Source organism: Peromyscus californicus, unplaced genomic scaffold (genome assembly GCF_007827085.1).
Source record: "Peromyscus californicus insignis strain IS unplaced genomic scaffold, ASM782708v3 Scaffold_18__1_contigs__length_77618521, whole genome shotgun sequence".
NCBI lineage: Eukaryota > Metazoa > Chordata > Mammalia > Rodentia > Cricetidae > Peromyscus > Peromyscus californicus.
Genome location: NW_026294480.1, coordinates 26400085 through 26544263, shown reverse-complemented (window position 1 = coordinate 26544263; position 144179 = coordinate 26400085). Strand labels below are relative to the sequence as shown.

The 144179-nt window shown below is 42.8% G+C and overlaps 1 protein-coding gene and 1 pseudogene across 4 annotated transcripts; one reads left to right on the top strand and one right to left on the bottom strand.

The window, feature by feature from the left end:
• Positions 1-39327: 39327 nt before the first annotated feature.
• Positions 39328-109433, bottom strand: Npr3 (natriuretic peptide receptor 3). Of its 4 annotated transcripts, none has more exons than XM_052743116.1 (8): positions 109330-109433; positions 98486-98608; positions 87099-87265; positions 56424-56559; positions 48713-48807; positions 45596-45731; positions 43830-43917; positions 39328-42840 (listed from the first exon to the last, which is right to left on the bottom strand). In XM_052743116.1, the coding sequence occupies exons 2-8, from the start codon at positions 98598-98600 to the stop codon at positions 42729-42731; spliced, it is 849 nt and encodes a 282-aa protein (XP_052599076.1). In that variant the 5' UTR covers positions 98601-98608; positions 109330-109433; the 3' UTR covers positions 39328-42728. The 4 variants fall into 4 exon arrangements, with proteins under 4 accessions (XP_052599076.1, XP_052599074.1, XP_052599073.1 ...); XM_052743114.1 differs by lacking the exon at positions 109330-109433 and adding an exon at positions 107550-108390 and having other exon boundaries at positions 43830-43914; XM_052743113.1 differs by lacking the exon at positions 109330-109433 and adding an exon at positions 107550-108389.
• Positions 109434-125182: 15749 nt separating this feature from the next.
• On the top strand, positions 125183-126550 carry LOC128113827 (rano class II histocompatibility antigen, A beta chain-like; annotated as a pseudogene).
• The last annotated feature ends 17629 nt before the right edge of the window (positions 126551-144179 follow it).

The following is a 144179-nucleotide window of genomic DNA, read 5'->3' as shown; positions in this document are numbered from 1 at the left end:
CAAGGAGGCAGCATGGACGTGCCCATGCCTGAAGTGAATTCTGTTTTGATGAACATTCCTGTCCCATCAGGTTGGCTGTGGAAGATCGTTACTCTGGGATGTCCTTTCCAGTCTGCTGAGATGACAGATGAAGAAACGCGCAGGCGTTTGATTCTGCTGAACAGGCTCGAGGAGAACCGAAACATCGTTCTTCAAAACCTGATGTTTTCCCAAAGTCAGACAAAGACCTCAGGTTTGTTGCTGCTCGTTTTAGACGATTAAAGTGTCGAGCGTTTGGTGCCGTGAAACAGGACCCCCCGACACCCCCACCCCTACCCCCACACCCCCACTCCCACACCTGCCTCCTTCCATTCCCCCTGACACATGCCCTTGGGCTCTCCCCGCTGGCCGCACAAAGTTAAAGATAAAACTTCATGGGAACAGTTCGCTCTCTTCCTGGGAGTAAAATGAGAACACCAAAGGGAAAGGAGAGCAGCGTTGGCCAAGGAGAGGCCCTGCGAGGGTCAGGGCTGAGAAAAACTCCATTTGTCCAAGCTGTTACTGTGGGTTGAAGATACCCAGCCCTGCGGCGCATTGGGCTGATTTCCCAGGGGCATCTATGCTCCAGATTCCTGCTCATCTATCAAGTCGGGGTGTTGCCCATGCACCCTTCCCCTCAAGGACCATTCGCTCCCCGCTGGATGCTTTCTTGGTTTCTTTGAGATGGAGGCCTTAAAAATACATCCAGTGCTTGGCTCAGGACGTCCCCACACCCTAAGCGCCCCTCTTCTTTCTGTATCTCACAATATATAGAAATGAGCCTTCTCATCCACTCCTGCACTCACAAAGCCTTGGGGGATTCTCTTTGTTCCCGATTTAAGCCTAGAGGATTTAGACAAATGGAATCAGCCACTCAATACAAGACCACAATCCAAGGTGAGTATTGCTAAGAGATTTGGAAAACGGTGCTTTTAAAATATTTTTCAGCAATCTTGTCCTCAGCTGAATTAAGGACTAATCTCAGCGGGTTGCCTTTGCACAGCCCAGTCCTTTCCAGGGAGACTGTTTTACTCTATCCTTTCAAGTGGACGAGCCCAGAAAGCCTGTGTTTTACTTAATTGTATTCATTTTTTTTCTCTTATAATTGAAAAGTCACTGGACGATTTCTTCATGGCACCAAGACATTTCACATGATGTCAGCCATGGGGGTTCTGGTCAAGAGGCCTTCACAGCGAATCTTACACACACTGCTGAAGATGTAAACTCAGCCCTCAGCCTCTTAAACAGTCGGTTCTTGGAAAACAGGAAGGAGAGGCAGCTGGGTGTTCTTTCAGTTAACTGTCTGAAGGCATAAACACAGGAATCCTACTTCCTTATCAATTCAGGGATCTCTAACGCCTCAGCTGGATGAAAGCGGGGCCCTGGTGATGTTAATGTGGATGGGCAACAAGGCATTCTCTGGACTAGGTCACACAAAAGTAGCGCCAATCTCCTAGAACAATTCTGGAGAAACTTCCAGTGGAGTTGGCCTTTTGTTATAAACAGTTGGCTTCCAATGCCCCAGAGAACGAGGGGGCTGGAAGAAGGAGCGGCCTCATCAGCCTTCACCTTGACGTCAGAAACTACTGTTGCTGCCTCTCTTCCCACGTCAAACAAAAGTGCCCCAAGCCTTTGGTGAGTCCATTTCCCATTCCTGTAACCCCAACCCCCAGATGTTTAGAAGTCAATGCCTCTCCAAAGGGACCCCAGCCCTGCTGACCAGGAAGACGGAGAGCAAACAGATGCTTATCTGCACGGCCAGAGGAACACAGTGCTCTCCGTCTGAAGCTGAGTCTGCTGCCATGCCAGGCTCTTAGGAGGCCTCCTGGCAGGAGGCCATGGCACAGCCCTCCCCCAGGCCCTGTGCCCTGAAAGAGCTCATTCACCGCACAAGGGTGAGAGCACTTTCCTCTCAAGTGGCTACTCACCAATGGCAGACTCAATTACGCCCAAGAGTGATGGGTCTGCCTGGGGTGCTGCATCTTCCCTCAGGAGGCATCGAGGTTTCTTTCTTTCTTTTTTTTTTTCTTTTTGTTTAAAAAAAAAAACTCACCGAACACAACTCTGATACAAATGATGGGATGGTTCCTTTAAATGAAGATTAATAGGAAAACAGGAATGTTGCAAGACATATTGCAGAAAGCAATTCAGGAGCACTGGCTTCCATACTTCCTCCTACACCCACATATACACACTCATACCTGTGCACACATGTACACTCATCATGCACTTGCACACATACACACATGCACACCTACACACTTTTTCACATACAGGCACTCACTGACTTCCATACCTTTCTCCTTGATACACACACAAGCACACACATACATACAGTCACACACTGGTTCCACACCTGCTCCTATACCTATGGCTCCACAGATGCACAGATACACACTCAGATACAAATAGACAAATACTGGCTTCCATACCTCCCTCCTGCCCCCAAACCTTCACACACACACACACACACACACACACACACACACACACACACACACATAATATATACACACTGGCTTATTTACCTTCTTCTACACTCACATGTACACACATATACTCTCACACAAACACACACTCACGCATGTATATTCGCATATACTGACTTCCACAACTCCCTCTGATACCCCCCAATACACATACAATTACACAGTTTGGCTTCCATACCTCCTTCTACACCCATACCTCCACACACGCGCGCACACACACACACACTTATGATACATATATTGATCCATACCTCCTTTCTATACTTCACTACACACATGCACTCACACACTGGCTTCCATACCTCCATCCTCCATGTAAACACACACACAAGTATGTACTACAGAAGGACAATAATTCCCAGAGCCGAGAATTGACGTCGCTTTTCTCTCAGGGTGGGAAAAGCCATGAACTGTCCTCGGGGCTTTTGTAGACATTCTTTCCCTTCCTGGCTGGCTGGGTTCCTGCAGCCTGAGCTAAAAGCTGAAAGGAGGGATTTCCCTTCTTCCTGCTTTATCTAGAGTCATTTCTTGATGAAGCTGTATTGGGTCCTCCCCCGCGGCCTCCAAATTTTATCTGCTAGGGTATTTCCTCCAGTGACTGCACAGTTTATGAGTCCTAACGTGAAATGAAAATGTGAGATCCTGTCTAAAACAACAGGGGAGACGTTTCTCCTTCTGTGGTTCCCTCTTTGGTGTACGAAGGTGTTTGTTGTTTATTTATTTATTTATTTGTTAATTTTATTTCACTTTTTTGTTTTTCAAGACAGGGTTTCTCTGTGTAGCTTTGCGCCTTTCCTGTAACTCACTCTGTAGCCAAGGTTGGCCTTGAACTCACAGAGATCTGCCTGCTTCTGCCTCCCGAGTGCTGGGATTAAAGGCATGTACCACCACCTTCCACCTTTGTTGATTATTTTTATTTTATCTACCACCACACTATCTTGGGAGCATCAGGGACTTCCAAACTGAAAGCTTCATGAGTGTCTAGGGCCTCAGGCAGCAATAAGGAGAGACAGTATGGGCCTCACACTGTCCTGCACTTCCTCCCAGGCCCCCAGCAGAGGTGGACAATAACAGCAGTAACCTAATGGGCTCCTGGGTGAGGGAGGCAGAGCAGCCACTGAACAGAGGTAGCAGGATTGAGAACACAGTGGGTCAAGGTTCCAAACCCTTGCAGGCAGCCTGCGCTCCCACCAGTCTCCCTACTTAGCACTAACTCCAGAATGGCAACCACAGCACATTAGACCCCAACATGAAACCCCTCTCAGAGCACAGGGGGGTCTTGCACAACGAGACTGGTGGCCATTTGTAACACTGGCTTTGTTTCCCTCTCCTGCAGAATTTATTTGAGCATAAAAGTTGGGACATTAGAGATGACTCAGCTGGCAGAGGTACTTGCTGCTAGCTATGAGAATTTGGACTTGATCCCCTGGGCCACATGGTGGAAAAAATCAACTTCTGCAATTTGTCCTCTGACCTGCATACATGTGCCATTTCATGCACCATCCTACATACATGCATACACATGTGCACACATACATAATACAAACACCAATAGATAAATGTTTAAAAAAATACATCGGTTTTCCCAAAAACATATATAGGTTTAGAGAAACAGATGGATATGCACAAGAACATTTAGATGTGTGTAACTGGCTCTTGTGTTGTTAGGCTAGTTATTCAGATGCAGGATTACTGGGGCAAAGGTAGAAACATCCTCAGGAGTCTTGATGGATGCAAACAGATTGGTTTCTCAAAGACATGACTTCCATACCCACTAGCAAATCCCAACAGGACAGGTAGACTGTATCTCTGTAGTTGCTATGACTCTTTACGACATATTGCTGTACCCATAGATCAGCATTGCTCAACCCTCATCAGAGAGGCTTCTTTGTGCAGTAGATAGTACAGACCCACAACCGAGCAATGGGACATGCAGAGACTAAGTGTATCACACCTCTCTCCCCAGGGCTCAGGGGTCTATGCGGAAGAAGAGGCGGAAAGATTAGAGCCAGAGGTATTGGGCAACTCCAAGGAATAGCATCTTCCAGACACAAGGCTGATGCACATATAGACTTATAGAGACTGGGACAGCATGCACAAGACCTGCACAGATTAAATCCAGATGAAAGCCCAGCATGGAGAAGGGACAGTGGGCACACGCTCCTACCCCTAACCAATTCGCAATTGGTAGCTGCTGGGAAAGAGCATTGGTTTTCCTCAATGGAATGATGTTGGGTATGTCAGTCACACTTCAGGGCAAAACTCATGCTCAGAAGTCACTGGTCAACAAAACAAATTCTACGGTGTTTTGTTAACGGTGTATGCTTTTTGTTTGGTTGGCTTTGCTTGGTTACTTATTTTTTTTTTTGAGAGAGAAAGAGCATGAAGTTAGATGGGTGTCTGGGAAGAGTTAAGGGGAGGGGAAAGAGTGCGATCAAAATGTAGTGTACGAAGTGCTTTTAAAAGTAATAAAGAAAAATAAAGAGAAGATTTTCTGTATTTAATCTGAAAGTAAACATCTAAAATGAAAAATTACTTTACTTTAAGCTAAAATACTACTTTACATACCTTTTGTATGTCTGAAATATTTTACAACTTATAATTTTTAAAACTTTAAGTGTGCTGTTTAATAGCGTCATGGATGGAACAGTATTTTAAAATGTGACCTTTGGGGTTGATCTTAATAAAGAAGTCTGTATTCACAAAGAAATGAGAGAAAACAATCGTTTTCAACTTGGCAAATATGTATTTAAAGTATGCAACATACTATATGTTCACAAATATGAAATATCACAAAATTAGTAACACCTATATTAAAATTTTTTAATTGAATGTAATATACTTTCTTTTATTCTTTTAAAGAGTACTTTATTTTTATTTTTTTGACAGAATCTCTAACTTTGAACTCTTTGTGTAGCCAAGGATGACCTTGAACTGGCCCTCAGGCTCTATCACTTGAGTTCTGAGATTATAGGCAAATGGCATCATTCTGAGCTTATGTAGTGCTGGAAATCTGATTCAGGGCTCTGTCCAGGCTAGACAAGCTCTCTATCAACTGAGCTATGGCCCTCGTCCCAAGGCTGACTTTACTATCAAACCCTCATGCGAGCTGGTTCTGTACTCTCTTTTTATCTTCTTTCGCTTGTGATATGAGTTATTTCATTCTTGCCTACTTTGCACTGAGCTGTTACTCTATTCACTGCCAACAATGAAACCCTTGGGCTCAGACCTAATTTATCACATTGCACAAAATTGAACTCCAAATGGATCAAAGACCTTCACATAAAACTCGATGAAAGTGGGAAATATCCTTGAACTCATTAGCACAGGAGACAACATTCTGAACAGAGCACCATTAGCACATGCTCCACGATTAATAATTAATGACTAGGACCTCATGAAACTGAAAGTCTTCTGTATAGCAAAGGACACCATCATTCAGAAAAAGCAGCAGCCTACAGAATGGAGAAAGATTCTTACCAGCTACCCATCTGATAGAGGGCTAATATCTAAAATATATAAAGAACTCAAGAAACTAGATGTCAAAAAAATGCACAAATAATCCAATTTAGAAGTGGGGTACAGATCTAAACATAATTCCCAATAGAGGAATCTCAAATAACAGAGAAATACTTAAAGAAATGTTCAACATTCTTAGTCATCAAAGAAATGCAAATCAAAACTGCTATTCCATCTCATGCCTGTCAGAATGGCTAAGATCAATAACACAAGCGATGCCTCATGCTGGTGTGAATATGGAATTAGGGGAACGCTCCTCCATTGCTGGTGGAAGTGCAAACTTGTATAGCCATTTTGGAAATCTAACTAAATTTTCATTTGGGCATGGTTATCAATTGGAGACAGCCTCTGGATTAGGGATAGGGGTGGCCCCAGGACCCTATCTGGTGCGGGTCTGTGCATGCTGCCACCATCTATGTGAGTTCATTATGCATTGGTCCTGTTGTGTTTAGAAACTTGTTTCATTGGTGTCTTCCATCCCTCTGTATGCTCAGTCTTAATCAGATTTAATCTCTTTTCAGGTAAAGCCAGCAAATGCAGAGAGGCATGGCTACTCAAGATACTGAGAATAAGTGACAGTCAAAATTGCCCAGTAGGACCTTCATACCACCACCTCTAAGGCTCCAGGAACAATGAGGAAGATGGGATGGAATGAATGGATGAGCCTGCAGATAAAAAAGAAGAGTTGTGAAATATTACCCTTTGGCATGACGTAGTCAATGCAATCATAATGTCACATCAGTGGTGGCTGCCAGCAGCACCTGCTCAAGACTGGTCCTGTTGACAGCCCATCACATACAGGTCAAGGAGCAGCCCAATCGCCCCTACTCCTCCCTCTAAAATACGATACACTGATGGATTCTGTGGAAGGGGCAGATGTTCTCAGAAGTCACTGATGAAGTCACCATGCTCGAATGAATAGTATCAAACCCATGGACACAGACAGCCCTGGTGAAGCTCAGAGCATCCCAAAACAAATTGGAGTCATGAATGGGAAAAGTACTTGTGGAAGGGAGTTGTGGGGGTTCAAAGGAAATAAGAGAGGATGAAGGTAATGGTATCAGAATGAGGGTCTCTCTCTCTCTCTCTCTCTCTCTCTCTCTCTCTGTGTGTGTGTGTGTGTGTGTGTGTGTGTGTGTGTGTGTGTGTGTGTGTGTGTGTAATTGTTAGAGGACTTTTTTTTTTTAAGAAAAGCTTTCCTGAGTGTCAACTAAACCAGGTAGACAATCTGATTCTGTTTTGTGATGCCAGCTGGAAACAGTTGGCAGGCAGAAGAGAACCAAGTTACATCTATGAGTTTAGTCTTGCTTCTTTCCCCTTCTGCCCTACAAGTGTTATGAGCCAGCTTTCAGGATGAATGAAGAGACAAGGGCTATACTCTCAAATTCAACTAGTTGGTTGCCTATGAACTCTCTGATGTCTTGAAGGTCAAATGCATCTTAAACACAGAGTGGACCTCATCCAACCCTTACTGGAACTGTTCTATGGCTACAAGCTCTGCTGACATTAGCCCAATTTCCTTGTGAGCTCATAGGGTTTAATAGCCCCCTTTGTGGGCTAATAATAGCAGGGCCAGTCTTCAATCTCTGAACTTATAAATCTTCTGTAAAATAGCATAATAATATAGACGGATGTTGCTTAATGTATTTGCAGAAAATTCAGAAGGAAATCTGTAGAAGTTCGTGTAATCATTCTCAAGAAAGAGCAAGTGATGACAGATATTTTGTGTGTGTCTTCTACAGGAACCTCATTCTGCTGAACTTAAAATTTCGTTTTTGTAATCAAGGAAAAAAGGTACTAGCATTGATATCTACAGGCTATTAGGTTAAAATATTCACAAGGAATGTTGAATTCATCACATGAAGTTGAAGGGCATAGCGGACAATGTCATCAATGACATGATGAATCTATGGACTCAGAAGAAATATTTGACTTCCTGTCCCTCTCTCCCTCCAACAACATCTTTGCTATCCTCTGAGGAGGCCTCGTTGCCAGACAGACATTCTCCATGAAGAAGCCAATGACCTCACAACACTGCAAATTCTCCTGATGCTTACAATGTCAGGAATAGACAGTTCCTCCACCAGAGGGTTCACATTGTTCTCCTCTACCCCATGAGTCCAGTGTCCCTCTAATACCTGTGAACCAATCTCTCTATCCAGAAAGAGGGCCACTTTGGTTATCCACTGATAGCAGGGGGAACAAGATCTATTTATCTGCCCCATCTAATCCAGATGCAAAGAGAAAGCAGATGGTCCCTAAAGTAATATCAGATAGCCCAGGCTAGCCTTGAACTTGAAGCTTCAATCATCTTGCCTCAGCCTTGATACCCAGCATTTATAAAAAATTATGTTTTTAGCCGGGCGGTGGTGGCACACGCCTTTAATCCCAGCACTCGGGAGGCAGAGGCAGGCGGATCTCTGTGAGTTCGAGGCCAGCCTGGGCTACCAAGTGAGTTCCAGGAAAGGCGCAAAGCTACACAGAGAAACCCTGTCTCGAAAAACCAAAAAAAAAAAAAAAAAATTATGTTTTTAATTTATGCTTTATATTTTATCTGTATGATTATTTGTCTACATGCATCACAGATGTGTTAGGTGCCTCAGAGGCCACAATAGGGCATCAGATACCCTAAAACTGGAGTTGCAGATGGTTGTGAGCCTTCATATGAGGCTAGGAACTGAACCTGGGTCCTCTGAAGGAGCAGCAAGTACTCTTACCAGCTCATCCCTCTCTCCAGCCCCAGGGTAACATGTGACTCCTACACACATGGTACTGAAGACCACTGGAAACCAAAGTTTAACACTGAAAATTTTACTAATGGGAACTTTAAAGGTTCATGACACAATATATAATGAAGCCGAGGGTGGATGTTTCTTACACAGACCCTACTAAACTTCAGGGCACATTGGAAATAGTTGAAGGGCTTGCTAAAGCTCACATTACCAGCCTACTAAGTTTGCACAGGGAACTAAAGATGCACATTTCTCACAAGTTTCTCAGATGATGCTGATGTTGTAGGGATCATAATTTGATAACTGACATCAAAAGGATTCGTGAAGGCTAATTAGATAATATAACTAAAGTGACTATAGTAATTTGAGCCTCGGTTCAGCAAGAGTGATAACTTTATTTCATGAAGGGGTCTATTCCATTTCTACACTGTAGTCAGTGGCATTCCTAAGCATAAGCCACCCGAAAGTCTATCAATGTATCCCTACTAATTATCAAGGGTTTGCTGTTCAATGACACTTAACCAATGGCCCGCCAGAAGAACAGTGAGGTTCAGTGTCAAATGCATGCTCTCTAACTAAAGCAGAAGCCAGAAGCAAATGGCTCATCCTGACCTGGCCTCAGAGCTCGCCCATCTTATGCAAAACAATGCAAGTCACAGCCAAGTCAAGTGGGCCCTGAGAGAGAAGCCAGCCAAGGGGACAGAAAAGGCATCAACTTTAAAATCATTACGCTTTCATCTCCGAAACAACATGTTCTTTTTCTCTGGTCCCTTCGCTGTTTCTGGCGGAAGTGAAATTCTTCTCTGGCATCCAGGAAAGATTTATGACGGAGACAGAGCAGACTTTACCTGGCAGTGAGTGCAAGCGGTACTTGTTCCCTCGTACCAGGCCCAATTGCTCTTTATTTTGCAGATACTAATATTAGGCCCGGTTGATCGCCACACATTCCTTTGATTAGGTGAGGAGCTACATTCTTGAAACCACTCTAAGGAAAACAATCCTTTCCTTCCAGACCACCCTGAGCTGTAGACTTGGGGTTTCGGCTGTGGTAACATGGCTGGGTCAAGTGGCAGACATTTGGGCAGCCTGAAGACATCTGCTCTTCGGCCTCAAGCCCTTGGAAGTGGTTGGGGAACTTCCTCTTGTCTTGTTCAGTTGGCCCAAGGTCGTTCCTTCTACAAACATCGTGAAGGTGTTCGTACCACAGAGTCCTAGCCTTTATTGCTTCTCTCCCTATGGACAGAGCCGCCTGGGAGGAGGGGAAAGCTGCCAGAATAGGATGTATTCAATAGATTTTTATTGGAAGGCACTGATTCGGGCCAGTTAGAGCCATCTGAGTTTCGTCCAAAATACTAAATTGTTAGCATACACTCAATTTCATTCATAATGTATCTCATTCTACTAGGTCTTTTATAGGCTAGTTGCTTGCAAATTAATAACCAATTTGCCATAGAAACATTGTGGTCAGATTGTGAGCCAATCCCCAGATGCCGTCTCACCTCCTGTTGTGCCTGAAGGATGGTAAGAACACCATGAAACCTCTCAGTTTTCAACTTTGCTTTTCGAATAAAACCACCCAAGTTACAGAGCAGAACTTCGGAGTGTGGTGGCTCGGGCCCCTCTTCACTCCTTCTCATCCAGTCATGGTGGTCGTTGGCAGGACTCCCAAGGGGAAAAAAAAATGGGTCGGGGGAGAATACAGAGGCAGCATGGAGACTCCAGGGGAGACGGCAAGTGATTGGGTGACGGAAAACCAGGTCTTCAGTAAACATGGGAAACAGCGTCAGGTGCTCACATATTACAGGGTGGTTCCAGTCCCTGCTGGGTGACAATGGTGGGTAAGGAGTGGGTGTGGAGACACGAGGAAATAAAGGCGATTTGCCTTCAGAAGCAAGGATGCCAGTGGCAATGAGCAAAGCCCCTGACTTGGTCACGATCCACCAAAAAATAAGATGCAATAAAAAAAAAAACTTGGGAGTCTCGAAATAGCAAGTGGGAACAGGGCAGTGAATGTTCTAACCTTCCTCGGAGCTCAGGGCCATGTACTCCCTTAGAAGTGAATTCCTCATTAATAAACTCTCTCTGCTTCTATTATGAAGTTGGGAAGGGAGAGGGGGAAAAGAAGAGAAGAAAGAAAAGGAGGGAAGGAGAGGGGAGGGAAGAGGAGAGAAAGGAAAAGGAGGGGAGAAAAGGGTAGAGGAGGAGAGGGAAAGGGAGGAGGAGAGGGGAGGGGAGGGGAGGGGAAGGGAGAGGAGAGGAGAGAGCAAGTTACCCATATCGTGATCACAGTAAAACAAAAAGACAAAGAATACGTGGCCCACAAATCCTTCCAGGATTAGCTTCACCAAGTCATAATCTATACATCAATCTGAGACCTAAAAGATGCCAATGAGCTTGAAAAATCACCCAAGTCTAGCACCTAATGCTCTGCCAACCCTAGGCTCTTTAACTCGACCACAAGCAGTGACTGTTTGCTGAGCTCCTACTTTATGCCGTGCCCAAACGTAGGTATGTAATATTAGCATAACCTACAGATCTCGTGCGGTGTAGATCAGAAATAAACTCCCTTGCGTCATCCCCCCACCACACACACACACACACACACACACACACACACACACACACACACACACGCACACGCACACGCACACGCACATGCATGCACACTCACACATGGAGCCTCTGGGATCTTGCTTTCCTCTTACCTCTTGTACCTAGCTAAGATGTGCTTCCACTGATCAGTTCTCAGAAGGGGCTCCTGGGCATTGAACACTTAGAACTCCACTCTCATCCTCACCCCCAAAACCAGGCAGAGATCTCTCCCCTGCTCTAGAACAAGGAAACCAGTGCCAGTCCCAGTCTCGGGCTGAGAAGACGACACGGGACGCCTGTCCCTGTCTGATGTCTGATTTCTGATTTCTGTTTCCAACACTCTGATTCAAATTGCTTTCCTCCCTCCCTCCGTCCCTCCCTCCCTCCCTCCCATCACTCACTCTCCTCTTCCCTTCCTTCTTTCTGTTCTTTCTTCTTCTTCCTTCATTTTCATTCTTGCCCTTACACCCTTTGCTTTTCTTTCTCTTCCATTTTCCTTCCTTCCTCAAAGACAGATCTGAAAATCATGTGCATTCTCTCCAGGAGGTCAGAGAGGCACATTATGTATAACAATCCCAGCACGCAGAGAATCACATTCTTCAGACTTGCAAATACTGACAATTGCAGTCTGACATCCCCAGCATACTGTTGGGGAAGGAATCCTTACAGACATTCATGGAAGGCTCTGACCTCTTAAGCTTCATTTACATTTCATAGCTTTTACTGAGTTTTCTTCAACTGTGTCTCCAAACATACTTCTCTGGTCCGTAAATTGTTTCAGTGAAACTTGGACCGCATTTGATTTGATTCCTGTTAACTCTGAGACAACCATTCATTTTGAAGCAAACCTCTCCATTTGAAAAACTTCCTATGCCAAGTCTCTGTCAGGGTCCTCAGTCACAGTACCCTGTGCCCTCTGATAACCATAGTGGCCTGCATATTCTAAAAATAGCAGCTACTGAGACCCTGCTTGCGGCTTCTTGGTTTTATCACTCCTTAATAAACCCTTGTTTATTGAACAAGCCAACATGAATTTCCTACAGCTAAATCCGAGATGAATGCTAGTAACATTTGAGATTCCCAGTCTTCCCCAGCTATTCTTTTTTCTTTTTAATAATAAAAATTCATCTTTTCTTTTTTAATATTATTTTTATTTGGGGGATTATAATATAATTACACCATTTCTACATTCCCTTTTCTCCCTCTAAACCCTCCCATGTACATCCCCCACACCTTGAGCTTTCACATTCATGGCCTCTTTTGTTGTTGCATTTGAGTGTGTGTGTGTTCCTAAATATATAAATACAACCCGCTCAGTTTGCATAATGTTACTTTTAGGTGTATGTTTTCAAGGCTGACCATTTCGTATTGGATAACCAATTGATGCGTTCTCCCCTGGAGACGACTGTTCCTCCTGGTCTCAGCATTCCTTTGTTGCCTGTAGTTCTTCATGTAGAACTGGGGTCTCTTGAGTTTTCCCAGTCCATGCAAGCCTGTGTTTGGCGTCAACTTTGTTCGGCTCATATTTAGGCAGCCATGTTGGTGGGATTTCACAGATGTAGCCTCTCAGAGACACAATCTCACAGCTAATCCAATGTGCCTCTGGCACTTACTATACTTAGCAATAACTTCGTGTGTGTGTGTGTGTGTGTGTGTGTGTGTGTGTGTGTGTGTGTGTGTTTATAACTGTGCATACAAGCAGTGCATGTGAAGATCAAAGTGCAACCTCAAATGTTGGTCCTTGCTTCTGCTGGTTTCTACTCCTATCTTGCCATGACTAGGATTATATGTGCAGGCTGCTGCATCCAGGCCATTATGGGGGTTGTAAAGATCCAAATTTAGGGTGTTATGCTTGCAAGCCAACTGCTTTATGAACCATGCTGTTTCCCAGCCTTGACTTTTGCTTGGTGCCAAATGAGTGTGGAATTCCATGAAAGGAGCATCAAAGATATGTTTTAATGTATCATGACATAATGTAGTTTGACATCCACTAACGATTGTGAGCCTGGCCACTCTCAGAATCCTCAGGAATTGCTCAGTGGCCCACTGCTTCCTAGAGTTTCGCTTTTGAAATAGTCAGGGTGTAACTAGGATGCAGCTGGACCTGTAGGGGCACCTAACACGGAGCTGCACCAGGAGGAAAGGAAATGGCTAGCTCTCATCTCTTTTGGAATGAGGAGGTGTACAAAGGCCCTGGAAGCCACCGTCAAGAAACAGTCTTTCTCTTAGGCATTGAGCCAAGGCAAAGAACATTCTGTTAATCATTAGTCATTGTCAGTTTGGCCAAAGAACGGTTGTGGGCTGGAGGATGTTTTCTGTTTTGTTTGGTTTGTATCTGGGTGGGCACAGGCTCCGGGCAGATTTCATGACACTAGCAATAAGTTTACAGTCCTGGGTGGTTTCTCTGGGGCAGAAACTCTCCAATCTGTCCTTATAAACTTCCAATAAAGTCTGTTTCATCTCAAACCTAATCAGTTTGGCCTTTTTAACCAGCCTCTTGGTTGGTTGAAAAGGAATTCTCTACACCTCTCCTCAGTGCTCATAAGGTGGTTGTGGCAAGAAGTTTTTTCATGCGCACCTCGTGCCCAAACTGTAATCGTCAATGAGCACACACATGGGCATTCCTCTGACCTCTCACCTCCTGCCCTGGACTCGGGAGTCCAACAGTACGATTAGTGACTTCCACTTCTCTTCCGGAAGATAACATCTTCAAACAGTAACCTTGTTTAACTTAAACAAGCCTTCTGCCCACAGCAAAGGGAAAAGTCCAGTAGGAAATCCGCATTTGCTGTTGGGGATGGCAGATAGGCACTACAGATGACTCTAATTCTCAAAGCTGCTTACAAATCCAGAGCCAAGTTTTCACAGGGCGGGGGGCGGGGGGGCAGCTCTGGCAAAAGTCATTCCCTGAGGTCAGTAAAAAGTGTTGTGTTTTGTTTCCTGAGATGACTTGGAAAAACAGCAGTCACTCTTCTCAAACAGATAAGAAAAAACTCAAAAAGTGTTCTGAGTCCACCATCCAGCAAGCTGGACTAGTGAAGACTATCTTGATTCTAAAAAAAAAAAAAAAAAAAAAAAAAAAAGCTGAATTATTCCATTCAATAACAAATCATTCTTTCCTAGAATTTGCATTTAAGATAACACTTTTCAGGTATTTGTCTGACTAATTCACATTAAAAAAATGCTCATATATAAAATAAGACAAACATATGTAATAAAAACTATATAAGTATAACATACAATATAAATTATATGAGTATAACATTTATTGCATATTATGACCCAAACACAAATATCTACCCAAAATAATTCACCCTTACTGCCTGTTAGTAATTTTATGTTTTATTTGTCCTATTCCATTCTATTAAGTCATATTTTGGTCTTACAAAAACACCAGTGTTGGGCTAGGAGTGTGTAGTTCAGGAGTAGAGAGCCTGACTGGCCTGTGAAACGCCCTGGATTCAATCCTCAGAACAACCATAACAAAAACCACTAGTTGTGACTCACAAAGTTGATTTTCTTCTCCATGACCCAACCTATGGAAAACACTGTGAAAGGGATAAAGGTATATGCATCACAAATCCTACAAACCTCCCACTTCTGAGACACCAAATACAACTGAGGATGTCATTTTGTCAAAAATATTCTCACTAAAATTTAAATAAACTATATTTGTGAAATAGGAGTATCCGGTATTGTGTATTCTGTTGCATCTGACACACCATATATTCCATCCCAGTGGAGAAAGGAGATGTGAGTGGATGAGGGTGGATGAGGGAAGGGATGATGAGCTCATGAAAGCTCTAAGAAAGGGATGGTTAGTGTGCCTCAGTGTCTTAAGCTTTGGTCCCGTTCCCATATGTGAGCACAGCACATCCAGGCTGAAAGCTTCCTCAGCGCCCACCCAGGGATACCTAGCTGTCCCTTTCCATTCCTTGTGTCCAGGGCAGGAATGGAAATTACTCTGGACAAGTGAAAAGGGCTGGGCCAGAACCTCAGGAGCCTATGTGGATGCGACCCCACCTCTTTCCCTCTGTGACCCTGTTCCACACTGTGGAATGTTCTTCCCATTTCTTCCTCCAGCAGTGCCATCAGACAGCCCCTCTCTGGGTCTTTCAGTGCACGTGCATAGGTGTCCACCAGACAGCTGCAGGCAGGACAGAAGCATTTGATCATCTGTTATACCCTACACTCCTTACAGCCTCCCCTGCAGCCATCTACCATGCCCAAATCTCTAAAAACCACAGTCACTGACTTAACCATAACACTGATCACATACTTATGCATGGACTTGATAGGTTGTTTGTTCAGAAACCCCATTCACGTCCTGAAATTTAATAGCCCTTCAGCTTTCCTCTAGTTGGTCATTTATGTCTAAAATGCTACTTTAACAACTCCCATTTTGACAGGGTTCTCTCTCTCTCTCTCTCCCCTTCCCTCCCCTCCCTTCCCCTCCCCTCTCTTCTCCTGGACTACAGAAGAGCCCTTACCAGGGTTCCTATCAGAATTCTCACACAGATCTTTCTGGCCGTATCTGAAACAGACAGCCTCTCCCCACCAGAAGCAAATGTCAGAGGAAGGAGACTCGAGCAGTCGAGGGTCATGACCTTGAGCTACACAGACAGATAGTCTGTAGTAACAGAGATGAAAACCCCTGAGAGAGAAGGGCCACCCAAAGAGAGGCCCTGAGACTGGGGATGGAGTGGAGAAAGCCCGGGCAGGGCTGCTCTGTCCTTTGTCCCATTTGTCCCTAAACCTCAGCGGCATCCCTTCCCTTCCCTCAGTCTGGTTGTTCCTACATTCTGAGAGCCAATAAATTCCCTTTCTGCCTTTTGCCTAATTCCAGCTGGGTTACTGTAAATTGCAACCAAAAAAAGAAAAATCCTGACTAATACAACCCTTAATTGTTTCTTGCTGGGCGCTACCATGTTGTTCCTAAACCAAATATTCATGTCCTGTAAATTTACATGTTTTGTTTTTTAACTCAAATGCAGGGTCTTACATTTACTGCTGTGGAAGAGGTCTTGTTTAACCTGACTCCTGGTTCTGGAGTGTCTGGTCACAAATTTGCACACATTGTTGTCCGTTGTGGTGAGAAAATATAACTTTGGTCAATTTTTGGAAATAGCTAGTTCCTCCATGGCAAGAAAACAAATTGCAGAGACCAGATCTCATTCAGAAAAAATAAACTTTTAAATTGCAAGAAACTGACTCGCATTCCTTTGAGTAAATTATCAGTCCTTTGGAGAACGTTAGGCCCTATTCTCCAGAATATTAACTGGCTAAAAGAGGGGCTGATTGAGACCTCAAGAAGAGGACAAGAGAGCTCCAAATACAAGTGACATTGTCTGGTTAATACAGGCCCCTTCCATGGAACTACATTCCTGATGTCGGCATGGACATAGACATCTCTTCTAAACATGTAGGCTTCATCCTGTCATCCACAGCTGGACTCAAGAATCCAGCCATTTGCCTCAGTCACGAAGTCACTCTACACTGTCAGGAAACAAAAACCAGTCCAGGCTCAGTAACTATTCAAAATATCCTTATAAAAGAGGGAAAGAAATATACCAGTGATCAGAATGCTGGCAGCAGACCTCCTGCAAAGCTCAGAACTTAGACCAAGGGTTTTGTTTTGTAGAGAGAACTGAACAAGCCTGAAAAACCTTGGGTATGTGGGAGTAGGGCAGAAGAGTCGAGTCGGGTGGTAGACCAGATGATCAAAGCGTGTTTATCCTGTAGCCAGATGGTTGTAGGGGAGGGGAGACTTTCAATGCTGCCTCTGACTCCAGGAGGTCAAAGTTCAGAAACCTAGGGCTAGGAAAGAATCCTAAGTATGATTATCAAGTTTCTTGTTCTAATTCACCCGAGAACACACAGTTTGGCTAATTATGGCCAAATAGGAGATTGGAGAGTCTGTTTGTGGCCTTGTCCTGAGTGAACAGACAGCATCCATGACTCTTAACCTAAGCCATAAGGGGCAGGATGTTCCTTAACCAAGAACTTCTTCACAATACATAGGGGGAGCAGACATCTAAAACAACCTCTCTTTCTGAAATCACAGGACTTGTGTGAGGCTCTCCAAAGCTCACTTGGGACTCCAAGAGCTGTTGGCATCTGTGTGCCTCTCTAGATCATATAGGAATGCCCAGGTTTGGAGATCAGTGAGATCACAGGATGGTAAGAATGACTCACTGAACTCTTAATCTGCCTCCCTGTGAGTGATACAACATGTTGGAAATTGTATAGATGCCACCAATCTTAAGACTCATCCATGAAGTTAGTTAGTTCCCAGCTACACCCAAGGAAACAAGTCCATCAGTCCAAGTGTAACGTATCTGGATAGCTCTGCAGCCCTAAAATTTTATCTTGATGGCGGTCTCTAAGAACCCTAGTATCTGACTCCCATATCCTGCTCTGACAACTTCCTCCTCCCCACCATCCATTTGCATTTAATGGGCAAGCTGCCCCTCCTTGGCACAGGCTTCTGAGCATCATTACTAAGTTCTTTCTTCCTTATAACTTACAATGAAACTCTGTAATTAAGAATGGTATTGATAAACAGCACTTATATAATCCCCTCTAAGACTTAGGGAACATTATGAAAGAAGAAACAGAAAGATGTTAAGAGCCAGATGACAAGGAGAAAGACTAAGAAACTCCATCTTCTGCATGACACAGCCTCCTCATTCATAAACTCACGGCAGCTGCAGTTTCCTGCACTAGACCTTCCTGTCAATAATCAGTAATGGATTGGGGAGGGGCTCAAAGGGCCTTAGCCCTCCCCATGGCAACTATTGGCTATGGATGCATATCTGGGGAGGGGAATCTTGTATTGTATACCTACAGATGAGCCCACCAGACTCCAGTAGATAGTTCCATGCCCATGGTCATATAGACTATCCTGGTTAAACTCAATGGGACATGCACACACACACACACACACACACACACACACACACACACACACACACACACGAACATAGGAAAGGGAGTTGTAGGAAGGAAGAGAGGTTAAAGGGTGGGAGGAAGATAAAGAGGGGTGGTTGAGAATTATCAGAATTCATTATAACTGTATAAAATTTTGAGAAAAAATAACTTATATTTTAATTTTTTATTTTTCAAATCATAATATAATTACTTCATTTCCCCTTTTCTTTTTCCTTCCTCCAAATCCTCCCATGTACTCCCACCTTGCTATCTTTGAAATTTATGACCTCTTTTTCTTTAGTTGTTGTTATATATATGCTTATGCGTGTATTCCCAAATACATAAATATGACCTACTCAGTTCATATAATGTTAGTTGTATGTATATGTTTTCAGGGCTGACCATCTGGCATTGAATAACTAAATGGTAGTTTCTTTCCTGGGGAAGACTATTTCTCTAGCATTCCCTAAGTGCCTATAGTTCTTTGTCTAGAGTTAAATGCATAGAAACAAGTAAGCAATTTCTATTCAGCTATAACATGTTTATGCACAAAAGCCTAAAGAACAGGGGGAAAAAAGCTCTCAGAAGTAACAAAGTATAACAGAGAAGTAAAGACAAATAAACAAAAAAACCAAACAGAGAATGGCAGTGTAGGGCTGAGGGTGACTCACATACAGAGACGTTAAAATACAAAGTCACTTTGCTTTATATCAAAACTTCTACCCCCTTCACATTAGCAGTGAAATAAAACTGGAGCCTAATTGCGCACCCAAATGACTTGCTCATACTCTGATTACATTTATTCAACAATTTCAAGTATTTGCCTATTGAATCTTCACGGGATTGCTGGTATAAAGTCACTAAGCATGGAAGACAAGGCTCTGAAAGGCAGCACACTAGAAATATGCTTTCAACTTAACAGTGATCTACAGTGAAAATATTACCTGCCTGGAACTTACTCCTGTTAGAGAAGTCAGTCCTTTGGGCCCTCTGGACAGATCCCAAAGCAACTGCCAGTGAGCCTCATCTTTCAGTATCTGTGTCCTCAATCATCTCTCCTTGGGTTTTGGTATCACCTAAATCTTGCTTCTGTAGAGCATTGCTCTGTCTCTCCCATAATTAAGTCAGGAAAGACTCCTCACCAAGGCCTTGCTCCCTCTCTGGCTCAGAAGAAGGAAGTGGGCATGTTATGAAATGCAGATGGCAAAGATGTGAAGGTGACCTCTAGTCAACAACCAGAATGTAGTAAAGGGCACTCGGTTTAACAGCCACTGGGAAACACTCTCTGCCAACAATATGAGTAAGCCTGGAAGAAGATCCTCCCCCATCAAGCCACAGATGAAAATACAGCCCAGCTGCTACATTGATGGTTGTGTCCTGAATCCAGAGACTCTAGACAAGTTTTGATCAGACTTCTCATCCTCAGAAACTATGAGACACAAACATATGTTGTTTTAAGATACCGTGTTTGAGACATTTTTTGCATAGCAATGAGTGCTAACTCAGGGGCATATAGTAAAAGAACAAACTGTCCAGATGTGTTTGTTCTTACCCCGTGAAATATTATGTTGGCTGGTTTCTCGGCTGAGTATTGACTTAGCTGAGATCCAGGCAAACCCCACAGAGCAGTTTAATGTCTGTCAATGCCATTTCTTTCTCTGCATCTAGGTTTCTTCACCTGTTAAACAGGGGGTTTGTGATTGGGCAACACCAAGGAACCTGTCAGGTCAAGAGGACTTATTCGATGTGCTTCAAGAGGAAAATGATACCCTTGGAATCTAGCTGGGAATTAGCATGCAAATAATGGAAGAGAAATGAGCAGGTATTGAAGACTTGTGCAAATTCTGTTCAGAGAAGACAGTCAGAGGACACACATAGAGATAGCCCTTAAAAACAGTGAAACATCTTGGCCTGGACCAGCCATAGGTCTATATTTGCCTACTATCCAAGTGGGCGAAGGGGATACCAGCACTTCCAAGTTTCTTTTGTGGACAATATTCTGAAGAAACCTTTTATTGAAGGAGGTCTAACTCAAGTTTTAAGGGTTTTTTTTCTAGTGAAATTTTTAAAAGCTCTACCCTCAGGCCAATTCTGAGAAAAAGAGCATGGAATGCCACTTCAGACACACACCCCTTCCCTAATAACAGGCATGGCTTCATTATTAGACCGCTGTCCTGACTTCTGGCTAGCAGGAAGAGCAGAGCCAATGTTCTTAGAAGGAAGCCGGAGCAGCGCACTCATGTGAAATAGTTTGGTGGGTCTCCTTTTTCTGATGCTACATAAAGAACGGCTTTCAATGGAGCCATGGTAAGTAGGTTTTAAGATTTCAAAGTCGCTGGGGGATATAACTGACAGCATAAATTCTAAAACCATAGTGCGGCTGAATGTTGGAAATAGAGAAGTGTTCTTTGCAGAGCGAGAAAAAAAAAATCCTGCTCATTAGGCCCTTAGAATGAATCTACTCTTACAAGCCTAATCCATGAATAAACTAAGAAATAGAAGTTTGCTGAAACATTCCTCATGGATTTACAAGTTGCTATAAGTCCCTGAGGAGCAGGGTTTGACTATAAAGCTGCCTGGAGGACACAGGTCTGCACAGTACAGAGAAAATTTGGGAGCTGACATCTCTCTACAACAAAGACACTACTGACACCAGACCCCAGACCTATCTGGCTTTCTGTCCCCGTGTTAGACAGCACTTAGTGTGGGTTTAAGAGTAACTTGATGGCTGCTGGCTTAAGAAAAGGAATTTTGAGAGACTGTTGGAAATGCCAAAACAGAAAAGTCAATCTCGAGTTCTTAACACCCTGGGACTTAAAAAATCACTGAATTGCATTTCTCCTAATCTTAAATTCATAGTTATTTGTAACTACTCTACTAATATTCAAATTAATAATTACTTAGAAATATAAATATAAATCAAAAATATATGTGCCTATGCCTTTCTTTCCTCTTGTCAAATGAAAGAACAATGTCAAAGAGGCCAGCTAAGAGAAGGGGTTAATAAATGTACATTTGATTTCATCTCCCATTCTCTTCTTTAGTCAAGTGTCATGCAGGAAGACTGGGTCACACTTTGCCAACTGTTGGGTTTTGTGATTAGCTCCGTTAAATGCTGAATGCATTGTTTGGGTTGAACATACCAAAAACACAGTAACAAAACTGAACTATAGTAACCAAGCTGTTTGTTAACTATCTTGTATGATCAATCTGTTGTTGAAGCATGCTTTACTCAATGCAGAATTCCTCCCTCGACTGAACAGGGACCCTGTTTTGGAGTACTATATGAGAAAGAAAAGTGACAGGCTTTGGGAGGGAAAGGTCAAAGAATGCCTGGTGAAGACAGACTATTTTCCCTTCCATATACTGTGATGATTTGATAGAATCAAAGCTGAGGCATCTGGGATTGGTCCTGATCTTACTATATTAGCAAGGCGTCTGGATCCTCACTCTCACTGGGTAGAGAACTTCAGAGGCATGCTATACCATGTGAGTTGTAGATAACCTCCGAGTGGGTTTTCTACTTATCATTGAGTTCAATCATATTTTCTAGATCATATTTAAGAATTCAACGAAATAGTCTTCTGGGCATGACAGGACCACTGTACTCATGAACGCGCACAGCAACTGTGGGTGCCTGCATAAGACCTCCACAAGATCAAGCCAGTCTGAGAAATCAGGTCCAATTCTGCATCCTGTGGGTTCTGAAGTGGGAATCCATGGACTGGCTTCATGATGTTCAGGTCTCTACACTATCCTGTATTACCTCTCAGTCTTCTTTAAGACTCGCCTTCTCTTTTTTTCGGAGGGGGGGGGTAACTTTACGACCAGGGTTTCTCTGTGTAGTTGTAGCTGTCCTGTAACTCACTTTGTAGACCAAGCTAGCTTCAGGAACTCATACATCTGTCTGCCTCCGCGTCCCCAGGGCTGGGACTAAAGGCGTACACTGCCACTGCTGTTGTATTTAAAAAATGGCAGGCAGTGGGCCGCCTTGGCAGGTGGGAGCCAAGGGGCACCGCACAAAGTCACTCATACCATGCAGAGAGCACTCACGTAGAGGATTTTATTGTGGTGGGGAGCAGAAGAGAGAAGATGAAGAAGAGACAGGAAAGGAGGAAGAGAGGAGGTACAGATGCAACCTCATGAGAAGAGAGAGAGAGAAAGGTGGGCAGAGCCACCTCCTAAACCCGGCTTAGCGCGTGCACAAACAGGCTATGCGAAGGAGCTACATGGAATGACATTGTCAGGACCCTGAACAGTCCAAGGTACTGCCTGCTTACTGGCAAGGTCCCCAAGGAGCTGGCTGGGCGATGGCTAGACGCTAACATTCCTCCCTCACAGGCACCGAATGTTGTATTTAAAAACGGCTGGGGTGTGGTCTTGGCGGGTAGGAACCAAGGGGAGTGTTGGAAAGTCACTCACACCATACAGACAGCGCTCACGTAGAGGATTTTATTAAGGGAAGAGAAGAAGGAATGCAGAACGCACCTCTGGAGATAAGGGAAGAGAGGAAGAGAGAAGACAGGAAAAGGGGGAAAGAGGAGGTGAGATGTGACCTCATGGGGAGAGAGAAGAGAGGGGGAGAGCGAGGGGGAGGGAGAGGGAGAGGTGGGCAAAGCCCACCTCTTAAAGCAGGCTTAGCTCATGCACAAATGGGCTATGTAGAATGGCGTTGTCAGGACCCTGAGCTGGCCAAGGTACTGCCTGCTTACTGGCTAGGTCCCCAAAGGGCCGGCCAGGTGAAGTCTAAATGCTAACAACTGCCCCTGGAGACTCACCCTCTAATCTCTACTGTAAGATTCTGACGTTCCACAGTCTTATTCCAGGCCCATCCACCCACACCCACTCATATCTTTCATCCTGTAATAAAGTCATGTGTAGTTTGGTGGCAAACTCTAGCAGAGTGACAATGTAGGGTGAAAACCAAGAATGAATCCTCGGGATGTTTTCTGTAATTGATCAGAGGACTTGCTTTGTCAAAAACTTCATTGCAACTTGAAAATCGTTTAAATCCTTGGTTTCCCTTCAAAGTTGAACTTAGCTACAGAGGTTGACTGCCATACTATTTTCAATATACTGGTATCAACTATCTATTTAATCATTTAAGTCATGGGTATGTATGTTAAACAAGTTTTCTTCACAGTAAAACCTGAGAAAACAACTTAAAAGGAAGATTTTTTTGAGATAGTTTCATGTATTCTAGGCTGACCTCAGACTATATAGCCAGAGATGACCTTGAACTTCTGATCCTCCTGCCTGTCCACCTCTTGAGTGCCAAGATCACAAGTATGTGCGACCATGCTTGGTGTATGCAACTGACCCCAGGGCCTAATGCATACCAAGCGTTCTGGCTCCTGGTCTTGGAAATTTCATTCCATAGTCATCTGATTCTATTGTGTCTGCGTGAGATGAGGTGAGACATGGGAGAAGAGTGTGGCAGTTTTTCACCTTGGGACAGTGAGGGAGCAAAGAAATACCATGCAACATGAGGCAGCTTTTTCCATCCCCTTTTGTTCCATCAAGATCCCCAGCCTCTTGATGGTGCCACCCAGTCATGAGCCTTCTCCTTCTCCTCTGAACATGTTCTTACAAGAGGTACCCAGAAGTGAGCTGTCTAGACTCTGGGCACTTCTGGATCCAATGAAGGTGACAATCAAGACTGGCTTTCACATTGACAACAAGTAGGCATGTGACTAACGGCACTATTGTTTTCTTTTCAGGCTAGTCCTCATTTCTGAGCTCCAGACATGTCACTGACTTCTTGGCATCACCGCTAGAAAGTCAAAAGGCCATTTACAAGCGTGTCTTAAATGTTCCTCATAATTTCCCCTTCAAACCTGCTCCACTTTCTATTTCCTCCTGCATCCATCCTTAAACTCTATGATCCCGTCTTCCCAAACTGAAACGAGAGCATCTTTAAATCCACATCTTTCCAAGGCACAGTTTTGCTAAAATCCCTTACCATCTTCGCGCTGCTCATTAGTGAAAGGCTAAATCCTCCATGTGACAGCAGTTTTAGATGCTTTGTGCTGAAAACAGCAGAATGTCCCTGCCCACAACCCTCAATCAGGTTCAATAATAATGGTGCCACTCAACAAGAAACGCCTGAAAATGGTGGTTCATTGTAGATCATCAGCGTACAAGAGTCCAGTTTCCTCCCACCTTTGAAGAATTCTGGATTGGGCTCATTATAGTTTTGGTCATATTGAAAAATATTTTCCCTATCAAACCTCACTGAACTGTTACCTAAAGTGTCTTTGTTTTATCCCTTAATTTACAGTGGGATATTTTTTCAAGGAATTTTCAAATATGAACACATAATGTTCATGAATCCAACTGCCTCAACAGGGTGCACAATTTTGAGAACAACTATCCTCCTCACATGGCCAAAAGGTATCGCACAGTCCCTTACTAATTTATTTTCAGAAGACAAGTTTCAAGATTAGAAGCATTTGGCTGTATTTGACTGAACTATTTACTTGTTTTGGTCAAGCATTTGTGGCCCACTGTGATGCCTTTGAGCTATCTCACAATCAAATAAAATAATCATCAATCATTTGTCTACATTCACCCTGTACCTTCTGTGTTCATCAGCAGATAATGAGGAAATAAAGGAGAATATTAAAAGTATGATTTCCTTGTTCTAGAGTCACACAGAGGAGAGACACACAGAGCTGACTGGAAACACAAGACAACCGAAGGTATGTCCCTCTCTCCTTCTTTAGGAATTCCGTGATGCTGACAGGAACATAAAGTTGCCAAACTAAACATTCTACGTTCTGACTCGATGTCAACTGCAAATAAAATCATATAGACAAGAAAGATATTAGAGATGAAAATGTTTGTGGTCATTCCTTAAAGATACTAAAAATGGCTTTTGTGAGCTCCAAACTAAGCTAGCCACTTGAGCTTGAGAAGTGATGAAGACTTAGGATCAGGAGGGAGTCCATGAGGGAGTCCATGACTGTAGCTCTGGTCTAACCTGAGGATATGTGACATATGACTCTCTGATGGACTCCCCCATCACTGGGGGTACTAATAAAAGGCATGTAAGGACAGCTCAACAGCTTTGGTAATGAAACCAGGTGGAATTTGGTGATGAATGTTAGCTGAGTGACAATTTTGGAAGAGAACCAAGCGTGAATATTCTGCATGCTTTCTGCTATTGATCAGAAAATTTTTAATTTGTCAAAATACTTTTGCAACCCGAGTATGATTCAAACCTCCTACTGTCTTTGAAAGTAGAACGGAGCTGCCCACAGGTGACTAATTGGATTACCTGCACACATTCTTCATTCCAGGGATTATACAAAGACATGTAAGAAAGATATTACTACCTCATACTCATCAAGATGCCTGCATTGGAAACAATAATAGTAACAACAGGTGGTGATGAGAATAAGGAAAAACTGGAGCTCCTACCTGTTGTTTGAGAGACTGGAAAAGGTGCAGCCTCTACAAAACACAGAGTGGAGTTTTCCTGAAAATATCTAAAGTAGAACTATTACATGATCCAGCAATCCTATTTTTGAAAATACATTGCAAAAAAATGAAGTGAGAGAGTCTGAGAGCCTTACCAGCACCCATGTTCACAGTGGCATCATTCACAATAATCCAGAGATGAAATAACTCAAATGCCAAACAAAAAATAATGAATGAGAAAAAATTGTTATATGTGTATATATATGTATATATGTATGTGTGTATATATATATATAAATTTGAAAAGAAGACAATCTGTCAATTGCTGCAACATGGAAGAATTTTGAGGGCATTATGGTTATTTAAGTCAGGCATAAAAGAACAAATGCTGTGTGATTCCACTTACAAAGACATCTAAAATAGAGAAAACTGGCCAGGATGAGGTACCTCTTGTGGGTGACTCAAGATGACATCTCGCCTCCTGATGTGAACCTGCCCCAGATTCTTCTTCCTGTTGCTAGGCCCTAGTGGAAACAATACAATGGAATTACTTTGACCTTTCTCCTAGACACACTTTTCTCTTCTGGAAAGCATGGGTCATTTAAGCCACCGTGACACACACTAGAGGACTGTGGTGCCTTCCAACCTTGGTATCATCTGGTGACCCACAAATATTCATATCTCCTCAACAGATCTAGACTAACAAAGTTTAAGAGTAAATCTTCTGCTTCCCTTGCCTATCACAAAGTATTTTAGATTCTAGAATCCATAGTCTAGAATCGACTTTGCCATAAAAGAAGCTTCCTGTCAAGCCTTGGATGTTCTTTCTGCAATGTCATTCAATTCTTCCTTTCAGAAGGAAGGATTTTGCCTTTTGTTGAAACAAAAAACTATTTCTTTCCTCCAACAAATCTCAATAGCAGTAGTTTGGGTCATGGTTATGTCAAGTCTGGGGCCGGCAAACTGGAGGAATTGGAAGTCTCAGGAAAAGATACCAAATCATTATTCAGTCAGGGAACTAGTACACACACGCAAGGGGAAAAGAGCCCATGCTAAGTGCAAAAACAGAGTTCCTTATCGGTGGCATTCATTCTCCTCACACAAAGAATCCCATGGTTCCCTGAGAGGGTAAATATGAGAAGGTCAGTTAGCCAGAGATGACTCACCACAGTGCATTCAGAGTAGCTGTAAGCTCACCAGGAGACCCCCGTTGGCATCAGTGGCTGTAAATTATGGTCATTCCTAAGAGGTAACAAGAGAGGTTCTGTCAGCTGTGCAATTACTTTGTTTTGGCAGGACACTTTGGAGTCAAGAAAACATTGGCTGGAGTTCAAGGCCAAGATTTTGGATCAGCTGCCACCATAATTTTTCAGAAATGTGACGACTGCTCCTCAAGAAATAGTTTCCTAAATAGGCTGCAGGAATGCCCCCTGTACATGCCCGAAAGGGGTTTAAAGAATGAAGCCCTTGAGGACCTCCAAGCAAATGATGAGAGGGCTCCAGGTCGTATGAGGAATCCTTCTCAGCAAACATAGTGATTATTTAGAGAAGGATTTCAGTGAGGCGGCATGGGCATGTGCTCTTTATCTTCTAAATGAGGCGGCATGGGCATGTGTTCTTTATCTTCTAAATGACATGAACACAGCAGTGTAAAAATCTACCTAGGTTATCTGTATAGGTCTTCTCTTAAAGGCAAGTTCTGTGCTAAGTGTAACAAGCTAAGCTTCCTATACTGCCCAGTACAGGTTTGTGTATAAGGCTAGGAGAATCATGTGTACATGTGAATGACATGCCAATGCACCTGATGGTTAGTGAGATCCAGGGTGGATTCTTCTCACTTTCTTGACTATTCCTGGACTTGCATGTGTATACAACAAAGCATTTTTATACTTTATAATTTGGGGACTCATTGAAATTTGAATGTCCAAGTTTATGGCTTGGCATAAAGTACATTCGCAGTCCTTTTTTAAATTTAGTATAGCATGACATCTAGATAAACACCAAAGCCATATTAGAAAGATTTGCCACGTGTCTGAGTTCCTCAGACAGAGAAGATAGGATCTGAGTGGTAAGAAGTCGGTTTTAAATACGGTGTACTGAGTCAGAAATACCATGATGGAGGCATAGACGAGTCTGTGGAGACTGTGTCTGTGACTAGTGGGGAGGGGGTATCAACCATCTGGAGAAGGCAATGGGGGCAATTATGAGTTAGGTACATATTATACGTGTGTGAAAGGGTCACGACAGCACTATTGTGTTCACTGAAAAAGTATGGAAGGACCATTATCCTACATCTCTTTAACAACACTAACAAAAATGCCAGTGTTTTGAGGACAGTAGCTAAACTATGAAATAACATCCTAAAAATATGAGGTAAGTCATTAATTTGTTATCAATTATATTCATTTTACTAATCTGATAGGAATGAAAGTAAGTATATTAAAAAACTTTCTGCTCTTTAAGAAATGTTGATAGCGGTTGGTTAATATACAGTAGTTTCCAAATGGAAGCTAATGCTGAAGTGTTTTGTTTTATTTTGTTTTAAAGAAACCATTACCCTTAATCTCAGGGAAGCCTGTTAAAAAATGTCTCTGCTCAACAATGCACTTATATTAGTGATATAATTATAATATATATTATATGATTATATTATATAATTACATAATATTTAAAATACCCAACAGTAATGTTCAAGTGACAGGGACCGAGGCTTTACTTAGAAAGCCTATGTCTCAATAATTTTGAATCTTCATTTCCTATATTTTTATCACATTTACAACCATACTATACATGTGGAGTATTTGGCTACGGGATGGAAGTCATTAGATTTAGAAAGAGGTGGGAGACCTGAAAGATTCAACGGTGAAGCTCAAATTGCCGTATTCCAGGTAAGTTTGGTCCTTTTGTGTTTCTCTCTCTTTCTTGTCCCCCAAGAGTTTCTGCCCAGACAAAAGTTGGGGACTCTCAACTGAGGCCATAAAAGCATTTTGGTGTTTAAGGATATCTGTTTGGAGAATCAAAATCTTTGATGTCTCGGCAAAGCCCTACAAGACATCTCTTTTGAGCTATTGCAGAAGTAGGACATTCCTCCTAAATCTGAAGATTCTTTTCAAAATTGGAAGAATCTCTCATCCTCCAGCTCGTTGAGCACTAGACAGGCTTTGAAGCTCTGGGGTGGAGACCTGAGTTTACTGCTTCCCAACGGAAAGCCTATGAACGGATCACTCAACATAAAAAACCACAGCTTTCCTCTTCTCTAAAAGATGGATGTCTTTGGCATGCTGAGTCAAGCAAGTACCGAGAGGAGGAGGATGGACCACAGTATGCTAATCAGCCCCCCATGACCAGGTGCGAGGGGAAGTGCCATGATTTTCAATGCTGATTCCTGTGGTGTAAATATTGATACCATGGCCATTTTAAAGATAGCAATGTGATATTGCTAGCATGGAGTTGGGAGGGGATGTACTGTCACTTAGTATTCCTACCATAAATATTGGTAAATGGGACTCATTTATACAACAAATGCAGTTTAAAAAAAAACAGAGATTAGCAAGCAATGTGTTTTGAATTTTTATTACCTTGGCTTTTCATAAAATTTATTTCATTACAAGTATAATTTCAATTTTAAAAAAACACTGCTTACCCACCAGCTCACAAAATTCCTGAAATTATAATCATTTGTAGTCATAAGGTAGTATGATCCAAACCAACTAATTCTCAAATAAACTCTGACAAATAGCTTGGAAACACAGCTTCCTGGGATGTGAGGATATAGGGTGTTGAATGGGTAGAAATGTGGAGAAAACACAAAAAGCATCCACCCTGAGATGTAGGGAATTAGAATCAGGGACTTTTCTTTTGGGCTCTTAAGCCAAAGGAGCCAAGTTTAGAAATGTGTCCATCCGTGTTGTGGTTTGGAAAGTCTGCCAAGTACAGATGGCGGATGTGTCTTACTTAGAGATATCATTCAAATCAGCTCGTCCATGGTCTATTCTGTTACAGAATCTGCTTGAAAGCTGTAGTTAAAAGGCCAGTGTTTGGGGCTGGGGAGATGGTTCAGTTCATAAAGATGTGCTTTGAAAGCACAGGGACCTAAATTCAGAGCCCTGGGACCCACATAAAAAGCTGAGCATGGTGGCACATGTAGTCCTAGCCCAGAGATGACAGAGACATCCCCCAAGGATTCCCTGGGACTCGCTAACCAACTATTCTTGCCAAATCAATGAGCTCTGGGTTTGATAAGAGACTCTGCCTCACAACCCAAGGTGGTGGGGGGAGGCTGGTGAGATGGCTCAGAGCGGAAAGCCTCCTGCTGCCAAGTCTGACAAGCTGAGTTCGATACCCAAAGGATGGAAGGAGAGAGCTGATTTCCTCAACTTATCCTCTAACCTCCACACATGTTCTACGGCATGTGCATACTGATACACACACACACACACACACACACACACACACACACACACTAAATAAATAAATGTTTTTAAAGGTGGGAGGAGATTGAGGAAGACACGTGACATTGATCTGTGGCCTCCACGCTCAGGTAACACACATGCATGCATGGGTCCGCAAGTGTGTACATGAATACATACACCACACACACAAACACAGAAATTCAATATTTTGAAAATCGACTGAGAAACTTTCCATAAAAGGGCAATGGCCTGAGATGGGTTTTCCTAGCCATGGTTTGGGTCTAAGGGTGAATTGTTGATCATTTGACTATAGTCAGAATGTAAGAGATTGATTACTCAAAAGAGGACAAAGACAAACCATTAAGAAGGATGTAGCAGGAATCTTAAAAGTTCTTATTAATAAAAACAAACCTGGAGCCAGGTATTGGGTGAACGCTGGAAGATCAGAGAAGCAGAACAAGCCACAGCTTCCTCACCTCGCCAATTCCTCAGGTGATCCTGTTTCCTCAGACTGGAAGCCTCTGAGTTCTCATCCGAATGAATCTCAGCTGAACTGCTGCTCAAAAGCCTAAAGGTTAACAAGCCAAATGCTTCTAGTTTCTGGTCCTCACGCCTTATATATCTTTCTGCTTTCTGCCATCACTTCCTGGGATTAAAGGCATGTGTCACCATGCCTGGCTGTTTCCAATGTGGCCTTGAACTCACAGAGATCCAGAGGGATTTCTGACTCTGGAATGCTAGGATTAAAGGCGTGTGCTACCACTGCCTATCCTCTATGTTTAATATTGTGGCTGTTCTCTTCTCTGACCCCAGATAAGTTTATTAGCATGCACAACATTTTGGGGAACACAATACCACCACAGAAGGATGACCTGACACAAGGGAATCTCCCAGGAATCTACAAAGATGGCCTCAACTAAGACTCCTAGCAATAGCAGATACTTAGCCTGAACTGGCCATCTCCTGTGACCAGGCAAGACTTCAAGTGGAGGGATTGGGACACCGACCCAGCCACATAAACTTCAACCTACATTCTATCTTGCCTATGGGATGTGCTGGGGTAAGGGTGGCCTAGAGATTAGGGGAGTGGCCAACCAATGACTGGTCTAGCCTAAAACCCATGCCAGGAGAGTGAGTGCCCACCCCTGACACTGTCTGGAGCACCAGGACCCACAAGCTGGATGACCCAGAGACCTAGGATAGAACCAACACAACAGAAGAAAAAAAATGTCAAAGTAATGATGCTTAGTGATATTCTGCTATACTCATAGACTGATGCCTAGCCCAAATAACATCAGAGAGGCTTCATGCAGTAACTGATGGAAACAGATGCAGACCCACAGCCAAACATTACATGGAGTTCAGGGAATCCTGCAGAAGAGATAGGGAAAGGATCATAGGAACCAGAGCGGTCAAGGACACCACAAACACACACACACACACACACACACAACAGTGCAGTATCAACTAACCTGGGCTCATAGGGGCTCACAGAAACTGAACCGACAACCAGGGAATCTGGATGAGACTGACCTAGGCTCTCTGTACATGTGTTACAGTTGTGTAGCTTGGTCTTGTGGGACTCCTAACAGTGGGAGCAGGGGCTGTCTCTGACTCTTTTGCTGGCTTTTGAGACTCTTTTCCTCCTACTGGGTCACCTTGCCCAGCCTTACTACAGAGGAGGTGCTTAGTCCTACTGCAACTTGATATACCATGTTTTGTTGATGTCCATGGGAGGCCTGCCCTTTCCTAAACAGAAACAGAGGAGTGGACCGCAGGGGTGGTGGAGGGGCAGAAGAGAGGAGCGGGGTAGGGGCTAGGAGGAGAGGAGAGGGGGGAAACTGTGGCCAGGAAGTTAAATAAATGAATAAATAAATAATAAGAAATAAGAAGAAACATGACATAAGTTTTGTGTAACCCTTGAAAGAACCAGCCAGGGAGGCTTTACCTTACAGAGATCTCTCAGCTGCTGGCATCATAAGCAAAAAGGTACATACAGAGTGGCTGGCGTGTAAGCTCCAAATCTTACCTGGCACTCCACTCTTCACTGGCCTGTCCTGGCTCTCATTTCCCCATCACATCACCAGGATGCCTCTGTCTCAGAGGTAGCGACAGTTCCTGCTGCCCAAGACAGAAGTGAGTACTGTGTGCCATGCAGAACTTAGAGCACCACATAGCAGAAACGCTGAACCTAATCTGTGTGTGCCTGCTGTCTCCAGCTGAAGAATGAAACTGGAAATTGGAAAAGAGACTCCCTGCTCCAAGGACATACTAACAAGGTTCCAGGGCCCCACTGATGAGCCAGTCTTGACACTGGGGAGCCCAAGAACTTGAGGAACAGTTAATAAGATTTACCCCAGGGAAATTCAAGCCCATCTATTCATTGAGCTTGGAGTACAGTGCTTCCAAACTTTATAATGTCCTCATTATCTTTGTGATTGTACAAAGAGGGAAACAGAGGATCTGAAGATGCTATATTCGGGAGGCCACTAGCTAGTAAACAGAAGGAGGAGAGTTAGAGCTCTCAAGCTCCTCTTGAGGAACTGAGTTCACAAAGCAGAAATGTTATTGTTATTGGGTGACTCTGTGTGTGTGTGTGTGTGTGTGTGTGTGTGTGTGTGTGTGTGTGTGTGTGTGTGTTGCATGCATGGGAGTGTGTGGGTGCATGCACCCATGTACACAGATATAACAGCCAGAGAAAGATAGAGATAGAATGTCTTTCCTTTTTTAATCACTCTCCATCTTGGTGTCATGGGTCTCTCACTGAATTGGAAGTTCGTCATTTCAGCCAAGCTGGCTTTCAAAAGAGCTCCCAGGATCCATCAGCCTCTGTGCTCCAATGCCAGAGTTAAAGGCACACACAGCCATGCCTAGATTTTTGTTTTTTAACAAATTGTCCTCATATTTAGACAGCAAGCACCATTACCCACCCCACCCCACCCCCAAGCCATCTTCCCAGCTCCATAGGTTAAATATTAGCATTACAAAAACCGTATTGGACTTTATTTGAGTCATAATTCCCCACCTATAAGAAATGTTTTCTTTTGGAACCAGAACTTGAGTTGACAGAGAAGCTGAAGGAAGAGAAGCAGCATCAGGAAATTCTATGGCAACCAGCAGCTTGAATGCAGGATGCTGAGAGGAAAATTTAGACGAAAGAGATCCCGCGAAGGCCTCCGTACTTGTCGGATTATTTATGCACTCGGTTTGCAAGCCCCAGAGCCCTAATAGAAGTAAGGAAGAAAAAGAATCAGAACATTAGGAGCGTGGGGGTTTGGGCAAATTGAAGAGCACTGATTCCATCCACAGGCATCCCTTTCCTTTCTAAGAACTGTCTTTTCAAACAAAATGAACCCACAGACCACCCATTCATAACCCCTCCCTAGAGAGTCTGGTGGACAGGGAAGCTTACAGAAGAAATTGGATTTGAACTTCAGATAAAGGATGGATTAGCTTAGGAAGCAAAGAGTTCCTAGGCAGGAAGAGCAGTGAGAAATAAAATCTTAACAGGCAATCAGGCATGATGGTACAGGCCTGCAATACCAATACCTGGGAGGTGGGAGTATGAGGGACCAGAAGTTCAAGGTCGCCGTTGGCTATATAGCAAGTTTAAGGTCAGCCGAGACTGCGTGAGGCCATTTCAAAAAAATAAAATAAAAATTCTGACAAGAAAGTGAAAGGATGTTCTCTGGGCAAGAAATAAATCAGTTTATGTAATCAAATTCAGCACAATTAGACTGAGCCAGAGAAATAATAAATCGGTAAGTACCACGAGACTGCAGGTATCACAGTGACAGAACATGGAGTCTGGCCCGTGGAGGACGGGAGTCGAGAGGCTGACAGTATCAAATGCATCAAGTATTTTAGGAATGCCAATACAGCAGTTGTGTGAGAAATGAGAAGGGGAAAAAAGAATGCTTAGAAATAAAGTGAAGGAATAGTCTATTTCCTGCTTATCTGGGATCAGGAGACAAAGACCTCACTTAGTGGTGGTGAAATGGGGGCGGGGGGGGGTGGTCTGACTGAATATGGAAGGTGACTGAAAGGAAGAGAGGTCACTCACAGAGAACAGAAAATGACCATCACTTACTGGACTACACAGATTGGTGATGCCACCATCTAGGTGCCCGACTTGAGACTGTAACTCTGGCCACTTAATCATTTTAAGACCCAGAGAAGGTGACTTCACCTTTCTGAGCCTCAGTTCACATATCTCTGAGGAGAGGAAGAAAATCAAAGTGCCCCTGTACCTTGTTACAGAGCTGAGGGACTTGAATGAGTGGACACAGGTGTTTAGCCCAACCCTGGCCTGCAGACAGTCCTCGGTAGACATTTAGCAACATCCAGTAGAGAATGGCCAGTACTCTGCACACTTTTCACTTTCCTTCTGAATAAAATGCTGAGAATACTCTAAGTAAAGTACAGTTAAGACACGAGGTGGCAAACTCTATTCCAATATGCTCTCTCTTGCTAGATGTTTGCCTGGAAGCATGAAATACCTTTAAAACCACCCAGGGCATTCCTGCTATGGGGGATGTCTTCCCTGAACAGCTGGTCCTTTTCAAGCCTCCCTCAGGCCAACCTCTGTATCACCAGAGAGTTCCTGGCACTGGCCACTGTGCTCATGGCAGAGGGGTTGCTATGGCCTGGAATGCAGCCTCGTTTTGGGCTACTTCTGGAAGAGTAAGTGTCGTCATGTCCCTGGCTTTGGGGCTGCTGGGTCTAGGAAGGGAAAGGCTCTCTGGCCACCAGGAATCATACAGCCTCCCCTAGAGAGTGGTCTCTCCCAGCCTGCGTACTGCTTCACATCTTTTGGTCCCTTGGAATGTAATATGTAAAAAAGAAACTCTGTTATCAACACTGGGAAATCCAGTTGGTAACACTCTCCTTTTTTCCTTTATTAAAAGTTTTAAATATGTTTTAATTGAATAAAATTATATAATTTCCCCGCTCCCTTTTCTCCACCCAGCCTCTCCAAACCACCCTCCATCAAACCCCTCCCATGCTCTCCAACTCCTTGATAGCAATTTTTGATTATTATTGTTACATACATATGTGTATACATATATGCACACATGCATATAAATGTAACCTGCGGAGTCCACTTGTGTTGTCTGTGTGCATGTAGTTTCCAGGCTGACCGCTCTGCACAGGACAACCAGTTAGGGGCCTCGTCTACTTCATGAGGTGTGGCAGTCACATTTAGAACTTGGCAGCATTTGTACTGCTCTTATCTGAATATGAAGTATCACCAACAGGATCAAGTTTGGGCTTTGATTGCCAGATGCTGGGCTTTTGCAGATAGATTGATGGAGTCAGAATATGGTGATGCTGTTGGGAGTTGGTTAAAAGTAGGAGGTAGGGTCTAGTCGGATGGAGTAAGTGACTGGGTGTGTGTTTGGGGGGCTATGGCTCCCCCGGTCCCTCCCTGTATTCCTTTCCTCTGGTTCCTGTGAATAGCCTATCTGTTCCTCTGTATGTGCCCTCTGCCATGGTGTTCTCTCTAGCACAAGTCCAGAAACATGGGTCCAAGAAACCATGGGCTGAGCCCTCTGAATCCATGAGCCAAAAGAAATTTTTCTTCCTCCAATTCCTGCCAGGTAATTTGGTTGGTCACAGCTACCCAAAAGCATTGCACTCACAGAAGACCTGGGGCTGGGGGCAGCTAATAGTAGGAAAACTATTCCTAATGACAAGTGGGAGACAAGGATCTTCTCCAGCAAATCACAGCTTCCCAGGAGTGAATTCTGAGAGGCAATCCAAAAGACTACCTCAGCAGCAGGGGAGGGAGGGAACAGGGGGCAGAAGGCAGGTGGGGCATGACCCAAGCATTCCACATTGGCTCCTTCACTCCAATAGCAGAACCCATGTTTGGATGATAGTGTTCTAGCCCTCTCAAAGCATCTAGCTATCAGTCTCCCCCTTCAGCTCTTTTCCATGCCTTCTTCAGAGGTTCAGCCCATCCATCATGACATGAAGGCCACTTGCCATCAAACCAGACTAGAAAGAAAGGAAACTGACTGTGACTTTTACCAGAAGGGACCCTCCTCGCCTTGAAAGTCTTCCAGATTACCGTCGGTTTGCCTAATGCCATGGAAACAGACAAATACAATTTTGTGGAATGTTTTACAGTGTGCCGGGCAGGTGGCTAAGTCGAAGGTCATGGCAATCTAGTGCCCGTATTGCTTTCACTTTTGATGCAAGATCACACAGCTCAAGGGCAAGAGCCAGGCTATGAAACAGGAAGGACACAAGTGATCCGGAAGCATATCTGCTACAAAGTGTGTAGCACACAGGTCTTTGCTCACACCCACTTCTGGTCTTTCTCATCTCCAATGCTTGGGGTCTTCCACCTCTGGTGATTGTGAGGGCTACACTAAACCTGCACAGCGATTCTTTTCCATGGCTCTATTCTGATGCTAATAGATGACTTGGGGAAAAGCTCCTTTTTAAAGATGTACAGCTGTTGGCACTTGTCACATTAATAGTTGCTACTTAAGTCAACAGTAGGTGCTCACGGTTTAGGACTGGGTCAGAGACCTAAATCAGTGGTGTTTAGGTGTCCTTGGAGCTCCTTGATAAGACATTGCTCCATGGTCCCAATAAGGCATCCTTGGCCTGTCAAAAGTTGCTGGCTGCATCTGATGTTTAGAGGGAACTGAGTGGTAGGGATAGATAGAGGGAAAGGATCAAAGAATCCATGGCCCCCAAGATGAATGGGAAAGCAGCAGGAATTAGTACCTGTTCCTAGAAGACATCTCCAGGCTTACCCTTTATTCCTCCCTTGCCTTTTCACACTGCCTCATTCAAACCAACATCCCGCTACCACATCACTTCAAACACTCTCCCAGTGTGAGTAACATCTGTGACATCATTCAGGGACCTCATTGACCATGGTATCAGGACCAAGGGGACATGGCTCCAGACATACCAATCACTATGGTGACTTGAGAAAGAGAGAGAGAGAGAGAGAGAGAGAGAGAGAGAGAGAGAGAGAGAGCCTTTTTTTTCAGCCCAGATGAAGCTAGAGACACTGAAGGCTGGTCACTCTGCCTCATACACAGGAGCCTAAGAGCCCTTTGGACAATAGGACTGAAGGTCTCTGTAATGTGGGTGATGGGCATAATAACATGAGTCAGTGACATCAGCTGGAGCACATGGTGTCTCTAGATGCACAGGTTCAAAATGAGTGGTTGTTCTCCATGATGCCTTCTTCCTATACCTGCTAAGTCTACGTACTCAGGGTTTGGCACTCATTCTGATAACATGTTATCTCTGTGAGTTTCCTTTTGTGGGGCAGAAATTCTTGAGTCCTTTCATGAATGTCATTCAAACTTTGGAATCCATGATACCTACTAATTGGTCTTTTACTTCAGCTTATTCAAGATAATAGAAAATTCTCAGAAAACTTGGATATATACAATATATGTTAGTCGAATTATAGACAGGCAACTGTTTCTGTAGAGTATATTTTTAATGAGAACATATTGTTATATTTGGAATATATGTTATTCTTGCTTAATATAAACGTTTACAAGAACACATACAAATTTATATCCAAACACCAAATGAAGTAGATTGTTTAAATGACCAGTTTTGCACCAGAAATAAAATATATTATACAAAACAGGGCTATATCCACAGTCATTAATCACTTTCTACACAAAATGACAATAAATTAAATCACATTATATGCAGATAGTTCTACTTACATTAGAATAGTAAGTTGTATGTAGTTAGTGCAGCTTTGACCTTTCTACCAAATTCATGGTAGCTTTGTATTGTTTGGTGGTCCTGGGTTTAAATTAACCATGAACAATATGGCTCAAAAGACACTGGCTCCAGGACTGACCCTCTGCAATGCCTAGCTCACGACCCCCTGCTTTCAGCTCTGCACAAGGAACAAAGCTCTAATTCTCAGAACCACAGCACCTCGGGCCTGTTGAGGGCACATCGTTGCTGACTTATATGCTATACCACATTGAACATTTTCAGATGCAGGCACTGAATCATGAATAAGATACTCCATGTCAAAATCCACATTTTCTTCTTTCTTTGCAGAAATAACTCCTTCTCTATCCAATAAAAATTATATACTATGACAGCTTTGTTCTAGAAAATAAAAATGAATTTGGTAGCCTGTTGTGATTCATGCTTGGTAAATGGACCCTTTGTTCCTGTGCATATAAATTTATGCCTTTAAATATGAATCAAAGAAATGTAACTTCTTTTATTAACTCTGAGGTCTATTTGTTCAAATCTCTCCACAAAGAATCATCTCATACCTGATAAACCAAAGAGTTTTTTTAACATATGGATTTTTTTACCCCTGAGATTCGGCTCTCATTGAAATCCTTTTCATTGTGTTTGAAGTGAAGCCAGTTCAGAATGCTCTGAGTTTGGTATGAATTAACATAAGTGATTAATGAGAGATTTAAACAACCTCCAACCCAGCACCTTTTGAGAGTTACCTTCATCCCGTCGGCCTGCAGGAGACATTTGAAAAGTCTGTACAATGAGAACCAAAGCCAGGCTCATTAGTGTACATGAAAAGCACAGACTTGAACTGGCCAAGTTACTGTAAGGCTTCTGATTAGCAGCCAGCTACCTCCTCACACCAATGCTATTTTGTCTTTTTCTCTGAGTAAGTGTGGAGGCCTCCTCACAAGTTTCCACCTGCCTGGGAAGGATTCTGACACATCTTTGGAGCCATGATGGATGGTAGGTGGGGCTCTGGGAAGAAAAGCGGTGGAGACAGGGTCAGCTGCGAAGTTCTTCTCTCTGTCGCCTTGGCAGAAATAAGCTCCTGACTCTTCTCACTGGGCATGTCCAAAGCTTCTTGTTGAGACTGGCTATTGCAGAAGGTCTAAACTATTCATTACTCATCAGTTCTAAAGAGCAATTCAAAGAGAGACCGGTCCCTCCGGTGCCACCAACTCATTCTGTTTCTATGCTGTCCCTAAAGCATCCTGTGTTTCTAGACAGTTTCCTTTTTTTCCACTGAGTGAGAAATTCAGTTCATTACCAGCTTCCTTCTGAAGTCCTGAACCACAGGGTGTAACTAAACCAAACCGATGACCTGTAGGTAGAGGGGCCAAATTTCATTTGGCATTTGCCTTCCTAGGTGCATCCACTAGGGATCCAAGTTCTTTGTATCTCAAGAACATGGGCACTAGTATTTTCCAATTTATAAACACTATTCTTTCCTTTTCGTGTGTGTGTGTGTGTGTGTGTGTGTGTGTGTGTGTGTGTGTGTGTGTGTGTGTGTAAAGGAACTGCACAAGTAACTCAACTTTGAGAAAGCAATGTGTCACTGGAAATAGCTTCTGAACCCACTCACTGTATGTCTGAGATACACAAGGCCTCCCTTTTCACTTCCCACTGCCTGTCATAGATCCCTACAATCAGTCCCAACCAGAAGAAAAGAGGAAAGTTAGGGACAGAAAGGGTACATGTGCCATCTGCAAAGGCACAGGAAGCCTGTGAGCAGGGGGAAGTGACTTGGCATTCCAACGCTTTTCATTCCTGGGAGAGAGGAAACGGGGATGGGGGCATCTGCTCTCATTCCATAGGATTCTCCCTCTCTCCCATGAGTTCTGTGATGTAAAGAACTATTTTAAGGCCTGTAGAACTATATCTGTGGTTCAGGAAAAGACACACCAGTGACTTTTAAGAGCAATATAACATTGAAGGGATTCCTTCTAAAACCTCTGGGTAGAAGAGACATGTCTCCACACAGAAAGTTTTATTTCTGAGTTTATCTTCTCTTCCAAACTTATTGGCTATAAAATTTGTGTTTATTTCCAACACCATAACTATATGCTTATTTTAACTTGTGTATGAACTTATATTTGACTAGATGAGAAAAATACTCATAAAATATCCCCTTTGAAATCTTAATCATTGGATTTAAGAGTAAAAATGTATAGACTGGATTAAGATCTAAAGTCTCATTTAGTTTATTATATAATAGTTGGCTACTGGCAGATTATGAAGGACTAACTGCTTCTTTGCAGTTAGGAATTTAAGTTCCACAATACAATACCAAGAGTTCTTAACCCAGGGCCACCACAGATCGGACATCTATATTCTCAGCAAAGGTTTACGAGCTTAGCGGCATTTTCAAAACTTGATGTAGCTTGGGCAACTCATATGAAGATTTATTTTCTTCTGAGACAGGGTCTCACCGTGTAAACACAGCTGACCTGAAACTCACTATGTAGACCATGCTGGCCCTAAACTCACAAAAATCTACCTATTCTGCCTTCAAAGTACCAGGATTAAAGACATCTTGCCTAGCCATGTAAAAATGTTTAAGAGGGAAAAACTACATAGTGGACCTGTAAATGACCTTAATAATAGTAGAATTGCTTTAAAATTACAGGAAATGACTCCATATTCCAGAGATGTCATAAGTCACCCTGCCTTTTTTAAAGGATTAACTCCCTTCTCATCGTTCACATCTTACCTGGGGGTATGCTATTAAACTTGGGAAAATTCCTCTAGCTGAAGTAGAAATAAAAGACATTTGCTGGAATAATGCTGCCATTAATTGGGCCACCATATAAATTCAAGGAAGGTTAGAAATATTTACACCAAAGAGTATAGCTAGGTAGAGGACTTTCCCCAACACCACCCTCCTATAATTAGCACAGAGGTTCAAAAAATAAACATTAGAAAGTGAATATCTCTGAAATTGTTGGAAAAGATTATTGAAAAGGTAAAAGAGAGAAATCAGCTCTCTGGTTCGGATAACTGAAGCGGTTGCAATCTGTCCACACTGTTCTCGTTATGTGAGTCCCCAACCATCTGCCAATTGCTTTCCTGAGCCCTACTTCCCAGACTCTCCTCCTGCATTAGAATTTTGAAATTTACCTTTCTTGCCTACTTTTCTTGGCTCTTTTTGAAGTCAGCACTTTAACATCCCAAATGCAGAACCACCATGTAGCTGCTCCTGATGTTCACAGCAAATTCTTTTATCAGATGGTTTGCATCCCATTTCCTGAACCATGAAGAAGCAGCGCACCTCGCCCAGAAATGGCCCATTCACTTTGACTCGGGAGAGATGCAATCAGATGCGCTGCAGTCCTTCCCAGGGAAGCAAGCATGAGACAGCTTCCTGAACTTTCACTCGGCTTTCCTCTTGAGTGAACCTGAGTGAACACGACCTCCAAGGAATGATGCTATTCCCCCCCCCTTTAAGAACTTCATGATTACAAGATGGTGCCCTTGTTCTCTCCTCAAATGATAAAGTGAGAACCCAAATTTAAACCTCAGTCAGTGCACAGAAATGAGTGCAAATCGGATACCCAGCAAAAGTTAGCTCAGTCCTACCCAGGATACACTTGTCTATCTTAACACACTGTAGGTGATTCGTGGAGGCTGAAAACCTCCGTGGGGCTCAGGGGTCACAGCAGATCTCAACATTCCCTCTTTTAACCACATATTGATAAATTGCACTCCTTTGAATTTATCATTCCTGTGCCTCACTGTCAAATTCTCATCCTCAGTTTGCTCTTGAGGGAAAGGTTTGTGTATCTGTGTAACCTCTGCTTAACTCTACCGACTTCCCTCTCTCGGTTTTGAAGTGCATCATTTGGCCATAATTGGAAGGGATGTAGCCCTTCAGCATTTAAAACACTTAAAACTGAAACGTGGCTTACCATCAACGTATGCCTTTAGAGTTTGTAAGCTGAACATGTGTCCAGATGTCTGCAGTCACAGCAGCAGTGAGCAGTTAGTATTTGGCCACAGTCAACGGGAAAAGGACAGTAGAGAAAGAGAGACCACCGCATTGCCACCATGCATTTCTCACACACTTCCTCCGTGCTTTTAAAATATAAGTGAAATTTAATCTTCAAAATGAAAAAATAGACACATTTCTAATACCAAAATATAAGATTAAAATACTTAAAAATAAAATGTTAGTGTGAAGTAGGGCTTTTTTTTTTTTACATCATAAAAGAAACATTTTAGACTTGCTTTACTTGTATAAATCCTCCTAGCTCACTAATATTTACAATTTTCCAGAGTAGCTTTTCTGAGACACTGAAAAAGACAGGGAGGATCCTTTCTGGAGATATGAAGTCAGACCTGAATGTGGACATTAGACGCAGCCCTTGTCTACCACAAACCTGTCCGCCGGCTCCAGAGAGGGGAGCCCTGCATTCCCAGCCTTGAGATTTTTTTCATTCCATTGTCCTCTATTGGGTGTTAAATTCTTTCCAAGAATATTCTACTCGTAAAAAGTGTTTTATTCTAGCTACAAAACATTTCATTTCAGAAAAACCACATTTTTATATCCTCGTGTGAAAGGCCCCCCCAAAGCCATCAAGATATGGAGACACCAGATTTTCAAAACATAAATCTAATCCTATGCCCTTGCAGCAGTCAGAACACCTAATAGAATGGCGTCATATCCTTATACTTGTTTGCCGTGAGATGGAAGGCCGGGAGGCAGATAGTGATTAATAATCATTCCTGAGCTTCTAAAGGAAATTTAAAGTGAAATGACTACTGCTTAAAACAAAGAGTTCTCCACGCACACCCTTTCTGTTCCACTGATGTCTTTCCTTCCATCTACCTCTCAAGCGGACAAAAGGGGGTGGGTTCTTTTAAGCCACCGAAAAATGAGATCGGATGGAATCTTCACGTAGCTCTCGATGTTTCCCGATGTTCCTTTCTTCTTGCTGATTTCGCCTCTCAATGGTTATTCTGTATTTCTTCCTGGGTAAAAGCAGAAAAAATGCAATAATAAAACCTCACTTGACAATAAAATACTATGGTTCCTCTCACAAAGAATGCCTTCCAGGGACATCTGGGTTAGGTTTGATGAATTGGAAGTGACACAATATGAAGCCCTGGTCAGAGATTAAAGTAGTGTGCCCCGAGGCATCGTGTCCTTATTCAGGGAGGAAAATTGGCATACTTTCCGAAGTTCAGCAGAACAAGCCTTCCTCTTCTTCCCCGGAGCCTGTGGGTTCAGTCTTATCTATTCTGCCCCCGAAGCTCAACTTGACTCCCAGGATATGCCCCCAGATAAAGATCAGATTAAGTGTACTGTGACCAAAGGAACAGGAACACGATTGTTCCCACAGAGAGCCACATACACCCAGACTTACATTTCCATGCGAAAATGAAGAAACCTTACAAATAAGACATGAATTGGACCAAAGATTACAAAAGAATGGACCACCACCACTGCAGCAAACGACCAAAACCTTGAACACATGTACATATTACCAGTTTACGAGCCTTGAGGCTGAGCCACCACAGCTGAGCATGTGACTTCTCCAAACACAAAACACATTGCAGAGCTCACTGGGAGCTCCCTCTAGCCCTTCAAGGTGACTATGGCCACTTATTTCTGAACTGAAGAAAGTCAGAGGATATAAGTTCATTCTTTGTGCAGATTTCCTCTTTGCGTTCACATTTGGTAGGTAGAAGGGATTCTCATAAACATATCTGTGGTCCGGAGATCCCAGCAACTCTCTGGCCCATGGTAGTGAGAGGACAATAGAAACCCATAACCCAGGATGACCACCTGACCAAGATGGCGCCAAAGAATGGCTTTGATATTTTAACCACCATCCTTCTTCTTTGAAAACAAAAAAAAAAAAGGTGTGGGCAAATCACAGATAGCATTATGCAAAGACAGGAAATGAAGGCAAAAAAAAAAAGGCAGAGTGAATTTGAGCTTCATGAATGGTCCCTACCTGAAAAAGTAGAAGGCCATTAGCAAGCCAGCACCAAGCAGGGCCCCCACCACGATTCCTGTCACTGCTGATTCTTCTAGGCCACCTGCTTGAAAAGGAAACATCAATAATCAGAGCTCATTTTGAGAAATAAGTAATAAAATACTTTGATTTGTGTTTATCTCCCAGTTGAAACAGTTTTCCTTTCTTTGTGTATATAGACATGCATATATATATGTATATGTATATATATACATATATATATGTATATATATATATGTTCTGAGAAATCCTAGACTTCCTTCCTTGCTTGGTATAAGGCTTAAGAAAGGCTCTTCAGAAAGCTCTAGATAAATGCTCTGTCACATGACAGTGAAGAGAACAGTAGCAAGACAAGTTCTGAGTTGGGCCTGGGACACATGGCAGTCATCCTAGCATTTGGGAAGATGGATTTCAAGTTTGAGGCCAGCCTGACCTACATAGCAAGATCTGTAACAGGGAAAGAAGAGGGAGAGAGAGAGAAGGGGAAGAAGGGAAGGAAGGTTCAAAGGAATGACAGATGTGGAAACAACAGATTCAGGAAGGATTTGATGAGGGTGGAAACTGAAGATTTCAGACACACCCGTACCCTTTTTGAGTTCAAAGTCAACGAAATGCATGGATGGACAGAGGCACTGACCCAGCTCTTCTGTTTTTCACAGGTGGATGGTGACACTTCAAAGTGCTGGAAGGTTTGGGGAAAACTGCCTTGGGTCAGTATTCTGTTTTTAGATGTTCTCTCACCAGAGCCAGAGTTCCATCTCAATGTCCTACATAGCTTTATGAAAATGTAAGCCACTTGGATCAGCCCTTCTCTTTGGGAACTCAGTTCTAGAGAAATCAACGGCTACTCTCCTTGCAGAGTTCAGAGTAAGCCTGCACGGCACAGTCTCATGGGCTCCTCAGGTCTCGTTGGCTCCTCAGATCAAAGCTGGGTATGTTTCACTTTACAAGTGGGAAAAGCAAGGCTTGGTGCGTTGGAGGAACTCTCCTGGAGTCCCCAAACAGGCAAGAAGCAAAGTCAGATTTTGGATCCAGGCCGAGAGACTATGTGGTCAACACATTTCTCCATTAATTCTTTCTCATAATTATTGCATGGATATAAATTCCTCATCATTGAAAGACAGTTCTGAGACATAATGACCACTCATATACTCACCCAAAATCACTAACTAGCTTGCAAGATTGATACCTCTTGTTCTTCCTCCTGTTTACCAAAGCCCCTCAAAGACAATCATCCCTGAAAACGTTCCTATCCCTGAGGAAGATACAATTGCTTCTCTCTCTGCATCCAGAAACTGGCTGTAAATAATATATTCAATCCTTATTTGCCACTTTGTAAGTTGCCAGGTGTTTAAGAGCATTGTCTGTCCCATCCTGAGGATTTGGAGGTCAACTGTAAACTTTGATATCAACAATGAGATTTGTTACAGTAGATGAATAAGAGTTAATATTTTTATTTTTCCTTGAAGTGAAAACCTTTAATAACAAAGAGATTGTAGAAAGAGATATAAATCCCTTTCAGAAGAAATCTACCATTCAAAAGAAAAGAATAAAAGGAAGAAAGATGGATGCTTCTGGGAAAAGAGACGGGGTGGCCATTTGCAAGTTGTTCCCATGGGTTTGAAGACATCGGAAAAAGACATGGAGCTTTCAGAACATGAGCCCTTGAGAGCAACATGTGTCAGACTCACATGAACCTGGGATTGAAGGAGAGAAGGAACAGTGAATTAAGTCTCTGAACTTACATGATTTGCAAGGAGAGCTATTGGTATGCTCCACAATTCTGGTTTCGTCTATTCTCAGTTTCAAAGGGCCCCATGGGTATTTGACATTGGATCGCATTTTGAACCGGCCTTCTTTTCCAAAGTAATCGCCAATAACCTACAGAAAGGCAAAAGTCAGATGGACAAAAGGAAAGGCCAAAGGTATGTGTTCCCAGAGGAGGCATAAAGCTCACAGCCTTGCAGGAGCTCCCCCCAAACACAGCCTGATCTACACAGGCCGCCTCTGCACATCACCACCCGCAGAAAGTGCTAGCAAGCGCTTAAAAAAAAAAAAAAAAAAAAAAAGCGGCCGGGCGGTGGTGGCACACGCCTTTAATCCCAGCACTCAGGAGGCAGAGCCAGGTGGATCTCTGTGAGTTCGAGGCCAGCCTGGGCTACCAAGTGAGTTCCAGGAAAGGCGCAAAGCTACACAGAGAAACCCTGTCTCGAAAAATCAAAAAAAAAAAAAAAAAAAAAAAAAAAAGCATGAGAAATGGGAGGGGGACTCCCCTGCTGTGCACACGGACTGTCACAGAGGCTTCTCATGGCAGCGAAGGAATCAGGGTCATATAGTCTTGAAAAGGTGTGGACGTGACAAAGACAGTGCCACCTGAAGCCTGTCTACACTGGAGGCTATGCCCTACCAATGTTGTCCCTAGGTATTTACTCATCAGTTGCTACTGCATAGTGGGAAGGGTGGATTTTTCATTTCCCTACAAAACAATAATCTACAAATTCACAGCTTTGTCCTGGCTCATTCCATAGGGCCCTGTCTGGCCTTCTGCCACAGAGCAGTCCACACCGTTAGCCATGTGTAAGGCCCCTTTCCTTTAGGGATATGCAACAGAGCCAATGCTACTGCACACACACTTAGGTTAAGCATATGACAGGTACATAAATTGGCATATAATTATAACACTACAGAATATAATGTAGAGAAAGATGGCTTGGGAGATAAAAGCCCTTGTCACCAAGCCCTAAGACCTGAATTTGATCCCCAGGACCCATATGTTGGAATGAGATAACCAACTCCTACAAATTGTCCTCTGATCTACACACACACACACACACACACACACACACACACTAAATAGATAAATACAATTTAAAAAATTGTGTCTTTGAAGAGCTTTCTGGTTGACCCTCTTTTGGTTAGTGCTGTGTTCTTAGGGGTCACATTCGTCTCTGATGAATTCACTTCTTGTACTCTGCCATGACCCGACTGAACTCTGTTTCAGCTGTCTCCTTAGACCCCTGGAAAATCCTCATTCATTCATGATGTCATTGCAGGGTCACACTCCAGTTAAATGACTATTAGATCAGCCACATGAGCCAATCTGACAGTATCTTCTCACACACAGCTTCTAGGGATTCTCTTCTTTTGTCCGGACACAAACTTGTGGCTCCTGGGTGGCCTGTGACATTTCTGCTCCCTCCTGACTGAGATACAGCAGGGTCTTGCACAGGCTATATCTGCACAAGGTCAAAACAATTCTAGGTCCTCATAAAGTATGACAGTGACTGTTATGTGCTGAGCATATCCCAAGTGCACTGCAACCTCACAATGAGGTGAGATGGACTGTCACACGCCACCTTCTCCAGAGGAGGAAACTAGACTTCGGACAAGACCTAAAACCGGGGAGATACAGCTAGAGGGTTCCTGCTCCCTCACCCCCTCCACAAAGGCTAGACATACCCCACACAGAGGAAAACAAGTATCTTATGCCGGTGCCCACAAAGGCAACAACCTTGATGATCTTCATTAAAGTGGGAGAACTGTGTCTGCCCCTTACCAACTGTAGCACTCTGGAGAGGGGCCCCGGCACCTTGCCTAGACAGCACAGTAGAGCTGGCCTTGATGATGTAGGTGTGGGTAAGCCTACCCTGAGAGCGTGAAAGCAGGAGAACTGGCCCCTGCTTATTGCTGCATAGGGTGAACTAGCTGGAGCAATGCCTGAGAGCTCACCCTGGTGGTGAGGATGGGCGGAGAGGGAGAGGGGGTAGTTGGTGGGCTAAACAAACCTGCAACCACCCAAACCTAAAACCAGAGTTATGAATTGGCCCACACCAATAACCACCCCATTTATGATCTGCTGGAGCACGTGAAGGGGCATGCCCTGCAGATCCAAAGCTGCAAGACCTCCAGGACATAGGGCGACAATAGAGTATCCAAGAGGAACCCCAGTGAGGTCCCAGTTTGATGGTATAGCATAAACCAGAATTTATGTTCAAACCAGACTCTTTGCAATGTGCAGTTGCAAGTAAAAATATAATGACAAAAGGATATACTGTAAGACTCACTTTTTCCATGACAAGATTCTTCTTTTTTTCCTCTTAAATTTTATCTTATTTTATTTTATTTGGGGTCGTGCAAGGACAGAGGGTGGATACAAAGGGATGGGGAGATGAATGGGATCGAGATTCATGATGTGAAAGACACAAAGAATAAATAAAAAGAAAGTTTAAAAAAAAAGAGTGGATGACCTTGTAAGGAAACAGGACGATTATTATTATCTGCTGAAATGTATTTTTCAGTAGAAACACCGAATATTTATTTAATATCTACTTCTTTATTTGTCAATTCAAGGTCATGTCTTACTTTTCTAGGTTTCATTTCATGTGGTTCTAAAGATGTCATGAGACCATCCGGGACAATATTATGATTCACATATTATAGCTGAAGAAACTGAAGCAGAGAATCCCTGCCCCTGGTGACTGTCACAGACTCATCTTCAGTCCAGGACAGACTTCTCTGTCCTGAAACTCCATCTTTTGATATAACAACACCTGAAAATTTATAACAACCACTAGGGGAAAAAATCTGGAAATGCAAGAGGCCAATAAGTTGCACTTCCCATGTTCACTGATGCCCTTACTACACAGGACTAAGGAGTGACTCTTGACAGCTTGAAGGTAGGACTTCTCTACTGAGAACACACATGGCAGTATTCCTGCCTTCTGCCTGTCCCCTCAATCAACAGCAAGCTTTCTCTACATGGAAGGCTCATTTTTCTTTGAAGGGTGCTTTGGACACCAGGACACTCACTTTCAGAGTCCCTACTTGGAAGAGTGACCAGTACAGATGTTTCCTTTGCTCACCTCTTGGGTGCCTGCTTCCATGTCGGTCATGGCAACCACGGAGAAGTCCCCATACCGATCCCCATTGGCATCTATGGACACCTGCCCAGCGATACCTACAGGAGAGGTAAAGAACTCTGCGTTAGTTACTTATGGTACCTCTGCCTGCCAAGAAAACGAATTGATGGGATTTTTTAAAACAAATTCATGCCACAGGGAATCACATCAGACTGGAAGCATTTTTGTTGGCACTTGGAAAGACATTGTAACTTCATCTGTGTCTGCATTCCTAAATTCTTAACATTGCTCCATTTAAAAAAGAAAAAGAAAGAAATGATCTTTGGGTAATACTTTAAAAAAAAAAGATTAAGGCTAATGCTGAAGGCAATGTACTTATTCTAGAGTTTTGATTTTTTTTATTTTCTAAAAAGTAGCTGAGAAGTAGAGCTGTCTTCTCATATATATGTTCATGTGATCATTGGACAGCTCTCAGAAGGAAAATCAGTCTGGCCCAGGATTCACTGAGCATGCTTCATACAGGCTGCATTAATACACGGGAAGAGCAGGAAGCCTAGTTGGTGGGTCCTTGGAGCCAATGTCTAAAGAGCAATTCTTCATTGCTCAATGTGTGTTCACTCATTGCCCAATGTGTGTTCATTCATTGCTTATCCAAACATTATCTGGAAGATTCCTGGGTGCTGAATTAGCAATGCAGCAAAGGTTAAGTTAGAGCAAACAGACTCTTTGATCAAGGAGGGGCCTGGATGAGAGCTTTTCCCATTAGAATCATTCTGGTTGGGGCCAGAGAAGTAGGTGAAGATGCTTACCACCAAACTGAACATAGGCCATAGGTTTGATCTCTGGGACCCACACAGTAGAAGGAGAAAACTGACTCCCAAAAGTTGTCCTCTGACTTACACACCCACACACACAATAAATAAAATTTTAAAATATAATTTTGGCCTGTTTTTCTTTTCTTTTTTTTTTTTTTCTTAAGGAATCAGAATACTGAATTTGCTGTTTTTGTCTATCCCTACCTCTGCAACCTTGGCCAAGGCATTAGTCCTCTGAGCCTCAGTCTCTACAACTAGCATAAACAAGCATAAGATCAGGTTCCTCCCAAGAGGCTGTAGAGATGATTGCATGAGATAAAACACGTGGGGCATCTCCACCAGCTGCTTAAGCAATGCCAGCTGTTTGCCTCTACTGGTGTCACTGCTGCTGTTATTATTCCTACAGGTTGAGGAGCCCTTAACCCAAGTACTAGGGACCGGACATGTTTCTGATTTCAGATGTTTTCAATTTTTTGAATATCTGCATACACATAATGAGACTTCTTGGGGACAGGACACAAGTCTAAACACAAGATCTTTCATTTCATATACACTGTCACATATAGCCAGAAGGTAATCTTAATATAGTATTTTTGGTAAATTTTCCCATGAGATAAACACCCATTATGAGGAGGTTTTCATTTGTGTTGTCATTTTGACACATAAAATGTTTCAGTGTGGAGGCATTTTTGAGCTTGAAATTAGGGGATGGAGGATGCTCTCTTAAAGTTGCCGTTATCATTACTGTGCTCGCAGTAGCAGAGAAAGCATTTGATCGTGTTCTACCACTCAGATGATTCAGCACAATGGTTGGAATTCATTTTTTTAAAAAAGCAGGGATTATAAAGTCTCTTATAAGGGTACCTATGGTTCAAACCACTATCAAGAGTGTAAATTACTGGCCTGGTTTAATTTACAAAGACCCTAAGGCAAAAAAAAAGAACCAGAGGACTGTGAAGTTTCTAATGAAGGGGTCAACGTTCATGAACAGAGCCAGTGAGATATGAGGCTGGGACAGAGCAGCCAGAGCACTGAGGACCCACCCCTCTTGACCAGCGATGGTGGGTGCTCACAGCAGCTAATCCCCAAAAGGTCACCAGAGAACAATGGCCAATATTAAGTCATCTGTATTTGCGTCTTCCTTCACTAAGTAGCAGGAAGTGTGCACCAGCCACGTTCTAATTAACACAAGCCATTTGTTTTCTTTGTGGGAGAAGTCTGTGCCGTTCTTAATTGGTGCTGCCATCAGTTTGGTTCTCCCCAGAAGTAATGACTGCCCCTGTAAAATGAGCGTCTGCCGAGAAGCATCCCAAGGGAAAGTTCCATCCTCTTGTGTGGTTTGGAGAGGGCAGGCGTTTGGGTTTACTGTCCTTTGGGCTGTGGTTTGAAGGTCCACTGATTTTTCCAGACTTTGGGTTACTTTGCTGGAAACAGAATGGAGTTACCATTCATCTTCATTTTTTTGTCTTCTTAATTCAGGCAGGTTACAAAGGATGCACCTATCACAAACTTGTGCATCCTTGAGAACCTATAAAACTTCAAATTTATATATATAGTGTGTGTACATATATATGTAAATGTGCATATGCCGATACATATATGTATATAAATGCATGTACACATACATATACATATTTGTTCTCCAAACATTGTGGCTATCCAAAATCACTTGTCATTCTGTTCAGAGGTGTTTAGGAAGGTGTGTCCTGCTGAGTGTTTTGCAGAATGTTTTATAAGATGCAGTGGCCCTAGTAATCCAACACCTCATTACACCTTTAAGTTATTGCAATTTTGCCAAGAAATGGGGTGAGAACTCTCAGGGTGGCTGCTTTGCAAAGTGAGACTTCACCTGAGAGTATAAAGCAGAAGGTGAACTTGTTAGGAGACAGCAGAATTTTCCTGTATATCAGCAATGATTCCTTCTAAACCGGTTTCTGTTTGCCTAGACTGGAGCTTGTGTCCTGAGCCACACACAGTCCTGTTTACCCTGCCCCTCCGACCTCTCACACAGAGGAAACACGGCTTCTTCTTGGACCATTTATTGAAAGTCTTGAGAGCTGATCATAGGTTTCATGGCAATAAAATCCAATTTTGTCAAATAACATCCAGGGTATTTTTTTCTCCTCACAACTTAATGGTCACTTACAGCAACCACTAAAATTAAAATTGTTTTTAATGTTAGGAAGGTTTGAGTTTTTCTTCACACATCCACCTTAGACTTCTTTGAGGAGCTCCCTTCAAATGGACTGCTGCTTAGCAAATAAAATGGACTCTCTGAACCATTCAAATCCAAACTCACCGTGGCATCAATCTTTATATTTTGGACATATAGGATTCTAATTTTAGACTCAGCTATACAATTTTTTATACTCTTTGTACATACTGACTGTGTAGATCTGGTCCCAAAATGGAACCATCAAGATGGCATATTAGAAAATTTAGCGCCTGTCTTAGCTCTAAACAAAACTGTATCCCAGCCGTTGTGGGCACCTGCCCTGCTCTGAACAACCTCCCTCAGTGGGGCCTCTCCTCATCCCCAACTCTGGCTCCTGTCCCGCTGTCAGAAGACCAAGAACAAATGACCACACCATGCAGTGAGTAAGAGCTAAGAATGGGATGTGCCTGACCGAGGTTGTGTCCCCACACACCAGTTTCTCGGTGTATTGTGCACAACTTCTGGGAAATTTGACTTTGTCCTAATATGCCCCCTGAATTGCCCTATTTGATGTCTGCCCCTCAGCTGAATCAGGAAGAGGCAAAACAAGTTCATCAAGGAAGGTTTTCCACCCCAAACAACTGCTTGTCTAAAATGAAAGCTGTTGCTCTTGTCTAGAGTAAAACATGGTGTTCACTGAAACCACCGCAGAGAAAAGAAACTTACCAGTAGCTACCACAGCTACTACCCAGACAACCCTAGCGAGAGTTCCACTCCTCCCTACTGTCCTTCCCTTTTAATATCTGAGGACAAGCTGAGGCCATGGAATGTAGAGGGGACCATCCTGTACTCCTCTCTCAAATCTAGATTTGGCTTTGTTCTTGTCATTGAAAAGACAAGACTTGTAATCTCACTCATGTGATTACAAGTAAGTACAGGTATACTCCAACCTATTAAAGGGCTCACAGGACAAGTTGGCATGATGCAGAACTGAAAAGGCCCTCTTCAGTTAACTTACCCAACCTCCTTACAGAGCAAATGGGGTACTAGAGGATGCAGGCTCCTGCTTCCTGTTTCCCCAGTCTGCACTCTGTGTTTATAGTTCTCAGAAGATGCTCACCAGCATGCTACAGGTTATGTGCTACAGAGCAGCCATAAGGCATATCATCTCCATGGAAACTAAAGTGGCTTTCTATTTCAGTGGGTTTCCAGGTCCATGGGTCTGGCCCCAGGGCATCTTGAACTTTGGGTCCCATCACACCACCCCATATATTCAGATGTCAATCAACCACATAGACCTCCCAGCTCCTTGGGGAACAATCTCCTACCACATCCACTCAGATTACAATGCATTTGCTGCCTCCTCTGGGGCATAGTCTCCTAAAATGACTTCTATCACCCTCAGGTCCCAATCAGCTGCCATGTTCAGAGGCCTTTCCTTGACAGCTCTAATCCAGCAGTCTTACCCCATCACTTTTTGTCTCCCTGCTCTGCTTCGTTTTACAGGCCCTGGAGTGGGGGTGGGGATATTGCCTGTTCCTACACACACACATTTGCATGTAAGATAAACTGATTATCTGTGTTCGCTGCTTCATCCCCGGCTCCTTGAACAATGCCTGGGATATCATCGATGCCTGTTGAATGTATTAGACGAGTGAATAGAAAATTGATGCCTGCTCCAGGAACCAGCTCATGCCAGTTTGGAATGTTGGTGAGGTAAGAGGAAAACACTGCCCTTATATACACTATTGACAAAAAATATGCCGGGCGGTGGTGGCGCACGCCTTTAATCCCAGCACTCGGGAGGCAGAGCCAGGCGGATCGCTGTGAGTTCGAGGCCAGCCTGGGCTACCAAGTGAGTTCCAGGAAAGGCGCAAAGCTACACAGAGAAACCCTGTCTCGAAAAACCAAAAAAAAAAAAAATAGATTAGCAGAATTTTCTATAAGATGTTTGACAAATAGCCCTGAAAACATACTTACAAGTAACATTATACTGACTGAACAGGTTATATTTAAGAACATACATATATACATATATATATATATGTGTGTGTGTGTGTGTGTGTGTATACATATATGTACATAGGTATATACAGATATGCATATAGTAATAACTAGTGAAAAATGGAAGAGGCCATGAATGTGAAGGAGAGCAAGAAGGAGTATATATGAGGGTTTGGAGGATAGAAAGAAAAAGGAGAAATGTTTTAATTATTGGTGAGAATGCAAACTTGTACAGCCACTTTGGAAATTAGTATGATGGTTCCTCAGAAAATTGGCAATCAATCTACCTCAAGACCTAATGATACCACTCTTGGGCATGTACCCAAGGAATGCTCAATCATACCACAAGGACACATGCTCAACTATGTTCATAGCAGCACTATTCGTAATAGCAAGAACCTGGAAACAACCTAGATGCCCCTCAACTGAAGAATGGATAAAGAAAATGTGGTACATATACACAATGAAGTACTACTCAGCAGTAAAAAACAATGACATCATGAAATTTGCAGGCAAATGGATGGAACTAGAAAATATCATCCTGAGTGAGGTAACCCAAACCCAGAAGGACAAACATGGTATGTACTCCCTCACAAGTGGATACTAGATGTAAAGCAAAGGATAACCAGACTATAATCCCCAAAAAAATTTAAAAGAAGCCATTTTGGTGGTAAATGAATGAACAAGGCCTATGAAAAGAAAAAGATTGGCAATATTCAGTGCACTTTATAAAGCACCAGCATACTTTGTGTAGCTAGAGTTTTCCTGCCTGGCCCACAGTCAGGACAAATCTCTCTCACCCGCCAGTCCCAAGCCGCTCAAACCCGACCAAGTAAACACAGAGACTTATATTGGTTACAAACTGTATGGCCGTGGCAGGCTTCTTGTTAACTGTTCTTACAGCTTAAATTAATCTATTTCTATTAATCTATACCTTGCCACGTGGCTTGTGGCTTACCGGTACTTTACATCTTCCTTGTCCTGATGGCGGCTGGCAGTGTCTCTCTCACTCAGCCTTCCACTTCCCCGCTCTATTCTCCTCCTTGTCCCACCTATACTTCCTGCCTGGCCACGGGCCAATCAGTGATTTATTTATTGACCAATCAGCAACACATTTGACATACAGACCATCCCACAGCACTTTGAGACCCAGATCCCTCACCATTAGAAATGTTCTCTATGAGAAATATCCACAAAAACTCATCAAGGTGTGCAGGAGCCTCTGACACCATACTGCAGAATAACAAAAACTATAACTAACTGAAGGAAACACCAATCTAAGGTAGCTCAGAAGCTGAGGGTGGTGGAACCTGTAATCCAAGTATTCAGGAGGCAGAGGCAGGAGGAGGGCCTCGTGTTTAAGGCCAGTCTCATCTATATAAGCAAGTTCCAGGTCAGCCAGAACTGCATAGTAAGACCCTGCCTCGAAACAAATAAACAAAAAGAATTAAGGAAATTATTATGCAGCAGAGTCACATTTAACTCTCATTTTAAAATATGTTAGATCTATGAGTGTTCATAGAGAATTTTTTTGACATCCAAAAAGTGATATATAAATATATATGGAACTAAAATGAAAAAAATGGTGTTTACAATGAGACCAGCTTTGTAAAATTTTGACATGGGATATATTGTGTGCTATGAGAAAGCATAACACACCTCTGGCATCACCTCGAAAATTGTTGACAGTGATTGCATTGGAGAAAGGAGGTGAGAAGTGAAGTTTTCACTTTTTATTTTGTACATTTTTATATTGCTTAAGCTTTCTAGCCAAGAATAGTCTCATCTTTAAATGTCAGTGTAGGTTGCTGGAATGATGAGATAATACGCTTTTTGTTGTTATTGTTACACTTTCTGTTTTTGTTGTTTTACTTTTGTTTTTGTTTTTAAGCAGGAATTAATATTCACTACTTTGAAAGTCAATGAAAGCAGAGGGCATGGACCTGCTAACCAGCTCTGACTACCAGGTTGAATATGACAGCTAACATCTTCTGCATTTCACTGAAACCGACATGGTCTGAACACGGGGATGTACACCTGGATTAACATGCTTTTGAGCCTGACTGCAGATCTTCCACACTGATTGTTCTACAGTGAAAACGGCTTATGTTAAATGTGATTTTTTTTTTAAGTGTACAGGGCTCGGGAGATGCCTCTGTGGGTGAAGTGCTTACTGTACAGGCATGATGATCCACGTTCTGACTCTCAGCCCCATGTGAAAAGCTGGGCACAGTGGAATTACAGATTCATATCTGTAACCCTTGTGCTGGAAGAGGCAGAAACAGGCAGGTCTCAAGGGCTTGCTGCCCAGCCAATCTAGCCAAAACAGTGAGCTCCAGATTCAATGAGACACTGCCTCAAAAACTAAGTCAGAGAACAGTGAAACCTGACATGAAGCCCTAGCTTACACACACACACACACACACACACACACACACACACACACACACACACACCATACACACACATACACACACACACACCGTAGTATAAGTATTGTCTAAATAAACAAGGAACAGGACAGTTTTTAATGAAGTAAAATTTGCTCAAAGCATGTTCACATGCATTACATTGTTTGATCTTATTTTTACAAGCCCGTGAGGTGAGTTGGCTTATTCTCCATGCTTTAAACCTGGAAAAAGCAAGTCTCTAGAAAGAGTCTTGGTTGCCGCAGAAAGCAACCACAGAAGCAGAGGCTCACTTGGCTGCAGCGTTGCTGCCATGGAAACTGAATCCCTACCTTCAAAAGTCCTGTTCCAGGTCTGCTGGATGATTTTCCCCCCATCCTTCTTGCTGTAGCCAGCTCTGAGTACTTCGTGTAAAGCCAGAACGTAGAGGAGGATGGCATCATGGAACCCTTCAACAAACATGTTCACCTGCAAAGGAAACCCACTGAGTGAACCTGGGAACCTGATGATTCATGGTCATCAATGGCACAGCAAACAAAATGGTCCACCCTGAGTCTGAAGGTGTGAGATCAATGGAGGAAGTGGGCAGAGCTATCAAAAGTAACTACCAAGAGTCTTATCATGGTTTCCTGGCACTGAGTAGGAAAAACTCTTCCTGACTTGAGAATTTACAGAGCAAACACAACATTATAGAAGTCAAAGCAACCATCCTGTTGTCCAGGTTAATTATTCCAGGAACTTCAACCCTCTTTTCATGAAGTTCCCCTTCTACCCACATCTTCCATCAGCCTCAACTCAGCATGAGTCCAGCTCCCTGGTGAATCTGCTCCAACTTCCACCACATATATGATCTCTTTACATTCTGAGTGTAGGACACATGGACAGAACAGTAGTAACTGGGCAAGTTGAGGCAGAGAAGTCAAGAGTTTGAGGCCAGCCTACACTACATGGCAAGACCTTGTCTCAAAACATCAAAACAAAAATATAGGTATCCATTTGTGCAAACTCAAACAAAAGGTTATCAATTGCCAACACATACCAGAGATACAAAGAATGGACACTGCTTTCTGCCTGCCTTGGGAGGGGGCAGCATTGTCTTCTGCTATATTGACAAAAACACCACAGTCTCTCTTTCTATCCTCTGCCAAGCTCCAAGGGCAGAATGGACGCATCTTGACCATTGATACATTTTGTTCGATCTCTGGCTCAGGAAGGGTATCCTTGCTCTCCATGTACTTAGTTTTATAAATGGAAAAACTTAGGAAGAACTTAGGGAAGTTCTTCATCATGTTGAGTTTTGTTTCTTTAATTGGTACCCGTGCACATGGTGTAGAACCTTCTTCAAGGGTAATTGCCAGAATCATATGGAATCACAGCATAAAGTGTTTGGTGTTTATCAAGTATTCAGCAACTAGTTTTATGGACCATGTGATGTTCTCGGTACTGTACTTGAGTCTTATTCAGAATACAGTGAAGACATAAAATAGAGCAGTTAGTGTTACAGACTGGGGAAGGATGATAAAGAGAAACTTGATGGTGGTGGCAAAAGCTGAACGGAATTCTGAAAATGAACAGATGTTTGGAAGGGCGGAAGGTTGGAAAAAAGACTCTGAGTAGAGTCATGTGGCAAAGGCCTATCCTGACCACTGCTACATTAAAAACAACTGTTCTGCTGGCCTGAAGCAAGAAGGGCAAGCTACATGGACAAGCAGCAGAAACTCGGACCCCTGAGACTAAGTCCTCCTCGGGGAACTTAGACTGTCCTCAGTAGGCATCTGATCGCTTGACTTAAATGATCCTCCTTAGAAAGACAGTAAGTCCCTTTCAGCAGGTCCTACTTCCACATTTACACCTTGACAACAGAAACTGGAGGGAAGTGAGCAAGTTCCACCTTGAAACACTGGGTGACTTACAAACTCTGCACAGAAGTCACAAAATAGTCACACCTTGTTTCAAAAGTCCGAGTTAGTGACAGAAAGTCATGGCTACAGGAAGAACTGGGGACTCCTCAGAGGACACTCGGAGATGCTTCTGTGAGAAACTGCCTGTCCTGTCGCTCTACAGAGGAACCCAGGGGAAAAGTGCCTCCACTAACCTTCTGTATGGCCTGACTCTAGGGCATATTCACAAATGGTGTCTCATGTCTCATATTCACAAAGGCACACTCACAGACGGCATCCCCTGTTTCAAGGGCACACTCACAGAGAGCAGCTCAATGTCCAACTTCATTTGTCCTCATCCCAACCATTGTTGAGTCCTGTGTTGCACTATAGGAACAAATATTTCAGATTTGCCAAAGCCCAGAGCCTGGGCTGCTCCAGTTCTGCCTTTCCTAGCTGTGTTCCTACCTCCTTCTGGTCCTTCAATTCCTCACTAGGAAATGAAAGAATGACAGGACCTTCCTCCTGAGATTGCCATCTATTTCCTCCGACTTGAGAAATGCAAAGGACTTCAAACAGCTTCTGTCAGCTGTTATTGTCGCCGTGTCTAGAGACAGAGGAGTTCCACACCCAGGAATTCTGCCTAGCTTCTAATTCCAAATAGCAACATTCAATAAGCGACCTACCTTACTGACCCATTTTATACTTAATGGAAAGTAGAGCTTCTCTTTCACACTCTGGTACCCCAGACAGATCTCTTATAACATCATGATCCTAACGATGCCTAGTAGAATAGCACTGTCCAAGATGGTCTGTCCCACTGACCCTTGGGGAGAGGTGGAATATAGGACAGGTTCAAAGTCACAGAGATCTTGTAGTTAGCAACTAGCTGGATCCACAGTCTACTCCTAATCCAGATACCTCACTCAGTCTCTCAGTCTCCTGAGTCCTCATTTGTGAAGTAAAGGACTTGACTTAGCACTAGATCACCTAACAGAGATTTTCTGGAGACTAAATGAATTAGAGTATTAAAACACCTAAGAAAGTTCTGGAGATGATGAAAGCCTTGGGCAGATGTTGGTTCTTACTCTGAGCTGTCAAACTTAAGTCTCCGAGACACTATTTTCTTAGGCAAAGAATGCTATAGAAATAACATCAACCAGTCAAAGATAATTTTCAGCTGCCTTGAATATGCTAATTTAATTTTCCAAAGGAATACAAAATTTTCACTTAGACCATGAAGTCATGATGATTTGAGAAAGCACGCATGCTGATGAATTTTAATAGGTAGACTTAAGCTGTTAAATTTAATTCTCAAGACATGATCATTTCCCCCCCCCCCCCACGTCTAGCCTCTCTTTCATAGCTTTATAGAAATCACCTTGCTGCAGGGGAAAGTCATGGAACCATAGTTGTGACATGTGGGGGATGTAGATGCCTCAAGGAAGCTCTAGGTTTCCCTTATTTTCCTGAAGCTATCGGCTACTAATTGTTGGCTTCGGGAGAAGGAGTCGTTTCTCCAGTGCCAGAGTCACTGTCAAGTTGCCCATGTTCCAGTGAATAACGTCCCACCCCTGCTCATGCAAGTATCCTTAATGAAATTTAAGGGGTTATAATTTTTTAAAAGAAGTGGAACTAGAAAGGGAATGTATTAGGTAAAGAGGGAGCTCAGCAGCCACAGGAGAGAAATAAGAGGGGGTAACAATGGACATGAAAATGACCAAAATACATTAAATATATGCATGAAATTGTCAGAGTAATAAGTACTGGAAAGGGGAGGACCATTGTTGTGCTCAGTCTTCCTGAATTTTGTTCTTGCATGTCATGCTCTGTAAATTCCTGTTCCTGGGGCCCCTAGGGCATTCCTGCTTAAAATATGGCATGAGCTCCTGGGTCTTGTCATCATCATCATCATCATCCTATCCTCCTTTCTAAATCCTCACCCAGGGACACTCTACTGAGGTTGGCTACTCAGAATACTGGTCATGCAACCTCTCCCCATGCCCTAATTGTCCTTCCCATTCTATCCCTCTTGATGTATCCATGGCCCATCAAGCACAATAGGAAGAATAACCGTCTGACCAAGAAGGATGAACTTGGATTGTGTTTGTCCTAACAAGTTCGATGCCAAAACAGGACAGACAGGCTCTGAAGATAAACTCTGGTCTGAAATCTCCTAGTGTCTTGATTTGCAAGTGGATCACTACAGTTACCTCCTGCCCTCTCAAAGTGGCTGAGTGTCACCCTCTCCCTTCGGGGGAGGATGCTGACCCTGCTGAAGCTGCCGGCACCCTGGCCTACTGCGGAGGAGGTTTCATCACACCTACCTCATAGGCCCTTGAGTCAGGAGCAAAACCCCAGAGACTGTCTTTTCTCGAGGAGAACATTCTCACTCTCACATTTTTTTTTTTAAAGTGGGAGGGAAGCCCGTTAGCACATTATAACCACTGTAAATTGCAAGTGCAAATTAAGGAGAAAAATGGAGATGGGGGGGGGTGAGACAATATTAAGTCGTATTAGGAACACTTTCCTTCAGACCTCCAGACTAGAAGGAACCAGGTCAGCTTGGTCTGCCTCCCTGACTCTGGACAGAAGAACACTTGAACCTCAAGGCCCTGGTTGAGACACAGCACACTGTTGTTACCATCACAGGAAATGGGATTCCCTTACCCAAGCAACTTGTTTGGGTGTTCATCATCTGTTTTCGTTACGTAAACACCCTGTCAAAAGCAGCTGAGGGAAGGAAGGATTTATTTTGCCTCAGAGTTCAAGGGGTCAGCTCATCATGGAGGCAAAGTCCTGGTAGCAGCTGCGTGAAGCGGCTAGTCACGTGGTGGTCGTCAGGAAGCGGAGAGCAATGAGTGCTCGTGTTCGGCTAGCTTCTTCCTTTGGATGTAACCCAGTGCGCAAGTCCAGGGAAGCTGACACTCCCCTTTAGTGCGGCTTGCCCCACCTCAATTAGACAAACCCTCCCGGGCATGTCTAGAGGTTTACCTAATCTAAATAATCTCTTACGGGTATGCCCAGAAGCTTGTCTCTCAGAGACTCCAGAGCCTCTGGAACTGACAATCAAAACCCACCATCACAGCACCCTTTGAGCCAGAAAATCCTCCCTTCACACCACTTGCTGAGGTCTTAAATTCCTAAATGCAGCCACTCCCCGGCTAGATAATGAACAAGTTGGATTAAGAAAACATGACAGTTTACAATCCCCACCAGACAGAATCACTGTCCCACACAGAGAGGCTGTACACATGGAAGTCGTGACAAGACCTCTGCCCTGCCAGCAATGCTAGCCACATTCTTTGGAGAAAGAAGAAAGCCGAATGGAGGGAGCCGAATAAAAGGAATCATATTTGTCCTTTTTCAAACGAGCGTAGATAGACTTGGGATTCACAGCACGCTCCCCTCGCTTCCACGGCACAGTATCTTCCCCATTCTCTCTGGGGAGGCAAACTCAGGTTTAGGTGAATTCCTGGATGCTTGTGAGTAAGTAGAGCGTGCTGCCTGCTTCAAACGTTGTGTATCACGAGAGAGGCCTGTAAAATCCGAGTGCCTGGATACCGGAAAAAGTCTGTAAAGCTCTCAGGTGGAAGCTGTTGGAAGAAAACTCCCAGAGGCGAGGGCCGAGCTAGGCTGTCCTGGGCTTTTGCTTGTGGCATTCGCATGAACTCAAGCACGTCACAAGGTGGTTCTATCGTCCTTACCACAAACCGTTGGTTCTCAATGCAAATGAGGAAAGCTGTGGGTGTTAATTTCTCTGAAAAAAAAGACATGCCTTCTAAGCTCTCATGCAGCTGAAGATCACATAGAGGAAAGTGGGATTTTGAAGGAGAGTTAGTAAGAGATGAGCCGTGGACTGTTCTTCCCCCTTCACAGTTAACAAGGGCAGCATCACCTGGTCAAATGGGCATTATAGTGAGGCCTTGAAAGTGGGTCTTGTCCAATGCCCATGTGCCACCGGCACAGCAGAGAGCAGGAGTGGCTTGGGAATGCTACATGGGTAGCTCAAAGGCCAAAGATCATTTTACATTTGAGAAACACTTAATACATCACTTCTTTATTGTTTATACTTTAAACTTTATGTACACTTTATATTTCAAAAATATACTACCTAGGGCTGGAAAGTCAACTCAGTGGATAAAGTGAAGCAGGAGAACGGGGGGTTGGATGGGTAGAACCCACGTGAATGCCGGGTGGACATGGTGGCTCCCCTGTAAGTCTGTTGCTCAGATGAGGACCGGAGTTTGGATCAGTAGAACCCACGTGAATGCCGGGTGGACATGGTGGCTCCCCTGTAAGTTTATTGCTCAGATGAGGACCAGAGTTTGGATCGGTAGAACCCACATGATGCTGGGTGGACATGGTGGCTCACCTCTAAGTCTATTACTCAGATGAGGACCGGAGTTTGGATCGGTAGAACCCACATGATGCCGGGTAGACATGGTGGCTCACCTCTAAGTCTATTGCTCAGTTGATGGAAACAGGATCCCTGGCCAATTAGCTGCACTGGCTGTTTAGGCAAGCTCTGGGTTTAATTGAGAAACTCTGCCCTCAATGAATAAGGTAGGGAGCTACTAAGGAAGACTTTCTGCCATCAACCTCGGGCCTCTATATACATGTGTGCACATATGCAAACACACATGTTTACCTCCATGCATACACACACCACACAAACGTACTCCATGTATTATCCATTTTCATTCAATTTCCCTTTAAGTCATAAGGCTAAAAGTCTATAACCTTGCCATGGTAGAAAGTACCATGTTCCGACTACCAGACTCTTTCCACTCTCGCTTTGACTGACTGATGCCCTACTCTTCTGTGCTGGTCCTATCTTCATAAAATTCACCCTCGATCACTTGCTGACTTACTTCAGCCTTGGGGGAAGTTAATCTAAACATTGCACACCTTACCTTTCATGGATTCTAAGAAAATAATGCATGCAGCTTCTTGAAGTTCAGACGTCTTACCAACAATGGAGCTAAGGTGAAGTGTAAACCTAATTAATCTTATCAATAAAAACCAGGAGTCAGATATGAGGGTGAAAACCTGAAAGATCAGAGAAGCAAAGGAGCAGCCACCAGTGACTTCCTAACTCTTCCATTCCTCTGACCAACTACCAGAGAGTAGTTGCCTGTTTACAGGGGGAGAGTTTCTTCTCCCCCATCGCCTAGAACACAACGGATTAGAAAAAAAATGTCTTTGAAAGACCATAAAATAATGTCCCCATTCATCCCTCATAAGGACTGGACTGACAGTGTAGACAGCCTGAGGGCCACAAGACTGGCATGTGGAACTCATTAACCTGAGCAAACACTAGCAAGGAAATCTACCCAGGTCTGCTGAAGAAGAGCCATGAATGGGATTCTAGGGCTTCACACTGGGAGTTGGCAGACACAGGCCACCGGTGGCAATGACCTTTGTATGCACTCCCAGTGTTCACATGGGGAATTGCATCGTCTGATATGTTTGTCCTTTGAATGTATCATACACACACACACACACACACACACACACACACAATTTATACATGTATCTCATCACTCATTTTACTAGAAGGTTTAGTTGAAAAGGAATATCCATAATGACATAATTGTCACTAGCTCTCAGATGAGCAAGTGAGTGATATCTTTCCTTAGCCTTAATATCTCACTTATATACAAGTAGACGTCTCTGGAAAGCTGGTGACTCAACCCCCACATGACTATGTGGAATCCATGTGGTCTGTGTCCTTTTCAAGGCAGGACATTCAGATGGGTGAAGGCAGGTTCAGACAACAGGTACCATGCAAGGCCGTGACACAGATACCAAGAAAGGAAGAGAGGAGAGACCAGGCAGAGGCAGACAGGAGGGTCAGAGAGAGATTAAGGTCAAGGTGCCAGGGCCTGCTGTCCTCCACAAGTACCATAGAAGGCGCTTTTCAATTGCTATAGGACTTACAATTTTGGTGACCTCTCCCTCCTTCGCCCCATCCAGCCTAGGATTACAGCAGCTTGGCATCCTTTACTGGTTTTCCTCAACCTCTCCTCCTCCACGCCCATTTCTTTGCAAATAGTATCTTTATTAAGTTCTGTTATTTTCCATGTCTTCTCTTTCCTCCCGGGGACACCCATAGATACACCTACCTTCTGTTCTTAGTGAAACTTTACTGAAACTACACTTGTTCTTACTGAAACTTTCTCTGGCCAGCCAATCCCTCCTTTCTTCTGAGACTACACTACGTACAAGTTTGTATTGTTTCTCTCATCAGTCTCTTTGGCATATGTGCATGGCTGTGTACCTAGCACCGCACAGCTACAGAGTGTACAAAGCACATCACAAGCACAGTTCTTTTCCTAGGTCCGAGGCCCAGCGTCTGACACAGAAACTGCACTCACTTGGGTTGACACCACTGTCACCTGTCACTTCTTGCTCCTCTCGCCTGTGCCTGCCTCTAGCATGCCACTTCCTCAGTTGCTTGCTAATACTAAATGCTGTAAACCAGGGGAAGAAGTCACAGGGCTTGATACATGTTTAACATGAGGGTAAAGCAGGCATAGTCCCTGGGGACTCCAGAGGCTGAGACCCTGGACTGTTGGAGCTCCCAGGCTTGAGGCCAGTCTAGGCAATATAGTGAGATCCCATCTTAAAAATCAGAACAGACACAGAATAAATGGTTTCAAAGTTAGAATTTGAGGGCCCCTCTCATGATAAAAGCAATAAATTACATTGTGTTTTAGCTGTTCAAAGGCCTTCTTTTCACATTGTTGGTTGAGATTGCTGTGATGTTGGTTCCACACCTGCTGCTGAAGGACTTCTAGAGCAATACTGGGAGGCTCGTACTGAAGGTAGCGAGTTCAACTGGTGAATTAGGGAGCTGAATCTTTACTTAAGAGATCTTCTCCATCAAGTTTGCTACCAAAAAAATAAAACTAAATTAATTACCACTGCCTCCATAGAAATCCCAGTGTTCTACATTTTGGAAATTATGTGTAAATGAAGTAAAAGTATTACGGGCAGCTTTGGGGCATGCTACATGGTGACTGTTTGCCTACAGTGTGAGATTTGTATAAAGATAAACAACACAATAGAACAAAGTAAGTAATCTAAAATCCACACACATTTACACAGTCATCTGAGTTTGACTAAGACACCTGAGCAACTCAATGGGGTGGGGGGTGGATCTTTTCAGCACATAGCAGGACTCAAAAACAAAAAGGATGGGAAAAAAAACTAAAATTTGACTCTCACAGAAGATACAAAAAGTCATTTGAGATGAATCCTAAACATAAGCATGCTAGCTAAATCTTTTAGTGAGCCCAAAAGAAAATGAAATATCATTGTGATTTTGGTGCTGGCAAATTTTTGTTAAAGAGAAAGCACAAAAGGACTGAACGTTTAAAAATGTCTTCAAAAAAAAAAGTAGGGCTGGGGAGATGGCTTGGTGTTATGTGACTGTCACACACATGTGAGGACCTGAGTTCAGATCCCCAGAACCCACGGGACACAGAAGTATGCACCAGTACTCCCAACATGCCTACAAGGAGGCAGAGACAGGAGAATCCCCAGGATCTATGTCATTGGCCAGTTGGCCTGAAGGACACAGCAGTGACCCAATAAATGACCCTGATTCAGACAGGGGGGCGGGGAAGACCTACACTGGAGGTCATCCTCTGACCTCCACACACACCCCAGAGCACATGCAAGAGAGGATTCACACACATGGACATGTCCCACATACAATGAACAGATAAATAAATGCTTGAAAATAAATACTACCAAAAAGCAAATGAAAAACTGAGACAAAATATCCATTAGAAAGACATCTGATTTACACGCAGAATATTTTAAGAACAGCTTTTTGTGCCAGGAGCAAAAAGAAACAACCTGTTTAAACAAGCAGCCCACATCAGCAGACAGGTCCCCAAAACGACACAATCAGCAAGCACCTGCAAAGAGACCCCACGCCTCAAGGCATCAGAGGAACAGAACCCAAACTCATGAGGAACAGTTTTACCCCCATCAAATCACCAAGGTTGAAAGGTTGGTGCCTCGGAGTGTGGCTGTAGCTGCAAAATGACTGTAGCTCTCACACTGCTGCCAGGAATGTGAAATGGAACTACGTTGTCAGTTTCTTACAAAATTAAGTATGTATCTATGCTATTAACCCAACAGTTTCATTCCAAGTGATTTATACAGCAGAAGTAAAGCATACATCCACCAAAAGATTCATACACATGCTCACCACAGGTGTGACCAAAACAGTGTCAAACTGGAAAAAAAAATACATCCACTAAAAGAATAAGCAAACCCATGGCGTGTTTATATGAGAGAATGGAATGCAGCCATTACAAGAAGAATAAAATATAAATACCCGTGACAGGATGCAAAACTTCAGAAGCACCATATGGTACGGGGGAAGCCATACAAGTATACAGGATTCCACTCCTACAGTATGTGCTGTGCGAATTTAGAAACTAGCAAAATTAAAGCATGAAAACAATGAAGGTGGGAGGTAAGCAGAAAGCAACATGAAGGAAGGAAGTGTGTGTGCGAGTGTGTGTGTGTGTGTGTGTGTGTGTGTGTGTGTGTGTCCATGCACACACAAATGGAAATGTCCTGTGTTCAATGGAGTGGTAGTTATATGTATGTATCAAAAGTATATTATATGCTATGGATTTAACTTTACATGAGTTTTAAAAAAATAATAGCTTATATTCTAGACACATACTAAAATATTCACAGGTGAAATGCTGGCAATGCCTCAGATTATCAGGGTCTGAGGTGGGTTAGCATTACACTTGAAATTGGATGTCTGATCACTGTAGAAGCATGCTAAGTGGTGAGCACACAGAATTTCACATTAGTGGGCTCTCTATTTGCGGAAGAACTTTTTGGGGTTTTGTTTGTTTGTTTGTTTGTTTGGGTTGTTACTGCTATTGCTGCCATTGTCACTGCTGCTATTAGAAACAGAATGTCACTCTGTACCCAGAGCTGGCCTTGAACACACAGTGTAGCCTAGACTGCCTTTCAGCTTATGGCAATCCTTCTGCCTCGGTACCCCCAGTGCTAACAATATAGGCACAGGCCACCACTCCAAGCCTTCTTCTTCTTCTTCTTTTTTTTTTTTCTGAGACAGGGTCCCTCTGTGTAGCTTTGGAGCCTGTCCTGGAACTCACTTTGTAGACCAGGCTGGCCTCAAACTCACAGAACTCCTCCTGCCTCTGTCTCCCAAGTGCTGGGATTAAAGGCGTGCGCCACCACCGCCCAACTCCAAGGCTTCTTTATTAATCAATTCCCAAATTGGGGGGGGGAGGCCCAGAAATTTCTGAAAGCTTTTCTTCGGGTGATGGGTGTGTTTAAAACATTTGAAAATCCTAACAGTAAGGTCAGCATTTTTCGTTCATTTCTGTGCTGTTTCCTTATCATTGGACTGAAACGTTTTTTAAAGATACCTACAGGTCTCAAGTACCAACTTAAAAGAATAGGCCAACAGACCAGATCTCATTTTTAATCCATTCTTAATGAATTCTTTAAACCATTGAGCAGACCGCTGTAAAGTAGTAAAGTAGCTACAAGTAATGAGCTCTGAATGAAGCCATCTCATGGGAGCAAAGTGGTCGGTGGGTGATATTCAGGCCCAGCTGCCATGGCAAACTACCAGTAGAAGCCTGCCACTCAGGTGATAGGGTGCAGCCAGACAGATATGGGGTGTCATCCATAGAGAAAATGCCACCTCTGCCTGGAGATGAACACATGTGCTACACACACACACACACACACACACACACACACACACACACACACACAATGTGTTTAGAGAGAAAGAGGCCAAAGAAAGAAGCTTGCAAAATAGCAATACTTGTGGAGCAAGTAGTTAAAAAAAAAAATTCATCAAAGACTTGACACACAGATCTAGTTAGAAAACTTGCACGTAGTGGTGCTTGGGCAGCCAAGGAAGGAGCAAGTTTCCAAGTTAGAGAGACATCTTTCCAAATAACTCTTTTGAGGAGGCCCTTCACAGGAGCTATTATGTCATTGTCCCCCAGCCGTGTCTAATGCATTCCTGCTTCCAAGTTTGTGTTCCTTTTATTTGTCTCAGTTAAAAGGCTTATTGGTCCTTACCCATCAAAAGCCATCCGCCCAGGCACTGGGCTGTCCTCAGAGTACCTAGAACGACACTTTGTCTCAAGGAGGAGCTTAGTAAGTGCTTGATGGTGTCCACAAAGGCCTAGTCAACAACATCTTCAGGCTCAACTACATATCCTTGGTGACACATAGGTCAAGTGGTTGGTTGATACAAAGGTTCATGCACTTAGAGGACACCCAATAAAGAAGACAGCCCTCATTCTGGTCAATCCAAGGAGAGGGCAGATGGTTACCATCAATATATGTCACCTCTGAGTATGGAAAAGGAGAAATGCCCAAAGATTAAGGTGAATAGAGTCTATACTATTAAAGGGCTCAAATTAGTATTGTTAATATGATCCAGGACTTCTAAATAAATAACTCCCATCTCTTTAAGATCTTTAGGATATGATAGCAGCACAGATATCTGACTTTATTCCCCCATAGAGATAGCAGAGTGGAAGAGGTAAATGATAAAAAATCTCAAATTAAAGCCAAAAGTCAAATTGTTATATCAAAAATAAAAATCCCTACCTCTAAACCACAATCCATGGGGCCAACATTTTTAGATCATTATCAAATTAAATAAGTTTGCTCCAATAGGGGAAAAAGAACATACAGATTAATTCTTAATAATATCCTAAAGCTCAGCCCACTTTCAAATTGCAAGCTGGTTAAGAGGGTTGAATCCTGAGTAGTATGTTATTCTGTTCTTCCTGTTTAACAATTTGCTGGGTCCCAGGAAAAATATCAGCTAAAACTGCCACTACATGCTGCTTGCAGGGCCTGGGAATTTTCTACATGCAGTTGCTAGGCTCTTTCCTTTGGCCACCCTCACACAGTGCACTTAAAGTTATAAAATCCCTCTCCAATCGTTTTTCCTAACTCCTGAGAGTAACTTCATATGATTTTATCCACTTAACAGATTAAAGTCTCTGGCATATAGGCGCCCTTATGTCATGGGTTGTGTTAATGACCATTGTCTTAGTTTCATTTCTGTTGCTGTGGTATAAATACCCTGACAAAAATGAAATAAGGTAAAAAGGATTGCTAAACTCACAATTCCAGATTGTGGTCCATCAGTATCCAATGGCCCATCAGTACCCAATAGTCCATCAGTATCAGGGATGTCACAGTGACTGGAGCTTGAGAAAACTGGTCATGTTGAATCCACAGTCAAAAGAGAGTGACAGATGCATGCACACTTGTGCTCAGCTCAGTTTCCCCTCTTACTTAAATGGTTGAGGAACTAGAGAACGGTGCTGCCCACTTTCATGCTGGCTTTTCCCACATCAATTAACATAATCATGAAAATCCCTCAGAGGCATGTCCATAGAGCAATCTAATCTAGAACATTCCTCAGTGGATCTCCCTTCTCAAGTAGGTCTGCATTGTGTCAAAATAACAATTAAAAATGACTATCAACTAACTTCTTAAAATTATTTCTTTGGGTTTGGGGGGGTTGTAATATAATCCATCATTTCCCTGTTCTCTTTCCTCCCTCCAAACCCTCCCATATACCCCTTGCTCTTTTTCAATTTCATGGCTTCTGTTTTCATTAATTGTTGTAATATACACACATGTATGTATGTATGTATGTATGTATGTATGTATGTATGTTGATATGTGTGTGTATTCCTAAATATATAAGTACAACCTAGTTGGTCTGTATGATGTTACTTGTATGTGTGTTTTCAGGGCTGACCATTTGGTGGTGTAAAACCAATTGGTATGTTCTTCCCTAGGGGAGACTATTTCTTCCACTCTCAGCACTGCCTATAGTTCTTTGTATATGGTTGAGATTCCTGGACTTTCTCCAACCTCTTCCATGTCAACATAGCTCAGGGATCAATGTGAAAGAAGGGGCAAAAAGATTGTAAGAGCTAGAAAAACAGGGAGTTTGCTGTGAGATTGTGTCTCCTAGGAGCTACACCCATAAAGTCTCACAAACATGTCTGCCTAGTCATGAGCTGAACAAGGTCAACCAACATTATTGAACCACAACCCTGGGCTCCCCCACCACATGTACCTATGCAGACAGTATCAATGGTTAGGCTTCATGAACCAGATCTCTGGCCTATAGCTACAAAACCCCGTTGTCAGCAGCCAGTATCAGAGTCTTCTGTTAGCCCAGTGGCCAGGGAAGCTGGAAGTAGCCTGTCAGCCTCCTTGCTTCCAAATTGGAAGTCTGAACATATGGCATTCCCTTCTGTCAAAGGATTTGATATGCAGAGTTATTTTTGCTGTGACACTGTGTTAAAATCAGACTTCCATGTAAGGAAGGTTAAATTATGAAGGTACCATATTCCTCTAGTCATTGGGTAACTTTATGTGTAGTTCTCTCTGATAGAGGAAGAAGTCCTAACATTCAAAGAACATCACAATATCACCTCTAGATTCATTCACCTCAGACCTTCCTTTTCCAGATTCTCCTTTTAAATTCAGTCTTCTGGTGAAGCTAATCTACAGCCCTAACATCCTGGTGTAAAGAAATCCTTACCAAGGGAAGAAGGGATACCAAGACCCTAGAAGACACAAAGCCTTTAGAAAAGATGAGAAATGAAAAAAAAAATAAGCTGAGCTTCATCCTCTAGTATTTCTCTCCAAGTTTTTCCCACACTCAATTCTTCAAGCTGATGCACATTCTTCCTACGGGTCAAACTGGTCTTGGGTCTACAGTATGGATTTGAGGTGATTAGACTTCTCTAAAAAGAATTACATCGCATTTCATTTGTGAGGAAGTTGCCCAGATGAGCAGGCATGCGTTTCTACTCCACTTAGTAAACGAAAAACTCCTTAGCTGCTCAGTCGTGAATAGTTTTGCATGCTACGATGCTGTTTCACTTTAGCTTTTCAGTTGTGAATGGTTTTGCACAACACAAAGCTATTTCACTGTAGCCCTTCAGTTGTGGATGGTTTTACACACCACAATGCTATTTCACTGCTGAATATTTGAGTGTGGTGTCACCATTGCTGCAAAATGTCTTTGTGGCTACACATATTAACAACAACACAAAACAGAGATTCCTCTTCCAAGGGATGAAACAGGATGTTTGGCTTGGAAGTCCTTTTGCATAAGTCCCACGCCTCTTTGCTATGCATTTTCAGAGTGTGCTAGGTCAAAAGTTTTTTATAGTTAGAAAGCTACCAATGTGTAACAATCACAAGAAAATGAATACTTATTTATAATCAAAAACATTTTAACCCAGAATATTAAATATATTAATATAAAATTCCAATTTCTTCAAATAGTCTATTAGTGTTGTTCGATGCTATCTCAAAGTTACCCAGATAATTTAAAACAAGTTTTTCCTTTAAGAAAATGAAAGTGATTTTTTAAGTTCAATATATCTTCATTTAAATGCTTGGAAGGCCAACCAATATTTCTTTAGCTAGAGAAAACCCCTCACAATGCCTCCATCCTCCTGCTTACATTTTCCTAATAAGACTAATCTTATTAAAATGCTGGCATGCAGACTCATCATTCTTATACTGCTTTAAAAAAACTTGAGGTTTGATTTTTATTCTCACAAATAAAATTAGCAAGGCCCTCCTGTGTCTGAAAAGGCCTTTTTATTGGGACAAACTATTCCCTGGCTGACTGTGAAGAAAGGGGGTGAGAGCAAGGGAAAGGAGCACTCCCTTCTAGGCACCCCCTTCTATTCTGGAGCAGCCCTCACAGAAAGGCTTGACTGTGCGGTGTTGTCAGAAATGGGCCAGATGCATCTTACACCAGCTGCATTCTTTTCTCTTTCATTAGTTTGGCTTTTTAAATCTTCAATTAAGAGTATTCAGATCTAATTAAGTGATGTGAGACAAGAAGGTGGTAAAATGTCTAGTCAAGATTTTATTGATGATCTGACAAATTCTCAACTAATGTCACTTCCCACATAGCTTCTGTTCAAAATTAGTGTCAAAACACAAAAATACTGTAGTGGCTAGACCTTTCCCCTCAGAGAAATTATGATACTATTTTTCAATATCTTGAATGCCCCAGTATGTCGCACCTAGCCTCTTTAAACAATTATTTACTAAACCCTGCCTCTCTCAAATGCTGTGCCTAGATAAGCTTCCCATTCCCTAGCCCCACAACCATTTGTGAGCATCAGAGGGAGACCTAGGATAGGGAGCATGCCCCCAGTACACTCCACCCCACCTGCCCCAAAACACTGTCATGCATCAGACTCTCCTGCAGTGTTTGTTTAATTAGTCAAATTCTCAACTTTTAAATAAGGAGGAACAGCAAGCTATGGGTGGCCTGTTAACCACAAATGAGCAAATACCCCCAGGTTATAATATCACCTCCTGCTCAGAATACCTGGTTAGAAATAAAAATAGTATTTACCAAATTCTACCCCAAGCTAAAAACAGATCACACTGAAAACTGTAAAATTCAATTTGAAACCCCAAAGCACTAAGGATCCAGAATTTGTCTTACTTTAAAATGGACACCACACATTCTTTTTACTTTTTTTCTTTTGATGTTCATTTGTTTGTTTGTTTGTGAAGGGATACACACAAGACATGTTGCCTATGGAAATCAGGACAATTTGCAAGAGTTCTTCCACCAAGTGCATTCTGGGAATCAAGTTCTGGTCCCCAGAAGAAGCTGTGGTTGTAATTAATTAGAGGAATCCTGATCCAGTCTTTAAAATTAAGCTCCAATTCTACATCCGCAAGCCTTGCAGCTGTGTCTTTGCAAATTCATACTAGACACAGAGCATTGCAATTCCTTAACTCATGTGTCCAATGCTGGAGTTTGCCTTTGCAGTCACACAATACAGGCTGGTGGCCAGCTTAGAGCTAAAGAAAAGCTGGTTCTGTACACTTGAAATGTAGAATAAAATTTCCACGAAGCTTTCGTGATGTAGTATTACAAACAGCAGAATACTCTACTGTAATAAAATGTTCCTGCAGTGGTGTCTGTGTGTAGGCAAACCTACAGTGGCCTGTGCATGTGGTGACTGCAATAAAATTCTCCTACAGTGGGGTGTGTGTGTGTGTGTGTGTGTGTGTGTGTGCAAACCTACAGTGGTCTGTGTGTGTGATGACTATGTAATAAAATTTTCCCACAGTGGTGTGTGTGTGTGTGTGTGTGTGTGTGTGTGTGTGTGTGTGTGTACGTACAAACCTACAGTGGCCTGTGCATGTGGCGACTGGGAGATGATTTTACAATAAAGAATAAATAAATTCCATACTCAGATAAGGACAATGACATAGCTTTTAAACTAAGACTAGTTAGAAATCACTTTGGGCTTTAAATGGCAGAGACTTGGAAATGGGAAGACTCTCTGTGGTGACATTAGAATCTCTAGTTGTCCAGCAGAGAAAGCCCCAGAAGTCAAGGTGAATACATGCTCTCTCAGCCTGAACCCACTGCACTAGTTCAAGATCCAGAACTCTTCCTCCCGGCACAAGGATGGCACTGTCTACAACTCTAGATTACAAAGGAGGTGCTCTCTGCTAGCCCAGATGGTGTTGGAAGGGTGGAGCTCTATACTAGGGTATTCAAGATGTGTTTATGTTCCCATATGTCTCGACTTTTTTTCCTGACATTTTTTATTTCACAATGCAGCATCTAGAAAGGGTTTACAAATGCTGTCTCACACTGTGATAAATACTATAGCCTCCCAGGACACAAACATCTCCACTTACTTTTATGTAATTATCCTCCAATTAGCATTCATTCATTAATTAATTTTAAAACTGAGTCATCCGAGCTTTTAGAAAATGTACTTTAAAACCTAAAATTCTGCTTCCACAGACAACAACAGGGTTCCTATATTGCTCCTATTCATGTATCCAAAGGGGGGCTTTAAAAAGAAGCCAACGTAAGAACTAAAATAGAAGGAACAATCCAGCCTCAGACATAAAGCAAAATAAAATTTTAGTCTTCATATATCAATATGAGCCTAAAGAAAACAGTTCTTTTTGCATGAGTTAGAGTTAAGGTGTGTTAATTATTGCTTGTGTACAGTTGCTTCTGAAGATTTCTAGAAGTGGGGATGGGGAGATGTTTCAGTGCAAAGGTGCTTGCTGTACATGCCTGATAACTTGAGATCCGGTCTCCTCCAGAGCCAGTGTGAAAAGTGGGAACAATCTGTAATACCAGCATTCATACCACACAACAGGAGAGAAAGACTGGACAATCGCCCAGAAGTTACTGGGGCATCCAGCCCAGAGAACACACCCAAGAGGCAAAGACAAGAAAGACTTGTCTTAAAACAAGATGGAACCACTTGCTCTTTCAGAGGACCCAGGTTCTATTCCCAGCACCCACATGGCACCGGTCTGTAGCTTCAGTTCCAGAGGATCTGACACCCTCACACAGATACACATGCAGGCAAAGCACCAATGAACATAAAATAAAAATAAATTTAAAAAAGATGGAAATCAAATACCCACTCCCAAAACTTGCCCTTTGACCTCTATATTCGTGATGTGGCGTGGATGCATATGCATACATATACACATGAACACACACAATGTTGTCCATTTGCGTGTTTATTTTTTAAAGAAAAGAATATCAGAAGAAATGGATTGGTGGCACAGGTCTATAATCCAAGCTACTCAGGAGGCTGAGGCAGGAAAATCGAAAGTTCAAAGCCTACCCAGGCTACAGAGTTAGTTCAATGCTAGTTTGAGTAACTTAGAAAGACCTTGTTGCAAAACGAAAGTAAAAAGAGGGGTGAGGATATAGCTCTGTGCTAGAGCACTTGCCTAACAGACACAAGGTCCTGAGTTCAAAACTAAGAGTTACACACACACAATCAGAGAAGATGGAGGTGTCCTTTTGAGGAAGAGAAAAAAAATACTAATCTAGTAAATCAAGAAAAAAGTAGCCATTAAATATAACCAATGTAATAAAAAAAGAATTCTAGACCAAAAAGAAAAGTGTTCATTCTCTCTCTCTCTCTCTCTCTCTCTCTCTCTCTCTCTCTCTCTCTCTCTCTCTCTCTCTCTCTGTGTGTGTGTGTGTGTGTGTGTGTGTGTGTGTGTGTGTGTGTGTGTGTGCCATAAAAGATACCAACACCATTGACACTTGTACTGAGATCCAAAAATGAAGGCAAGACTTCCGGTAAACCACACACTCCCTTCAGAATCCCCATAAAATGACAAGTAGGTTTTTACATTATGAGCCTGCAAGTCCAGCAAGTACATGAAGAAAACTGGAAGTAGAAACATAAAGTTTCAGAAGTGGGGAAAGGAAAACTGGCCAACAGACCTAAGGAACCAAAGTCCAGGCATGCACAGGAGCATGGTCAGAGCCTCCAAGCACTGGAGACATGGGTAACCTCTGAAAGCAGTGTTCGGTGGGGATAAAAACAACAGGACTTACTGGAAGTCTGTACAAATGCTTAAAAATTCACATCCGGGCTTGGAAGATGCCTCAGTCAGTACAGTACTTGCCTTGCAAGCATATGGACCTGGGTTTAATCCCAAGAATCCAGGTAAAAAAGCCAAGCATGACCAAGAAGGCAAAGAAATCGCTAGGGCCTTCTGGCTAGCCAGTCAAGCCTACTTGGCCAGTTCCAGGCCAGTGAGAAACCCCGTCTTCAAAAAACAGGTGGATGGCACCTAAAGAATGATATCCCAGGTTTTCCTCTGGCTTTACATGCATGTATGCATATTTATTGCACTTGCACCTGCACACACACACACACACACACACACACACACACACACACACACACACAAAGAGTCAGATCCTTCCCCAAGATTACACAGAAAAGAAATTATTCCTCCCCCATCCTGGCAGTAGACAAGTGTGTCACTGAGTAAAGATGCAGGAGCAGAAGACTGTGCCTGGAACAGGTGGAGGCTGGGTGAAGTATAAAGTTGAGAATGATGTTAAAGTTGGAAGTCTGGGATCTTAGGTGATACTCCTCCCTGGCTCCCAGAAAGTAATACGGCCTAATGACTTTCTAGACGGGTTAGAAGAGAATTTTTTTAATGAAATTGACCAACCTGAGAGAAGATGTACTCAAAGAAGTAATACTTGGGATAATTCTTTGGAATGGCTAAGTTGATACTCATGGAATTACAATACAGTCCACCATTAGACAGGTTTATTATATATCCAGAGCCCTGGGGAGTGCTGAAGGAAGCACTCAGAACAACATTTAAGAAACACTTCTGATATGAAAGACAAAACTATAAATGTTAACAAACAACAAATAAGAACCTGAAAGAAATGGGCAATGTAAGATGAATAAAACAATGAAAAAGATGGGAAGAATCTTATCTCAACAAATGTAAAATACTATCAATTATTGAAAAAAAAAGAATGCCACAGCACTCAGGAGGCAGAGGCAGGTGGATCTCTGTGAGTTCGAGGCTACCCTGGTTAATAGGGTGAGTTCCAGGACAGCCAGAGCTACACAGAGAAACCCTGTTTTGAAAAAAAAGAAAGAAAGAAAGACAAAGAAAAAGAAAGAAAACAAGACAGAATGTCATTTAATATGTTTTAGATAGAAAAAGATATACCTAGGTTGTCTATTAAATTATGACAATCAATTACAAAATAAGCCTCATCTTTAGATAATTAAATGGATAAAACATATGCTCTAGAATTAATGGGAGGGATACAAGGAGCTGAGTTTCCATATCCAAGAATCAAAGTCAAGGTGCTGTTTTGAATTAGGGAGCCTCTCAGGAAACAAGAGAAAGATATGATGGGTTTTTTTGTCTTTCTTTTTTCTAATTTCTTTTTAATTTTTGGTTCTTAAAGACAATGTCTTGTATGTACCACAGTCTTGGCTGGCCCAGAACTCACTATGTTGCCCAGGTTGACCTGGAACTTGTGATGATCCTCCTGTTTTGTTTCTCAAGTACCAAGATCATGGACATGCACCACCACACCTGCCTAGAAAGCTCTTGAAAATCAAAACTATAGCAGGCATTTTAAAATCCAGTAGTTTGGAAGATAAAGTTAAGATAATCTCTCAGAAAGGAAAAGAAAAAGGCAGAATTGGAAAAATCACACTTGCTTTGACAGCATATATACTAAAAGATGAAAGAGAAAATAACAGAACCAGATATGGATGGCTAAAGCTAAATTCTAAGAGTTACAGAAGGAGGGTACTAAAGGCACAGCAGCAAGATTTTTAAATACTCACACCAAGCCCAGCATGGCAGCTCACATACCTAATCCCAGCACTCAGAAGGCTAAGATGGTAAGCTCGCCACAAACTCCAAACCAGTCTGGGCTACATAGAGAGTTCCAGCCCAGTCAGGGCTACAATGCCAGACTCTGTCCCCAAACAACAAAATGTTAAAAAAATAAATAAACAAACAAACTCACCCCAGGACCCATCATTGTAAATTTTCAGATCATTCATCAGTCCAGTTTTCTGTTTGTCTGTCCTCTAATTCACGTCCCTTCCTCCTTCTGCTTCACTTTGCTCTACACCACAGAAAGATAACTCCTCCTGGCTGTGTTTCACTGTCATGTGGCTCCTGGTTACTTTGGTCAATATGGATCACAGAACCAAAAGGAAGAAGAAAGCCAGGACATGTCTCCCCCACTCTTTCTTTGCCTTGAGTAATACCTCTAGCAAAGACTGTATTTATTCCATCCTTCTTGCTTTTGTAGGCAGCCCTAACTTTGGGGACCTATTGAAAGTCTCTCTTTCTTGGTTCTTCTAGCTCTAGGATCTAGTGGCTGTCTGCTATTTCTAATCTCTGGCTTGCTTTACTGTTCCATTCGGAATCTCAACTCTTCCAACACCTTGAACTCCGTTCCTTCTGTTAAACGCCTGCTGAATTGCTCTATTTCTGACTAGATCCTCAATGATGCAATCAATCATGCAGGGAAAATACTAAAAGCCTCTAAGGAGAAAAAGAAAACAGCATTTCAAGATAATCAGACTGGCAACAATAAGAGCTACAAAACAATAGGGCAATGACATGAAAGTCTTGAGGGAAAATAATCTTCAACCTATAATTTTATACCCAGCTAAACTGTCAACTGAACGTTTCAATTATTATTATAACAATATAACAATAATAATATTATTATACAAAATGTTTTCTGATGTGAAAAGTATCAAAAAATCCCATTAATGCCTGTTTTCTTCAAAACAAACAAGAATTTTAAGAACAAAAAAGGAGATGTGATATCCAAGAAAAGGGTCACACAATGCAAGAGAGAACTCAAGGGCAGCTCCAAACTGATGTTACAAAAATAAATTATTCCAAACTGGAGCAGAGAAATAAGGTTAAAATGTTAATATTATTATGTAAAATATTTTACTGAAGCAATAAAAATGAAATAGTGAGAACTATATGAGAGCAAATAAGAAAATTGTCATTAAACTCCAGAGAAGGTACTAGAGAAACAACAGGTGCTCATAAAGCAATATATGATTATGCTGTAAGCATTTACATGGGCATAATGAAAAAAAAAGGCCCTGAATATCATTTTTTAGCTCTTCTTCACTTTATTTTATGAAAACCTCTTTAACAAGAAATTGTATTATAAAATATTGGGAGTGTAGAAGGAAAAGGAAATATTAGCAGAGAAAGAGTATGTCAAATAATTTAATCTTTTCTCCATTTCAGGAATCAGGATATAGCACCAAAATTTCAATATCAAGATCAACAATATAGATAATTTTAAAAGCACACAGGCAACATCAGGAAAACATTAACAATAATCCTCTCTATGTAGTCAGAAGCCCAGGAGGGAGGAACAAGGGGGGGAATTGGTGTATGTCTGTAATTCTTATGGCACTATAAATTATCTTTAATTAAATGTACTACTTTTTTCATTCATTGTATCATGTCCTTTCAGTCTGGAAAGCAACATGTTATTTTTATTTAAACAACATCAAGGAAAGAAGGTGAAGTTCACCCAAGGAGAAAGCCAACTGTTCAAGGGCCAGTGGGTGAATAAGGTCTCAAAAGTGCCAAACACAATAGGAAGGATGGACTGAGGCCAGGAGTGGGATTTACAGGAAGGAGAACCCCAGGATGCTGCCAGGGCCAAAAAAGTGTCTGCGACTTTGGCTCACACAGTCCTAAGAAACAGTAGTGAGAGCAGGTCTTGGAAAGTCTGCTGACTCACTAGTCCAGAATAAGTGAGTGAGTGAGTGAGTGAGTGAGTGAGTGAGTGGATTCCTCTTTCATCTCAGAAATAAAACTAATGATTTCTCTAATATGATTAGATACGACTTGAGCATTTTCTTCACTTTTATCTGGGAAAATGATTTTTTTTTCCAGTGTAACCTTGCACGAACATTAGTCTTATCCATGTGAATGAACAGAACTCAGGACAAATGATATACTAACCAGTCAGAGCCATGGTCTAGTGATTCCCACCTTTTTTCTACACAGATCCCATCAATGAAACACTGGCTCCTCTCCAGATAGATACACTGTGCACTTACAAAGTCTGATATGTAATCACAAAAAGTTAATACATAATAAGGCAGGAAACCTTCATCCCCTTAAAGTGCTTTTGGAAACTGGAAGCCTGTGAAAGGGCCCACAGTTTCTGGTTTTCTTCTGGAGAAGGCTGTCCAGACTGCTACAAGTGCCACCCGTATGTCACCGTGCTGAGGAACATGACATTTTCTGTGTACTGACACAAAGATGCATCTCTTATGGGAACCCCAGAGCTCAAGGCTGTGGATATTTTATTCTTACTCATGAGTTTTTAGAGGCTCGGGATTCCATCTGGGAGCACTCACTTTCCAGGATCAAATGCTCCCCCAGAGAACTTAATAAACAGCATCTGATAATCAAGAAAATAAGGGCAAAGGGTGACTGCAGCTGAAGAGGACATTGAATCTTAGCCACACTTTGTCAAACATGTGAAAGAGTAAAGGAAAAATGATACATTCAAAGTGTGTGTTTTGGACTTGTGGGTACAGAGAAAAGAAGGAAATGCTTCAGCCTGTGGACCCGGCCAGGCTCACACAGAGGGCCTGATACACTTAATCTTTGGGTCATAAGTTTACCTCCTTATTGGGCACATCGTTGTTAAAAGGATCAGACTGATGTAGTGGAAAAAGAAAGTCACTGGCCCCAGAGTCAGGGGACACAACTAATCTCAGCTTGGCCGCCACACAGCGCATTCTAAAACCAAATACCAGCACTCCGGAATTGGAACCACTCCTAGGGCAGAGACCAGGCAGCCCCATTAAAATGCCCTTGAGTGACAGCCAATGCACATGTAGGTGACTCAATACAAACCAATGGCGAAGGCCAGGCAGGCACTTGGCAAAACCTTGTCTGAGCCGGACCTTGAGCCGCAAGGGCTTCTTCAATGGGACATGACTTGTCAGTCTGGATTACTAGTGACCCCAAGGAGTCTTCAGAACCCCTGTGGTGGGCCCTTTTACCACCCTGACACCATCTCCTACAGCTTTAGTGAATAGGAACCCCTGGCTCTGTATTCCTAAGGAGGTCAATACACAAAACCCATTGCTGATGGGCATTGCTGTACGAAGACACACACTGGGGAAGGCTAACATACCTCCCTGAGCCTTGGTATTGGCCATTTGAAGGAGAAGAGGTTGGGATTAATGTCTTTCCAGTTCATTAATAACAAGAATGGTAAGCACAATACTAGTTGAGTATCCCTTGCCTAAAATGTTTAGGACCATAAGTATGATTCAGGGTTTCGGATTTTTTTTTTCAATTTTGGTAAATATGTATACACACATTGGGAGGTGGGATCCAAGTCTAATTACAAAATACAATGATTCCTATACACCTTATATATGTGGTTTGAAGGTAATTTTGTACAATATCTTAACTGACCCTGCATTTTCACTGCAAGCCACCACAAGATGTGAGTTCTTCATTTGTGATGTCAGGCCAGCACTCAAAGTTTCAGATTTTAGACAAGTTCAGAGTTCAAAAGTTTTGCATTATAGATGCAAAATAGCTTATAACAGTTGCCTTTGTCATCTGCTTCCTATGTGCCAAGCATACAAGCAGGAGATGTAAGAATAACCAGAAACAGGCATGGTTCCTGCTCACAGAGCTTGGCAGAGACCAAAGTCCACCAGAAGATCCCACACATGGGTGTATAATCACAGCTGAGAGGGGTACTCTGATGGAAAGGGACTGTACAGGGAAGTAGTATGGCTATCAGGACAAACAATCCTGGGAAAGTGGTATTTGGCTTGAGATCTGAAAGATAAGTAGAACCACTAAGGGCATGAGGCACCAGAAGCCTCAAGCTAGGAATGTAAGAAATAAGAATAGTAGTTACCATGCACTGAATACTTACTAGATACCTAGTGCTGCGATGGATATTATTTATATTAGTTCTTGGGTCTTTCGGTAACTTTGCTAGTTATTTTCTTCATGTTCTAGTCAATAAACTAAGGCAGAGTTCACAAACATGTCCAAGAATTATTTAAAGACAGGGCCACATCTATACAACTCCATGTTTTACTTACTTCATTTTGCTTGAGATAAGGTCTTACCATGTAGCCCAGGCTAGCCTCAAACTGAAAATTGTCCTGCCTTTGCCCCCTAAGTGCTGATATTACAACCTAGGACTCAAAAATGCGTATTTAATCACTGCACCATACTGCCTTCAGTGATGGCCACTGGGCCCCATTAAAGCATGTCAATGGACATGGCATAGGCTTCTACCAGGTTCATAAGTAAGAGGACAGTGTATGTTTGTAACATTATATTAACCTTAAAGAATACATATGGGGGATCTAAGACACATGCAGTAATAACTAAACAACTAGTCAGGTGTTCAGCACCCACATTCTCAATGGCAGCCCAGCCTAAGCAATCCTATTTTCTATCACACCACACATGCTCCTTTCAACCACCCATCATAGTTTGGTAGACCATGAAGGGACATTTGGTCCAGGGTGGCTCATTTGCAGGCTCCCAGTAGCCTTTGAAAGGACTAGGCTTGAAAAGTTCCACCAAGCCATTATACTTCTCCAAAGTATGAACCAGGAAAGGGGAGACTGGAGTTACTCCAGGAAGGCAGAACTAACCAAGAAAACTCTAGTAGTGTGATTCATCGATTTAAATCTGGTTGATGTAATCATCAACAGGACCTAGAATTACCTAGGAGACAAGCCTCTAAACATAGTTGCGAAGGATTCTCCCTCTAGGTTCAGTTAATTGACATGAAAAGACACCTTAAGTGTGGGCAACACCATTCCATGGCCTGGACTTCCCAGAATACATAACAAAGAAAGGAAGGAAGGAAGGAAGGAGGGAGGGAGGGAGGGAGGGAGGGAGGGAGGGAGGGAGGGAAGAAAGAAAGAAAGAAAGAAAGAAAGAAAGAAAGAAAGAAAGAAAGAAAGAAAGAAAGAAAGGAAATTAACTTCCAAACTCATCAATTCATCTGTGTCCTAACTGTGTGCACCGTGCTCCCGCTGCCTCACCATGCTCCCACTGCCTCACCATGCTCCTATTGCCTCACCGTGCTCCTGCTGTCTCATTGTGCTCCCACTGCCATGCTTTCTTCACTAGGATAGGCTATGTCCATAGGCCAAAATAAACTTTTCTTCCTTAAGTTTCTTTTGTGGGATATTTCATCACCGTGTCTCAGTCACCGTTCTATTGCTGTGAAGAGACACCATGACCAAGGTAACTCTTAAAAAGAAAGCATTTAATTCAGGGATTGCTGACAGTTTCAGAGATTTAGTCCATCATTATCAAGGAGCATGGCAGCACTCATGGTGTTGCAGGCAGTAGCTAAGAAGTACATCCTGATCTGCAAGCTGAGAGAGAGAGAGAGAGAGAGAGAGAGAGAGAGAGAGAGAGAGAGAGAGAGAGAGAGAGAGAGAGAGAACACCTGGCCTGGCATGTACTTTTGAAACCTCAAAGCCCAACCTCAATGACACACTTTCTCCAACAAGGCCACACCTACTTCAACAAGGCCACACCTCCCAATCCTTCTAATCCTTTCAAATAGTGCTGCTCCCTAGTGAGCAAGCATTCAAACATATGAGCTTATGGAGGCCATTCCTATTAAAAGAAAAAAAACCACCACATACAACAATGAGAAAAGCAACAAATATATAATCTTAAAATAGGATGAAGAACCTGATTGTCACAGCAGTTATAGAGCCAAGTATGGTGGACAACACCTGTAATCCCAGCACTTTCGAGGTTGAGGCAGGTGTGTCTGGAGTTCAAAGACATCTTTACACAGTGAGTTCAAGGCTACCTTGGGCCACATGAGATCCTGTCTCAAATGTTAAAAAAAAAAAATCAAGGCATTGGATGGAATTCAAACACGAAAATCAACACAGGTAATAAAGCATAGAGCTTACCATTCACACTAGCATAAGTAAAACAAGAAATCTTGAGTGTTCTGAGTGCGTTTTTCAGTGTCAATAACCTGACTGGCATTTTATACAAAACTGGGCATTCTATGCAGGGATCTCTCGGTATCGTTTCTTATACTCCATTTATTTTTTTCATTGTTTTCCTTTATTTTTGTAAATTTCATACATACGTACAATGAAAAGTGATCCTATCAGCCTCCACCCATCTTTAATCTCCTCATGTTTGGAGGCAAACATGCCCCTTCCCAACTTCATGCCCTTTTTTATAACCCACTAAAATCCAGTTATTGCTGCCTACATATACACACCTCCACCGGAGCTTGGGAAACCTATTCTTGACCACATCCTCAACAGGAAATGGCTCTCTCTCCCCTGTTTTCCTTAATTAATATTCTTTAAAGAGGGAGCAGCCGGGCGGTGGTGGCGCACGCCTTTAATCCCAGCACTCGGGAGGCAGAGCCAGGCGGATCTCTGTGAGTTCGAGGCCAGCCTGGTCTCCAAAGCGAGTTCCAGGAAAGGCGCAAAGCTACACAGAGAAACCCTGTCTCGAAAAACCAAAAAAAAAAAAAAAAAGAGGGAGCAAGTGATGGAGATGAAGACCAATTTTACAGAAGCAAAGTTGTGTTGATCAGGGCTGGGAGATGGCTCATTTGACAGTGTCCTTATCGCAAAAGCTTTGAGGATCTGAGTTTAACCTTTAGCGCCCATGTAAAAATCCGGGCACAGCAGCATACACCTGCAATCCCAGATTCAGGAGGGCAGAGACAGAAAGACCCCTGGGAGTGACTGACCAGCCAGTCTAGCCGAATCAACGAGCACCAGGTTCTGTGAGAAACGCTGCCTCAACAAATAAATGAGATGGAGAGTAAGGAAGATATCCTATATTAACTGCTGGCCTCAACATACATGTACACACACGGACACACATGCTCGAGCACACCTATGCCCACACATACACATAAAAAATTGAATTAACGCATCCAAGTTTAGTAAGCAAAAATATAAAATCACTGTGCCATTAAAATAGTCAAATCATTTTGCTATTAAAAGAAATCATTGTCATTCTGTCCTTCCAATGGTGCAGTATAGTTTGTTTTTTTAAAAAAATTTACTTTCATATATTTCCATTTTTGAAAAGATCATAACTTTTACAGGGGTGCTGGCAACATGCTAATATGAATGTGACTCTAAAAAAACATCAAGTTGGATCAGGGGTTTCATTCCATTTACAATGCTAAAACAAACCTTCAAAGGCACAAGGCCCTTCCTCGCCCTGGACAAGGCAACCCATGCGTGTGCCGTTTTTTGTTTCAGTTATCCTAAGAAAACACATTACTTAAGAAAAACAGGAAACCGCCAGGCATGGTGGCGCATGCCTTTAGTCCCAGCACTCTGGAGGCAGAGGCAGGAGGATCTCTGAGTTCAAGGCAGTCGGTTTACACAGTGAGATTCTGTCTCAAAAAAAAAAAAAAAAGAATGAAAGAAAAGAAAAGAAAAAAGAAAAGCAGAAAACCTTCACCAAAGAAAAATAAAAGGGAATATCTCAATCTGAGATGCTCTCTCGCACCCCACATAGTAAGCACTTTGCTTCATGCACCAGCCAGACAAAATGATGTCATCTGTAGTGACACAAACAGATAAGAAATCTGTTGCATGCTCTTTCATTTTAAAGTTCAGACAACTCAGTACCATGTTGGGATGCTCACCAGTGCCCTAAAAGTTATAATTTAATATATTTTATTTGTATTCAGCATACTTAATTTAATAATTTAATTCAACTAAATACAATTTTAATGAAGCTGTAGACACATCAGCATAAGTGTTAAGAAACAGAAGCATTAAAAGGAAACAAATCAGACCCTGCTCACAGACCACATGCTTGGGTGGGGGGGAAGCACGGTGCAAATGCGGTCACCAAACCACATGATTGTCGGGGGAAAGCATGGTGTAGATGAGAACTAATGGGTTCACCAAACTTGCTGGCTGTGAGATACAGACAGAGGTGCAGAGCCCATGCTAGGCTCTGTGAACTCAGTTCTAGACAGACAGATAGGACAGCCCATGGATGCAAATATGAGAAGCTAAAGGTCTTGAAAGAAAGTTGAGTCTGCGTGATGTGTTCAGATTGAAGAAGCATCTCCCACGGCACTGGTCTAGACTCCTTGTGGGCCCAGGCTCCTGACTCTGGTTCTTTTGCTCTCTCCCACAACACACCACAGCCACCACCTGTGCAGACTAGCCTTAGAAGCCACTGGTGCTCAAAAGCACTGCATGGAAAAGTAAAGTGGAGTATTGGGTGGTGGAACAGAGAGAGAGACAGACAGACAGAGAGAGAGAGAGAGAGAGGGAGAGAGAGAGAGAGAGAGAGAGAGACAGAGACAGAGACAGAGAGACAGAGAGACAGAGAGACAGAGAGAGGGAAGGAGGGAGGGAGGGAGGGAGGGAGAGAAAGAGGGAAAGAGAGAGAGAGAGAGAGAGAGAGAGAGCCCTGGATTTGACTCCCAGAACTAAGAAAAAAAGAAAAGGAAAATGAATGTGTCTTCAGAACTAGAATAAATTGTTATAATTACCCCAATTCTACTTAAAATTATAAATTTTATTTATTTTAAAAGTCAAGCAGCATGGAGAGGCAGTATTATAATTCACAGATGCAAACACTCTTGAAAACACTAGAATCAGGTTAGGAAAATACTAAGAATTTTTGCAGTAACAATGTCTTCTTAATGAGATTTAGCTTTCTGACCAAGAATAAGTGATAATCCAGAATATCCAAGAAGTATATTGAGAAGTCAACTGTTGTCCAGTGAGTCTCATTAATGTCAGATAACATATGATGAAATAATTGAACTTTAACAACTTCAGGGAGAAATCCAAACAAATCAACACTGTCCCTGAGTTTTCAAATCTTAAAGTTAGTATGGACCATTAGGTAAAATAGTACATAAATTGCCTTTATATTTTCATTATTGTCAGGGAAGGGAAGACAGACCAGCATGCCCACCCCAGGCCACTAACTCAAAAGTCCTCTACTCGTCCTGTTCTGAGAAAGAGTTTGCCTTTATGACACTGTGGACATCTCAGAAACATAACTGAAAGTGCCAAAGGCTGCCCAAACAACAGCACCCAGGGAGGGGCTGGACCCTTAGCCCAGGACCAAGCATCTTTAAGATGAATTAGTAACAAGAACACTACTGGAGTGGGAAGACCTAGAACACCCAAGTAGGAAGCAGCTTGCCGCAGAAGAAAAAAACTCCACTGCCCTGCAGGAGACATGAGCAAACCAACCAAGAAGAGGACACGGATTGTCCAAAGAAAGAGCCTGCAAAACCTAAAATATCTCTGCCACCAATGCTTGGACAAATTAGCCGGGCAAAACTTGGGCATCCCTTCAACCGCCTCCTCCCAATACCCTTCTTGCTTAGTAAATGCCGGGAGTCCACAGACACCCGGCTCTGCATTACAGGTTCCCAGGAAAAGGCCGTTTTCCATCCTGCAGCTGTTGCAAAGAGGTGTAAGTGAGTGACAGGAACGATGATGGGATGGAGGGGAGCGGGGGGGAGGGGGGGCAGGGGGAAGTGGCCAGGAAAGAAACACACACAGAAGGCAACAGTGGCATTCAGACTTGAACTCGGAATTTTTGAATGGCTCAGAATGGGATACTTTGTCACCTCTGGTTTAATTAGAAGCTTGTTTGCAGGATGCTGAAGGGCGAGGCTCATAATCAAGCACTTACGTAATCCTCCTCATTGAGTCCTTGTTTCTCAACAGAACTTTTCACCTCCATGGAAAACTTCTCAAACTCAGGTTTCACGGTCCTCAGTAGGGTGACTGTTTGCAGGGATGAGTAGGCTTGCTTAGCTTCAAAGTCGTGTTTGTCTCCTCTCTTCCACGAGCCATCTCCTACGGGAGAAATGAAAATATTTATAATTCCAAGCCAGTCACTATAAAGAGGCCATTCTCTCTTCTCAACTGCAATGTGTCCCTACATGGTACTTTTGACAGCTGAGGCAAGAGGTATTGTCATAGTTTTGCACTTAGGTGTAATGTGACAATGTCAAAATCATTAAAGGAGAAGGAGTCTCTGTGGACACATGTTCCTTTGAAATGTGAGAGAGACAGACAAGCTCTGTTGATGTAATTGTCTTAGAATAACTATGGAACTGCAATTGTCAGCCCCCACCCCACTTCACCCCATCCCCGGAACTGCAGAAGCAAAAGGAAAGTTTTGGTTCCTTTCCATCCATACATACTTTCAATCCCTACAATCCATTATGGAGGTGAACTAAGTCTATTATTATGCTGTTCAGACCCGGAATGACAGGTTACAGTAAAGCATGAGGATGGATTGCATGCAAACTAAGTTAGGACTGTTCAACTGCTTTCATCGCTCTGGGATGAAAAGTGGCTTGCGTGGACTTGAGGGTTTATATCTGTATGGTATTGGCGGCATCACCAAAATTACTCATGAGACAACGCTAAATCAGTGTGTAAAGTACAATGAGTATTTTGAGCATAAATAATAATAGATAGATGATTGATGATAGATAGTTAATAGAGACATACATACACACATAAATACATAGATGATGGATAGATAATAGATATCTTAAACACTTTTTATGCATAAACTCAATCCTCATGATATCCTTCCTACATGACAGACAAGGAAACTGAGGCACAGAGACACTGAGCAGCCTGTTGCTTCACAGCTCCCGCCTCACAAAAGGGAATACTAATCACCTGGGTAAGTATCCTTCTCTTCTCTTGATTTCATCCTTGCGGCTTGAAGACAGTGTAGACCTCTATCTTATGATAAAAGCTTCTCTTCGAATGAATCATCATTATAAACCCTGGAGCTCTCTGAAGACAGGACTGCAGCCTGATATAGTACCATAAAAGTTAACTGTACACCTCAAGCCCCAGTCTGTGAAGATGGCTCGAACCTCACAGCTCAATGCCAATGAGATCTCTGGGACCTCTGGGCATGTGGACAGGTCTGTAGTACTCACTCTACAGTTCCAGAAGGTCAGTGAAGAACGAATGACTCTGGGATCTCACCTCAGCTTGAGCCATATACATCCGAACTGTGTGCATGGTACATGCATAACTCTGCAATAGCCAGAGACAACATCGTAAAAAGTTTCCACCAAATTTAAGAGATTTGAACCAAGTAAACAACCAAATAGCACACTATAAGAGTGGGGAACAGAAAAACAAAGCAGAGAAAAGAGACAATGAGCTCCAGCCAGGAGCCATCTCATATGAAGACAAGGAATTAGTCCAGTCCTAAATGTGTAAATAGGATTTTAATAGGTGGAGAAGAAAGTGGAAAGGCGTGTCTGGCAGAACCCACACCACCAGACAAAGGTGCAAACGTGTATAGCATCCAGCAGGCAGTGGGTGGAAGATGGATCTCAGTCTAGAAGATGAGAAAAGGCAGAAGTGGAGAATGTGTTTGTGGAAGCTCTCTGTTTCATCAGAGTTCTAATAATAGCAACCATTTATTCATTGCTTACTACTAACCAGTGGGGAGCTACTAAAAGATAAATAAGACAGAGCTGAGAACTTAGTGTGTTAAAGACTAAATCTGTGTTCAATGACCATAAAACTAAATCTCAAGCCACCAAACTAAATTTGACAAAAGTCATCCTCCCTCTTCCTCCTCTACTTCCTCCTCCTCTTCCTCTTCTGCAATCTCTCCCAAACCCTTAGGAGACCACAGCCTAAAAGAAGTAATGCCTGGCATTGGAGCCAGTGAGCTGTGTTCTCTGTCAAATGCAAGGGAACCCGAAAGAGTTCTCAGTCCCCAAGACCCAGACAACATAGCAGTCGCTGTCCATGGAAGACCCCAAATTCCAAGAGTTCCTATGGAGGGACCTACTTCCTATAGACATAAAATAAGCAATAATTAAATAATTCTCTTGTTTTCAATTTTATTTATTTTTAGTTATGTGTATGTTTGCCTACTTGTCCATAGATGCAACACACACACACACACACACATATATATACATATATACATACATATATATATATATGTATATATATATGCCTGCAGAGGACAAAAGAGGGCATTGGATTGGATCTCCCCAAACTGGAGTTACAGGGGATGGTTGAACTGCCAAATATGGATGCTGAGACCCTAACTCAGATCCTCTACAAGAGCAGTACACACTCTTAACTGCTGAGCCATCTCTCTAGGCCCTATTGGCTCATTTTTAATTGAATCAACGTGTCAAGACTCTGTTGAAGCTGGTATACAACATATGCTACTTCCCTATGGTACATGAGTGCCTGAATTTGATCCCCAGACTAGGTTTAAGAGGGCATAAGTAGGGGTGTTTATAAGTACTGATTTTCCTAGACAAAGAAAATTATAGTTTTCATCAATGGAGAAGAGTTCAGTTTTCTCCAGGGACTTAAGGGAAATTCTTAACCTTGTGGGGGTCTTAGGCTATGTTAGAAAATATGTGCAGAATTATAATAGCAATTATCTCAGTAAATGGAACAGAAAGAACATATGTTTCAAAAATAAGTGAAGTCCAGTCTAATAATGTCAGCAAACATGACCTAAAATATAATAACTTTGGAGTTTTATTTTCTAGAAAAAAAATAGAAATTATAATGCTGAATAAATTCAAACCAACCTAAGCGGGTGTGTGTTCACAACCATAATTTCTTCAGTGAGCTCTTCTCCCACACCCTGAGGAAAGTAAAGATTGATTTGGTGTGGTGTCCTATCAGTGGAGACAAATTTAATTCAGCAGACAACTAGGTGCCTCTGGAGATTTATGAGCGGAACAGAAGAATGACAGGATGAGGACCATGCCTTAGGAAATAGCAGTGGATTAGATAAATAAATAAATAGGATTAGTGTGGGGAGCCACTGAGCATTCGCAGCCACAGTAATCCAAGCACGAGGGTAAGAGAGGTCATGTGTGGCAAGTCACAGGCCGGAAACACAAAACTGGCCTCTAGGAGGTCAAGCTCACTAAGAAGTTTCCTTTTGTTTTCTCTTTCTTTCTTTCTTCCTTTCTTTCTTTCTTTTTCTTTTATTTTCTTTTTTTGGCATTTTTGATATGTTAGTAAATTTTTTTCAAAAGTAAGTATTTTTCTGCTTTTATAATCATGAAAAGAGATAGAACCCAAGAGAATGAAAACAAGACAGCTGTACAAGAGGAATCCCAAACTCTACGATGTTTAAGGAGGGGTGGTCAACAGAGAGGGAGTTCCGGCAAAGGGAAGAAGAAAACCAGTCATCCTTAGAAGAAAAAGGCCGAGTGACGTAGAGGAGGAGGGGAAGAAATGATGGTGTGTGTTAGTGTCACTGAAGAATGCCCAAAGGATACTGCCAGGCTAAGCTTAGAAACAGCTCTGAAGCCAGAGAGAGGATGGGCTAGAAAAGGCTCTGGGTGCCATTTCTACACAGACCAGGGTTGGTGCCCAGGGGCTGTCTGCCCTAAAGAAGAAGGTACAGGCAGAAGATGAGAGGGCTGAGCACACACTGCTGTCAGTGAACAGAAATAGGAGATAAAGAGGCACTAACAGAACCAGGAAATGAACAGTGGTCTCAAAGCCGGGAGCATAAGATTTCCAGAAAGGAGTAGCTAAAAACCATCTGGGGCTGCCCTAGAGCTAGGTCATCTCACATAGCAGCCACCAGCTGCATGTGTTACTGTTTAAATTCAAATTAACTGAAAATTCAATTCCTTCATCACATTTGCCACATTTCAAGTATTCAACAGTCAGCCGCATGTGGGATGTAACCAGTGGCTACCCAGGCAACACAAGATAGAATGTAGCTAGCCCAGTATGGCAGTGTATACCTACAATGCTGGGACTTAACAAGCTGAGTTAGAGGATGACAGCTTTGAGGCCAATCTGGGCAACTAAGCAAGATCATGTACCAAAAATGGGAGGAATGGAACAAGACAGGACAGGAAAGAGAGGAAGAGAAAAAAAAGAGGAGAGAGAGAGAGAGAGAGAGAGAGAGAGAGAGAGAGAGAGAGAGAGAGAGAGAGAGGGAGGGAGGGAAGGGAGGGAGGGAGAGAGAGGAGGGAATGGAAGCGAAGGGAGGGAGGAAGGGAAGAAGGGACGAAGGGAAGAAGGAAGGAAGGAAGGAAGGACAGAGGAGAATACCATCCCAATGAAATATATCAATGGAACAGGAAGTTGCATTAAACAGCACTGTTTGGAGGCATGTCCCTCACCAAGGCTAAGAAATCTGTCAATAAAGCTACTGGTGACCCTGAAGGAACAACTTTCAGAGAGCAGTATGCATTGATATTTTTTTAAATTACATGCATATCAATGGTTATTTAATTACCAACTGTCAATGAAGTCTCAATCAGAGATTGTCTAGATTAGTTTCCCCATGTCTGGGGTATATTATCTTGATTAGTAGAAACACTCAGCCACTGCAGGTGGCATCACTACCTGGACAGGGGGTTCTGGATTGTGTAAGAGTGAGGGCTGAACATTAGCACGTATCCATCAGCTCATTGTTCTTTGCTCTTGACTGTGAATGTAATGACTAACTACTTTTAAATTCCTGTCTCTTTGACTTCCCAAAAATGTCAGGGTATTTTATCACAGCAAAAGGAAACAAAATTGTGTGTCTGTCTATGTGACCATAGGTATTCATGCACGTCGGTGCACACCTGCATATGCGTGAAGACCAGAAAAGGATATCAAAACCCTCAGAACTGGAATTACAGGTATATGACATGTGAGTGCTGGGCTCTAAATTCCAATCCTCATGATTGGGTAGCAAGGGCTTTTAAACCCTGAGCCATCTCTTCAGTCCCAAGTGTAGCATTTTCACAACTGTCCTAACCAAGGAATTAATAAGAAGAAAAAGAAGTCTGATCCTGAGAAGTAGGGTAGAAAAGAGGAGGGTTCTTCCCCATCGTTTCATAGTAAAGGAAAGTATGTGCTTGGGTTTGCTTTGTTTGATTTTAATATTACAGGAACTCAAGCTTGCACTGAGTGAACAAAACCCAGAACATGTGTGAAAGGGGAGACGGTCTGTGTTTAGCAATTCTGTGGCCAGGAAGCTGGCTCCAATGACTGTGACACCCTGTAACTGCCAGCACCTATCAAGGACTGAGCACACAGTAGGCCTTCAATGTATGTGACCTGAAACGAAGGAATATCTGGAATGTCACACAGTCTGCCCGAGAACTGAGTGCCTGTCATTCACCTACCCTGACTGCCTGCCACTGTGACTCTTCAGCTCTAGTGACGGTAAGTCAAAGGAAAGCGCCGATCTTGCCTCATCTTACCCACTCTACGCTGTCCCAGCGTCACACAGTGCCAGGAGCTAGACTCCCAGACACGCCCAACAGTACCACACACAGCTCAACGCGATACAGCCGCTTTGCCGGCAGCATTGCATTTTTCTATTCTCACAGTAATTCTATGAAAAAGATGGAAAGGGGATGCCTCACAAATAAGGACACCAAGGGGCTAGGAGATTAATCATAGAAACAGGAGCAAATGCAAGCCAGGGCCCAGGTGCTTGATCCCTGTCCCAACTATGTTCAACTCTTCCAAAGGGAGGCTCTCCAGGATTTAAGACTGCATCTGTCATGCACAACACATGGGTTCGAAAGAAAACGGTAGTGCAGGAAAAATAGGGGAAGTCCTGAAATGCTGCCAGACAACCACCACAGCCGAAGGATTATATGAGAATTCCTTTGTTTTTCCTCTTTGCTCCAAATTGACGTTAATGTGCATATATCATCCTTGTGGGCAAAGCATTATAAATCCAATCTCTCCTCTTGTGTCTGTGTTCGACTTTCCTTCAGACCTCTCCTGAAGTCCTGCTGACTGAGCACTCAGGAAGGCGAGGTGAGTGCAGCGACCATTCAAGCAGTTGGGATTGTGCAAGTCGCTTCCCACGGTATACCTTTGGAGAAGGTCATGAGGAAGCTAATACGACCAGAGACAAATGCCAGCCGATGCTGTGAAAACATCTGTAAGGCAATACGATCGTCTACCCTCCAGATTTTTTTTTAAGTCCGGTTTTAAAATCCCTTCAAGCACTTTAATTCCCCCATATCATATTATACACAGAACTCTTATTGCCATAGAATTTAGGCAAGTCCAGAGATAATTCTGAGGTCTCACCAAAATTGAGACATTTAGTAATCAAAGAAAATAGACACACTGTCGACTATGTTTTCTAAAAGTACCAGTGAAAACGGATGATGTGCCTCTAGAACAGAGGTTCTCAACATGTGGGTCGTGACCCCTCTGTCAGTCACATATTAGATATCTTGCAAATTTGATATTTACATTATGATTCATAACAGTAGCAAAATTAGAGCTATAAAGTAGCAACAAAATAATTTTATGGCTGGGGAGTCCCCACAACATGAGGAACTATATTAAAGGGTCACAGTATTAGGAAGGTTGAGAACCGCTGCTCTAGAACTAGTATACAGTTTGTGTGAGGTGCCATAGGGAAAGCTTTTGGAATCACAGCTCTGATTATGGGGGTTTAAATTATCAAAGAAGGCTCTGGATCCTCTGGAATGCTGGTTCAGGTGACCCTGCCCACTGTATGATTCCATCAGTCACTCCTGCTCCAAGGAAGAAGATGCTTCAGGGTCTGTGGAAGACATAGAAAGGTACCACACTACACCCACCATCTCCCCCTCCTTACTCACAGAATCCCACTTTGGTTTTGGAGTCCAACTGAGAATACAATTTCTGACCTGGCTTTTATCCAGGGGTAGCCAACCTCAAACAACCGGAAGTTGAGTAGAGCTTCCATGGAAGCCAACAAAGAGAATGGAGTCACCTGAACGGATCTCTCGTCTGCTAACCTTGACCTACCTTGACTAGAATTAAGGCATGACCCCTGGCCACAGTCTTTGGTAAATGAAAACAGAGACAGGAAACATAAGAAACTTGTAACAGTAATGACTTATAGACTCAGATCCCTAACCTGGACTTCCCTCCTCCAGAGCTCTTTCAGGTAGAAGAAAGCTGTACATGTTGGTCACTCTAGTTGAGTGTAACGATTATTCACTTGCGGGTGTAATTCATAATGCACGCAGCCCCTTCGGGTGGATTAGCTGAAAGTCAGTGACTGCGGTAGCAGATTGTACCACATGAAATCAGAGAAAAGTTTGAAAAGTACTGTTTTTAAAGTTCCATGGGCAGTGGTCAAAGCAAAGTAAGACTAACAATGAAAGCCGCAAATATTTGTTACATAGTTTCTGCATTTCCTCAGGTCTGCCAGGTAGTTAACAAACATCCTCTCTCGTGTTCACTTGTTGCTCAGCCTGATGTATCATTAGAAGAGACGAAGGTGGCAAGGGAGGACAGGTTAACTCACTGTTCAAAGATTGACTTTTAGCTGTTAACTCTTAGGTCTTAGCAATTAAGACTTAGAATATGGGTCAGTCTTTCAGGCTAATTGAGATCAGAGCCCAAAGTCTGAGCAAATGTACAGTACAATGTAAAGTAATGCAGATTTCATCAGAAACATCAAGAATTCATTGTGATTTGTGTGAAACCATTTTGCAACTAAATTTTCAAGAAACCAAAACTGGAGCTAAAAAGATGGCTTGGCAGTTAAGAGCAGAGGACCTGAATTCGGTTCTCAGCACCACATGGTAGCTCACAACCAGATGCTGTCTTCGCCCTCTGTGGGCGCCATACATACATACATACATATACCTACATACATACATACATGCCAGGCAAACACCCACACACATAACATAAAAGACATAGATCTAAAACAAACAAAAATATATATTGAAAAGAAAACAAAAATTGAATCCATGGAATAAGAAGTTTTTAATGTGTAAATAAATAATCTAAATATAAAGATACATATGCATGAGCTCTCTATTACTTTTACAAGTTTTCTATAAGTCTAAAAGTCACAGGCTAAAGTAGTTAGTTTTGCCCAGGCATAGTGTCATATGCCTTTAATACTGGCACTTGGGAGACAGTCCAGTGGATCTCTGTTCGTTCAAGGCCAGCCTGGCCTACACAGTGAGTTCCAGGATAACCAGGGTTACATAGAGACACTCTGTCTCAAAAAAAATTAAATTTAAATTTTAAAAGTAGTTAATTTTATATTTCTAAAAATTTTAAATATAATTTTACAATGTGTATAATAAAAGTAAAACTAAGCCGGGCGGTGGTGGCGCACGCCTTTAATCCCAGCACTCGGGAGGCAGAGCCAGGCGGATCTCTGTGAGTTCGAGGCCAGCCTGGTCTCCAAAGCGAGTTCCAGGAAAGGCGCAAAGCTACACAGAGAAACCCTGTCTCGAAAAACCAAAAAAAAAAAAAAAAAAAAAAAAAAAAGTAAAACTAGAAGGGGGATATTGAAGAAGTGGCACAGAATAAAGAGCCCTGGCTCCTCTTCCAGAGAACCCAGGTTTGATTCCCAGCACCCACATGACAGATCACAACTGTCTGTAACTTGAGTTCCAGGAGATCCAATGCCCTCTTCCAGGCTCCCCAGGCACCCACCAGGTACACACACAAGTGGTACACAGACATGCATGCAGGAAAAAAACCTATATATTAAAATAATAATAATAAAATTTTAAAAATAAATAAATGGGCCTGTACAATGGCTTAGCAAGTAAAGGCACCTGCCACCCAAACTGATGACCTGCATTCAGTCCCCAGAACTCACATAAAGGTGGAAGGAGAAAGACAGCTCCATAAAACTGTAATCTGACCACCACATGCACACCACAGCAAGTGTACACACACACACACACACACACACACACACACACACACACACACACACTAGGATAAAAATTAAAAATATAAATTTCAATAAATAAAGCTATAACTTGCAAAACTGATAAAGGATACAAGAATACAGAAAATTTCCTCATTATCCAAAAATAAAAATTGGTAAAACCTCTGTATGAGGAAAGTTACCAATCCTATCAATGTTTGCATATAACGATTGAGCCAACATTTGTACCTCAAGGAATTTATATTGTATAATATGTAATATAGGTCTAACTGTGTGACTATAAGTGTATATACACATCAGACTATTCAATACATCCTGCTCTTAATAACAAGAGGCTGGGAGAAGTGTTAAGAAATAGAGGTTAGGGCTGGAGGGATAGCTCAGCCATTAAAGGCTAGGCTCACAACCAAAAATATAAGAAATAGAGGTTAATTAAAGATGTACTAGGTAGGTGTACATAATATGATCATTTTATTGAAAAATATTCTTGTGAAATGTGCATAAATCTAATAGACAAAATATATATTTCTTTTTTCTTTAAGATACGTATTTCTAAGAAATTACAATGTAACTTTTTCTCTGAGTGGCAGAATTTTAACTTATTTTCTTCCAGTTGTTTTTATAGATTTTCCAAATTTTCTGCAATGCTCATTTATTATAATAACAGGGGAAAGCCAAAACACGAGTTTATCTGTTACACTTGTTATTAGGTACTGCGTGCATAATGCATGCAAATGTGCTTGTCTCTTGATAGCATGCATTCTTATGCACCACCTTAAATTCTGTATTTAATCCTATAAGACAGAATAGATGTTTTCCCTTTAACCTATTTTGGCCCCTGTGTTAAAGAACTCAATGCTGCAGCTGCTAGTATTATGACATTCTGGTCTTAAGTCAATGAACAAGGACAGCATCCCACTTAACAGAAAGGAGGAAGGGAAAGACTATAACGATAGCAAACAGCACGAAATATTTCATTTATTCTTCAAGCACCACATCTCCAGGGCTATCCATCACAGGAAGTGGTGGCTACTTTTGTTTCATCAACTTTTCTTTATTCCCCAGAAGTATGTTATATTATCTGTATATACACAATGATCACTGCTTAAGTAAGCCAGGAAGTCAGGGCAGGAAACCACAGTGAATGTTTAAAGGCTTGGAGCCTATCTAAATAACTATATATCATCAGCAAGCACTCGGAAGTAGAGCTCGCCATAAACATGCCATCTGTGATCTGCACGTTTGCAGCTTTAGAGCTGGGTGGCTTTGAGCAGCCAGTGTGTATGTTTGAGGAAATGTCCTGTAGTATTGAAGTGTCTACTTCCGAGAGCATCCTAACTACAGTGGGAGGAAAAGACTTTGTATTTGTGATCGTGATGAGCCCCTTAAGCATTCTTCCATTACATGGAGGACTGGAGAGATGGCTCAGGGGTTAAGAGGCCTGGCTGCTCTTCCAGAGGACCCAGATTCAACTCCCAGCATCCACATGACTTACAACAGTTTGTAATGCTAGTTCCCAGGGTATCCTAAGCCCCCTATTGGCCTCTTTGGACACTGCACACATGTGATGCACAGACAATACATGTGATGCACAGACATACATGCAGGCAAAACACCCAAACAGATACAGATAAATACTTATTTTATTTTTTTAAAAAAATTTAATCCTCTATTACACAGACCTTGGGAGTTTCCCTAAATCCAATATAAGGAATCAAAGATGTCTTCACCCTATATGTAAGTGGCTCGTGAAATTCTACTTAAGAGAGGATTAAGGTGTAGTAAGCTACAAGAAGGGAGGGTTCCAAGTGACTTCCAAGTGTCAAAACTTGCAGTATTTGTTATTTTATTTCCTATTGTGGCCTATAAGAGACACATGTGTAATATGAATAAATATTATATATATTTATATATTGTTATATTACTAAAAGTTTTATGAAGCAATACATATGTTAACTATGGCACACATTGACATATTCTGTCCTATAGCATTATGTTCTAATCTGTTCCTGCTACCTAAAATTCCATCCCAAATCACACTTAAATTATTCTGGCAATCTACTATGACAAGGACACTTAGTGCCTGCATGTATTGTATATTCCTGTGCAGTTAGGAACAGACTATGCTGACCCACACTGAAGTTCCTTGACACCCCAGGTACATGGTGTCTTTTGCTTCTCACTGGGTTCTTGGAAAAGATGAAAAGCTTGAGAAACTACAAGGCATTGTAGAAGCGCTCAGAATCACGAATTTTCGAAAGCAAATGTGGTTCCCATGGTAACTGAAATCACATCCATAGACCTCACTACAGCTTTTGACTCTTTCTCATCCCTCTTTCTGCCGTTTTAGCAGAGCTGGAGGAGCTGGACACGGTTACCGTAGGAAGAACTGTTGAAGAGCTCAATGTTGAAGAAGGCGTAGTCTCCGCTGGTCATGCCATGTCTGTGCACCGCCAACATGATGCTCCGAATGGTGTCACCGCTGGCACACATGATCACCACTGGGAAAGAAACAGCGTGTGAGTCACCCAAACACACCAGGCTGACAGCGCCCCAAACAGCCAGGCTGAAACACATGCAGAATAGGACATTTATACAGTCTTGAAGAGCTCTTCATACACTACCTAATTCATGGTCACCACTTATCCACAGGAGGTGCAATCCCAGATCCCAGAGCATTCCCAAAAGTTGGGTAGAAAAGCATACCATTTTTTCCCTCAACATACATACCTATGATAAAACTTCACTTCTAAGTTAGACACTGTGACAGATTAGCAATAGTAACTAATAATAAAATAAAACAATTATAACAATATACTACAACAAAAGTAACTTAAAACGTACGAATTGTTTGCTTGAAGAAATTTTCATTTAAAATTTTCAAACCACATGGCTATGGGTAGCTAAATCCTAAGATGAAGCCATAGATAAAAGGGAACTCCACAATAACTTTAACTTAGAGAAACTTAGCAAACAACACCATAACCAAGCATTAGGAGCCAGCATCACTACGAGAACACAGACACAGTAACCTCCTGGTGGAACACACAGAAGGCCAGAAAATATACGAATAGGCAAAGTGCATCTGGTCAGGAGGAAGCAGCTACAAATCCAACCTAAGAGATGGTAGGATGAGTGATTCATCTATGCTCCTTAAAATACAAGTAAAAGATCTTCTGTAAGGATATCATGAGACATTTCACAGTTGGTGAAATTTGACTTAAGGTCAGTAGCTAGACAGCAGGATGTGTTTGCATTAAAGCTCTTGTCTTTCAGGACTACTACTGCAATTATTTATGTAAATATCCTTGCTGTTAAATGTTTTGAGAAAGCTGGGGATGTGACTCAGTCTGTAGAGTCCTTGCTTAGAGTGCCCACAGCTATGGGTTTGGTCCACGGCACCACAGAAAACTGGGTACAGTGGTATAACCCTGTAACTTCAGCTCTGTGTGGATCATCCTTGAAATATGAGGCCAGATTGTGTTAAATAAGACTTTGTCTCAAGAAAGGAAATGTGTTTAGTGATATAAAAGCACGATCTTGTAAATTATTCTCAAACGTTTCATAACATAATCTTTGTAATGTTGTATATATGTATGCTTATACAAACACATATCAATAGTGTTCATATCATAGTGGTTCATGTCTGTAATCCAAGAACTTTGAAGGCAGAGGTAGAAGAATCATGAGTTCAAGGCTACCTTGGGCTATATAATGAGACCTTGTCTGAAAAATAAGTAGATATAGATAGACAATGGATATTTGGGTAGATGGATGGTTTGATGATTATTAGTACATATACATACATACATACATACATACATAGGAAATCAGAAAAGACAGAGGAAAAAGAAGGGAGATATGCAAAATATTAAGACAAAATGACCAAGTATTAACAATTGGTGAAATTTGAGTGAAGGCTACAAAGCAAGAAAAGTTGGGCATGGTGGTTTGTGCCTATAATTCCAGTACAAGGGAGGCTGAGGCAGGAGGATTACCATGAGTTTCAGGGTAGTCTGGGCTACATAGTGAGCTCTAGGCCACCTGAGCTGCACTGTAAGACCCTGCCTCAAAAACAAAGCAAATGAAAACAGACAGGGGAGAATGGCAACTACTCATTCTTAGTAACACAGTAAACACATTCTCCAGGGAAAGCAGGGTGGATGCGTTCAGAAAGAACATTCCTCTGGCAAATCAGCCATGGGTATACACCTTCTTCTGTGTTCATTTACAAACATTATTCTGAAGGAGACCCAACACACAGAGGAAATAGATATTAAGATCTCTGCATGCATACATACACATACACAGACACACTCACTTTCCATGTTCTCTCAGTTTGTAGTCACACTGTCAAATATAAGAGGCTCTAAACAGCTTTAAGAGATGGCTGCCCGTGACCTAAGAGTGACACAGGGTAGAGTGAAGTGGAGACTTGGCCACTGTCCAGTCAATCTGCTGGTTTTGGGCTCGCAGGCCCCATGACCAGGAGAACTGTATCTGCTTCTTACACAGAGTGTGAGGAGACCCACAGAAGCCTAGGTGCTTGTAAATGGCCTTATCAGGATGCATACCAGCCCTCTGGGATGTGTGTGCTCTTTGTAAAAGTAGGGGTGCTAAAAGACATAAAACAAATGGCAGGCTGTGCCCGAACAGCCTTGACATTCTGCACAGAGGCCTGGACTCCTGTTGATATACCATTCACTGCACACATTAGCTCAGAGTGTCGGGCTATGACTGACACTTTTAACCACAGAGAGGCTTCATGCACAGGGCAACAGCACTTTAGAAAACATGCTTTTGAGACAATGCCTAACTCCTGAAGCCCATAACACTGAGAGTAGGTGTTGTTTCTTTTGGAAATATAATTATACATTTGGGATTTTAGAAAAATCCCACGATGTCTCAATAAAGAAGCTCTCAAAGAAACTCCTAATTACTAACTTGGGCCCTCATTTTAGATCAAGCCCCTTCGATGGGAAAAATCATAGGCAGAGTATCTCATAAAATAGCCAACAAGAGGCTATTGCTGAGCAAGTTCAAAGAGCATGGACTCCGAGAGTGGGCATCTCCAGAGCGACCCATGAAGCTCTGATTGGCTGTCTACTAAGGAGCCCTTGTCAACTTGTATCAGTTGTCTAGAGTTGAGTGTCTCTCAGTAGCCACTTGCAGAAACTGATTCTGCTGGTACGCTGGGCACATAGCCTGCACGATATTTATAAATAGATTGTCAGAACTGTGGGTTGCTTATGTCCTATGGGGAGCCAGAAGGATCATGAATACACTTGTGTCAATATCTCCTGTATCCAGGCATGCTAACTGGGGAGCCAAATTATAAGTAGTGGGATGCTACAGAGCGGGCAATATGAATCAGAGAAGCCGGGGAGGTGGTTCAAGTATCCAAAGGCACCGGGTGTGGACCCTAAGCATCCTTTTGAGAGCTATACCTGCCCTAGGATAGAACAGACTGTACCCTGAGGCCAAAGAACTAGCATCTGTATGTCTCTCAAGGGCTTTCATGTGTCCCCTCACTAGCCCCAGCAAGAGAGAAAGTAGTGAATTATCTCATTGGTGAGTCTGGAAGAGTAGGAGAGGTATGCCGGGCTCTTTCTTCTCCTTTGAGGTCTCTCCACTTGCACACAGTACACTTTGTAGGCTACAGTTGACATGTGGGTAAAGGGTTGCTCCTGGAAGAGGACCTTCAAGTAAGTGACACTCTCTATGGTTTGTGGCTGTCCCTACCTACAGCAGATGGTGAGGAGACCTCTTCAGCAGCATTTTTAAATGCACGCTTTCCAACTAGTTTAAAGGAACAATAACAAGGGCATTTCCCACGTTCTCCACCTGAATCTTACACTCATGTTCCTCTAGGTCTATACTTAGACACAGGAGACGGGAGCTACTGCATGGTGGCAGAACAAGGTGTGCCACATGCTGCCTACTGAAAGTGTGATCACAGAAATGAAAAGTGAAATAGTAGAGGCTGGAGAATTGGCTCAGTGGTTAAGAGCACTTATTGTTGCAAAGGACTCAGGTTTGATTCCCGGCACCCAAATGGTGGTTCATCACCGCCTCGGGCACCAAGGCACCAGGCACACATGTGATGCACAGCACACAGGCGTGCAAAACATTCATGCACGTAAAATAACACAAAAATAAATCTAAACATTTTAAATGGGATAGTAATTTTGGAGAGCAGCCCAAAGAAATCCCCCAAACAAAAAGGCATTTTTTCATTAAGGGGGCAAAAAGTAGGAAAGAAGTGCAGAGAATCAGTCAGATGGTCTGACATCAAGCTAACAATACATAGTAAAGATGAAGGGAATAAAATCATCAAAAAAATCATTTAAGAAGTTGTCTTAGAATTAAAAGACATGAGTTTCTGAGGACAAGGGGCCTACCAAGGCATAAGCAAAACACTGGCAGCAATGTGTGCCGTGGTCAAGTGCTAGGCTACAGAGGGCAAAAAGAAGAGTCTAACATTTTCTGGGTGGGGGAGGAATAATAAACACTAAGTCCAGTATCTAAACCAATTCAAACTAACAGCAACTTCAGAATCTAGAAGACAAGGGAGTAATGATATCAAATTTTTTTGGGGGGGGAATTACATATAGCATGGAATTTTGTGCAGTTTTACAATTACGTATAAGAGCAAAATAAATAAATTTTCAGTCGTGAAACATTTCAAAATGTATCTCTCATCCATCCTTTGTCAGAAAGCTCCTGGAGGATGTGGTCCACCAAAACAAGGCAGGGAACAGGCGCAAAATGAGAGGTGAAGGAAGTCTTGGGAAAACACTCCATAAAGAGCTCAGAGTGATGATAGTACAGGATGCCAAGAAAATGACTAAGCTGAAACAGCTCAGGAGCCTGGAATAGAGAATTTACAGATGATTCTAGCAGTCAGTCCATAGGAAACAGAACCAAAAAAAAAAAAAAGGCCTTTTTTAAATAACTCCAACTGGATCAACCATGAACAGCTTACAGCTTTTGGAAGGTAATGTAAATATCAATACCGACTACAGAGCTAAGCAAAAAATGCTGACATGACCGTAATAGAGGGATGAACAGAGGGAAACACTTGCATGTGTAGTTAGTGGATAGTAGGTGTTAGTGGAGAACTCAACCATTCTCCACCAGCATTCCAAGAGATAAAAGCTAAAACTGAAAAAAAAAAATCAAAAGTAGCATATTATTTGGAGTTCCAAAGGCAAATTGCTATAGAGCATCCACAAGAGTCAGAAACGATGGTAAGTCCGAAACAGGGAGTAAGTGATAAGGAATGTTTTGTAGATAAGATGTGTCATTTTCTGATCTTACATAGATGTAAGATCAGATACCTAACTTGGATAAGAATAAAAATCTAATTTCTTTCGAAAGCAGTTTTTCCTGTTTCTACACTACATAGCAAGGGATGTTGTTTATAAAATACAGACCACGCCCTTATTTCTGCTGTTCACAAAGCTCTATCCGCTCCAAAGGCTCTTGCAGTTTCTACACTGTGGACTGTAGCACTTTCTATCCTGGTACTGTGTGCTAGGTAGATTTATGATGGGTTCTTTGCTTAAAAATTCTGCTGACAAATTATTTGGTCATTTACACCAGACTATTAAAACTAAGTTGTTCCTGTATTCATTAAATATTTCTATCTCTATAGTCATTATCCTGGCCCGAGGAAGTAACATAGCAATAACTAAAAGAATAAAATTAGTTTTCACGCAAAATCATTTGTGTGTAGATCACTTCTAGTTCTGTATCTTGGAAAACGCATAAACAAAACAACTATGACCTTCCACTGCTTGAAAAATGCATCTCTCTGTCCTTTTGATGGTAAATGTATCATTTCATCTGACATATCGAGGTCAGTAGCCAGCTATACAAGTGAATCCAGTAACAAGTAAAAAACAGCTGTTGTTGTTTTTGCTTGTTTGTACTTTGGGATAGCAGGGTACATTCTATAGCCCAGGTTGACTTTGAACTCACAATTCTTTTGACTCAGCTTCTTGAATGCTGGGATTACAGGCATGTGCCACCACACCCATCTAAGTGTGTGTGTGTGTGTGTGTGTGTGTGTATGTGTGTGTGTGTGTGTGTGTGTGTGTGTGTGTGTGTGTGTGTGTATTTCTGCCACAGACATCTATTTCCTAAAAGTGTTTTTAGAATATCCTTAGTACCTCAAATAGACAAATCCCGAGCGTTTTAAAAGGCTAGCAAGACATCACCACCTGCCTAAGGAGTCATCTTGTCCAGTTTTCGTTGGAATTTCTGGGGAAAAAATAATGATGTCTCCTTTACACTCAAATTTTTATCTGGAATTAAACACAGAAACTTTATAAAAAGACTTGGATATTTAAAATTTACTATCCAGTGTTCTCTGCCACCCCCCACACACCATGTATACAAAAATTGGTCACCATCTTGTGATAAATAGGATACACGGCCAAACAGCCCCTTATGAAATCTCATCTCCTGCTCCCTAGTTCTCAAGGCCACCTGAAGCTAGCTAGCTCTTGATAAATTCTCTGTTGCCCTCATGCCTGGGAGTTGAGAATGACTCTGGGCCATCTTTTTAGCCACTAGTATAAATGCATGCTGTAAGATCCCACTGGTGTTTTAATAAATCACACACGCTCAGGTATATGTATTTTAATTATATTAAACTTTTTAAAGTTTTTCAATTATTGATTTAGATGGTAAACCCTAGGAGATAAGAATTACTTGGATTGAGAGAGTATGGTTGGTTGGTTGGTTGGTTGGTTGGTTGGTTGGTTGGTTTTTAGTTTTCCTTTCTAAAGGGCATCATGTAGCCACAAGAAAATTTAGTTACATTATTACTGAGATGGCCACAGGTCACTTTTTACCAGTAAAGATATTCAGATATCCATAATTTGGTTTTAATGTTGAAATGTTCTTTCCAAAAAGAGGAGGTGGGGAGGGCTCATAAGGACAGAAGGTCCTCTGTGGCAGGATGCTATGTTACATTTTTACATCTGGGTAAATACAATCCAGACCTCAATATCAGTTGGAAGAATCCCAAGTTCTCATCCAGCTCCTTGTTTCACAGAAGAAACACATTCCAAATTCAGCGCCTTGCAAGGCAGAGAAGCTGCATCCAGAGATGTGTGCTTCTCGGCCTAGTGTGCTTCCCAGGACATGGCTTCCCCTTCTAGGTGAAGGTGATTATTATATATAAAACAACACCCACTACAAGGAAGCCACACATTTCCTTCATGGATCTGGCATTGTTTCAGGGCATTCTGGTGGCTTAGCTCATTAAACCCTCCCAGAATTCCCAAGATATGCTGTTACAGAAGCCTGCTTTACCTGAACGCCTGGGGTACAGTTTAACAGCCCAAGATCCTGGCAGCTAGCAAGTGGCTGAACCACAAACTCTACTTAGAGCATACACTTAACCCCTAGTGAACACCTTGACTGCCCGTGGTGAAGTAAAGATTCAGCGCTACAGGAAGCACCCTGAGAGCTTACAACTTTCTCTACAAAAGAGTAGGAAATTGAGAGGAGGGTAGCCTGCGGGGGGGAAAAAAGCTATTTTTGTTTAGATTTTGGAAAATCTGCCATATCACTGTTAGGGCAGGTTTTAGGGAAAGAATCATATGATCGTAACCTTACCACACCTGTCTAGCAAACTTTGGCCACTAAACTGAAGGGGAAATAAAAGCGAAGAGATCTGAGTATATCTACCAAGCTTGGTGTATTTAAAAATAATAACATGGGCAGCATGCAGGCTGGAGTCCTTTCAAACCAGGACACAGCAGTCCCTGAGCCGGCCATCACACTCTGGCCCTCCCAGCACCAAGGCAGCTCCGGGGCCACACAGCAAGGACAGCAAGAACAGACAGATCTGCCAGGCCTCCCATCGCAGGCCACTGTGCCAAGGTCACCACCTCACTGGGGTCAACGAGGCCATGACAGGGTTTGCAAACCTCGGATCTAGCCAGGAGGAGGACACACCCCCATGCCCAGCCTGCCCCAGGGAGTCTCCAGGCTCTGGAAGCCCAGAACTGAAGGAGCACCAGTACTGTCTGTAAGAGGCTGCAGTAACCTGAGGACTGAGTGTGGCAGAGAAGTTGACGTGCTTTCTCGCCCAGTAGGGGCAAATCTGCCACCATGGGACAGAACTTGCCTTTTACATAACCAGTGCCCTGCCTGAGCACCTAACAATGATTCTGCGCAGACAGCCTGGAGTTCTTACGGTCAAACTTGTCCGGTCCACACCGTCTACACCTCTTCGCTCTACAGGGCGTGCTCACAGAGTGGCCAAGTTGGAGAGAGGGGCCGCTGTAGCGCCATTCTTGAAGCTTTCTCTGCCCACCTCACCTGTTCTGAGTCTCCAAGCTTCATGCTAAGTTGTCCCGCAACAGGCAGACTCAGGTCCCCCGCGTCCAAACTGCGGACAAGCCGGATGCCTAGCTGGCTCGGGTCCCCCTAGGTCTCACCCGGACAGCACACCGGAGCATCGGAAGCTTTGCGGGGAGGGGAGGAGGGGGGAATACCACGGACATTCTGGGCGCCTGCGCACCAAGGGAAAACACAGGCGGGATTTCCCCAATGTTGTGAACCCCACCCGGGACACCCCAACACACTGCCCTGTGCGGGGATTCCGGGTCCTTCAGCTGTCTACACTACAGAAACGCAACCTCCAGTCCTAAGCTCTCTGTCTAGTTTGGCTCTTGTTCCAAGCCCTCAGCTACTCCGGAGAGAAAAACCCGGGAAGGGGACCCGTGGGAAGGAGGCTCAGCACCGGATCCTGCCGCCGCGCGCTCCGGCCAAGCCCAGTTCTGCGCTCTTTCCCAGTCTGCGAAGCCCAACGCACCCGGGGGAAGTGAGTGTCGCCTGAGTGCAGACACAGCGACGCACTTTGGTGGAAACCACAAAAGCTTGTTTATATGAGACTAGAAGGGGCATGGAAGAGTAACACAAAGAGCCTTTAAGGGAGACCTGGGGTCTGTGGAAAGAGCAGCCAGGGAAGCCAGGAGACCCCCAGGTAGTCAAAAAACTGCGCGCCACTGCCGGGCGTCGCCCTATGAGGGGGCGCGTGACAGCCATGGACAGGGTGACAAATTCCTGGACCGCTTGGGACCCCGGAGCTGTTGAAGAGGGGAAATCCTTGGTGTTTGACAACACCTGTCACACTTGGGACCGCGCTAGCAGTAGGCTCAAACGTTTCCTCTAATGGCCAGGTCCACCTCCCCAAGACTCTCTAGGCACACCCCTTCCACCGCGACGGACTATCCTCAACCCGCCCCTGGGTCAGGCAGCTCACACCTGAACAAGTCCCCGCGCGCACCCTCCTCGGGCCCTCGGGGTTTCGGGGCAGAGTGAGATCTGCAAAAGGCTGAGTTGATGGGGTTTGGGGGGAGGGGGGAAGCCACCGAGAACCGCTGGGTCGGAGCCAAGGGCCCAGGTCGCGCTCCTGCTCACCTCGCTCACTGCTCTGGATGTAGCGCACAATGTCGTCCAGGTCCAAGTCTTTGGTCTCGTCGAAATTGTAGGCAGACGTGTGCAAACCCTCCTCCTGGAAGACCTCGTGGACCCCCTCGAGGGTGAAGTAGCAATTCCTCTCGAGTTTGTCGTCGCTGTAGACCAGGGCAGCGCGGCTCCAGTGGTGGTGGCGGAACAGGGCCAGCATCATCTCGCCCATCTTGGCGTAGGCAGGCGCCACGCGCGTGAGGTGCGAGTACTCCGTGTCCTTGTGCTGGAAGCCGGCGGCCAGCGCTCCCGCAGACAGCATCGGCAGGTCCCAGTGCGACGCCAGCCGGGCCACCGGCGCTGCCGCGTACTCGCACACCGGCCCCAGGATGAGGTCGGGCTTGGCGCCGCGCGCCGCCGCCACGCGGTCCACCAGGCTGAAGAGCGCACGGTTGCCGCAGTCCGAGTCCTCGTAGGCCACCTGGAAGCGAGTGCCCGGAGGCAGCAGCCTCCTCCCGGTGCCGTTGCCCTCCACGCTCCGCAGAGCGTACTCGATGGCCGGCTTCACCCGGGCCAGCGAGAACAAGTACGAATCGTCCCGGGGCAACAGCACCAGCACCTCGATCTTTTGAGCCGCCAGCGCCTCTCTCTCCCGGCGTCCGCTGCCTGGCCCCGTGTCCCTACCGCCACCGCTCGCGCCGCCAGCCAGCAGCGCCCGGGCCAGCAGCACGCACGCCGAGAAAGTGAGCAGCAGCACGGACCGCATCGTGTTGCCAGCAAGCCCTCGCCTTGGCCGCCGGCTCGCCCTCTGCCCCCCGCCCACCCTGCCTCTTTCCTCCCTACTCTTCTTGCCTCTGTCCCTGCGCCCCCTTGGGCGCTCCGAAAAAAACAAAAAAAAAAAAAAAAAAAAAAAAAAAAAACAAAAAAAAAAAAAAGAATACCCCCTTGAGTAACGCGCCAAAAGAGAGAGGAAGACTCCTCTGCAGTGTCCCTGGGTTTTCAAATTAAAAAAAAAAAAAAGGCAAAGAAAGAAAGAAAAAGAAAAGTTCACCGAATGTAAACCTGTGCGTCTGTAATATACATATAGACTTAATATAAATATATATTCTCCCTCCCTTTGCTCATAGGCTATTTGGCTTTAGAGGTGGCTTCTTATTTGGGCGTTGCTAAGGTTGCGTTTGAAGGCGTTATTTGTAAAAGAAAAAAATAAAAGTTAGACTTGTCCAGGTGCTTGTAATTGACGGTGCACCTCCTTCGCGTTTGATCCCATTGATTCGCGCGGGTTCCTGGATCCATAGCCGGCGTTTAAATAGCGTGGCAGCGGCGGAGCGCGTTACCACACATGGCGCGCCGAGGCCGGGCTTGTCTCTGCAGCGGGTGGGGTGGGTGGGGGTGGGGAGGGGTGGGGGCTGGGCTGGGGGAGCCTCTCATTAACATTCTTACATCAGGGCTCCTCCCCGCACCCCTGGCCTACTCGCGCTTGCCGGGTCCCTAAGCCCCACTCCTTGCCGGTGCTCAGCTTTGGCTCAGAGCCGCAGCCGCCCACGTCTACACCCGCGGGAGCCCTCGCGGCGCAGCGCGACTCTAAGGTCCCCGCCTCTCGCCGGCTCTGCTCTCTCTAGCCTCCGGCTTTTAAAAAAAAAAAAAAAATGTATAGACGTTTGAAAGGAAAGAAATGCTCGCGCACACATGCACAAACACACAGGCATACACACACGCTGCAAAAACGGGGGTTGGAGTTTCCAAATTGGTGGCTTCGGTGCAAAATTCCATAGGTCTCACTCGCTCTCACCTCTTTTCTTGCTCCGGTCTCGTTCTGTTTGGATGCACCCAGTCCTGTCCCGCACCTGACCTTACAGGTCCCCGGAGCAAAGTCGGGGAACAAGGAACAAGGTCCCAGTGCGCAGGAAGATTCATTTGCCGACCTGGTATGCCCATCTGGCCTGGCGGTTTCCGCACCCGTCTTTCCGCCACCCGGCGTGGGTCCTCTCCCTCCGGGCTGCTGGGACACGCTAGAATCTCAGCGACCTCAGCCGTCGCTGTGTTTCAGGGCACAGACCCTCTGCAGGGTCACCAAGACCAGAAAAGCGAAACTTGTTGCTTCCAATGGTGAGTAAATGATTCCATTCCAGGAAGTGTCACAGACCTTGAAAAGCATCCCCCCAAGTTTCTGTTTGCTAAATCCGGTAACTAAAAGGGACTGTCGTCCCCCACCCCCCAAAAAAATCTTCCCCAGAGAATCCCTAAGTACCGAACAGCAGTCTGCTCCAACCCCAGTGCTGGGAGATCCAGCCGCTTCTGTTCCAGGATGCCCAGAAAGGTCCTGCCTGGGAGACCCAATCTTCCCACTGGTCACAACTACCACAGCGATGCAGACCGAGCAGAAACGCTTGTGGGGATGTCCCAGACCAGAGGCGCGGCGCGCAGGACCGCGCAGCTGCGCAGGTCCAAAAGGACGTGCACCCTCTTTTCCTGGTCACGCAGCAAAGACATTTGCGGTGGGAACAGGCTGTATAGCACGAGGTAGTTCTGACACTAAAGTCCCGCAAATTAAGTTAATGTGAAATGTTTTTAAAAGTTCTTTCATTCAGCTGGGCGTCGGTGTGTGCAAGAATTCTGTTAGGCTAAAACGTACGCCCTCTTTCGGCAGAAACTTGCTAGAGATTCTTCACCCGCTGCCCCGGGTGCTTTTTTTTTTTTTTAAATTCCAAGACACCCCACCCCACCCCCACGTCCCCGAAGTGTCTTTGCTCTCATCTGTGACTATGAAATGGCAAATTGAGGTGTCTGGGGAGATAGCAACTCCGGGCATCAGCACTTCCTCCCTCCAACGCCCTTTCTAGCAGAGAAAATGTAATTCCGGGTAACTTTGCGTACCCGGAGACATTTAGATTTTAGTTCTGCACTATGGTCCCTAAACCTTCGCTGTTAAGTAGGAGTTTCTAAATCCTAAGTGAGCTTTTGTTTATTTAATTAGAGTTGCTAACGAGTACTAAAAGAGGCTTCTATATAAAATTTAATTCTGAAGAGTTAGTTATCCTCGCACATTGGAAGCTGACATTTAACGCTTTACAGCAATTAAATCCTTCCTGAACTCTTGGGAGAGCCAACATTTGTTTATAGGCTCATAGTTATTTAAGAAAAAAAAAAAGACAACAGTTAAATCCTGGATTCCAAGGGTCTTAGTGGATTCCAACTGGTTGCCAGGAGACATGAGGGACGGAGGTTTCCTATTACCACCCGGTATGCCCTGTGTCTGGAGAACACCAGCCAACGGTGATATGATTCTGCAGGGTACGGTGTGGGCTCGCTAGAAGAGTCTGGGATTTCAGTGGCACCCTGTGTGAGTGCCTCTCGCATCTCAGGCGCTGCCCAGCCTCGCCCTTGGGTCAACAGCAGGGCAGTGCGATTACGTTATGGCTAGGACCATAGCCTCCCTGTGGCCTTCGGGTAGGAGCGCTCAGCTTCCAACTTGTTACTAAAGAGCACAGACAAGAGGAAGCTGTGGATCCGCCCAGAAACAGCGGGGAGGGGGCCACAATGTTGCTGGCCTTGTGTTCAACACATCCTTGCAGATTCCAAATGAACAGAAGCTGGGATTTGAAAATAATAAACAAACAGTCTTCAAACGCAAACAAGCACGAGATTATAAACAGTAAGACAAGCCTATGGGTCTGAGTAAGGAGGGTTTGTTTGCTTCAAAGAGTGCTTTAGGCACCGGTGGGAGCTAGCATGTGTGACTGACTTATCAGGGAGTTCTGCCGTCTCAGGCCGGAAAAGACATCTCTGCTTCTATAGTTGAAGAACCGTGGCCCAAAGAGTGTGCAAGGTATGTTTAAATGTCTCTTTGTCCCCTGGGGATATTTTTTTATTGGGAAAATCACCAATAATACTATGTAAAACAGGTTTGGTAACCAAGCTGATTCCCACTGTAAGTGGCATTCTTTGTATCATGACACTTATAGCTGGACCTGGTGACGCGGGCCTGAAACTCCAGCTACTCGGGAGGCATCAAATTCAAAGGCTGCCTGGGCCACAGAGTGATTCAAGACCAACCTGTGCAATTTAATTTTATAAGATCCTGTCACCAAATAAAAGATTAAAAAAGAAGAGAGAAAGAAAGAGAGCCAGGGGAGAGGGAGAGAGAGAGGGACAGCAGGGGATATGGATCACTGGAATTTGCCTGAGATAAATTCAATGCCTTGTAACACACACTCACACACACACACTCACACATACACACACACTCACTCATACACACAGCCTCACTCATGCACTCACACACATACACATACATATACCCACTTATGTAAAAATAAATTTTCAGGCTTTCCAGAAAAGTAAAACTGAAAATAACACCACTTGATAATATAACTTTTATAATATTTTAATCATAATTATAAACAAAACAAGGAAGGAAGGAAGGAAGGAAGGAAGGAAGGAAGGAAGGAAGAAAGAAAAAAGAAAAACAGAAATCGCCTTGAACTCAGGTTTTAAGTATTGCTCCTTTCGGGGGAGGGGGCCATGTTTTTCACATTCAGAATTCAATTATCAACCTCAATTGTCAAAGAAAACAAAGGAATAAGATTAGCCAGTGGAAAACCTAAGCACATTAGTGTTAAATGTGATATTACAGACACTCATAGGCTTTTCTTTTAGAATTCAGAGATGTTTTCATCAATATCCAGGCTCTATTTTGTTTCTAGTTCTGTGGAGTGAAGTTTGTGTCCACATGTTTATCCGCTGTCACCAGGAAAGACTACCACGTGGAGAAGTTGCCATGATATTTTGAAATGCAGTAAAAAATATCTGGGGCATTTTCTCTACAATCCCCCTGCCTCAGAACCCTGGCTAACACCTGTAAAGTGAGGGTCCTTGCAGACTGTCCAGCCGATCCGAAGTCACACTAGATAACACCACAGTGAAGCCTTAACCCACAAGAACGCACCTCCTGGAGACAGAATTGTTGAAAACACACTTCCCCCTAGAGGCAGGAAAGATGAAAGATGACACAATCCAAGAAACTTTCTGTAGTTTAGTGAGAACTGAGATTTTCATGTTTTAATGGACAGCTGATGTTTTAGAGGAAGCTATTCAAGAAGTGAGAGAGAAATCAGTGAATACAAAAAACTTAAATTAAAATTTTGCTTCTGGGTCTCAGCTTTCCTTAGGGGGACTCTATTAATTTGACCCTTTCTATTACACAAATCTGTGAATTTTTTTTTCCAATATTACAAATAATAGTATGTATTTTTGTTTAAATTTATGACTCAATTTAATTGGAAGCTATAATTAAATGTGGCTTCGGGGGCTTCTCTTGAAAGGACAGAGCTTTCCATGTATTAAAACATTGTTTTCATTTCTCTGAAGATGTTCTGAGGCACAATGACAGTAGAAAGATTTCTGAAACCCATATCACCCATCTGTGACTCGGCCTGAGGATTGACATAAAATATGCAAACAATATAGTGTTGTTAATTTAAAGACAACTTGTCTAACGTAGTAAAAACAAGTATATGGGCCAGGGAGATGTATGTAAAGGTGCCTGCCACCAAGCCTGATGACCCCAGTTCAATATCCTTGGGCACACATAGTGGGAGGAGACAACAGTCTCTCATAAGTAGCCCTGTGATTTCCACAAATGTTCCATGGCCCACAACACACACACACACACACACACACACACACACACACACACACGTAAATGTAAAAAAACTGAAAAGTATATTTGCTTTAAATTCTTTTGCTTTTTGAAACAGGGTTTCTCTGTGTAGCTTTGTGCCTTTCCTGAATCTTGCTCTGTAGACCAGGCTGGCCTGGAACTCACAGAGATGCCTGCCTCTGTCTCCCGAGTGCTGGGATTAAAGGCGTGTGCCACCACCACCCGGCACTTTAAATTCTTACATAGCAATACTGACTATATTTGGTTGGGGTTTTTGGTTTTGGTTTGGTTTGGTTTTTTTGTTGTTGTTCTTTTTCTTTTAGCTGTATATTGTGTTCTTTGGAAAAGAATCTGAGAAAGTACATGAATATATATAAAATGGAATTTTAGGCACATACATAGCCTTCTCTCTTGGGTTTTGCTATCTAAGGGTCTTCTTCTCCTTAAGCCTTTAGAGTTGGCCCTGGTCCTCAGAGATATTTGCTCTTTCGTCTGAGTTCCACAGCATTCCTCAGGTCTGTGATCACACTAAATTGTATTGCTATCTACTGATTTATTTATTTGGGTATAGGTTGGGATTCAGTCTCCAGGGTAGTTAGTGTATTATGGGAAGAGCATGTGCTTAGAAACCTCACAAATAGACCTGTACGTTGTCATCCAACAAATTAAACCTTCAGTTTTCTCATTTGGTTGCTTGTTTGCTCATTTCTTGAGAAAGGATCTCATGTAACCCAGGCTGACCTCAAATTCTCTATGTAGCAAAAGATGACCTTGAATTCCTGATTCTCCAGCTTCTGCCTACCAAGATCTGGGATCATATATATGCACCACTACACACAGCAATTTTCTTGCTTTTAAAATGTAGATATTATTCTGATTTTGTATAAGTAAGATCAAGGAAAAGGAGAAACTAAATCTTGATGTACACTTGGAAATTATTAAACTGTCATTCTTGTTATGAATTTATTTTAATGCCTTAATTAGTGATTGTGGAAGGATGAAGAAATTAGTTCAGAACTCTAAAATATCTAGCCTATGTGTAACATCTAAAATAACCTACTGCTACAAATGACTAATTTATAATGGATGGAACTGTTTGGCAATATCACTTTCATATTCCCAACCCAGATACTTCCTGGTAAGCTGGACAAGAGCTTTGTTCAATATCCTTTCTATAGGAGCTCGTTTACTCCTCCTCCACGTAACTTCCTGTAACTGATACAACACTCCTCAGAAATTCAAAGAACTAGAGAAAACAGGGACTGGCGGAGAAACAATAAACATGGAGGAGAAAAAAAGTACAAGGCCCAGGATTTTCAGGATGGGAAAGAGTTCAGGAAGCAAACTGCGTGAGATGCAAACAAGATTGTATTGGGAGGATTTACTCCATACATCATAGACATCGCCATAAATAATGAGAGCTCTCAGTGGAGGAAGACGATTGCTACTAAGCCTGAAAACCTGATTCCAATGCCCAGTACACAAGGTGGAGGGAGAGAAATAACTCCCACAAGTTGTCCACTGACCTACACACCTGCCAAGGCATTCCTGTGCACACATGCACATAAGTCCACACACACACACACACACACACACACACACACACACACACACACAAATAAAATAAATGAATGCATTTCAACTTTTAAGTAACTATAATGAGAAAAGATTAGAATGTTTCTCAACGTACTTAATGCCCAAACTATAAAAATTTAGGGCATCAAACTTTTTGCTCATATTCAATGGAGGATACACCTTTCAAACATCTAAAGGATGTAAAAAAAAAAAATTGCCAATGTGCATGGTGTAAATTTCACATGGATCCACCCCTAGTTGAAGATCTATACAATTAAAGGCTTCTCAGAGAAGGAGACTCAGTCTTCTCCAGAGATGAGACCCCTGATAGGTGACCGAATCTCAAGCGGTCAGCCCAAAACAGATATATATACAAGCAATACTAAATAAACCTGCTGAGTAAAGTTTGAGTGAGTGTGTGTGTGTGTGTGTGTAATAATAATAATTAAAGAAGATGAGGTCAATAATTTAAGAAGTGGGAGGGGACATGGGTGGAGTTGGATGGGTATTGGAATTGATGTAAATACAATACTCATGTATGAAAATTCTCCAAAAAAATTGATTTAAAAAATAAAGACATGTATGAACCACAACAATTACCAGCATAGCCCAATAACTCCAAGGATGCAATAGTGGCACTCCCATCTTGGCAGCAACCAACAGCCTTCTAGTTGGACTTAAGGCCCACCCACTTAGCAAGAGTAAAATCATGTCTGATAATGGAAGCTTAGCCAACTCCCCAGGGCTAGAGAACTCAGATCTTGGAAGAGAACCTACAATCACCACTTTGCTGAGCCAGCATAATCTTCAACTACATTTTAAATATTTATCCTTATTCCCACAGACAATTGAAATCCTCACCCCTCATCAAAGAAACTTCTATTTGGAACCGATGGAGAACATCACAGAAAACCACAGCCCGCTAAAATGCAGAGAGCCCTAGACTAAGAACTCCAGATAACTAAAGAATGCTGAGAGTAGGGGAAGCAGTCTTTCCCAGGGAGAGTTCCTCCAACCTGCTAGCCTACACCAAGTAATCAGCCCTAGGACAATTTGCGTACATACAAGTAACGTTAAACAGACTGAGTGGAGGGGTGTGTGTGTGTGTGTGTGTGTGTGTGTGTGTGTGTGTGTGTGTGTGTATAAAAAATGACTGAAGAAAAAGAGGCCATGAATTTGAGAGAGAGCAAGGGGGAGAGATGGGAGAGGTTGGAAGAAGGAAAGCAAAGAGAAGAAATGATATAATTATACTACAATTTCAAAAAAATAAAAAAACTATTCTTAAAAAATAAATAATAATGAATGTCAAAAACATTAGCATTCTATAGCTTTTCTCTATTATTCCAGATATCTTTTCTTTTGTTTAGAGATATTATTTGACCCAAGTTATATTTAAACCTGTGCTATAGGCACACATGTCACAACAGTCAAATACCCTAGGGTCCAGATTACCAGTATCAGGACAAAAATTTACCAAATTTCAAAAGTACATTATAAAAATCATTTTTCTGATACTATTGTATCATAATATTAAACATATTAAACATTTTATACTCAAAACTAACCAGAATTAAGCCAATAAAATATAAACTCCATAGAGATAGGAATTTTCTTTCTTCAATCCTGCACCTTGCCCCACTCAAGAACAATTTGGAGCCACTTAAATTTCCATTTTCACAGTGATAAGTCTGAAGAAGGCAAATGCTGTGGGATAATGCTTTTGTACACTGGTTTAATAAAACACTGATTGGCCAGTAGCCAGGACAGGAAGTATAGGCGGGATAAGCAGACAAGGAGAATTCTGGGAAGAGGAAGGCTGAGTTAGGAGTCGCCAGCCTGCTGTCCAGGGAGCAGCATGTAATGGCACACAGGTAAAGCCATGGAAAATGTGGCTACATATAGATTAACAGAAATGGGATGAGTTTAAGTGTAAGAGGTAGTCAGTAGGAAGCCTGAGCTAATGACCGAGCAGTTTTAATTAATATAAGCCTCTGTGTGTTTACTTGAGGGACACAAATGGGAGAGATTTGTCCAGACTGCCAGCCGGGTAGGACACAGAAAAACTTTCAGCTACAGATAAAGACAACTACACAGAAGATTTTGGAAAGAAACGATGAAGCAATTAAAGAAAAGAAGATAATTTGGAGAGAATTAGCTCATATAACATGAATTACATAGAATCCCCAAATCATAGTTTTCAACGGTGCCCTGTTGGATTTCAGATAGTGCAAATGACATAAGAGGTCAAAGATCCTAAATACCAGCTTCAAGTGGTTTTAGTGCATTGAGCTACCAGCACCTCATCATTCAGATTTAGTTCTTGATCCCTCTTCACTAATGAGAAAAGTTAGTAAGCATAGTTTTTCATCTATGCACTATCTTTTATCATGCTCTGACCAGGAATTAAGGATGATATGGAAAATATCTGTTATTATAATGTGTAAACATTCTCAGATTTTTTTATTTCTTTCCAGCAAGTCCATTCCACTTGGGATTAAAACATGGATAGCTGATACACGAAACTAAAATAGAAGAGAATGCCATGAGGAAAACATCAGGAAAATTCTTGACATTTGCCCTCTCATATTTTTGGTAATCATGTTGTGACATCGAATTTCACCCTCAAGTTAGTGGAGAGAATTGCTTCACCCAGTTGTCACGCTTTCTGTTCCATTGAACATGAATCCTGTTGCTTTGCACACTATTAGTTATCTTGAAATCTGACATGTAAATGATCCTCTGCTTGGGAAGTTACTCAGGATCAAGTGAATGCAAGTTTACAAATTACCTCCAATGGCAAATAGTTCACCAACCATTCATGCCCTCAAGAACTCTTTGGGGTTCTTCTTGAATTTCAGCTACAAACTTTTTAATAAATCACAACCCCAATTACCAACATACTCTATTTCCACAGTTCAAGGTTCGTGCCTTATTTTGACTTCTTTCCTTCATTGCTCTATGTTCTCTTCATATCCCTTCCCCTTTTAAATATGCTTAATATGTGTTACAAATAAATCAATATTCTTGAGAGGGTGTGCTTCTGGTGCATGCATCATTCTGATGTGGAAATTATACTGTAGTATTCCTTATTTTCATACTAATGTTCAATGTAAAATCTACATCTTTTACAAAATACATAACATTCTGCCATAGGTTACTCATCCATTCTCCTGCAGCTGACACCTGCAGTAATTTTCTGCTACCAGAAACTGCCCTAATGAAGACTTCCTTGAACTCCTTTATGGACTTATAGGAACTTTTTTCCGGAACAAAGGTGTACCACCACATCATCACTGCTACCACCACCACCACCACCATCACCACCACCCCCACCACCACCACCACCACCACCACCACCACCACCACCACCACCATCACCACCACCCCCACCACCGCCACCCCCACCACCACCACCACCACCACCACCACCACCACCTCCACCACCACTACCATCACCATCATCACCATCATCACCACCACCATCACCACCACCATCACCATCATCACCACCAACAACAACCACCACCACCACCACCACCACCACCACACCATCACCACCACCATCACCATCACCACCACCACCAACACCCCGTGCTCCACTTACCCTCTCTTGTCCCCCTCCTATTTCTCCAAATCCCCTTTTTTGCCAACTTATCCCCCTTCTATTTTCATGTCTTTTTTTTTTTTGATGAGCCTGTGAGTTTTATTAGGGTTGATTACAGAAGTACAGTAGAGATTATTTACCAGAGAGCGTGGGCACCTTACCGGTAGCTACACCACTAAAAAGAAAGGTCTCTTATTCCCCCTGCCTATTGTTAACTGCCTATAAATCCTCGGGGAAGGATGGAGTCTCAAAGCCTCCCCAACTCTATGAAGGGGTGTTGAAGGGCCTAATCTTGTACAGGCCATCACAGGCACTGTGGAGTCAAGAGCGCAGAGGCCGCTTGACACAGAAGACAGAGCTGCACAACAGTCTACTCCATCCTTTGGCTCTTTGCATTGTTTCCGTCTTCTCTTCCAATTATTCCCTGGGCCTTGAAGAGGCAAGATGGATGCCTCATTTGTGGCTGAGTATTCAACCGCCATTTATTCTTAGGACCAGATGTGGGTCTCAGCAGTTACTTCTGCCAACTGGAAAAAGAAACTTCTCTTACCAAAACTGACAATCCCATCCATCTACTGGGATTAACGTAATTGTTTAGAAGGCAATTTGATGGAGGCAACATGTCCATTTAACAAAGCAACAGCTGTAGCCTCCTCACTAGGCTCTATGACCTCATCGACTTTTAACCAGGTTTATGGTCCTGAATGTGAACTCCCTCCTGGGGAGCAGGCCTTAGTTCCAATCAGAAAGTGGCTGCTTGCTTTAGGGACATCTGTTTTTATTTTGCTGAGCATAGACAGATTACTCTGAAGACAGGCACATCAGTTGGCACACCCCAAGCTCTACATGACCATTTGCTGCATGTTGAATTCAGGGTCTCTCTGATTTGAGGGTGTCCCCAGTATCAAAGATAAGGAAGAAACCATTCTCCTGAGACCCTTCCGAACTCCAGTGTCTGTATTCTGAAAAGAGACTTTGTGTAAGCACCACATGCTAACTGACTGCACCACTGAAGCTTCAATGAAAGGAGAATCTGAACCTGAGTCCTGGCCCTGACCTTTAGTTGTTCTGAATTAGGTCAACTTCCTCTTTCTGTTCAAACACTGGAGCCAAAGGAATTCCATACAGTAATTAAATAATTGATTGCCCAAAGTAGTTACAAAGGAAAAAAATGAAGAAATGAATGATGAGTGACCCAAACCAAATGCTGACTGTTGAGTACAATGGTCCCTCTGTGCCCACAGTGAAGGGTTCTGGGACTTCTCAAACGCCGTAGAGAGTGGTTTAGTACTGACATCTGACCCACACACCTCTACACTTTAAATCATCCCCTGATTACTTGTAGCATATGAAAATGTAAATGCTATGCAAATAGTGTTGTGATGCAGTGTTTAGGAGATAATGACAAGGGAAAATATGTACATGTTCAACCTGGATGCAGTATTTTCCTGCATATATTTATCTGTAGCTGGTTGAACCCACAGGTACAGAAGCAGCGGTAGAGAGTTGTAGCTAGAGTTTTCCTGCCTGGCCCACAGTCAGAACAAACTCTCTCACCCGCCAGTCCCACAGCCACTCAGACCCGACCAAGTAAACACAGAGACTTTTATTGGTTACAAACTGTATGGCCGTGGCAGGCTTCTTGCTAACTGTTCTTACAGCTTAAATTAATCCATTTCTATTAATCTATACCTTGCCACGTGGCTTGTGGCTTACCGGTACTTTACATCTTCCTTGTCCTGATGGCGGCTGGCAGTGTCTCCCTCACCCAGCTTCCTGTTCTCTCAATTCTCCTCTCTGTTAGTCCCGCCTATACTTCCTGCCTGGCCACTGACCAATCAGTGATTTATTCATTGACCAATCAGCAACACATTTGACATACAGACCATCTCACAGCAGAGAGTGCCAACTGTCTGTATTTCAAACCATAGTTTGTACTCAGACAAATGACTAGGCTATAACCTAGTCCAAACCATAACTTCTCTGAACAATATCCAAGGTGTTTCCATTTTCTGTTTATGTGTAACAAACCGCCTCAACAATTTAGCGTCTTAAAACAGCAACAATCAATTGTATCTATTTACGTGACTTCAGCAGACAAGTTCAGCAGTCCATTCCTTCTGGAGTCTCCTCTAAGATTGCTAAGATGGCTAAAGTCAAAGAGAGCTTCATTGAACTGCCTGGAAGCTGCAAGGACAAGCAACTGAACAGTTCCAGCTCTCAGCCAGGTAGCTGCTCCATCCGGTTACCCTGGGTTCCTTACAGAGCGGTGCCGCCACTCTAGTAAGGCCACTTAGAGTGCTTCTCAAGCCTCTGTCATGACACTTGCTCATGTCTCATTGGCCACAATACATCACATGACCCAAAGTGGAAAGGTGTTAGCAACAAGATGCTGGAGGACAGTTCCACAGCCCCCTGTACTGAATGGCCAGTCCCACTGTGATAGTAAATCTTATTAACTTGGGGCTGGAGAGATGGCTCAGAGGTTGAGAGCACTGACTGCTCTTCCAGAGGTCCTGAGTTCAATTCCCAGCAACCACGTGGTGGCTCACAACCATCTGTAACGAGATCTGGTGCCCTCTTCTGGCATGCAGGCACACATGCTGTATACATAATAAATAAATCTTTAAAAAAAAAAAAAAAAAAAAAAAAAAAAAAAAAAAAAAAAAAAAATCTTATTAACTTGATAGGACCTAGAATTACCATGGAAATAGGCCTCTGGGTGTGTCTATCAAGTGTTATCTATATTAGGTTAATCACTGTAGGAAGATCAATCCTAAATGTAGTTGACACCATTCCATGGGCTGGTAATGCATGAAAAGAGAGAGCTAGCTTAGTACCAGCATCCTTCACTCTCTTCTTTCTGACTGTGGACACCGTGTGACCAGCCACTGCCTCGTCCAGCTGCCATACTTTTCCTGCTATGGTTGACTGTACCCCCGCGGAACTGTAAGTCAGAATAAACTCTTCCTTCATTCCTTGAGTCGCTTTTGTTGGTATTTTGTCACAACAGAACAAGTAATTAATCAACCTACAGAAAGTCACCAGTGATACTGCCTGAGTACTAAGCCAATAACTGAAAACAGCTGTGACAATCCCAGACAAACACTTGGCCTTCCTATTTCGAGACAACACACAGTAAAAAGAGGGAGCCACCAAGGTAGTGGTTTCTAAGGTGATGTAGCCACATAGCTACTGGCAAAATAAAAAAAAAATAAAAACCTCAAAACACAAAGACAATGGGTGTTTTAGGTTGAACCAGAGTTTTAGAGCTGGAGACATCTACTGAGGAAGACTTCTGTAGACACAGTCAGAGACAGCAGAAATGACTAGTTGTATATCCAGTCAGTACCCATTCTCCCCTTTATACTTGTTGAACAGAATCCCACTTTTTCTTTTTTTTTAATTAATTAAAAACAGTTACATCATTTCCCCCTTTCCCTTCCATTCTTCCATTTCCTCCCAGGTCCCCTCCTTCTGACACTCCCCATGCCCCCCTTACACCTCTCAAATTCATAGCTTCTTTTCCCCTAATTATTATTGTTAGATATATATGAACACATAAGTACATGAATACAACCTGCTGAGTCTGTTTGGTATTGCTTATATCCATATGATTTCAGGACTCACCACTTAGTATTGAATAACCAATTAGGAGCCTCATCCCTGGCAAAGAGTAATTTTCCCTCTCTCGGTATTGAATAGCCAATTAGGGGGCTCATCCCTGGCAAAGACTAATTTTTCCTCTCTGAGTATTGAATAACCAATTAGGGGGCTCATCCCAGAAAAAGGCTAATTCTCTCTCTCTCTCTCTCTCTCTCTCTCCCAGCAGTCAATAAGTCAATAATTGCTTATACTTCATTGTGTAGGGCTAGGACACCATGAGATTCCCACCTTCCATGCTGGTGACATCATTGTTCAGGTCTTATTTAGGCAGCCATATTGTTACTATAAAATGTGTGTAGCTTCCTTGTCATTTCTAGGAGACAATCCCACTTTTTCAGGGCAACAATATACTCTGCTTACAAACTTTACTGGCATGTCCCCTTGATACTAAATATGACTAATCAAATGAAGTGAACGTTGTTCAGGAAATGCCTACAGTCATTAAGGCCTTTTGGCCTCCTCCTCCTCCTCCTCCTCCTCCTCCTCCTCCTCCTTCTTCTTTTCTTCTTCTCCTCCTCCTCCTCCTCCTCCTCCTCCTCCTCCTCCTCCTCTTCTTTTCTTCTTCATTCCTGGAATGTGTATGTGATAGCTGGAACCATAACAGTCATATTATATCCTGAAATTACCTTGGGGGTTTTGCCCTGTGGTGGCTGAAGTTACATGTTAAGTTTAAATTACTGTGTTTAAGAGATCTATAAAACAAAAATGCCTCTTACCTATAATCACCTGACCGAGGACAGATGACTTCCTAGAATGCTGGGGGCTGCTGTTAATGTAAGATAACAAACCCAAGTTTTCACTTCTGTAAACAAGTTTGGTTGCCCCAATGGCACAGGAGGTGCTTGACCATACATAGGCAGGAGGTGTGTAGGCAGGAAGTACGTCAAGATGTGTGCTTGCCTTTAATTGGACAAAGTCAGGAAGTATATAGCCTTGTGAGTTTTGCCTTTATAAGGCCCTGAAAGATGAAATTCAGTGCTGTACTCTGGGGGTCCCAGAAATGAACCTGGCCAGTATTCATGGACCTGGCCAGTATTTAATAAAATTTTATTCAAATTTGACTCAAAAATCATGGTAGTGGTCTTATTCTCACCTGGTAGGATTAACAGCCCCTCTGCTAGGGGTCATATAGAAGAAAAACCAGTGTTTTGATTCTCTATTGATTGATCTATAGACTTCTTTACAAGGATAGATAAATTCATAGATTTTTATGTTATTCTTTGAGTTGGAAGCCAACACATCGGATCCTAACCCTGACTGATGGGACGCCTGAAGATGGATGTTACTTGTATTATATAAACTGGGTTGTTCGTGGCTTCCTGAAACTTGGTGTTTATTTTCTTTTGTTCTTTCTTGTTACATAGAAATGTCTTTTGAAATTCTGCAATTGTTTCACTGTGCCCAGGGAGTGCAAGGGGAGAGGACTTTGCCTGTACAAAGAGTGTAGCTTGTCAAGGAGTCAGTATCGTGGTGGGAATAACAAAATGAGAAGACACATGAGGGAGCATAATTAAGACCACAAAGTGGACTCTTCTTTTCACTTGAATGCATTGTGGGACAAACATTGGACATCTGAATTACTAGAAGTAAATGCTCTTTATGGACTCCAGGGAATCACCAGATAAGCCTTGAGCTATTCTTCAAACTATGGACAAAGCTTGAAATGAGAAAGCACAGAAACTAGGGAACAAAACATACTCCAAATACGGTTGTTAGCATAACACTGAGCTTTGTATCGGTGTGGTATGTCAATTGGACGCTGAAGAATGGAACTCATTAGGAGAAAAGGTTCATGTTGGGAAGCCATGAGAAGTTTGTTTGTGTAGAAGAGCAGAAAGAAGATAGAGAAAGCATGCAGTAGTGTTTTGGAGCTTGACTCCCCCTGGAATTACAAAGCAGAGCCCGACAATTTCTGAGCAAAAGGATAGAATGATGAAACTAATGAATTTTAAATATCAGCCCAATAGTAGAGTGTTTGTAGCTAATGGAGTCTAGCCATATGGAAAATCTTGCTTTTTCTAATATTCCAAATATGAAATAATATTTTCCCAGATGGACTAAAGTGGTGGCAACAACAATGGTGAACAAGGGAGGACCACTAAAGAAAGAAGTCCCCAGGACAGGATGATGATGGAAAGGAGAATGGACATCAATGACTTCAAAGCGCTAGGTAATTTTTCACTCTGCTGTAACTGTTTGGAACTTTTATTTTTAAAAAAAAGGAACTAAAAAGATACCATGGAAGTTGTTACCAAATCCAAGTGTTTACATCAGGTACCACAACACATATCTGAAAGTTATTCTAAATGAAAGAGATTTAACCTTAAAAATCCCTGTCACCCACATCTGACACTGTTTTATTGGTGTAGAAGCTGTTCTATGGAACAAACCAAGAGCAGTTAAAATGGTAAGCCCTGCTAAGTGAACTGGACTCTCTTGAATTGGTTCCCAAGGTGAGAAAGGTGGGAACCCTGTCGAAAAATGAGCAAAGTCCAGGAATGAGTTAATAGCAGTGTTGACAATCTCATAGTTTCGGACCACAGTCAGATGGGATTTGAGTAGTCAGAAAACTGGATACACAAGTGCTCCCTGGATTATTCTTGGAACTATTCTAAAACTGAAAGGTGGGGAGTTGTATAGATGGGAGATGGTTGGTTGGTTGGTTGGTTGGTTGGTTGGTTGGGTAGTTCAGTTTTAGATTTTTGGGTTTTGTTTTTTGTTGTTGTTGTTGTTTTTATGAGATAGGGCCTCCCCATGAAGTCCTGTGTGTCCTGAACTCACTGTATAAACCAAGCTGGTCTTGAATTCACCACAACCAGGCTTTAAAGATCACAGGCCTTGGAGTCAATCAGATCTCACGAGGTTAGTCATGGTAGTTGAATACGCACCTGAAAGTACCTTTGTGGCTTTCTTCATAAACCAACAACTCCAATATAGTCATGTGAACATCGGAACACTAGAAACTGAGGAACATTCTACAAAATACTTGATCAGCATTTTGACCAGTCAATCGAATAATAAGCATAATGTGTTTCCTAAGCCTTGAAAACAACAAAACGGAAAGCCTGAAGCGCCGGCATGGGGTCAGACCGCGGGCTCCGGGGGTCTCTGCTGCCCAGCGCCGCCCCAGGCTGACCACGTCTGTCCACAGGGGATTCCGTGTACCAGTTCAAGCCCTACTGCTACTTCATCAACGGGACGCAGCACATGCAACTGGTGACCAGATACTTCTACAACCAGGAGGAGTTCGTGCGCTACGACAGCAACGTGGGCGAGCACCGCGTGGTGACCGAGCTGGGGAGGTCGTGGGCTGAAGTACTGGAACAGCCTGGAGGACTTCATGGAGAGGACGCGGGCCACAGTGGACACGGTGTGCAGACACAACTACGAGGAGACGGAGGCCCCCACCTCCCTGCAGGGGCTCGAGCAGCCCAAGGTAACCATTTCCCTGTCCAGGACAGAGATCCTGAACCACCACAACCTGCTGATCTGCTCGGTGACAGATTTCTACCCAGGCCAGATCAAAATGCGCTGGTTCCGGAATGGCCAGGTCGTGTCCACGGAGCTTATTAAGAACGGGGACTGGACCTTCCAGGTCCTGGTCATGCTGGAGATGACCCCTCAGCGAGGAGACATCTATACCTGGCGTGTAGAACACGCCAGCCTGCAGAGCCCTGTCACTGTGGAGTGGCGTGCACAGTCCGAGTCTGCCCAGAGCAAGATGCTGAGTGGCATCGGAGGCTTCGTGCTGGGGCTGATCTTCCTTGGGCTGGGGCTTTTCATCCCTCACAGGAGTCAGAAAGGGCCTCGAGGGCCTCCTCCAGCAAGGCTCCTACAGTGATTCAGGAGTGTTTTGAATGAGTTGGCTGCTGCACTGTAAGGCCTGCATGTCCCTGACCCAAATGCCCATCTGTGCCAGCCTGCCTATCCCTCTCTGATTCAGCATCTAGCACGGTACCAGTGTGCCCACCAGTTCAGTGATTCCCAATTTCCCAAGACTCTGCCTTTGGCTCTGCTCTTGGACTGATTCCAGAGACTCTGACTGTGTGCTGCAGCATGATCTACTCAGACCCTCTGGCCTTCTCTTTCCACTGTCCTACACAGGCTGCTGAAGAAATGTGTGGTGAAAACATTTGCCTCTTTTTCATAATTAAACATATTATGAATTATGCATATCCTGAACTTCCCTAACTGACAGGGGTGTGTGGGAATAGTGTGGGGCGAAGTGACCCAGACAAACTGTGGCCGGAAGGAGAGGTTTCTATTACAAAGGTGGTCAGAAGCATCCCGGTCTCCATGTTAAGGTGGGCTGAGAAGACAGGAACCTGCTGTCACATCTTCATGGTTTGTACTTTCCCTGTTTAGTGTCCCGTCTGATTCAGGAGTGTTTTGAATCCAGCCTCTTTCAGGTTGGTGAGGAGGGTGCAACTAAATGTGGTAGAATTGTTGGGGGACAGATGCTGTGACCTCTCATCACCAGTGTTCCAAATGTGTCCTGTGAAGTCACATTGATTGAGGTTTGTTTTCATTTTTTTTTTTTTTTTTTTTTTTTTTTTTTTTGGTTTTTCGAGACAGGGTTTCTCTGTGTAGCTTTGCGCCTTTCCTGGAACTCACTTGGTAGTCCAGGCTGGCCTCGAACTCACAGAGATCCACCTGGCTCTGCCTCCCGAGTGCTGGGAAGATTACAGTCAACAATAAAAGTAATTTTTGTAGTTGCAAATGAAAAAAAAAAAAAAACAACCAGAAGGAGTAACTGAAGTGCAGGCCTCCTGTAGGTAAAGTGGGCAGCACTCCACATGGAATGATGTTCAGTGACATTCAGCTTTGTTTCTTGGGGTGTTAATAAGGTTTTTATTAAAGAGTTCCCAAGTAATTCACCAAGTCCTGATCAAAAATGACTCGAGGGTGGCAACTTTAATATAACAAGGGGGATACAATTAGTTTGGAATGTGATTCATATAAACCAGCTGTTTAAATGAGCACATTTATTTGTAATAAACTCTATTTTAGCATCTTCAGATATTTACAGAGAAGCTACAAGGATATTACAGAGTGTTATTACAGTGCCTACACTGTACTTTTAAAACTGTTGGAAATTACTTTGTATTCGAGTATTAAGCCTCCTCTATGCTCCCCCCCCCCAAAAAAAATCTTTTCACTTCTTAAACCATGTGTATGTTCTCTTACTTCTTCCAATATTCTGCTGCTCGGTGCTCACCTGTTGAGCCCTTGCTTTGCATCAGGCATTGGGCCAGAAACGTTCCACACCAGGAATTTAGAGCAAGTGAAAAGAGAAGTCAGATTTCCAGACAGTGGAAGAGCCAAGTTTGTGGGTCAGTGGCCCTCACAAAAAAGCAACTGAGAGACGTGTCCAGTGGCAGAGTCCAAGCCACAGCCTGTCTCAGGATATGGGTGCAATTGGAAGAGAGAAAATGATCCTTTTGGCTTCCAAGGGGCTGGTGGATACCATATCCCATCAAGACCATGCACTGAGGAACATCTGTGCTGTCAGCTGAGAGCTGTTATAACGAAGGGTTGGACTCCTGTGGGGGAAAAAAATGGGAAAGAAAAATGGTACACACCCACTCCAAGCAGAAAATAATTTAATTAGTGCCTTAGTTTCTAGACATGGATATAGAAGAAATAGTCACTGGCCCTTGTTAAAGCAGAGAAAGGCAAATTACATGCAAGGTATTGCAGCACGTACAGGAATGCAGACCAAAGATCAGAGTAGGCATGTGTGGACAGAATGTGACTGAGGAAGCAACTCAGGGGAAGGAGATTCTGGCTAAACTGGACTAATGGTCATCTTGCTGAAATGGGCCTAGGTGATCAGACATGTCCTGGGGAGGGAGGAGGTGGGTGAGGAACTAGATCAAAAGAGGCCTGAGGGGTCAGCATCAAGGGGAGTCACTGACTTAGCTGGGCTCTTTGCTAAAACTGGATTAGACAAGACAGTGCACAGATGGGCATCTAGAAGCCCAGAAGACTGACTAAAGCCCGTCCATGCCAAGAACCTTCGTCATCATGAAGAGGATAATGAAGCCACCTGGCTGTTTTCCGCTGATGCCAACAAAATGATTCTCACATCCTTTATCCTGTGCTTAGCAAGGTACCTGTGTAGTAAAGCTTCAAGGGAGCAAAGATGTCATGTTCTTTCTCAATATAACATGGTTTATTTCACTGTTTTTGTAAGCTGACACTCCTTAAGTCCACCCCTCTGCCTTTGTAAACCCTACCACAATCTGTTTTCTCCATTTGCAGAACAGTTCACCTTTGCCTTTATTGGATCTTGTTTTCCACTCAAGTTCCTCTAGCTTATTTATCAAACAGACTTCACATTTTTCTTGAGTTTTTTTCCTGATCCTGCAAAATTATTAGGACATAAAGCTGAGATCCAAGAAACTAATTTGCATTTTCAGAGCACTTAATACCTCTTAGTAACTGAGCCTTGTGCATGATAGGCAAGCACTCTACCACTGAGCTATACCTCCAGCCCCTACTACTTCTGAAGGATTCCCTTACTAAGTAGAAGGCCCTGTGAGATAGTCTTCACCCGTTATCATTCAACTGTTAGGGCTGCTTTCTGAAATAAGCATTATTATCAACTCCAGTTCAGAGATGCTGCAACCAAACGTTCTAAAACTTGAATCCTTTATTTGTAACAACCCAGGCAGTGTGTGGCAGGGATAGGATCTGGATTTTATCCAACTCTAAAACCAATTACCTAAAGAATGGTCCATGGGGTTGGGGTGGGGGTTCAATTCAGCCAAAACTAGAATAGAATTTGCCCACGTCAACTGTCACCCCACACTGGAGAACAGCTCACACTTCCATCTGCCTGCTAACAATATGCTCCCTTGCTCCATTACTGAGCAAGGGGTCATCTTTCTTCTATGTTTTGGAAAACCGTTGTCAAGGAGCTTTTTCTTTCTATTACAAAAAAATAAGTACCTGGTTCGATATATATTAAAACTGTTAGGTACTACTAGCCAAGAAGTCTCTGGGGGTGAAGCTCAGTGTTGGGGTGCTTGTCAATCAGGCACACCTTGGGCTTGAGACCATGGCACACCAAAATAAACAACAAAAGTTTCAACCAGTGGGATTTTCTACTTGAAAACCAAAAGGAAGCCGCTCAAAAAGATTATATGAGAAATCCCAAGTAAACTATTAGCAATTAGAACTGGGAGAATTAAGCCAATCCAATCTATTCATAAATGAAGAGGGACATAGACAGTTAAGTGAATGCTCTCTGCCACCAAACATGGACAAGCCAAAAACTAAGACTTCATGGGCCTATCACGCCTCAACATATTCAGCTTCTGGAGTTATCACGTGGTGTCTGAAGTGTGTAGACGTTATTATGGCCGACCAGCAAGTGAAGTGAATCTTGTAATAGTTTTCAGGAAAATTGTTTTTAACACTTAGTCCCTTAGACTCTGCTGTTTAAGGCACGGTTTGCTAGTAAATCACTCACTGTCTGAGGAGCCTCACTTGGAGCAGACACTCTTCTGTTTCTTGACAGAAGTTATTTCTGAGCTGTCAAAGTGTGGAGCTCAAAGAGGCATTGGTTGACACATCTTTTACACATCCAGTTACTGGGCTTTGGGGAATGATACACATTGTTTAAAATTTGCATTTGGGTGGCTAGTTTCATCCTTTAAAATCCAGAGGGCCCCTTATTTCAGGCAGCCATTCAAAGATAATGAAGCAAAATAATATATTGTTTTCTTCTTTTGAACAAGGAAACATTATGCAGACCCAGTTAAAATCCAAGCAAAACAAACATAAATTGCAATATTCAAAGGATGTTCTGTATTATGGAAGAAAACATTGTCTGCACTGTGCACAGAACCACAGACTGGGTCCATCTAAGACCTCAGATGCGTACCGGCCCAGAGTGGTTATGACTGCATGCTGGGAGACCATGCAAAGAACTAACAGAGGCCTGGGAGGCCCCCAGAAGTCTTAGTGTTTATGCTTAAGGAGAAAAGCACAATGCTATAACAAGGTTTGTTGTCCTTCCTTGACTCTTGCCCACACTGATTAGGGACTTCTTGTAAACTGTGTATGCACATTCTCCTCCCAGACTGGGCATTATAGCTGGTACCCAGCTGAGAGCTGAGCCATCTGAGCTCTTATCATGGACACAGAAGTAAGTAATGGCAACATCATCAGGGAGCTTGCTACGACATAGAGATGGTGAGTGGTACCAATAGCAACAAGGCAAGTGCCAAGTGTCCTATTTAAAGGTCTTCCGGGGAGGAGTTTGTTCTTCTGCCGACAAGAGAGTTATTGAGCATGCGCAGCCCCGACATTCTCAGCCTTGTCCATGTCTGCACAGATGTCCTATTCAAAATCCCCTGGGGCCTTGATCCTAGGGGAAGAAATCTAGCAGGTTTGAGTGTTCACTTGGTACTACAACTGTTCCCTTTGACTCCTCAGCTGCACCAACCCCACAATGACAGAAGATGAAGGATTCCTCCAAAGGTATCTGGAGACCTTCTTTTTAAGCCAGGTCTTTGTGTGCATGTTAATGTTGTGTTCGTAGCCTCATCACATTGCCCTTGTACCATTTAGGGTCACAATAACTATGGTCAAAATACATGACATACTTGAAAGAAAATATCTCTGAAACCCAGCACCATGCCTACTCTTTACAGAACATTCCTATTGCTGTATCAACTGAGTCCCACCACCATGTGATCTCCCTGGGTCCTGCCCACTCCTTTACTTCACTTCTCCATCATTTACAGATATGCTTTGAGTAATTGTGACACCGCCACATGCCTAATGAGACGCAGGTCCTAGTGAGAAGTCTCCACATCACTGGGACCATATCTATGAAGAGGATAGTGAGATACGAGTCTTTTTCTCTTTATTGGCTACCCATTCAGGAGGTTATCAGTTATGACACACTGTACACTCCAGCATTGATGTGCTACTCTTCACAAATCCAAAACCAAAGGGGTGCTTGATCGTGAATGGAAGTTCTAAAACTGTGTGTCAAAATATTTTTTCTTTGTAAGTCAGTTACTTCGGGTACTTATAATACTAACAGAAAACAGACTAATGCACCTATACACATCTTCCGGGATAATTAAATCATCTCTATATCACTATGTCACCTAATGCAAAATAATTATGCAAATAAGTGTTATCATTTAAAGAATGGTGACAAGAAAAAAGTCTACACGGGTTGAGTACAGTGTCATTCTTTTTCCAAATATTGCCAACTTGAGGTTGCCTGAATCCAAGAACATGGAACCTGATAATATAAATGGCCTCCTGAACTCTTATTGTCCCCAATATTATGAGGAAACCACCAGCAGCTGAGGCTTCAAGAGTTGACGTATCATGTTCAAAGTTATATTCAGTTGATGTCAGAACCAGCTCTGTCTGATTCTTAAGCTGTGGGCTGAAGAATCCTTAAGCTTGTGAAGCTTCTTTCAGCGGTGTTATGGAAAATGGTGAGGTGAGAAGCCCCTCGAAGGGCTCCATATTTTCTTAAGTTCTTATGACCTTGTTCCCACATTATTTTACTGACTCGGAGTTCCCCAGTATCATCACTAACCCTTTCTGCAAAATGTCTTCTCTTCATGATTCAGTCAACAGTGGTGTGTAACATCAATCAACTCTGGCTAAACCAATAGGAAATAAAACATTTGCTAAAATATGAAAAGTGGGCTCATAGAACTAAAGTAACAGTTGGTCAGCACACCTTGAAAAAAAAAAAAAACAGAATCCAGGCAAAACCAGAAAACACAGCAGCAAGAGCCGACTGACAGGGCTCTGAGCCTCCACCACTGGAGTGAATCAGCGTCAACTATTTTCAGTTCTTAGGTCACTCTCCTCGAGCCTCACATTCCAGTGAGAGGCTGACTGACACCATTTGGATGCCTGTCCAGCCCTTACCCTTGGAGAGGGCCTGGGGTGGGGGTGGAGGTATTTATGATTGACAGGTCACCAAGACTGCTTTCCAGAAAGGAAAACAGGGGATAAAAACTAAGAGGTTTTATGGGTGCTGGGCACAAAAACCCAGATGTCTGTCGTAGTAACTTTAATGTGTCCATGATCTGAGAAGCCAGATTTATACTACCAAAAACATTCAAAGGAATGCACTATAGAGACTGTCCTAAAGGAAAGGCCCCAAGCATGTAGAGCCCTATTTCACAAACGGTCACTTTTAATGGAAAAATAAGTAAATTGAAAGAAAAAGCTCTCGCAGACATTTAATATTGCCTTAAATTACTTTTTACTGCTCTGGAATTTTGGTGTGTATAAACGTGCAACCAGGTGGGAAATAGCACATAAAATTTAAAGCTACGATAAATTTTAAGATGCAATTCAAACAAAGTGACAAAAACGGTGTCACTCAAACTTTCTGCATAAGCTTAACGTGACAGGTGATATGGAAATTGAGGGACTGCCGTCGATGTGCGTGTAGAGGAACTGGATGGGCTTCGCCATGCTGTTGGGTGCAGTGATGACTCAATTTTCCCACCAGCTTACCCCATCAGTCCACTTGGAGCCTTGCTAACTTCAGGGCTAGGTCATTATTTAGTTCAGTTTTTTTTTTCTTCTCACCAACCCTCTACTCTTTTCTTATTAGCCCATGATAATTAGAGTAGTATTATTTGATGTTGAACTGGAAACATAAAAGCAAACGAGGGCTTTAAAAATTCTCGGCAAGACTCAGTTATGAAATGGTCACCCGGATGATTTATAACATGCTGACATTCAATTGTTGAGATCAACTTAGAGCCATAGGTGCACATTAGAAACATTCACAAGGAGGCTTCATCAGTGTGGAGCCTCTTAAGGGGAACTCTTTGAAGGGTATTAGAACCATTTAGAGCTGTATGTTCCTTGACATGTAGCTGGTGTAGAAGTTCTACAGCCATTTTAATAGCTCCTACACCCTGGTATTCTGCATATTGTCATCTACAGAGGGAACACACCCACTAGTCTCTTGACAGTCTCTGTTAAATGCTTGAAACCTCCTGACTCTATAAGTATATCCATTTTTGTTTTATTTTTCCACTAACACATTCGCATGTAAAATGACTTAACTTCATTGTCAAATGGTATGATAAACCACATCAATTGCCTTCATGGTACTTCCTGGGATTCAGATAATGCCTTCGGTTGTGAGTATGTGGTGAATAAGGATAAGCATGTCAATAACAATCAATAGCTAATCATTTTTTAGCTATTCTTCTGAGTAAGTGTACATTGGGGAAAACTGTTCTTTCTTAACTAATATAATCCTGAAGGTTTAGGAGAAGTCTTGCTTTATCTAAAAAGATGAACTCAACAAAACCAGACATTTCATGCACTGAGTTCATTAATTCAAATATCATTCTAAGCTATAAGGCTGGGTCAGATGAAGAATTGTAGCATCTAATAAACAGGGACAGAAAACTTGTAATTGAAAAGAAATATTTTCTTAAAAAAATAAATACTTTCCTATGTGCTATAGAAGTAGGAATTCTGTAAGAATGTTTAAATTTTCATTTTGTTTCTAGAAGAATCTCCACTGTTTGTTTGAGGTTTTTTTTTTTTTTTTTTTTACCAGCATGTTATGGACTAACAGTGGTACCCATTCATAGCATAACAATGATAACTACTTTTAAAAAAACTTTTTGTGAATATATATTTTTATTGAAAATATTTTTAAACAGTATATTCTGATCATGGCTTCTCTCCCCCTCATCTCCTCCAGATCCTCCCCATCACCCAATCCATCCAATGCTATGATTTCTTTCTCTCTTTAGAAAACAAACAGGCCAATAAAAAAAAAAGAAGAAAGAAAGAAACCAGAATTAAGAGTAACAGATTTCCACAAGGAATTTCTATACATATTTCATTTTGGTTGATTCCCCACCCCACTCCCTCAGCTCCTTGACCCCAATTCCCTGCAATACCTTTACCCTCAAGTATTCCTCCTTCTTCTCCACCCTTTCCCTAAAGCCTCTTTTTTTCCCAGTCTCCAATGAGAATTATTTCGATTATCACTGTTAGATTTATAAGTATGTCTTATTTATAAGAACAATGGAAAAACTGAACAAATAGTACTAGGAATGTTTCAGGGAATAGCTCTCACATCATCCTTGAAAAAAAAAAAAACAAACTTAAATTATATTCATTCCAATACCAAGCTGATTCTGATTGGATGATGTGGTGGTATGAATGAGAATGGCCCCCATAGGCTCATAGAATGGAATGCTTGGTCATGGAGAATGGCACTATTTGAAAGGATTAGGAGGTGTGGCCTTGGAGGAAGTATGTCACTGGGGGTGGACTTTGAGTCTTCAGAACCCCATGCCAAGCCCAGAGTCTCTCTCTTCCTGCCGCCTGTGGATCCAGATGTAGAGCTCTCAGCTACCATGTCTACCTTCAGGCTGCTTTGCCCCCGCCATACAGATAATGGACTAAACCTCTAAAACTATGAGCAACCCCCAATTAAATATTTTCTTTTATAGGAATTGCTATGGTTACAGTGTCTCTTCACGGCAATAAAACACTGACTAATGTACTTAGTTTGTATAGGCTGGCTTCACAGAAACCTTTCTGTAATGTTTAGTTTCATCTGAAATAAGATATAATTAGCCTTAACTTCCATGGTCAGAAATTCAAAGAATTTTTCTTTAATAGTAACACATTTAGAGTAAAACGTTCTGTCAACATTTTATATCTCTGTGTGAAAATTCCCATGAAGTTGGTCATATTGAAAGAATACGGAGTTGGGCAAATCTGTTTGCACAGTTTAAAATGAGTTAGTAATTGTGTTACAACAAAAAGATACTTATGCATTATCTCTCACTTTAAAATGTCATCTTTTCTAGTACCTCATATGAAAAAGGTTGAAAGAGTTCAGAAACATAAGCAAATCAATGATTTGAGCCTCTGTTGGTATTAATTTATGGGTAGAGAGTTCTGCAGAGTGCCAAGCAGGCCATGGACTTCACTATCTGAGTACAAGGAATTTTCTGGGTACCAAGTAATGGGGTGAAATGAATGCATTTTGAAGCCAACCAGGTTGTGGACTGAACAGAAAACTTGTCATTTACTAACTGTGAGATCGTGATCATCATCCTTCTCCCCACTGACCCTCAACTTCTGTGTTGGCATGTGTTTGCCAAAAAGGCTATTCAGTCCTTCACAACTTAGGATGCACCATGACCCCATCCAAGTCCCTTTTCTCTGAGCAGTGTTCCTTGGCACTGTCTCTCCTCCAGCACAAAGAAAGAAAAAACTGTGTCCTTCACAGTCCTTGTTTGCAACTCTTGGGTCTCTGCTTCCTGTCTAAGAACAAGGACTTCCATGGCTGCAGTGTCTGGAACATGTCTGGGACTTAGTGATATAAAAACTTCCTCTAAAGGAAAGACATCAAGGTGCTTCTGCCCTCAGAAATGGCCCCTGTGTATACAACTAGAGAAAACACCTGCTCACACCACTCCATTCCAGGAGAGGGCCTTTGCTCCACACTCCAATACCAAAGGACTATAGTGACTGGTTTTCTGGTACAAACAAACTTTCTACTTTAGAAACAAAAGGTTAAGAGCCTGAAAATCACATCTTCTCTAGTTTCAGCTCATCAAGCATCCCATCGCAGGGAATTGCACCAGTCCAGATCACTTGTTACAACGTGTTCAGCATTCATTCATTGTCTGTCATAAACCAGAGATTACGCCAAGTCTAAAAATTCAACACCAAAAGAAAACAAACGGCCCTTTAGCTGAGGAGCAAGCATGCATTTCACAAGTTCCTGAGAAATTCTAGCAGCAAACTTTCACTGTTACATATCTCTTTGGAAAGCCTGAGAGTTTTGTTTCCAGCAAACCCCAGTCATTCCTAGTAGGCAGATTTAGAACATGAAGAACAGGATGAGAGAGCATTTAAAACAGAAAATAAAGGGAAACCATGGAGCATTTTACAATGAAACCCAGAAACATAAAGGAAGCAGAGAGAAGCCTATCTCTTTGGGATTGTACAGAAGGGAGGAACTATGATGTACACAAAAGAGTCTGACAGCCAAGGATGGGTGGTGATACAAAGAGGTCTTAAGAAGCTAGTGTTGTGGGATGTCTTCCAGTCAGTGCGTTAAATGGCTCAATGTGTATCTAGAGAGGCTGGGGTTTTATCATTAAAGAGTACATGCGACTCTTCTTCATCCCTTCCCTTCCTTTCCTCCTTGAACTGTCCTTCCTCATGCTATAAGAGAGGCTGTGTTAAGTAAGGAACATCGCTTGGAGCATCAGGACTGGACAGGATTATGGTTTATGCTATGTGGTATTACAGAAAATTTAATAACCCACTTAGCAAGTGTAGTGATACAGAAGCCCCGTCTGATGTCTTTAGGGGGTCTATGAATAATGTTTTTAGATGAAACAGACCATGGAAGGTGTCAGTATCAGGGTGCAACAGAGTCGTGACAGCCCAAAGCAGTATTTGTACAAGAACACAGTGTCCTCTTGGCCTTGTAGAAGCCAAGAGTAAAACAATGATCAGAGTCTGGAGAGAGTAAAAAGGTAAGAGACATTGAAAGAGATTAACAAGTACGGAAACACACTCAAGACAGGAGAAATCATTTTGAATGCTTTATACTACTATAGGAGAATTGTAGCTAATCGCAATTTAATGTATATTTCAAGATACCTACCAAAAAGGATTTTGAGTGTTCCCAGCACAATAACTGTGATAGTTTGAGGAAGATACCCTGACTACTCTTTTTTGATACATGCACATTGTTATGTATCAAAATATCACCATGTGCTCATACACAGATATAATTATTATATGTGAATTTAATTGGAATCATCACAAAGCCATGTGTGGTTGAGCAGGTTGGGTCCTACATTAAGACACACACCCAACCAAGCATAGTGGCCCATGTCTTTAATACCAGCACTTAGCCAGCCGAGGCAGGTGGATCTCTGTGAGTTTGAGGCCAGCCTGGCCCATATAATGAGTTCTGGCCAGAGCCACATAGTAAGACCCTGTCTGGAGGGGAAGGGGCATGCCCGGTGTGGGGTATTCCAACTCAAAGAGATAACCTTTAAATTTTACATAGAGGAGCTATATGACCCAACAACAACTCAAATCTATTATTTGTATTGCTCTAACATAGTTGGCATAAAAACTGTGCAAGACTTTTCAATGTCCATTTTCACTCAACTCTATTAAATGCTGTTTTTCAATTATAAATTCTCCTACTCTGCAGGGTGTCAGGAGCCTTGTGGTCTTAGGCAACTAGAAAAATAACACATCATGATATTGAAGGGTAAGCACATGAAGTGCTGGCAGGCTGGGGTGGAAAGGAAGGTTGCATTAAAATTTCTAAATAGCAATTAGCTGTAAACTTGGCAGTAATATTTCAAAGAAGGTATAAATGTGGAGCTGATGACCCTAGGTTCTTACATTATTTGGATATTTACTACTCAGCATTATCACAGTGAAGGCAGAATTCTGTACGCATCATAGGATTCTAACTAACATATTTTATTCTAGACAGTTGAATTTAAAAAGTTGATGTCTGTTGCTCAAGTGCCTAGGGAAATATTCTGAAATGTTGGACTTTATCCCAATAGAGCAAGTTCATGCTGGGATTATCAGAGATAATTACTCAAAAGATATTTTTAGTAAGAATTAGTATGAGTATAAAATTCATATTCTCTTTTCAAGAGGAATTTTACATAAAAGACAAACAACCACTGACCAGGCCATTTAGGAAACAAGTAGGCAAGTTACTAATTTATTAATTACATACTAATTGAGAAACCTAGTTTTTATGGTAAGTTAGTTAAGTTGGTGGGTACAATGTTGAAAATTATGAGTCATGGTTGGCTCAGTATGTGGTCCCATTCCATAATGAGCTTTTAAAAATGTTGACATTATATTATAGTGGGTTAGCTTCATGTTACTGTAATAAATTCATGTTCTAGTTATAAAGACAAAAGGTGTATTTTGTGTATCTTGCTGGGCGGTGGTGGCGCACACCTTTAATCCTGGCACTCGGAAGGTAGAACCAGGTGGATCTCTGTGAGTTCGAGGCCAGCCTGGTCTACAAAGTGAGTTCCAGAAAAGACGCAAAGCTACACAGAGAAACCCTGTCTCGGAAAAAAAAAAAAAAAAAAGGTGTATTTTGACTCACTAGTTGAAGAAATGGCTCCTTGGGAGACTGTCCTTGGGAGTCATCTTGCCCCAGCCCCAAGTCTCTTCCTCACTCTCCCTCCCTCCTCTTCAGCTGTCATGAAGTGACCCCATTGCAAAGAATGCTGTCACCCAATTAGGATGAGTCTTCCCATAGCACCTTAATAAAATCAGTCCTTTACAGGCATGCCTAGAGGCTCGTGTCTCTGGTGATTGTAGATTCTGTCAGGTTGACAAACAGTATTAACCAGGATAGAAAGACTCACCAGATCAGAGTCAAAGATTAGAAAATACTGCGCTTCTGTTGTTGAAAATGGAGGGAGGCACCACAAACCAAGTATAAATGCATCTAGAAGCTGGAAAGAATGAGGGAGAGACACTCAGAAGGAAGACAGCCTTCCCAACACCTCGATGTCAGTTAGCCCGGTGAGATGGACTTTTAGCTTCTGTCTTTTACAGCCATGAGATAATAAATTCACGTTGTGTACCAGCTAAGTACCAGCTAAGTTCTTTGTGCTCTGCTACAGCAACAGCAAAGACTAACAGCAATCAAGGTGAATGAGACCTCACCTCAGAGATAATCACAGAAGAAAGGTCTCACTTCTCCTTGAGGAGGAGCAGGGCTAGCTCATTAGAAGGACTGGGGAGACTGGAGAGAGGGCTCAGAGGTTAAGAGCACTGGCTGCTCCTTCAAAGGTCCTGAGTTCAATTCCCAGCAACCCCATGGTGGCTTGCAACCACCTGGAATGAGATTTGATGCCCTCTTCTGGCCTGCAAGCATACATGCAGGTAGAGCACTGTATACATAATAAATAAATAAATCTTTTTTTAAAAGGGATTGGGGAGGAGACCAAGCCGAGGAAGACAGCCCAGGAGAGCTTTTGTAATGCTTACTGCCTGGCCCTATAATGCGACTTGAGAATTCCCTTCTGTGGGCAGTGAATAGTGACCTTGCAAATATGGGTGCAGCTGGTGGAAGCAAATCAAAGTGTGTAGACATCCTCCCTGCTTAGGAACTGGAGTTAGCTCCCCATCGACTCAATTTGGTACACATCCAGCCTCCTTATCCTAGTGTCTGAGGAGTCTTCAGTTTCCTTCCCCTACATCTGAGAGCTGCCCCTGACTTCCAGCCACCTGGAAGCCTTCACTCCAGCCCCTGAGTGTCCCTCCCTGATTTAAATCAGACCACTTCTGCCGGTGTGTCCTGGTGCTCTCTCCTCTAGATTGGGCCTCTGAATGTTGGCTTCTGGCCTGCTCCATGAATACGTCTCTACTTTATGACAAACGTGGATCTCGCAAGCCCTTTTCTCTGATCTTGCTCTTGTGTCTTCCAGCTGACTCTGGCTTCTCAGACCTAGGCTTTGACACAGCAGTCAAGATCTCATTTTACTTCTCAGACCTGTGTAAAAGGTAGCACTCATAGTTAGTTCTTACGTCTGCTAGGGTTAGCTTGCCCACATCAGAAGGAAGGTCTTTATCTTCTGTAACCTGAAGAAAACAGTAGACACAGTGAATCACCTGCCTATTGCTGTGTAGGAACCATGCTAGTGGTTCTGCAAATACATATCATCAAGTGATATGTATTTGCACAAGAAAGAGCCAGACACTGGACTGTGATCACAGCACACTCCAGAGGCAGAAGCAAGTGAGTGAGGACTTTCAGAACCAGTCAAGACCCTGTCTCGAAAAGACAAAAACCAACCACAAACAAAAATATCCCAGGGGAGGGTAGAGTTTAGAGTACCAGTGCTCTAGACATAGAGAGGTGAACACACACCTTTCTTGTTTTAGGTAACTGGTCTCCATAGACCATGACCATGCTGATGCCATGAATGTGGCTAATCCTAGGGCTCCTCTGTTTCAGCCACAGTGAGTAGAGCTGATTGGTATGCTCGCCTCAACCCCCATCTGGCAATTGGCCGAAAATCAGACATATGACCCAAGTCCGGGGCTAATCATAGAGTAGCCAATTGCCTGAATGCTTTCCATAGAAATTGGAAGAGGTGCCCTTTCCTGAAGGAGATGACAGAGCAAGCTGAAGACAGCCAGGTTTCTAATCTCATGAGAAAAACTTGATGAAGACAATAAAGCAGACTGAAGACTGAAGGGTCATAGCAGGAAAACGAACTTTGACAGTGTTTAAGTCCCATGAAAAGCATTAAATGTGGGCTAACATCTGACTGCCCAGGTAACCATGGGGAACGTGCCTTCTCTGAAGTCAAGTCTCCTATTTGTAAAGAAAAGGTTATAGTAGCATTTAGCTCATGGAAACCTTACAATGAAATGAATCTGTTGTTGTTTGTTTTTTGCTCTTTGGCTCTTCTGGCTCTTTGTTCTTTGGGGGACCCACCACCCAGCCCCCAAATAAATCACACATGGAGGCTTATTCTTATTTATGAATGCCCGGTCTTAGCTTGGTTCATTTCTAGCCAGCTGTTTTTCACTTAGACTATCCCATCTACATTTGTCTCTGGGCTTTTATTTTTACCCTATATACCCTTCTTTACGTCTTACTCCGTGGCTGGCGAGGTGGCTAGGTGGCCAGGTGGCTGGCCCCTGATATCCCCCTCCTTTTCTTGCTCATTAATCCCTCCCAGATTTCTCCTTTTTATTGTCTCTGCCTGCCAGCCCTGCCTATCCTTTCTTCTGCCTTACTATCAGCTGTTCAGCTCTTTACTACACCAATCAGGTGATTCAGACAGGCAAAGTAACACAGCTTCACAGAGTTAAACAAATGCAACACAAAAGAATGCAACACATCTTGGCATCATTAAACAAATGTCCCACAGCATAAACAAATGGAACACATCTGAAAATAATATTCTACAACATGAGTCCATGCATATGAAGCATCTTAAACAATGCCTGCTACACGGTCATCTCACAGTAAATAACAAATAATAGGCAAACAAGAGGACCCAGCAGGTAGAGGTGCTTGCCACCAAGCCTGAAGATCTGAGTTCAATCCCCGGGACCCACCTGGTGGAAGGAGAGAACTGACTCCTGCAAGTTGTCCTCTGACCTCCACAAGAGTGCCATGGCATGCATGCAGCCCCTCAACACACTTTAAATAAATGTAACAAATACAGATATTGTATAAATATAAGCTTCTTTTAGTTGCCCACAAGACTCTCCATACCCTTGTCCTGCTTTTGACTCAGTTCCCAGAGCAAATAGTTCCACGTTTTTGCCTGAGCTAGTATTGGCCTCCGTCACTTGTGACCTGAAGAGTCCTGAGAGACATAGTTGTTTCCCTGAATTCCTAAACCCCATGAAATACTTTAATGGAAAAAAAAAAGTTTCCATAGTTGAGCAAGTTTGGGCAAGATTTGGCTATTTGTTAATTTATACATCGATCCCTCTTTGAGGGTCACATTAAATCCTAACGTACAAAGGCTCTGAGAAACCCTGCCATTCAAGAGCCAGTGGAATTTTATTCAACAGAACAACTCCAAACATATCCAGCTGCAGTTGTCTCTCTTCTTGTGACCTCCTCATGTTCCAGAGAGCATGCTTTGCTCGAATGGATGAAACATCCAGATAAGAAAACTGAGGAATCATCCGGGCCACAGTTAAATCCAGATCTGTTCGAATCTAAGATCTGTTATGCTCTTTCAACAGCTCTGTTCGCATACAAAGATGCACAGTTAGCATTGAGCACTTGGAGGGTGTGTGCTGGACACGCTCATTTTCAGTTTGCCTTTCTAGTTTATGCTGTTCTCAAACTGCATTATTGTCACAGCTTCAAGAGCTTGTCCTTGAAGATACACATACACCCTGCAAAATTAAGTGGCAGAATTAAAGTGATTTTTGTAGCAGTTAGGAATAAGTTATCTGAGACATGTAATGACCTCTTAGGTAAAGAAGGACATGAAAGCTAACTTTTATTTTCTAATAGGTAGGGCCAAAAGGAGAGGGGCATAGCTCAGGAGGCTTTCACTATCATTCAGAGTTTCAGATAGATACCTTTGTTGTTATTTGTAGAGCAGCCAAATCATTGCACAAGTCCCCCTCCCTCCCCCTGGGCTAAATACTGTCTAATTATGCAAAGCTGTGTGTATTGACCTGTAGGTCAAATCCAGGCAGGGGATGCCATTCCTATGGTTATTATTAATTGTGATTGATTGTTGAGCCCAAAGAATTGTCAGAGGGGACTTTTGGTCCTAGAGGGAGACTTAGGTCCCTCTGGCAGCCTTACCATCTAAATTAGACTGCGTTGTATAACAGTATTAGGCATCTGATATGGGACTTGCCAAATTTCATGGCTTCAGGCTCACGGAATGTACATCCCTGTTCCAGGGAGGCTAAATATTTTTCCAAATCAGTAGATAAAACAAACTCCCTGACCTCAACTTACTTCCTGGCGCCTGGAGTCCTGAGTAGCTCATGAAGAGTGTCTGTCTGCTATCAAGTGACAGGACACATTCAGACTGGCCCCTGCGCTCAGGACCATGTGGTACCTGATCCCGTCTCCATCTTCGGAGCTAAGATTTTGGCCACAACTTAAGTTCTGAGTCCAAAGGGCATCAGGCCAGAGTTAGATACCATTATACGCCATTGAATCAGGCTTGAAGGGCAACTGTGGCTTCTTAGTGTGTGAGTCAATGAGCTACAGGGAAAGGCCACTGAGGGTCAGTCATCACAGACCCTGGCAATGACGTCACACCTGAAATGGAAAGAAGGCTACAAGCCTGCCTTAAGTACATGCTACGCATGGGCTTTAGACCTTATAAAGCCAATCAAGAAGGGAGTTAATCCATGAAAGGGAACATGAAGCTTCTCACCCAAAAGCTCTCACCAAGTGGACACCTTGACTCTTACTGACATCTACTACGTTAGTTAGACATTGTCACCTTCCAGATGACACAGGACTAGCTAAGTCTTAATGACTCGAAGGATAGTAACTGAGAGAGGGGGGTTTCCATGGGTGGTCTAAAAGATGAAATAAATTAATAGCAAAGGGAAATGGCAGGAATTAGAAAGCTTGTAGAGTATGAGAGAGTATAGAAGTTAATTTTCTAACATGATGGTATCCCACAGTCCTTCAGGAGATCTAGCACCATATTAGAGCCTTCCTATATTGTGAGTCCCCCAACATGTTCAGCTTGAGGCTTTCCTTTCCCAGTCCATTCCACCTGCCTTTTAGATTCCTCTACATTTGTGCTGGTAAGCGCAGGAAAGCTTCCCATCTACACACACACTTTTCCTCTCCCTGTTTCCCTGGAAACAGGCCATATTTAACCAGAAAGCATAGATTCATTTCTCATCTTTACTGAATCATCTAAACACAACAACTCCCCTTCTGATTCTTCTCACTGGACGTGGGGACCTGTACAGCCATGTTTTCCCCATTCACATCCTACCTCAAAGGTCTGTATATATAACTCAGATTCTAAAACACACACTACCAACTTCCGTTCAAATTGTTTAAATCACACAGCCATCCTTCTCCCATAATGCAATAAGCTAAACCACCTACAGTGGTCCCTCAGGGAACACCTCAACCCAGTGTAGGTCCTGACTGGAAAATATCAGAAGGTAGACGGTGAGGCTATCACTTGCCACTTCTACATCCTTCAGGACCTGTTGTGGTACCCTGCTATGCACACAAGTGGTCCTTGATGAACCCATGGCAGACTGAACGATGGAGGGGCCTGTTTTCATTCCAGGACATCATTGAGTTGAGGAGGTTTTTCTCATAACTGTCTTCATGAATCATTACCCCAAATTGGAATCATGGAAATAAAACACTCTTTTAATGAGTTTTATTCCTTTTTTTAATTTATGATATCGTAACGTAATTACATTTCTCTCTTCCCTTTCTTCTCCAAATCCTCCCATATACCCCTCCCCACTCTCCTTTAAATTCACAGCCTCTTTTCTAACTAGTTGTTAGTACATGCATATATGTATATACAGACAGAGTCCTAAATAGAACCTGTTCCGTCCATATGATGCTACCTGTATGTTTACCAGGTGG

What these genes read in the sequence shown, in the direction of transcription:
- Npr3 (XM_052743113.1), bottom strand. Translation starts at nt 108,303, where the DNA reads ATGCGGTCCGTGCTGCTGCTCACTTTCTCGGCGTGCGTGCTGCTGGCC. An exon ending in CATCCAGAGCAGTGAGCGAG is followed by an intron (nt 98,609 to 107,549) that starts GTGAGCAGGAGC and finishes TTTCTTTCCCAG; the next exon opens with TGGTGATCATGTGTGCCAGC. An exon ending in TGGAAGCAGGCACCCAAGAG is followed by an intron (nt 45,732 to 48,712) that starts GTGAGCAAAGGA and finishes GCCTTTCTGTAG; the next exon opens with GTTATTGGCGATTACTTTGG.